Source organism: Zalophus californianus, chromosome 11 (genome assembly GCF_009762305.2).
Source record: "Zalophus californianus isolate mZalCal1 chromosome 11, mZalCal1.pri.v2, whole genome shotgun sequence".
In the NCBI taxonomy this organism is placed as follows: domain Eukaryota; kingdom Metazoa; phylum Chordata; class Mammalia; order Carnivora; family Otariidae; genus Zalophus; species Zalophus californianus.
Genome location: NC_045605.1, coordinates 95,703,445 through 95,828,131, shown reverse-complemented (window position 1 = coordinate 95,828,131; position 124,687 = coordinate 95,703,445). Strand labels below are relative to the sequence as shown.

At 51.0% G+C, this 124,687-nt stretch overlaps 3 protein-coding genes and 1 long non-coding RNA gene across 6 annotated transcripts; 2 read left to right on the top strand and 2 right to left on the bottom strand.

The window, feature by feature from the left end:
• Positions 1-8,687: 8,687 nt before the first annotated feature.
• On the bottom strand, positions 8,688-88,419 carry PRDM11 (PR/SET domain 11). 3 transcript variants are annotated; one of them, XM_027581158.1, is made up of 8 exons: positions 88,210-88,419; positions 56,009-56,133; positions 55,519-55,622; positions 54,652-54,914; positions 32,584-32,651; positions 17,388-17,575; positions 12,780-13,412; positions 8,688-11,628 (listed from the first exon to the last, which is right to left on the bottom strand). In XM_027581158.1, exons 2-8 carry the CDS (start codon positions 56,125-56,127, stop codon positions 9,464-9,466), a joined length of 3,540 nt encoding a protein of 1,179 aa, XP_027436959.1. In that variant the 5' UTR covers positions 56,128-56,133; positions 88,210-88,419; the 3' UTR covers positions 8,688-9,463. The 3 variants fall into 3 exon arrangements, with proteins under 3 accessions (XP_027436959.1, XP_027436961.1, XP_035578979.1); XM_027581160.1 differs by lacking the exons at positions 12,780-13,412; positions 88,210-88,419 and adding an exon at positions 56,732-56,858; XM_035723086.1 differs by lacking the exons at positions 8,688-11,628; positions 12,780-13,412; positions 17,388-17,575; positions 88,210-88,419 and adding exons at positions 22,974-25,214; positions 28,225-28,646; positions 56,732-56,889.
• LOC113915317 lies at positions 22,974-24,597 on the bottom strand. Its single transcript, XM_027581162.2, has one exon. It carries the CDS (start codon positions 24,560-24,562, stop codon positions 23,933-23,935), a length of 630 nt encoding a protein of 209 aa, XP_027436963.1. The 5' UTR covers positions 24,563-24,597; the 3' UTR covers positions 22,974-23,932.
• LOC113915318 lies at positions 56,946-58,672 on the top strand. Its single transcript, XR_003517618.2, has 3 exons — positions 56,946-57,038; positions 57,966-58,153; positions 58,431-58,672. It is a non-coding gene; the product is annotated as an uncharacterized LOC113915318 (long non-coding RNA).
• An 11,299-nt stretch (positions 88,420-99,718) lies between the features above and the next one.
• On the top strand, positions 99,719-100,371 carry LOC113914765 (39S ribosomal protein L42, mitochondrial-like). The gene has a single exon (XM_035722967.1). The coding sequence runs from the start codon at positions 99,847-99,849 to the stop codon at positions 100,273-100,275; it is 429 nt and encodes a 142-aa protein (XP_035578860.1). The 5' UTR covers positions 99,719-99,846; the 3' UTR covers positions 100,276-100,371.
• Positions 100,372-124,687: the final 24,316 nt, after the last annotated feature.

The window sequence follows — 124,687 nt, the reverse complement described above, 5'->3', positions numbered from 1 at the left end:
TCTGCAGCCCCTTTTCCCTTAAAAGCCGGGTGGGATGAGCTCTGGAAGCAGAAGAAACTGCCCTGAGGGTCTTTAGGCTGAGAAGGGAAAAGTGACTCCCATTCAGGCAGAGGTGTCCAAGTCAGCAGGCAGGGGAAGTGTGGGTGGCTCTGTATTACAAGTCACAGGCAACCCCTCATCGAGGGTAGCTATAGGAATTCTGGGTGAACAAGGACAGCAGTGGGAAACCACACAACTTCCTAGCACCTACTCCATTCTAAGAGGCTCTCCATCCTACTCTATCGAAGAGGTAACAATATAATGATAATGATGATACACAGCATGGAGTAGCCCACTGCTCTGTGCTAAGCACTGAAGACACAGACTCAGATAAGTGACTTGCCCAAGGTCTCACAGCTTGTAAGAGGCGGGGACTGAATGGGGTGTTCTCTAACCCTAAAGTCCAGGCTCTGACATACAGCCAGTGACCAAGGGTCTTTATTGCTAAGGTAACTTAGAGGCGCTCACAGTGGCTTTCAAATGTTGCCTAGAACCGTGGACTGAGACTTGCCAAGCTGGAAGGAGCTCAAAGTTCTCTTTCTTGGGGAAAAGAGGGGACACCTGCTTGGATTGGGAGGGACCATTATTCAAGGGACGAGCAAGCTGGAGTGGAGTATAACTCAAAGAAGCATCTCAGGGGCAACCTCTAGCTTCGTATAGAGAAGAGGCCGGGTCAAGGCCAGATGTAGCCCAGGGTCAGGTGCAGGATCATCCTGATCCAAAGGAGAAACCAATACAGAGAAAGAGGAAGTGGAAGAATCCAGGATTTCCTCCGTGACCAATACAGCATGAATGGGATTATACTTGTATCATGGGCTTCTTAAAGTCATTCATTCCACCCTTTCAATAAACATCGATTGAATGCCCACTATGTGACTGGAAATGCACACACACACACACACACACACACACACAAGGTGGCAAACAGAGATAAATATCATGAAAGGAAATACCAGGGGGAACACTGAACAGTGCCTCGGGGGTGGCTATTTAGAGAGGGACCCTAAAAGACGAGAAGAGCTCGGCCATACAACTGTCCTAGGGAAGCCATCCAGGCAGAGGGTACAGGGTATTGGGAGGTCCTGAAGCAGAGAAGAGCTTGGTGAGCTTGAGGAACGGAGGAGGGCAGTGTGGCTGGAGCCCCGTGCAGAGGACACAAGCCGGGGCCGGGAGGTAGGCCAGGGGCTAGATTGCGCAAGGCGATGGTCGTGCTTGGGACTTTGGAATGCGCTCCAAGGCTTAACGCTGGAGAGTGTTAAGCAGAGGGGACGTCATGACTAGATCTGTGTTTTCAAAAGATCACTGTAGAAACTGTCGCATAGCGGCCCCTTGGGTCTTCGGATGACTGGCCAATGTCCTGAGTCTTCTCTCGGAATTGAACTCCACTTGTCCTTTGCACCTTGGAGAGGGTTGGTGGGGAGCATCTGGGGAGAAGGAGGAAGGAAGGGAGTGGGCGAGACTTCATGGTCTTTACCCCATCCTCCAAGCCCTGCTTTGGGGGGAACGACCTCATGGCCAAGTGCAGATGGAAGATCTTTCCGTTCCTTGCTTCCTAGATGCAAATGCAGGTCAAATCCGGAGGGCCAGCCACGGAGCGCGGGCCGACCCTGGTTCACCTGGGCTGGTCAGACAGGGACAGGTATGCCCCTTTGCTCCTTCCTTCCCTAGTCGTCGTCCTCTGGGAAAAGAAGAGAACCAGCACATTCCACGGGAACTGTGGAGTGGCTTTCACAACAGGGAGCCTCTGAGTGACCAACTGAGGGGCCTGGGAGGGTCATAGGCTGGGAGGAAGACAGCAGACACTAGGAAGGCAGAGGTTAAGAAAGGGGGAGAGGGACAGCCCCTGAAGGGAAGCCAGACTAGGGGGAACAGAAGTTCAGTGTAGGAGAGCTGAGCATCCTGAGAAGAAGGAGTAAAAACACTTATCTGTGTCTTTATTGAATTTAGGCCCATCTTCATTCTACAACAATTTGGGCAAAGCATCGCTGATCGCCCACCTCCATGTCAGTGCCGTTAGCAAACTACCAGGGCAAGCGTCTCCCCAGGGGCCAGGTCAGCGTGTGGAGACCTGAGCAAGGCAGTCGGAGGGCTAATCCGACAACAGTCTGTCTGCGACAGCTCTGCGTGTTTCCTCGAAGAGCTTTCTGTGTGATAAAGTCATGCGGGGGCAGGTCGATTTATTTTAAACGGTTTCAGTTACACCTCCTTTTGGCCAGATGGGTGGGTGAGGCACGTAGGTAACCTGCTGGAATGGGCTCGACTGGAGGAAAAGAGACAGGCAGGAAGGGACTTAGAGGTCTCTTGTAGTTCCTTCCAACGTGGCAGCGGGCCGGCTCCTAGCCTGACCCTGGAGCCCTTGTGATGGGACCGATTCTGAATTGCCCAGAGCCCAGACCTGGGTTGGAGGCAAGGAGGCAGAGATTTGACCTTGGTGAGTAAATTTAAATGCTTTTATTAACAATCTTCTTACATTACAAGGATAATATGACAAAAGGAAAGTTTCTGCGTACATATTATGATAAACCAACATAGCTCTATTTGTATCCAGTGTTCTAGGCCCCGCCACACAGGTACTATAAAGCGTAGTCTGCAAAACAATAACATCAAGAGGTTTTTTTTTTTTTTTAAGAAAGAAAGTATTAACATATTAATATGTGTGTGATAATAGACTCCTAAGTATTTCCCCCCCACCCCCACTTTATTTTTCCTTTGTGATTGAAATGAACCGGTTCAGCAGCGTGGGGGTGGAGAGAAGGAGAGAGGGCCGGAAAAAGAGCAGATCAGACTGCTGGCTCTTCCCCAGAGACCAAAGTGAAGACGGAGGGGCGCCTGAGGGCAGCCCGGCCCTTGTCTTCTTGTGAGCAGTATTGTAACCGGCTGTCCTCCCCTGGACGGAGGGCCCGGTGCCCGTGAGGCCCCAGGGTATGCTCTCTCTCTGAGGTACAGTGCATCGTGGATTGCTCCCCGGGGATGCCCACCCCCTGGCCACGGGTCTGACCCACCTCCGTGGCAGGAAGGCTCGGGCTGGCCTGGTCTCTCTGGAGGCACTGGTGGGTGTTCCGAGGCCCGGCTGGCAGCCAGCTGTGGCTCAAGGAGACCCAGGCAGATGTGGAGGGGAGAAGAGGTGGGCATTGGCAGAACAGACCTGCCCCAGACGATAGGTATAGGGGTGGGTCTGCTGGAGACTGAGGTACGTTGGCAGATGGCAGGAAAGAGGAGGACATGGGGTCACAGGGTCACAGGAGGCTCGGGGACAGAGGTAAGTGCCTTTGGAGAGCTGAAAGGCCCAGGCCGGTCTGGGGCGCAGAGGATGCAGCCAATGCGGGCTGTCTCCTATCACCTGCCGCCCCATCAGCCCCTCCTCTCCCACCTCCAGGGCCAAGAAACGGTGGAGAGAAACCTGGAAGCTACGCGGGCTCCTGATTCAGTCAGGGCCGCACAAGCCCTCCGTCTTGCTACCAGCCGCACCAGTCAGTGCCCCCCTCCCCGCCAGGCCTCCAGACATCCCCTCCCGGCCTGAGGTGGGAGCAGGGACAAGCCAGGGAAGGCACCCTCCCCAGTGGAAGCGGATAAGCTTGGGGCATCCGGCTCAGCCGCTGCCTCGAGTCACAGAACGAGAACAGTGTACATGAACTAAACCTGCCGGCTATGGTGGCGGTGAGCTGCAGGGGTCGCTGGACCTCCACGCGGGAGGCGGGGAGGGGGGAGGGGGGAGGGGAGCGTTGTCCTGAGTACAGCCAGCAACAGCAGCTGTGCAAAGTGGGCTGAGCCAAAGCCCTGCTTCTGAACTTGAGTTGCCACTGAAGTTATGAGTGCGTGGGTATGTCTCTCCCGCCCTTCTCTGGTGCCCCCTGCCTGGGGCCGGATGGACCCCGCACGGTGGGCAGCACCGGCTGGTGCCGCTCCTGCTGCCCGCCTCACTCCTCCGGGGCCCTGGCCCACCCGGTGCAGGAAGGGGTGAGGGAGGCTGGGCCGGCCTTACTTCAGAGGCTTGGCCTCTAGGGGGCAGCAGAAGCACCTAAGGTGGGGAGGGCAGCCACCTCCCTGGGCCCCTCTGGGTCCAATGTGCACCTTTCCTTTTGCCACCAGGGCTGCTCATTCCTGTGGGGGCTGGGGGGGGGGAGGGTATTGGGGGAAACTGTGCAGCGGTCCCTCCACCGGGGCCCAGAGACCACGTCCCAGGGCCACGCAGCCCTGACCACCGAAGCGTCGGACGGCAGGGGGTAAGGAGGGATAAGGGGGGCCCTGCGGCCGCCGCCCAAGCCCGCCGTGAAGGAGAGAAAGTGCATGGAGAGGGCGGGGACCCCGTCACTCTCCTCTCCTACACTCTGCGTAGGAGGTCCCGTTCCGCACACCTGCCTGCCTTCCGCACCTCCCCACGCACGGCACGGCGACAGGCTTTCCCGTTGCTCTCCCAGCTCTCTATAGACTCTATTTTTTATATCTATTTAAAACATAGAAATGTATAAATATATAGGATATTATTTATAGATATATAGACGTGATTTAATCTCTTACTCTGTGTGTATCCGTACTGTATATGTCCATATATACAATATATATGCCGTAGCATTTGTATTATACACTGCACATACCCCCTGCTTCCATGCGCTCGCTCTCCTAGGGAGACTGGATTGCATAGGTATTTCCAGAAAACACCACTTCGGCGGATGGGGGTGGGGAGAGGGAAAGCCAGATGGAAGAGGAGGGCCGTACCATTTTCTTCCCCAAAGGGCACTTTTTCTCCCTCTGGCTAACGCACAAGGATCACCTCAGAGGCTCCTTAAAATATCACAGCTCCATCCACTCAGCTAAAGGACCCTGTGAACGGAGAGCAAGAGAGGGGTCTCCCTCCAAGCAGAAGGAGGGCCCTGTGTGTCTCCGGACAAAGTCCTCCCTCCTCAAGATGTGAGGAGGAAACCGGACCAGAATCCGTGACCCAGAACCACCTCCCCCAGGAGGCTGGTGTCTGGAATAGGACCGTCCCCAGGTCACCTGCCCTCCAAACACGCCACTCCCGCCTAAGGAGGCCTGGCCTCCCTGCATGGTCTGCCCCAGGCTGGCCTGGCTAGGGCAGCCTCTTGAAGGGGCAAAGGCGCATGAGGTCCAGTGTAACTGGAGCCCTCACCACAAACTGGGTGTGGGACCTAGAAAAAGCACAAATTCTACTTGGAAATCAACTCAGACGACGTGCCAAAACCAGATCCAGATCCAGAATTCCTGTTCCTGGAAGGGCAGGGGTTGGGGGGCAGGCAGGGGGAGGAATCTAGAAGTTCTACTTCAACTCCCAGGCTGCCTCCTGGACCCCGCAGGGCTCCAGGTGACCAGCAGCTCCACAGCCCAGCTGGGCCAAGCCTGTAGTCCATTTCTGTGTCGCCACGATCATTTGTGGCATCCAACACACTTCTCCCTCTTTTCTCCTTCTTGGTATCATGTCCAAACAAAGGGAAAACATTTAAACATGACCTTAAATAATTATAAGGTCCTTCCTCCAAACAACAGGGTTGACATAAGCAAGTCAAGGAGAGGGGGCTCAGCAAGACAACTCAACGTGGAAACCTGTAGTGGGGGCTGGGGCGAGACCGCCGAATGCCCTAGACTCAGGACCCAGCACCGAAGCCGGCCATGCAGATGCCCTGGAGCTCAAGCCTGCTCTCATTCTCCAGTGAGGATGAGAAAGTAAAGGATCTGCCCTACATTACAAGATGTGGAAAAAAGGAAAAAGAAAAAGCGGGTGTTTTGGATGCCTAGACTCTCACCTTCAACCAGGCAGGCAAAATGCGGGCATTCTACATGGTAAGAGTTGCAGACAGGGCTCGGCTGTCCTCAGGGTTCACAGATACCAGATGGCCATGGGGGTCTTTTTCCTCCACGGAGGAGAAGCAAACCATTTTCATCACAAGGGCTTGGGGCTCCCGGGCTCTGCAATGTATCTGCTTGACCTAAATGGCCATTGAACCTGAACTCACTTCCCACCCGCCTCTACGAGCCGAAGAAAGTCACTAGTCAGCCAGCCCAACTAGGATGCGTCTCAACCCGAGAGACAAACTTGTCCTTTTAAGCCAGTGGCTGAGCTAAAGGGCTCGCTCGACTGCATCTGAAGTGACCACATTCGAGATGCCAGGACCGCCTGGCCACAGCTCTTTACGCCCACCAAAGGGAGATCAGGCTAGGTAAGCATTTGGTTCCCTAGGGTAGACCCTGTGGGTCCCATTAGCCCAAGAGTCTTTCCCAAGGAGGCAGAAGAGTGGAAACTCCTAGGATAGAAATCACATGCAGCATTCACAGGATGGAAGCACTGAGCCTCCTGGGAGCATCCAGCTTGAAAAAGACCCTGTGTAAATTGCAGTGGTGTGTCACCCAAATTGTTCCCTGGTTACTCCCTGTCCCAAGGCAAAGTGACCTTCAGAGTGCCTGACACAGCCCAGGCTTGGCTGGATTCAACAGAGGTCGTGAGCACCCCGAGTTTTAGAGCGCCTTGCCAAACTTCGAGACCCCCCAGGAGAGCTCGCCCTGCCTGACGCACGGACACCTGCCGTCCCACGCTGTTAGCAGCAGCTCTTCTAGCCCAGAGGCAGCTCACCAGCTCCCTGCTCTCTCGGGAGACACAGGGTAGATGTTGGCGTAGGCCCAAAGGATTTATCCCCCCCCCCCCCGCCCCACCAGATAAAAATTTGAGCTCATTTTGGCCACGGCCCTCTTTGAAACAGCCACAGCCCTACCAGTGCTCAGGCAGACATCAATCATTCTCTCTTCCTGGCTTTCAAATGAGTGACCCAGGGGATGGCTCCCCAATGTAGTGGGTGGAGGGGGGCAGAGGGGAAAGGAGAAGGTGTAAGGCATCTGGTGGCTAGAAGAAAGGATCCCGACCTACTGTTTCTGGCCCCCACCAAGGCCCCCTTGCCAGCCATCTCTGCCCTCAACCCATCTTACTTAGTCTGCGCGATGTTCAAAGAAAGCTCCCACAGACGTGATAGTTTATGTATGTGGTGGAGAGGATATCAGGGAGGGAAAGGTGAAACCTTGTGCTTTGCAACAGTATCCCACTTGACCACAATTACTGACTGGGACGGGACAAAGCAGGGGGGTAGGTTGGGGAGGGGTTAGTTAGGGGGGGGCTCATCAGCTTAAAGCAGGGACACGGTACAAGGCTGGGAATTTGCTCAAAGCCTCAGAAAGAGCTTTGGACATTTCCTTGCTAGTTCCTGCTCTCTCCTTGTTCAGAGGAGGGTGGGGAAGTATGTGGGACTGGGGAGGAGGCTGGAGGGTGAATGTTACCAGGTGGGGGTGCATTGATTTGTTGAAGAAGGCAGCATATGAGGCCTGGCAGTGGGACAGTCGGAGAAAACCAGTTTTTCGTTTGTTTGTTTCTTGTTTTTTAACATGCTACATCACTGTTGAAAACGAACAAAAAAGTTTCAAAAATAATATATAATATATATATATAATATATTTATATAATGAAAAGCTATCGACTAGCAGCAATGATTCTAAAGTTATCTTAGCACCAAGACCATAGGGGTGGGGGGAAGGGATGTGTGGGGGGTGAGGGCACTGGCAGGACGAGGAAGGGGTAGTGACATGTTCAGTGTTGATGACATTTCCACTATGGTTCTCGACAGTGGCATGAGGCCTCAGAGACAAGATCAACCAAGAAGGAAGGAAGCCACCACAGTTTTATGTCTGAGCCGGGCAGGCTGGGGTCACGGGGCCTTGCCTGTGGCCAGATCACACCGTCCTTTGCCCACCCTCTGCCAAGGGAGAGGGGTGGCTCCCAGCAGAACTGACCACGGACACTGCAGCTCTTCCTCCCTCCCCCACATCGGACCTGCATCCACAATACAAGGTCTCTGCATATCCAATATGCATAAATCAGATGTGGAAACATGAACAGAAGTTTTTAACAGCTCACGCACATTTTTTTTTTTTTTTAAACTCCCTTGCGAGGTATACTGGTAGTTAAATGAACAAAAGAGCACTGATCAGACTCCTCTAGCTTAAACCACTACTTGCCCCAGGGAGTAGGCAAGTGGCTATTTCTAAAGCTTATAATCATGGTTGTGTGTGTGTTGTGTGTGTGTGTGTGTGTGTGTGTGTGTGTAGGCAGATGCCTTGAGAGTCCTGTCTGGCCTCTTGTTTATTCCTTTTTCTTTAGGACATCTCTACCCTGTTCAAAAAAAGGAAGGATTCACCAGCATAGATACAACGCCTGATTGCCCACTGCCTCCTGCCAGGCTGAAGGGTTTGGTACCAGCCTTGTCACAAAAGAAGGCCTCAAGCTCTCGAGACCCTCCTTCGAGTCACGCATAACCCAGGGCACAATTTGCATTGACATCTCCTGCCACTGAACTAGAGCAGGCATTTGATTATTAAAGGAACAACAACAACAACAAAATACCCCCAACACATTATGTGATTATAAAGACAGAGCATAAATAATTCATGTAAATGGAATACATACCTTTCATTTTACTTGTTTTTAGCCAAAAATCACTGCCCTGTTAGGGTCTGGATTTCTTGGCTCTTCATTCCCCACCCCACCCCCCAGTCCTGGATCTGACTGGAATTATATTATTTTACCCCACACTATGTAAGAACAGGAATGCAAAAAATCCCCCCCCACCCCCCTTACACACACACCTTGTCCCTTCCCCAGGATTTCAAGCTCGATGGTAAGGCAATTTTGCCTTCAGTATAACAGGTAAGATCTTTAGGATCCAGGGGGCCGGAAGGAAGGAATCCATAACCCAGGGACGGGAGAGGTGACAGAGGTGGGGAAGTGGTGGGTGTCACAGTTTGACTGACACTTTAGTTTCTAAGACAGTGAAGGAACGCTCATCAGGAAATGCATACAAACCTCTCAAGCTGAAATCAGGTGGGAGAGGGAAAGAGTCACATACCCCAATCCAGATACACCACCCACCCCATCCCAGATCGGAGATGGGGTTCAGCTCCACCAGCGTGTCCACGAAGGGGCCAAGAACCCCATCGCAGACCACACGAGAAAAGGAAAGGCAAGAACGTAAACCCAAACCCAAACCCCTCAACCCCCAAGCAAAAACATACAACAAACCACCTAGAGGTGATGACAAAGACCCGTCATTTTAGCTTAGGCCGTTGGTTGGCTGTTAGGTGGGAACGCGTGTGGCCCCAGCACGTGCTTCCGTGAGGGAAAAGGATGGCCACGGAGGTTGCAGCTGCCAGATCTTGTAGATGAGAGTCCGTTTCCAACATCATTCCTTTGTGAAAGCTCCCAGTGGCTTCTGGTGGACACGTCACCTTGGTTTTTAAAAATTTTCAGTGTGGGCTTATATATATATATATATATATATAATATAATATATATTTATATAATATATCAAAGCTTATGAGTATAGATTAAAAAAATATTCAACAGCTTAGTGAACTCTGGAACGCCGGCCCCCTAGATGTCCGGGTAAAACTCTGACCCGTGGTCCACGGTCTGCAGCACTGGTTTCTGCTCCAGCGCCGACATCCTGCTGAGGACCTCGGCGGACAGCGCGTAACTGCTGCCCGACTTCTCCTCAAACCAGCTGTCCAGGGCTCGCTTGGCATCGAAGTTGGCGATCGGCGGGCCGTTCACAGCGATGGTCAACAGGTCGCTGAGCTGCTCTAGGGTCAGGCGGGAGCGGTGGTTTTTGCGAACTCGCTGCAGGGCATTGCGGCCTTTCTCGCAGCACACGGTGGACGTGGGGAGGACTTTGAGGACCTGGATGATCTTGTTCAAGAGAGGGAAGCGCTGTTTGTACTTGCAGATGTGGCCGATCAGGTCTTTGAAGCCATTTTTGGTGTAGTAATCCGCCTTGAGTTCCCGCCACTCCATCAACAGGCTGCCCCGGGGGTCCAGCCCCTCCCGGCACACATCCCGGGAGAAGGTCGGGATGGCCTCCAGGTGGTCAAATATCTGCACCATGTCCTCCTTGCCATAGCTCAGGAGCTCCTCGCTGTTCCTGGGCCAGGCGGCCAGGTCGAACACCTGGCAGGCCTTCACGAAGATCCGGCTTCGGGAATCGAACCTCTGAGCCAGGATCACCTGGGTCTTCTGGCAGATCTTCTCCCTGACGGACTGGAACTTGGCCTCGGCCACCCTGAGGTTCTTCACTGCAATCCCGTTGAAGCTCTCTCGAAAATTCTCCTCGAACTCCTGCAGGTACTCCCCTGGGGAGTCGGCCAGCCGGCTGATCTCCTGGATGGCCTCCTCGATCTTGTCGTCCACCTGGGACACCAGGAGGTACTCGCCCTGGAAGATGTAGGCCAGGCGCGAGAGCACGGCGATCACGTCCAGGAGGAAGTAGATGAGCTTGACGGACTGGTAGTCCATGAGGAACTGCAGCAGGGCCAGCGCAATGGCGGACGCGTCGGCCCGCTGGGTCTGGCTGCTGACGTCCTTGAGGTGGGCCACCACCTCCAGGTAGTCTTTAATGAGCGCGTTGAGGACATTCTGCTCCCCGATGATCCACCTCACGGCGCGGATGTCCCCCAGGAACTCCGTCTCCTCGCACAGGGTGGACGCCGTGGACCGGAGCTCGCACATGAGGCGCGGCGAGTACCGGTAGAAGCTCAGCAGCTGCTTCAGATTGTTCTCTAGCTCCTCCAGGCACGGGAGCTCCTTCCCGCTGATGGCGTCCAGGACCTCCAGGTGGGGCCGGTGCACCATGAAGGGCAGGCACAGCAACCAGGGCAGTGTCTTGCGGATCGTCATGAACATGCTGGCGCGCAGGCTGGCCGTGACGTTGGCCCCGTCGATGCCCAGGCCGACGGTGGGCTTCTCGTCCTGCAGCCGGATGCCCAAGGTCGAAAAGGCCCGGTCGAGCGCCTGCAGGTAGCTCTCCGTGCTGGAGAAGCCCAGTTCCTGCAGGGACAGGAACTCGGTGGCCGGGGGCCCGTCGCTGCTGGTGTACTGGACGTAGACGGCCACCGTGTCGGCCAGCAGGTCGTCGCTCTGCCCGTCCAGGATGATGCTGAGGCAGGGCGACTGGCGGATGCGCTCCACCAGGTCCTCCCGCAGCGCGCGGGCAATGTGGTGAATGAGGATCTGGCAGTCGCCCTCGTTCATGTACTGGTCCACCACCTTGAGCTCGCACTTGCGCAGGAGCTCGGCCAGGGGCCGGAAGTCCAGGTAGGGCCGGCCCTCGAGGGCCAGGTGGTAGGCGGTGTTGAAGAGCAGGGTCATGTTGCGGCACATCTCCTCCGTCTTCTCGGGGTGCATGCGGAGCTTGTACAGCTGCAAGCACTTCTTGTGCAGGTTGCTCTGGCTGTGCAGTTTGATGGTGTGGATCTTGAACTGCTTGGAGCCAATGATGAAGGCCGACGTGCGGGAGGACTGCACGGTGTACTGACGGCACACGTGGCACCACATCTCGTTGAGTGTCGGGGAGTACCGCAGGAACCAGAACTTCTTCAGCCATTCCTGCTTAAAGCGCCGGATGCGGCGCCCGGTGGCGGAGGACATCTTGGAGGGCTCGTCGGTGGCGGTCATCATGTCATTGGAGACGGACTCGTCTGCAGAGTCAACCTCCTGGTCATCGTCCTCCATGATGGCGGGGCCGGAGACCATGCTCTCGGAGGCTGGAAGACAAATGGGAAGGAAACATTTAAAGCCCAGCGGCAAAAAACGCCGGCTCTTCCAGAATGAACGGGAACACGGCCCGGAAGGTCGGTGCCACACCCGTGTGAAACAGAGGCCAGTTCCGAGGACAGACTGAAACCCAGCCTAGAATTTTATTATTATTATTTTTTAAATATATACATGAGCACTCTTGTTATCCATGGGTGACGGTTCCTCTGGGGATTACGCCTAGTGGCCGTCCTGCTCCAGGCTGCCTGCCTTTACCCTCCGCTAGTGGGCGCTCAAGGAACTCAACCTCCTCTACCAACGGAGCAGCAGGGCCAGCAGCCGCAGGAACAGATCTGCGGGAGAGAACACAGCTCACTCAGCCTGCCCAAGTCACACAGCCAGGGCGTGGGGCTCGGTTCTCTCGGCGCTAACGTGCTCAGGGCAGGCGTGCAGGCAGCTTGCCACGGCCCCAGCTTATTTCAGGATCAGAATGCAGTTGAGTTAAGACACATGCTTTGAATATCTGCAACACCTCATTCTGAGCTAAGGGATGTGGTTAAAATAGGAAATGCTATGTAAATACTAGGACTCAGCTGCATTTGTGTACTGAAAAAACCTTCCTGGTTGTCGATCGGTTCTAAAAGATCCAGACAGCCAACAGAAAAAGGCCAAGGCGTGCAGCCACACGTCCCGTATCCCAGGCTTTCTACAATTCCAGGCGGGGGGAGGGGGGCGGGGGAGGGAGGACCATGTGTGGCAGAACAGCAGCTCGAGAGAAGAACGAGGCCGTGTCCCGGGACTGAGTTTGAGAAGGCCGGGAGCTCCCCCCGACGAGCTGCCCTGCTTGGGACTGGGGAAGAGACAAAGACTGGGTTTAGAAGTTGAGCGTGGGGCTGAGACACCACCAGGACCGCCAGAGAAAGGCAACGGGTCAAGAACACAGCACACACCCCTCCTGCAGTGGAACTTCCTTTATTGACGAGGAGGATACAAGGGCGAGACATGAAGCATCCCACTGGGGCCGCGGAGCAGCCTGTCTGAAGCAAGCACCTGCGGGCGTGGGTCTCCCCGAAGGTGGCTCCCACAGAGAGTGCCAGGCCACCCTCACACTGCCCACAGGGTGCTCTGCCCTCCGACCACCATCTCATCCACACCGACTTACCTGCAGGGTCCGAGAACTCTGGGAGCTCCAGTACCTGTGCTGGCAATACGGGAGGTTCGGGAAGCTTCCCAGACTTAAGCATGTCTAGTTCGGCCTGGAGTTCCCGGACCTTCTTCTTTAGGCGAATACAATTAGGGCAAAAGGAGGTGGTGGGAAGCTCGTGAGGGTCGGACGCAAGGGAGGCCTCGGCGGGACTGTCGGCCTTGAACGACGAAGGCTCTTCTTCTTCATCCTCCAACGGAAGCCCCCTGGGCTCCTTGGAAGCCCCCTGGGGAATCTTCCAGTCCCCTTCCCCCTGGGTCCGGCTGACGTTCTGCACGCCATGCGACATGCTCATTGCACACCGACCGTAGGCATCATCCTGGTACTTGGGGACCTTCCTGATGACCAGCGAGGTGCTCAAGGCCAGCTGATGCGCTTCCACCTTTGCGGATTCCAGTGAAGCCTCCAACACATCCTTGAAAATGAGGTCAATCTTCTTCTTCTTGGCCTGGGGGTGTGCGTCCCCCTCGTCAAAGCCACGCTTGTATGGACTTTTGCCCTGTCTCAACACGGGGAGCTGAAGGGGACCCCTCAGGTCTTCTGGGTTATCCAGAGCCTGCTCAGACTTCTCCCTCTGCAACCTCTTCTCTCCTAGGAAGGAAAACCAGGGTGTGAGGACGTGGGGAAAAGCCCCGACGTGGGAGAAACCGACAGAAAACAAAGCAGGCCTCCTGCTAGGAAGTCACTGGACACATCCCTCTGGGGCTGGCCCTGTGGGGGCAGGCGTGACAGAAAGGGAGAGGCGGGTCACTCCGTGGATCACGGGGTCTAGAGTGGGACCCAAAAAAGTGGGAAGAATTCTTGAAAAAGACCATTTCAAGGGAGCCTTACATCTATAAGCTACACATTTGTAGGCTGAGGGAATGCTGGAGGGGAGGGCAGTTGGAAGTGCGGTCACCCCAGAGGCTGACACCCCACCGATCAGACTGGGTAGGTGGGAGCGCGCCTCACAACTCAGCACGTGTGGGACCCCCGCCCTCCAGGCTTCTTGTCCGGTCCTGGCAATTGAGAGATGGCTGCTTCGACTTGGTAAAAGGTACACAGGAAACACCGCGTCCGCTCCTTCCTGCTCCCTGACTGCCTCCAGACGGCCCTGTGGGGCCAAGTCCAACCCGCAGCAACCGTCCTTTCTAACTCTCCCAGGATTTCGGAGGACGAGGTGCACGGGAGAGAAAGTGACCTGAACGTCTGTGGTTCTCCCTGACAACCGAGGCGGGAAGGAAAAAGGGAAGACGGGGCCCCTCCGGTGGCTGAGGGCTCCCGGGGAGCAGCCTCCAACAAGATAAAGAGCCGCGTGACCACACTGACCCAAAGCATTCTTGAAAGACAGCTGTGTCTCCTTACCTGATCCTTCAAAGGACGTTCCCTTTTCTATCTCTTTCCATCATGTGACTGACTTCAAAGACGTTGGTGAGCTCCCAACAGTAATTTTAGCCTGATTCCTTAAAACAGCCGACACAGTTTCATAAATGGCTATAGAAGTGTGCTTCCTGGGGGTGCAGATGCTAAAGGGGGACCCTCAGAAGGTCCTGACAGCAGCCCGTGGGGCTGGGAAATCTCAAAGGCTTCCTAGATCAGGGCAGGGTCCCGGGAAATGACTCTGGGCAATGACTCGGCCTGATTAAATATTGCAGTTAGGCTTCCGAAAACTGGGTTTGCTGAAAAACCACTGAGTGAAGGCCAAGGGATCTCTGAGCGATCCAGATGTTCCAGGCTGTGACAGAGCCCTGGCTTCCCACAGCCGGCGAGGCGTACTGTGCCCCGGGCCACGTAGGAACCCGGGTTTCCTACAGATAACAGCACAAATGGGGGTAACCTATTCCGGACACCCCTCTTCTGCCCTCACATGAATGCCTGAGGAGCAACCTCATGTTCACGGCCCCTAAAAGTCAGGTGGCTTTCACAGCCTACAGTTCTATAACACCTGAGGGGCAGAAAGGATGGAGATGAACGCTTGTAAAAAATGCAACATATTTGTGTTACAGATCAGCTGTGACACTTGCCCATGTAGAATCTCTAAACATCAAGGGCCACCCTTTCATGTCTCACGGACCAATCAGGCAGCAAAGAGCTGAGGATGTTGAGAGGTCAAGGCTACACATCACCAGGAGTCCTCATGCCTCTCTGCTCAAAGACAAGGTCATTCAGATTTCCTAGGATGCGTGGGAGACTTCTTGGGACTCAAGGCTTCCAGAAAAATCTAAGGGCCAAAAAAGACCTTTAAGCACCATGAAGCTGATTTCAAAGCCTCCATAAAATATGGAGAAAACACCATAAAGTGAATCAGTGACTCTAAGTAGATCAACTAACATAATTTTTTTGAATACACTGTATTAGATGCATCCTGTTTTTACAAGATAACCACAAAGGTATAATTTACACTGTCTTCAGGAAGCAGTTCTGGACTCCGAGTAATGTCCCTGCTTAAGAAGAACGAATAATTCATGCTCTGGCCTTTCTCAGGGCTCCAGCCTCCAATTATGAAGAAACCACCTTCCACGCAAGACCTTCAGTGACTGAGGGTAGCGATCCCCTTTCCAGAGTGGGGCTGGCACACCAATCTAAGCCTCTACCAACTATGCAGAGTCTGCCAAAGCTACAGGCTACAGAGACATCTCCACATCCAAAGGTCACTGACCTCACCACTGCTCCCAAGGGCTTTAGGACCAACACTCCCCCCTCCCCTCACTGCTCTGGCCCTGCCCCACACGATGCCTTTTGGTCTCCTTCCTGTTTCCTACTGCTCAGCCTGGCCAGGAACAGACCCTCCTTCCTCCTGTATCTTCACAAGTCTTCGTGGATCTCATTTCAAATCTCTCTGCCATGCCTCCTTTGAACCATTCCTGAAAGCTCACTCCCTTCTCTGAGCATTCCCCTTGGGTCTCAGGGCTCTCTCAGGATGATTGCAGCTTGAGGTGCTTTGGAGAAGACACCTGGGGGGGAAAGGACATTATAAATCCAGAATTCAAGACGATTATGGCCAAGGGACGGAACCTGTGTCCTCAGATATGACTTTGCTTGGTTTTCTTTTCTTCTGATGATATGGTTCTTGTGGAGACTTTTTGGCTGTCTTCATTCATTTCTTCTTTTATCCATTTGACAAAGATTTATTGAGCTCCTACTAGGTATCAGACACGCTTACATAAGGCATCTTCGGAGGTCAAATGGAAACCGTGGCCGTCTCATCAGAAACATGCCTTCCCGAGTGAAATCAGCCTGTACCCAACCCCCAGATCCAAAGGAGACAAGAAATGAGTATGTCTACTGGGCCTCCTCACTGCCCATCCAATCACAGATACCTTTTACCAAGTCAGGCAGCAGCTGTGCATTCAATGTCCACAATCTGCTTTATTCTGTTTTGTTTTTAAAAATAGCTTAATTGCAATGGGCCACCCCACCCCCTCTTCATCTTCTCCGCTCATACTCCACATGAAGATTTATTTCCAAGAAGTAGTTTGGTCAGGAATGTGATATGGTGGGACTTGGGTATAGCCCTGGTTCCTGGAACCACACGGACTGTGGGTATTTGAATGTGCATTTTTAGTGCGAGGAAAGTCCTCAGGAAAGAAGGAGCCAGACTCGCCAGTTTGCCTTGGCCAGACTGAGGATGGGGTTGAGGCAAAGGGCTAGGGGCTGGGGAGTATTTTAAGCCACTTTCCAAGGGCTCATTTAAATGGAGCCTGGAAGGACATCTCACCCACCAGGCCATCACCCACACCTAAGGTCCCCTTCCCACCTCCCTCCAACCTTCTTCTTCTAATAGAGACCGTTCGTGCAGAGCCTGGGATTAGGACTTCCAAGAAGGAGACCAGGAGGAAGCAGGGAAGAAACTAGTTTTGTCAGGGAGGCCGTGTAACACGTTCAGTTAGAGGCTAGACCCTGCCCAGAGACCGATGTGCATGAGAAACCCAGCGCTGCCCTTCCTAGCCACGTGACCCTGGGGGAGTCACTGTATTCATCTGATGCTCAGTTTCTTCAGTTGTGAGATGGGGATCACAGTCCACAGGGGATCGTTAGAATTAAGAGCTTACAGTTGAGGGCTCACAGTGGTCAAGGCGGGCATTGTTCTCGGTGTGTTCTGTGGAGTACCCACCTAACTCTCCCAGCTCGCTCACCAGGCAGGCGCTCCTGTCGTGATCAGCACGTGAACGCTACAGAACGGCTGCTCTGCGCGTGTGACTTACTTAGTCAGCATTAGCTACTACTGAGCCAGTGGCACCTTCTAGCATCTTTCCATCAGCTGGACTTGGGGAAAGAGGATCCATTTTGATAAAACGCATGTGCTTGGCTCTGGGGCCTTGTCTCTCTCGACACTCTCAAATATCTGTAACAGGGCTTCTGGGGGAGGAGAACACGCGGGAGTGCCCGCGGCCCTGCTCTGAGCTGCCGCTCACACCCAGACCGGCTGCCCATCCCCCTCCCCCACCCCCCGAGTCCCTCTGAGTCTCCCCATTGCTGGTAGACTGCATTTCCCATCAGATTTCTTAGGAAGCTCCTAGAGAAGCAGCTCTGGCTCCCCCTGCGTGGGGTGGCTGTCGTGGCCCTCGCCTGGGGGTGGGCACTCACCTCTGGCCAGATTGCGGTGGATGGTTTCCTGCGACATGCTGTGCAGACGCTTCATGTAGTCCTCGCTGTACCAGACCCGGAGCCGCTCCCCGGGCCGGATGTCCCTGCACGCCCGGAAGTAGATGCGCTCGCTGTGCTGGAACGCCAGCAGGTTCTGCTCCCTCTCCTCCCGGGAGATGACCACGTACCTGGGGGCGAGGGGGACAGGTGAGAACGCACGGGCCACTCGTGGCTGAGTGCCTGCCAGGGCCAGGCATGGTGCTGGGCAGGCGTGGCAGGTCGGAGGTCCACAAGCTTGTGGCATGTGCTGAAAAGCCTCTAAGGGCAGCCCGCCTGTCCAAGATCGGGACGCTGGCTAGGGGCCAGTCCCTGGTCTCAACGTCACCGTTTTGTGGGACCTCGAGCAAGTCCCCGAGCCTCTAGGAATCTCTGTTTTCTGGGACTAGAAATGACAGCTGCCCTGCCTACCTCCCAGATTCTGGTAGATACACAATTCAGCACCAGCTACAAAAATGATTGCAAACTGGACAGATCAGGTCAGTTCTTCCTCAGTAGCTTTCAAGCGCACGGACCCCCAAACACCCGCGGGCCTCTGATGGTGGTAAGTGTGGGGTTCTTGGACTTTTTCCAGTATTTCACAAAGTCCAGCAGAAATAACCCATGTGACAAGGGTGCCCAAAAGGTCAATTAATAAATGCTAAAGATCACTATCTTTAAAAAGTGGCTGTCCAGTGCGGACAGAAGAGGGAGGTAAATAAGAGACAAGAAAAGGTTAGCAACTACTCATTAATCTAAGTCATTTTAAGGTAAGGAAACTAGGACTCAGAGAAGGTAAGGGACTTGCCCAAGGTCACACAGCTAATAAATGGGAGGTGGAGCTTTGAGGTCTGTTTTCCTATGTGAGCCTGTAAAGCACCGACTCAGAAAAGCCCAGATAACCTTGAAAGTTGCGCCAAACCCTCAGAATCGCTCCCTTCCCCAGCTCTCCCTGAAATGACATTTCCAACATCCAACCAGCCACCTCCAAAGGAGGGGATGACGTAACACGTACAGAGAAGTAGAGGCATATAGCTCAAAAGAGGAAATCGTTTGGAGTTTTAAGGCTCTGTGCTATGCGAGCATCTAGGAAATTTGGAGTCAAAAATGAACTTCTTTTCCTCATGCTATGGTTTGTCTCAAAAGCCACGGAAGAAATCAAAGTCTGTCTGACTGGCCTAACTTGGAGCAGTCCAGGGTAAACAGTAATTCACAGAAAAAAAATCCAAGGGGGTAATGAACAAATGAGTATTCGGCATCACTAATACGGAACACAAAGTAGCACCTTGTCTCATTGGCACAGATTTCTCTCTCTCTCTTCTTTTTTAATGATAACACCCATCTTGGCTAGAAAAGCGCCTCCCACACTAATGGGAGAAAGTAAATTGGCACGACCCTTTGGGACACAAATTTGGCAATGTGGCCGTGAGCAAGTATTCGTGCATCCATGTTCATAGCAGCATGATTCACAATAATCAGGCAGTGGAAGCAACCCCAGTGTCCACTCATGGAGAAATGGATAAACAGATGTGGAATACACACACATTGCATTTTACTCGGCTTTAAAAAGGAAGGAAATTCTGATTCATGCTATCACATGAATGAACCTTGAAAACACATAGTAAGTGAAATGAGCCAGTCACAAAAGGACAAATACTGTAAGATTCCATTTATATGAGGTACTTAGACGAATAGTTAAGTTCATGGAGATAGAAAGCGAAACGGTGGTGGCGGGGGCGGGGTGTGCCGCTGTGTGGGGCCGGGGGAATGGGAAGTTAGGGTTTAATGGGTATTCTGTCTCAGTTGGGGAAGACGAAAAGAGCTCTGGAGATGGATGGTAGTGATGGATGCACAATGTAAATGAACTTAATGCCGCTGAACTGTACACTTAAAAAAAGAAGTGGTTAAAACGGTCAATTTTATGTTACGTGCGTTTTGTCGCAATTTTTGGAAAATTTAAAAAGGGACCATAAGATGCAGACCAAGTAGACAAACTCTACCGACCACCACCCTGCCTGTATCATTGTTTACAGTATGCAAAAGGAAAGACACCAAAACGTCTAAGACTGGAGAAACGGCTTAGTAAACCGTGGTATATTCATTCGTACGATGGAATGTTACTCATCTACAGAAGAATGTTTTCAGTGGATCTTTCCTGACGTGGAAGAACGATCCTGTCCTGATAGAATGCAGAGTGAGAACGGTAAGTCCGGAAGCTATTTACTCTACAGTTTCAGTCATGCTTTAAAAACAAGCCTCGCTCGGTAAGCTACTTGAAGGAAATATACCAATGTTTTACCAGTGATTGATTATCTGTTACAGGTGGATCCGCTCTATCATTTTTTTTTCTGTATTTTCCAAGTTTTCCTCGTTAAGCAATTACTACAGTTACCCCCATGGCCACCCCCTAAAAAAAGACACACATGAACGCCAATTCCAGGACTGGTGGTGGTCCTGGTGGCCAGCCACATTGTGAATCTACATTCGCCGAGCCTCAGGCATAGCACCCTTGAGCACATCCTGCCCCGTGTCGTCGGGGACAGTCCCCTGTGGACGCTGTTCTACTCGGCCCTGGAGAAGGCCGTGACCTTACAAGGGGGACCACTAGAGTCCAGGGACCAAGCCACCTAGTAACAGGCTGCAGCGTGGACCCCTGGGTTGTGGGAGTGAGGCCAAGGGGGGCAGGAATGCAAACATGAGCTTTTGGCTGCTTCACCCGTGTTTAGAGAAGCAGGTTGGGGAGGGGGGTCACACTTGCAGGATTTGTGGCACTTAGATCCTCAGAACTTGCTTGGGTCCAGGAACTTAGCCTCAACGCATCTGCGCTTGTCAGAATCAGACATGAGCACTGGTCTCCCTGAGCTGTGAAGACAATACTGTGATATCCAGGATGCCCAGTCATGCCACTAACGAAGAACCTGGGGAAAGGAAAAGAGGACCCCTGGCCTAGAGATGTCTTTCCAAACGAATACTTCCGAGTCGCAACTCTCCAGCACAGGGGTCTGCTTTTCTCCGGATCTGAGATTCCTTCTGAATGTGCAAAATATTTTCCAGTCCCCAATTTTAGCGAGAGCCTGGGGTCTGACATCCAAAATTAATCACCCTTGTGGTTAGTACAGAACAGAACTGGGGTAGATCCAAAGTTTCCCACTCCCGGATTCGGAAGGCAAACCATTCATTCATCCTTCCTCACAAGAATCACTTGGATCACAGAGCACAAGGAAAGAGACACTCTTCTCTTTTTGGGGGGGTGTTTAAGCAATCATCAAGCTCTAAAAGCTAGAATTATTTTCTCTGGCATCCAACTTTAGGAGAAAAAGAGATGAGGAACACGTAACTATCAGGGATTTCCTCAAAAGAGCAACTTCTAGACTACGTCCGAAACTTTAGAAAGATTCAGGTCAATTTCCCTTTCTACCTCCTGGTGGTTTCCTGCCCGATAAAAATCAAGGTTTAGGAAGAGAACTCCAAATCTTTGCAGCAATCACAATCTTCCAAGACAGATCAAAATTTGTTTAGCATCTGGTTATATCTGGTTGTTTTGAAACTTGGCATGTGAAATATGACATATATGGCAACTCTCAGCAAATCGTAACAACCAGTCCCCTCAAGATGTTGAATGGAGCCAAGCTAAGTCCCAACACAAATGACCTCAAATCAGATCTCCCTCTTGTAAGTATTTTGCAGTAACCCCCAATGGTTTGATCCACTCACAGACTCCTTCTGTCCCCATGCGACAATCCCTTTATGAAGAGCCACGCCCGTCCCATTCCGAGAGCTCTCCCTGGAAGACAAGGCTCATAAAGAGTGAAAATCTCTGTATCTGTTGAGTTTCCAGGTCACTACTTCGTTGGAGAGAAGGCACAGTGTATGTCAGAAGGAGGTGGAAAATGGCTAACGCAGGCCACTCTACAAATAGCGCTCATCTGATAGCTTTTCAAATCAGACCCACAGAGTTGACGCCCTTTGAAGCAATCAAGGGGGTGGGTGGTAGTGGTGGTGGGGGGGGGGGCATGTGTTCTCGACTGAAAGTTTCATGATGAGAATGGATAGTTTTTATTCTGAACTCCTTGCTGACTTTGGGTACTGGATAGATAAGCACTAAGACAACACTCTCACACCTCACCCACTGTGCCTTATCAAATGCACCATATTTTCTCGCTGGGTCAGGAAATGACTATCAGTTCCAACAGAAGAGAGAAAATAACCCACGGGGCATCCATTTTGTTGGAGTGGGGGCAGAGAAAGGCCAGGCTCAGACGGTCCTGCTCAGTGGGTATGTCTCTGATGGAAGGAAACTGCACCAGTCACGGAGGGCAGAAATGGGAAAGAGTGACCAAGAAGAGGCTGAGCTCCGTTTTCTCACATGCGTTTAGGTCTCGAGCTGGACAGGTCTTTGGGTCATGCATCCACCCACCAGATGGCCACCCAACCTCCGACAGAACATCACCCAGCCAGCCTTTAAAGCGGCTGGAGGCCTCAGACCCTTAGGTGGGACTTCTCTACCTTACACTGAAATTCACTTCTAACCACTGGTCCCAGTTTCGCCTTCCTGTTTTGATGTGCTAGACGCACAATCCCCACCGAAGCCAAGAAAAAGAAACTACAGAAATTTCATCTGAAGGTCACAGGCTCTTCATCTCTCTGTCCCCTTTGCTTCCAACTTGATCCCTTCCCTCCCCAGGACCAGAGGGAGGGGTCTGCCAGTTACTGGTCAGCACCTAGAGACCAGGCTGCAGAAGACCCTGGGCCCAGTTTCACAGTATCTTTGCCTGTGGCAGAAATCGGATAAGTTTGATTTCCATGGCCATGCTTTTCGGCCAAGAACAGAAGAGGATGACCTGGGTCCCAGGAGGTCAAGGGCGGGCTGGAACCTTCCAGAGAGGAGATAGATCCCTGGTCAGGACTTGGGGATTTCCTGCTTGGGAGGACCTCTCTGTGTGACTGGGAGTAACGCCCAGGTTAGGAGGCCCCTTCTCTTCTAAGGAGTCTCCCAAAGGGACCCGGAGGACCCGCTCTGGTTACTTTGAAAGCCTCAGCTCTCGGAGGGCAGGGTCTTGCCTGTGACAGACAGATACCAGGATCAGTGGGGAGGTGTCCCCCCAAAAAGTTCATGCCTCAGGCTGGTCCCTGAAGTACACTGGCAAATGGATAGCCCCTGATCCTTCTGGAGTCTCCTGCCAGAGATGGTGACTTTTCTTTTTCCAGGACCCCTAACATTTTTTAGGGAGCAGAAGGTAAAATTCACTCAGCCACGTCCTGCTTGTGCTGTGCAGAGACTTTAAACATGGCTGCACGGTTTCCTATGTGGCTGCTTTGTCTCGCTCCGCTCCTCGGTTCCGTCCTTTCCCTCACAGGGCTAGCTAGCATGGCGCCCCGACACAGGGCATCTGAGTACTTTCGGATTTGGGAAATGCCGACGGCGCTGGAGCCCTCTGGCCGGCATGCTTTCCCTCAGTCATCTAAGCCCTGCTCTGGGGGCCTCGAGGTTTTCACAGGAAGCGAAGAAAGAGAATATACACCAAAGAAAGATCCTGGAGACCGGGTGCGTTCCAAGTGTGAGATCAATTTCTTTTTATTGCCATCTTAACAAAAAGACTTGGGAAGGCAATCTTGGATTCCAGCATTGGAAGGCAGGGGAATGCCGGGCGATAATCAAGCCACTGGGCTGTCGGACAGGGGAGTGTTCGGTCTGGGGTAGCAGGAGCCCCCAAAGAACCACAGAGTGGGGAGATGGAGCCGAGGACACAGGGACATTGCAGGTGTCCCCCACGCTCTCGACATGGGACAAAGCGTGGTCTGGGTTTAGAAGCGGCGCTCCACAAACAGCCACAGCAGGCACTGGGGAGAGTGGCCCTCCCGGCCCCCACCATGGCTCTAGGGGGCAGACGTGGGAGACGGTGGGCCGGGGGGAGGGGCGCGGGGGGGTGCGGGGGGGAGCTTCTGCTGGGGTCAGCCTCAGGCCAGGGAGCAAAGAGGACACAGAGCTGAGCTACACCTGGGTCAGAGCTAAGCTTGCAACTGCCACCCCACCTCACTCGCTGGCTCGAGGAACCTGGCTGTCTCTCTGCACTCCCACATGAAACGTGAAGCTAGAGATGTGTGTAGCTGATGCATATGCAGCCCAAGCAAGCGGAGGCAAGGCATGCTGGAACTTGGATGGGACAGGGACCCTGCTGGGCTCTTCTAGAAGCCAGAGGAGGAGTCACCTTGCAGGTACCGAGGCTTGGGCCCTGCCTCTCCCCCGCACCCCGGCCATCGGCCTTAGTGCCAGGGCGGGGTCGGGGACTCACCTCCTAAATACTGCTGTTGCCTCCCACGGGCACCCAGGAGAGCGGAGGCAAGGAGCAACACCCCTCTCAACTCCGGATCTGGCCTCTGACCCGGGGGGCGGGGGGGAGCCGGGCAAATCCACAGACCTGACTTCCGGGCCTGGCGCCCCCCCTCCCCCCACCCCCGCCGACTAACTGTTGTGTCATCTGTCATCTGTGAAATGCAGGCGATGCTGGTCATAACGGTGACAGGAAGACCGGGCGTGGCCGTGTCTCTGGCTGTCCCGAGAACCCACTGAGATCACACATCTGCAAATGCAGGAAAAGCGTAAGGTGCTCTACGAACGCCAGGGTACCTCCTCCTTCCTCCGACGCCATCCCGTTCTTCTCCCCATTCCACACAAAAGGCAAGCACAGCAGCTGAGCACACGCACCGCAAGGGCAAGCGGAAGGCCAAGGCAGGGGCACCACCCGCCGCGCTCGGAGCCCTGGGGAAGGAGAGGACGGGCCCCTCCTGGGAGGGCTCGGCTCCCCCTGCCCATCCTCAGGCTTCACCCCCTTCGGAAGCAGCAGAATCAGGGCGTGGGAGGCGGCTGTGGCAGCCCTGAGGTTGGCAAGCAGGATTCCATTCAGATGCTCCCCGCTCTTGCTACCCTCTTCCCCACGAGGCCCGCTGCCGGGGGCGCAGACCAGGAGGAGGCCGCCGCTCTGGCACAAGCAAGCGTCAGGCAGGCAACTTTGCCCACATCTTCGGCATCGGCCAAAGATGAGGGCCTGGGGCTGGATGCACACTCTGTTGGAGCCCAGGGCCGCCGACCTGCGCGTGGGGAGGAGATGGCAGTCTCCCCGGTATCCTACGGGGGTCATCGGTCCCGGACATGAGAGACTGGCTCCTGTCTCGAGGCCAGACACCCGTCCTCCATCTCTCTTCCTCCTCCTGTAGACTGGCTGGGTTAGAAATTGTGCTTTCTCTTCCGAGACCTGGTAGTCCGTGCAGGGGCCGATGCCGGGGGAGCCTGCGGGGGCTCTGCCGGGGGGGTCTCAGCCTGAGGGGTCGAGCCCGTGGGGGCTACCCCGTCGGGCCCCCGCTGAGCTGCCCGAACTCCATCCCGGATCTCTGTCAGCGTCTGGCACATCTGACCGACGCGGCTGGTCAGCTCAGCCATGGTCTGGCCGATGGCGTGCATGCTGTTTGCCATGTCCCGGTGCACGGTCACCAGCTCCCGGCAGATCTGCTGGAACGCCTCAGTCTGCTGGACGTGGGCATGGGGGAGCTGCCAGTCAAGGCCCGTGCTGGGCGCGCTGGGGTGTGGCCGAGGGGTCCTGCAGGTGGCCTGGGCCTGGGGTGAGGGCCGGGGTAGGGACTCCGGCTTGGGGCCCACCATCTCGGACTGGTCTGAGGAGGAGGAGGAGCGGAGCAGGGTAGGCCTGGCCAGGTGGGCCTCTTCCTCCGCGGACCGCTGCAGGGGCACCCGCAGAGGCTGCCTCGAGGGCCCGGGGGCCTCCTCATCTTCATCATCTTGGGGGACAGAAACAAAGAAGGGCAAATGATTACAACAGAGAGAAAGGGGGCAGCCCTGGGCTTGGGCCCACCCCCAAGTCACTCTCCAGTCCCCCTGCCCTGCCACCCCTGAGCCTCATTCAGCACCTGCCTGCTCCCCACCCACCCACAGAGACGCCCCTGCTCCCCAAATCCCTGAGGCATGCGGGCCAGGCGCCCCTGGGGAGTAGGGTGGGTGTGAGTACTGCCCAGGCCCCCTTCCTCTTGCAGGAACGGCACCACTCTTGCAGGAGAGCCCAGGTCAGGAGACTTGGAGAGCCCAGTCCCAGTGACAGTGGCAGGTGGACCCCGTGGCTCCCTTCATCTCTCTGTGACTCAGTTTCGGCAGAGCAAGGATGGTACCTGCCCTGTCCACCTACCCAACCACTTGCCCACCTAGCAGGGTTGTCAAGGAAACTAAACAAGAGAGCGGACAGGAAGGAGCTTGGCAAAGCCTCACGAGCCACACCTGCCCAGAGGCGCTCGGAGCGGCCGAGGCCGCCTTGCCTGGGCCCCCTTGTGGCCTGGCAAGAATCTGCAGCTCTAAGTGAGCGCAGAGGGCGGCCGCCTGGCTGGAGCTGGGAGGCACGGGGCGGTGTGGGGGTGACCAGACTGGAGGGTGCAGAGCAAGAGAGCCACCTCGACCCTCCAGGTGGGCCACCCAGGAGTGTCTGATAGCTGGCAGGCGCCCTCACACAGATGGCTCCCCCTTGCAGCCAGTCACAGGGAAAGGGGCCCAGCCCCTGCACATGCCGGCCTCGGCTCTCTTGGGAGCAAAGTTAGGAGCTGATTCCCATGGCAGGAATAAAAGATATACAGGTTCCCTGCCTGTCCCAGAGGGGCTAAATTCAGAACCACCCCCAGGGGAGGTGACGGGGAAGACAGACAGACTCATCTTGCCCCCAGCCGCACGCACACCTCCCCAGGGTCCCAGGGCCTCGCTTGGGCTGGCTGGGAAAGAGCCCAGTTACTCATAACCACACCTGGTGGGACAGCTGCCATCCCCCCGCCCCCGGGATCCCAGGACCCCCATTCTGGCGGGGCAGGGCTGGAAGGAGAGGGCGGGGCTGAGGTGATAGTGCTTCCTTCCTTCTAGGGCCTCCTTCCACAGAGCCCCTGGCCTCGTGCTCTAACAGCTGGTCGGCTGGCCGGGAAAAGGGGGCTGGCCGAGCCTGCAGGGGAGGGGTCCTGGGCCCCCTGCCCAGCCCAGGTCACATTTGGTAACCTCATTACCTTCTGTCTTAGGGAGATGGAGGAGAGAGCAGGGCAGGATTTAGGGAATGGACTTCACTGGGTTCTAGGCCCCCTTCTTTTTCTCAAAACTGGGCTGAATCACCCTGAAACTTAGCAAAACACTGATTCACAGGGAGCTGGCAGGACCGGGGCTCGAGTCCTGGTTCTGAATCTAGCTCGGGGGCCACCTCTGCTTCTGGAACTCAGCTGCCTTGTCTACACAGCAAGGAAGTCAGACTTGATGGTCTCTGTTCCTTTCTGAGTCCTGAAGAACTGACTCCGAATGGCCACCTGTCAGGAGCCCTAGCCAAACAGGAAATTAGCACAATCCCAATCCCAACAGCAAGGGGCCTTGGAAGGGAAGCAGGGTCTTTGTGAACCACCTTCCCGGGGCTGGCCAGCCGCTGACTTCCCTGGAGTCCTCCCGCCCTGCTCCATCTCTCAAAGGCCGGGCTCCCGTTGGGACTGTGGGCCGAGGGTGGGCGGTGGGTGTGTGCAGAAGTCAGAACTGAAGGGGGTGCAGCCGCAGCACGGAAGGGTCTTGACTGCTCCCCCCCTCAGGGGAGCCCCAGCTCGAACCACAGCCCCAACTATAAGCTGCTGGGCCCAAAGATGACCACAGTTGGGCCCCTGGCATCCAAGTCCATCCCAGGACACAGGAAGCCCAGGAGAATGGGGCAGAAGAGATGTGGAGGGGGGTGTGGGCACAGTAGGGACGGGGAGTGGACCTGGTGAGAGGGGCAGATCTCACCAGAGCCTTAGTGGGGAAGACAGAGGCAGAGGACCGTGAGGAGTGGGAGTGGGCAGCATGGCGCAGAGGCTCAGCAAAAGAACACAGAAGTAAAGACGTTAGGAAGAGAGAGAGAAAGAAAGGAATGATTCCCCCCCCCACCCCCCGCCAACCATGGCCTGGGCCCTGAAGACTTGGCTGGCTTCCTCCCGCACCCCCTCCCCCGCGTCTGCTACACTGGGTTTCCCTGGCTCCTCTCTGTCCTGGAACGTGCCAAGCGCCTTCCTGATGCGGGGCCTCTGTACATGCAGTTCTGGGCCTGGAGGCTCCCCGCTCCCCTCCCCGCGCCCCACGCTGAGGCCCGGTTAACTCTTACTCACCCTGCGCCTCTCAGTTCCACTCCCCGCCACCCCCCACCCCCCCCGGCGGGGGGGAGAGCCAGATCCTCAGCCCCTGGCCCTCAGACAGGGCTGCTACGGAACTGGCAGGGCCAAATGCAAAATTTGAATGCAGGACCCCTTGTTCAAAGGCTATTAGGAACTTCAGGAAGGGAAGAGCAACGCGTTAAAGCCGGCATGGTGCCTTGTGCACGCAGAGCCCGAGGGACACTGCGCAGGTGGCCGCGGTCGTGCGCCCAGAAGTCAGCGCCGCTCTCAGGACCTCCTGCGTCCACCCTTCAGCCCTTCCTTACGACTGTCCTCATACAACGACTTAAAGCTCATGTATTCCCACGAGTCTAGGGACAACCCAAGAGCAGGGCCGGTGTAGGTTTTACATATACAACTCTGTCTTCCCAGGTCCCAGCACAGCTCCTGGCACAGAGTTCAGGAAGTATTCTAGAATGAATGAACGGAAAGGGGCGGAGAAGACAGAGCGAGAGGAGAGAAGGGTGCATGGGAAGACTGGATGAGACAGAGAAGGGCAGAAGAGAGGAGAAAGCGAGGGAAGGGGGGAATGGCCGAGAAGGAGGAGGAGGCAGGGGTGCAGGCAGCGGGGGTCCGGGGAGGGGAGGCCGGCAGTACTCACAGCTGGTCGAGGGGCTGTCGGTGCCATCCAGTTCTGCCCTGGGGAAGCTGTGCCCGGAACGGGCTGTGAGCAAGGTTGACTCGATGGCCCTCTCGTGGGCAGTGAGCACAATGGTGGGGGCCCGGCCCCCAGCCCCGGGGCCTGACAGGGACTGCTGCATGAAGGCCAGCTTGTCCTTGGTCCTCCGTTTCATGTCATCCCATCTGTGCTTAATGTCCTTGACGGAGCGGGGGACCTGGCTGATGGAGGTGATTTTCCGAGCTATGCCTTCCCAAATCTTGTCCCTGTCGGCATGGGACAGCCGCATGGTCTCCCTCCCAAAGAGAACCGCTTCGTGGTGGGTCACCTCCGTGACCAGAATGTCCAGTTCCTCCTTGGAGAACTTGGGTTTCCTCTTGCGCTCAGCCAGGGGCGCCACATTCCTTGGGTTGAATATCCCACAAAGCACAATTGGGTAAATGACCGTCAGGGCGGGTGGTTCTCCTCCTTCCTAATTGCCGGCCCCCAGCTGGGGAGCCAGGAGGCACCTGGGCACCCTCGCCCGCTCACCACCACCACACCCTCCTTCTAGCGAGAGGCCCCTTCCCCTACTCCTCGGAGGGCAGGAGGGCAGGAGAGGTGCGGCGCAGTGGGTGGGAGCGCGGCCCGAGTCAGACGCCTTCGGTGGCGGGCCCTGCCTTAGCCCTGGCTAGCTGGGAGAGCCCGGGCTGTGCACTCAGCCTTTTCCAGAACCCTCTCCCCGGCCGGGTCAGGAGTAACAAGCACACGGACCTCGGGGTCGTTACGAGGGAGGGGAAAGCAGAATGATGTCCGAGAGCTTTAAAGCCCTCCACAGGAACAAAGGGTCCTTACTGGGGTTAGGAGCAGGCCATTGCCTCTACAGATGGCTCACAGGAAGAATATTTAAACAGGGCGACTATTTACAGCGGGCTTCCCGGTGTGTGGCCTTGCTGGTGACGCCCGTGATTAGGGTGTGGTCACAGAAAGCTCACTCTGTCCTGTGGCTCTCTTCGTCTCCCTCCCTGGCTCCCAAGTGCCCCCCAGGCCTCCACCTCTGGGTGTGTGGAGGCTCCCCTCGACTACAGTCCTGGCTAGCAGCAGCTCTTCTGGGGTGGGCCGCTGTGGCCTTTAGGCCGCTCAGGGGTAGAACGGGAGCAGTCCGTGAGCGCCCACAGGGAGACAAGTTCCGCTCTGACGGAGGCCAGGAGTGACCTTGGCTTCCATCTGCAGAGTAGCCAGGGGCTGCTTGACTGACTGAAACCTTGAGCAAGAACCACCCAAGAGAGGAACCCAAAGTGCGGAGGAGAAACCCGGAGCCCGAGTCACTCCTCCGGCTGCTCCCCGCAACCGCGGCGAGAGGCTAGGGGGCACAAAGATCCTTCAGCCCTCACCTCCCCACCCCACCTACCCAGAACACCATGGCTCAGGGTAAAGGAAGGCTGGGGCTTTGTTACCAAGCCAAGACAGTGCCAGAGGCCCGGGCCCCTCAACATCGTCACTCACCCTCACTCACTCAGAGTGACCTGGAGCTAGACGCTGAGTCTCCTGCGCAAAACCGCCTCCCCCTCTATCAAATGAGGGTGCTAATTCTAGAGCCGCTTCCCAGGGCTGCCAGGAGGAATTCCTGAGGGGTTTTTCAGTCTCACCACTATTGGCATTTGGGGCTAGAAACTTCTTTGTGAGTGGGAAGGGGCGTCCCGAGCCATGTAGGATGTTTCTCAGCATCCTTGGCATTTACTCGCAGACCTGTGACCACCCAACATGGCGGGTGGCAAAACAGCCCCTGGTTTCAGACCACCGATCTCATGAATGCAGAGCCCCTAGCATAGGGATGCCGTAAAGTCAACACTCATTACTTTGATGCCCGTTCTCTTCCCGGCCCACCACTTAATTTTTTGAAAAAACTCACCAACTCCATCCAATCCCGCACAAGACCCTAAGTTGTCACAGTACAAGAGAAGATGTCTGCACACAGGAGTGAGCTATCGCAAAAGGAAGCTATACATTAAGAGGGAAGGCAGGTTCCCAGCATGAACTGGCTTTCCCCTCCAACTACCACCAGAGGGACAGCTCCGTGGCAACAAACCACACCCCCAACCCCCACCTACTCCTTGAGTGTTGAATGAGAGGGGCCCCAGCAGCTGTGACTGCCCTGGGGCCATCTTGCATCAGAATGGAGCTGGCAGACAGGACAGGAGGGGCTGGGGACAGACCCCAGGCCAGCAAGGCAGCAGAAGCAGAACCCACCCCACCCACAGCCCAGGAGGCCATGCTTTTGCCTGGGCCCTTGTACACAAGCAGAAAGAACACGGGCCCAGAAGTCCAGAGACAGGTTCAAGTCCTGGTTCCGCCCCTGACGGCATGATCTTGCATAAGATCTTGCCCTGTTCTGGACCTCAGTGTTACCGCTGTAGCAGGAAGGGCAGAACAGAGGAGAGGTTCTCAAGAGCAGCATGTCAGACTCGCTATGGAGAGCTTTAGAAATACCAATACCGTGGGCTCATCCTCGGCCCGATGCAGTCAGAATCTCTGGGGTGTCGGATGATCGCTAAGTTAGCTCAGATGATGTCTTTCCCGAGGGTTGTGGTAAAGCCTTGTCCCCAGGGTGAAAGATCAGAGATGGGTGGCATCGAGGCACAGAATCCGCTTGGCCTGCAAAGCTTCTGGAGCCTCGGAAGCAACGGTGCAGAAAGGCCCTGAAGCCAGACTGCACTCAGACACACGCTCCTTTGCTTGCCTAGAGCCAGACGGGAGCCACAGGGAACAGAAGCCCAGGCCGGTGGTCTGGTCTCCACTTCTGTGTCCCTGGTCACAGTGCCCTCAAATGCAATCCTGGCCCCTGGGAGGGCCCAGCTCAAAGACCCCCTGCTCTGTCATCTGGGCCCTTGCAGCACATTATCTGTGCCTTCATTTGACAACGGCAGTAGAAAAAAAAAACAATTTCCACGGTGGAAGGTGGGAGTCCTGGGAGGACCGGGAGGGCCAGTCCATCGAGGGCACCCCGTTACACGATCGGTTCTGCAAGGGGGTGGGGACTTACAAGGGCCGAGCTGACTGGCCCCGGGTGGTCGGGGAGAAGGTGGTTAGGAGTGTGTCTGTGGCCTTCTCGGAGCCCCCTGCAGGGCACCAGCGCACCAGATGATGTGAAAGGGGGCTGGAGGGAGGGGTCCACCTGTCCCTGGGCACCTCTGCTTCTGCCCCTCTTAAGGGGCAGTGAGAAGAGCCGCCCCGACAAATAAGAGGACAAATCCCAGCGTGCTCTGGAGAGTGTAAGCTGCAGCCCCTCTCGCCCTCCCAGCCCCCCATCCACAGCTCTCAGGTGGGGAGCACAGGTGGGCAGGAAGGCTCCGGGGAAGGGGACAGCAGACCTCACCATAGCCTCCCCACCTCCAACCAACTTCTCCTCATTTGCTTGGAAGGTGGGCAGAGTTGAAGTACAGCAAACGCCCTCTTAGAAAGTTCCTGACTGCCCTCCCTCTGAGCACAACCTCTCCAGCATCCCCCCACTGCCACAGGTCACAGAACCACACAAACGCCCACAGAGGGCCCCACCCGAGGCCCTCCTATCCCTCCCAGCCCGGATCCACACCCCGTCACCCCTTCTGGGGCCCAGAGAGGGGCACCAAGGAGGTGCCAGTGCAAGTCTGACCTCCCACACGGCGCGCAGACCCCTCTGGGCAGGGCCCTGGCACCCCTGCCCGGGCCGGCAGCACAGAGCCAACAGGAGAGCTGTGGGCTGAGTCCTCAGTTCCAGGCTCAGTCCAGCCACCCCTGGGCAGCCCTGGGCCAGTCTCCTGCTCTCTCTGGCTGGCCAGGAAGGATCCTCCTGGTGCAAACTTCTGTCCCAAACACGGCACGACAGTAAAACCACTCTTAAAAGTACTCATGCCTGGGCAGCAAGTACCATCAAAAACTGAGCTAGAGACTGTGCCGGAAGCCTCCTTTTCCATGGGGCCACTTCAACAAGTGCTGGCAGCTGCACTGGGGTGAGTCCTGCACCCTTCCGGCAGGAGCCAGCCCTGTGAGAGGGGTCGGAGTCCCAGGTGGAGGGACGCCCCCGCCGTGGCGGCAATGCTGCCCAGAGCTGGGGGCCCCGGGCACTCCAGACACAGAGACAAATGTGCAGACGTTAGGGGTCCCTCTGTAACCCACAGGCCTCCTCCAGAGCCCCCCGATGGAAGGCTGGGGAAGCCAGAGGGTCCCCCAGAGCTCTACACATCCCAAACCCTGCAAACAGCAGTCCCGGGGCCTTCAGGGGCCTCCACCACTGGAGACCTCATAGGCCCCAGCACACTCCCTTGGCTTCCTTTCCGGAGTTTGGGCAAGGCTCCCGGGAAATCAGCAGAAAGCAGGACTCACCTCATCCAGTTGGCTTTAGTCTCATCTGACCCATCTATGGACTTGTAGCGGTTATTCTTGTCCACAATCTGGAAGACAGAGAGAGAGTCTAGAAGGCTCTACCCTCGAGAGGCTCTCATGTCCCTGGGCTCCTCCCCAAGCCAGGGCCTCCCTCCCTTCTGCTTGTCCTCCTGCTACGATACAGGACTGAAAACCGAGCTGGGGCCTGGAATCCCATCTCCTTCTCCTGTCCTAACAGAAGACTGGGAACATGGTGGATGAGCAGCACTTCCAGGAGCCCCGCACTGCAACGCTGGAAGTTAGATCCAGCCCTTCTTCTCTCCCTCTAGCTTCTGTGAGAAACAGAGGCCATCACTGGATGACCAAGCACATGTGAGAGGGGCTTCCTCCTCTCCCCAACCTTGAACTGGTCAAGCCCCGCAGGGCTGGGCCCTTCACTTCTGTAAAATGTCCTGATTTCCTCATCACTCTTGAATCAGGGTTCAGCTGGGTATGGAGTTTGTAGCAGACTGTTTAATTTTCTTTCAGCCCCTGGAAGATTGCCCAAAAGGCTGCCACAGGCTGTTCAGGAAGCTACTGTTACTCTTTTGTGGATAGGCTGTCGAGGGTAAAATTTAAGACTTTCCCTTCATTTTTGATTTAATGCAATTTCCCTCTGTGGTTTTGAAGTGGAGTATTTACTTCCTTAAAATTCTCATTACTCGATGAGCATATTCCTTGGTGAAGACATATCTCTTCTTCCATTCTGGAAAATTCTGAGAAACTCTTAAGTTTTTGAGTACAGCTTCTCAGTCATTTTCTCCAGTGTCTTCGTGTAGAATTTCTATTAAACATATTTGGGACTATCCCCCATGTCTTTTAACTACCTTTGTCTATTTTTCTCTCTCTCTTTTTCTGGGCAGTGCTCTGAGAATATTCCTCAGAACTCTCTTCCGGTTCACTAATTCTCTCTTTGACCGTGTCCAGTCGAAAATCTATCCACGTATTAACGTTCTTCCTTTCTTTTTAAATAAGCAATTTTAATGCAATGAATATTTTTCATTCCCAAAGTCTTCATATCCCTCATTTCTTCATCCCACCTCTCTGTTTCACAAAGTCACGTTCCTTCTGTTTCCCTTTCCCAACAGCATTACTGAACTATAACTGACATATAATGTACCATTTGATAAACTTTGACAACTGTTCACACCCATCGCCACAATCAAGAAAACAAACACATCCATTCCTTGTGCCCCAGAATCGTCCCCTCCTGCCTCTCTCCATCCCTCCCATCCCCAGTCCACAGGCAACTAGTGAGCTTCTCCTTGTCACCATAAACTTCTTTGCATTTTCTAGGATTTTATATAAATGATATCAAATAGAAGCCATGCTCTCAACACAATTATCTTGAGATTTGTCCCTATTGATGTGTGTATCAGACTTCATTCCTTTGTGGTGGGAAGCAAAGCAGTATTCTATTGTTTGGATGTGCCACAATTTGCTTTTTTATCTACTTCTTAATGGATATTTGGGTTCCGTCTAGTTTTTAGCTAGTACAAGTAAATCTGCTAACAGAATCCAGTTATAAGTCTTTCTGTAGACACACACATCTCCTGTGGGCAAATACCTCGCAGGGGAATGCCTGGGTCACATGGTAAGTATATGTGTAACTTTTAAGAAACTGCTAGACTGTTTTTCCGAAGCGGTTGCAATATTTTACATTCCCATACAACAGCGTATGGACCCACCAGCTGGTCCACATCCTCGCCAATACTTGGTGTGGACAGTCTTTTTCATTTAGCCATTCTGATAGGCATGAAGCAGTATCTCATTGTGGCTTTAATTTTATTTCTCTGATGACTAATGATGTTGAGCGTCTTTTCGTGCAGTTACTTGTCAGCTGCATATCTTCTCTGGCGAAGAGTCTATTTGAATCTTTGCTCATTTTTAAAATTGGTTGTTTTTTCCTTATTATTGAGTTTTGAGAGTTTTTTAAAAGTATTATTTTGGATCCAGTCCATCATCAGACATATGATTTACGAATGCTTTCTCCTAATCTAAGGCTTGTTTATTCATTCTCTTAACGATATCTAAGAGCAGAGGTTTTAAATTCAAACAAAAATCCACTGTTTTGTTCTTTTTAATGCGTGTTGTCCTTCCTTTATTTCTTCAAGGATCCTAAGGCTGAGACTGCTAATTATCCCTCATTATCTACTATTTCCTTTGTCCATGGTAACAGAACCCCTGGATTATAATTGGGCACCTGGCTACCTGTAAGAACGGAATACATTTTGGAGTGCCTGGCTGGCTCAGTCAGGGGAGCATACAACTCTTGATTTTGGGGTCATGGGTTAGAGCCCCATGTTGGGTGTAGAGATTACTAAATAAATTAATAAATAAACTTAAACAAAAAAACCAGAATACATTTCTTAGTTTCTCTGTTAGCTACGTTCTGGCGAATAGGATGTAGGTAGAACTGTCATGTGTCAGTCTCCTGAAAACTTCTTCAAAAGACAGCTGATAGATGCCTTTCCACCATGCTACTGCCTGGAATGCAGATGTAATGGCTGGAGTTCTAGCAACCAACTTAAACTATGAGGATAATCCAAGCACTGAGATAGTGATGAACTGGGGTCGAGCTTGGTTCCCTGAGAGCTTAGTGGGACAGAGCCACAACACCAGGCCTAGAGTGTATTCATAAAAGAAAATTTAACTCCCATTTAGCTTGAGCCACTGTTATTTAGAATCTTAGTTACTCACAGTCAAACCTATTCCTGATATGGATCCTAAACAGTTATTTTAAATTCATTTTCAGAATACAATTTTCATTTTAGAGTGAATTCACTTGTCATTGATATTCAGAGGCTGTCTTTTTAACATTGTCTTCATTAGTTTTAGCGATTTGGTCTTGGGGCGGGGGCTTTTTTTTTTTTTTTTTTTGACTCTCACTGTAATGTTTGGGAAAAAAAGGGTGGGGATTGGTCAAAGCATGAACTCTCAACGCATCTGGACTAGAAGCCCCTTTGCCCTCTCCACACACACCTTCTTTACCCATACTCTTTCTCTGGATATTCACATCTACTTCCAGACTCTCAACTTGTTCATTACTCACAATCTTCACCTCAAGCCCCAGCTGAGACTATCTGATTTCCCATGTGACTTCCCTTCCTGGCTGTCTCACGGGCACCTCAAACTTACCTCCCCCAATGTAACCCCCCCAGGCCCCACTCCCACGCCTGTTCCCCTCCTACTGTCCTCATCACAGTATCTGAAACCACTATCTACTCAGGTTTCAAAAAGAAAGCCATTCGTACTACCAAAAACCAAAGAATGGCACACTTAATATCGGTGAACTGTATGGTACATAAATTATATCTTGAAAAAGCTGTTAAAAACAAAAACAAAAACAAAGAAAGTTACCCTTCATCCCTTGCTCTCTCAACGCCCCCCGTCCCATCTAATCTCTCAGCGAGTCCTGCCATCAGATGTCAAAACTGCCCCTCTGGTTCCACTGCGTCCTGCTTCCATGTTGGTCTGAGCCATTAGCTCTCTTCCAGACAACTACAGGAGACTCTAACTCCCTCCCCTGATGGTGCTCTGCACTCTCCATGTTCTTCTTCCAGCAGCGACTGTCATCTTTATGGATGTAAAGCACCTCACGTCACTCACCCAGGATCACCTGCAGCACTTACAATAAAATCTGCACCCGTGGTCACAGCCTCCAAGGCCCGTGCTTGCGGACCTCCCCGACGTGGGCCTCCCTCTTCCCCTTCATGTGCTGCGGCCACAGCACCTGACAGTGAGGCTTTACACTGGATGGTTCACTGCCTACGACCTCTTTGCCCCACTCTTAAAAAATTAACAATCACGGAATTTTTCACGCATCCAGAAATTATAAGGAATAATGTGGCCGCCAACAAAAATGACCTCCAGCTGTATCTGTCCTCTGCCTTGCTCGCTTCAAGAAAACACCTCGACATAGCTGAAGACCATCTCTGTCTCCAACTTCACCCTCTCTCTCCAAGGTTAACCACCATCATGAAGCTGGTGGGGGGCCTTCCCATTTTTACTACACAAGGAGTTTTCTAGAAACAATGTATAGAATGGTTCTGCAGGTTTGTACAATTCACAGATACCCCAGTGAACATATCCCCAGTGAACATAGCCTTTTGTACCTTTCTCCCCAGTGACTTTTGCATGACTGGTCTCTTCTTATGTTTTGGGTCTCAGTTTCTGTCACCTCCTCCTCCGAAGAAGCTTTTCCTGACCTGAACCTAAAACAGGCTCTCCCCTGCCACTTCCTGACCTCCGCATGCCAGCCCCCCACAGCATTATCTCTATGACATCATCTGTCACTTCCTTTTAGAGACCTAATTGCACAGTGCAGTTTTGACATTGATGGTGTTCATTTGTCAGCTTGGCCATCGACTGTCTCCCTCATTGGACCATAAGCTAGTGAAGACAAAGCACCCGTTCATGATGGTGGCCTGGCCCCAGATCCTCCATACAGCACATGGCATGGGACAGAATCCTGGCTGAACGAATGAATGGTTGGCTGAAGAGCCTTTTAAGGAAAAAGTGAATTAAAGAAAAAAAGTGATCTAATGTTGATATTTTAGGAAAAAGGAAATGAGTGGTGTGCTGAAGCTGGCTGGCAGTGGCTAATAAGCACGGACTCTGAAATCTTCCAGAATTTCATGAACCAGTTGTTAAACAGCTGTTATTAGAAATTTAATTATATAAACGTACAATTCAAGAAATGATACTTTGGAGGTAATAAATACTCAACGCTTACCACTTCCTAATTATCTTCTATTTTACTATCATCGGTGCTCTTGAGGGAAATGGGCATCTACTGTATCTGCACAGTAGAAATGCTACAGAATAGCTGCTAGTACCTACCTCTTCCCACCGCCCGGTTCAGTGACTTCACGCCGGAACCTTGAAATGGGCCATGGTGGGAGCATTTACACCATGGAAATCGGCTTGCGTCCCCCACCCCCAACCACCACCACGGTGACTAGCGTGTGTTTGTATGTGCACAGAAAGTGTGGGAAACACCGTTTGAGCTCTCAACCCTGGTTACCTCTAGAGGAAACCAAAAGAAGAAAGCAAGATGAGGCTTTTGCTTTATTTATGTATAAGGCCATACTGCCTTTGTAGCTTAAAATTCTCAGATAGACCAAAAGAGAAAACATGCAGCTCAGGCTCTGCCCCCCACCATCCACACCCCAACAGTCTCCCCAGATGGTGCCCCAGTCCTCAGGGACCTTCCCCTGGAACTTCATAAAACCCTGTACTGTATCATAATGTAAATCCCCCTATGTTACCATTTTCTGATCGCTCCTCTCTCTCCTGGGGAAAAAGAAAAGCATCTCTAAGCCCTGCAGCCAGCAACAGGAGCACCCAGCAGGTAGTTAAGAGCCATGGAGCCAGAGGAATCAGCTAGAATTTCAGCTTCACCATTTATAAGTGAGTGGCCTTGGCCTCCACTGGCCTTGCCTCAGCTTCCACATCTGTAAAATGGGGTAAAGGCCAGCCCTTGCAGCCCTGCCGTAATGACTCACGTGGGAGGCACTCAGTAAACGGTTGTCATTAGCATTTTGGTCATGACCGTAATCACAATCTCTGGTCTCTTAATGAAGAAACTAACTGTTAGCTCTCATCAATTCTGGGCAGTGGGAGGTCTGAGGGTCAACACGGAGTTGTTGTGATCTGCCTTTTTACGGCTTCCACTGGGCAGACAGGCACTGGTGGGAGCTGAGAGGGATGGGGGGACCGCCTCAGGCCTCTGATGCTGGCTCAGATCTGGAGGTTTGCTGAGGGATGGTTCTGGCCTTATCTTTCCCACCAAGCAGGATTTTCTCAAACCGAGCATTCATTCATTCACTTAACAGATAACCACTGAGGCAGCGGCTACAGTGTCCAGCTCTGTGGATAAAATGATGGCCCAGGTGGGGCGCCTGGGTGGCTCAGTCATTAAGTGTCTGCCTTCGGCTCAGGTCATGATCCCAGGGTCCTGAGTTTGAGCCCCACATCGGGCTCCCTGCTCGGCGGGAAGCCTGCTTCTCCCTCTCTCACTCTCCGAGCTTGCGTTCCCTCTCTCGCTGTGTCTCTCTCTGTCAAATAAATAAAATCTTTAAAAAAATAAAAAATAAAAAATAAAAAAAAATGATGGCCCAGGGAGACAATGATGTCTTTGCTCTCACAAAACTTCAGAGTCCAGGGAGCCACAGGAGAGAGACCACTGTGACAGCCCATGGGCAGCACGGTGGCAGGCAAATCGGTGGAAAGGGGAACTCAGAGCTGAAGCCGGGATCTGGGAGTCAGTTGAGGACCTTCCTGGGAAATGTGGAATCTAAGAGGAAGTCTTGGAGAAGAGGAAGGTGAGGGCGTTCTGGCAGAAGGAGTAGGAGCGGGCAGGATGACACAGAGCTTACAGACCATGTCACATGTCACGGAGAAGCCCAGGCCACCTTGAGTAGACAGCAGGTTGTGGGCCTCCAGTCCTGAGACGGAGATGGTCCAGGAATGGTCAGCCAGGGCTAGAGGCTCGGGACCAAGCCCACAGAAGGCTGGTCTCCCAGTGTCTCCCTCACCTTATCCTGCAAGGTCAACTCCTTGGCCCCTCTACACCCAGTACTTCTAGGACCCTCCTGGGCTCTGAACCCTGTGCCGTGATGACAACCTAGGCCTGACCGAAGAAGGGTGGCCGGCGCGGTAAGGGGGTCCCTTAGCCCGGGGAAGAAGAGGCGAGAGGAAGCAGAGCCGTCATCAAATGTGGGAAGGACCAGCACGTGGGAGGAGGGGGGGGGGCCAGGACAACTTACAGGGGCACAGGCCTGAATGAGTATTCTTGTGAGGTGGTGTCTTCACTCTGTCCTCAACGACCTCTAAAATTCTGTCTAAAACTCGGATTGTATGATTCTATGTGGCTAGAGCCTCAGAAAATAATACAAAACCTGAGTCTGGGCCCCCATATGGATCAGGGTGCTACTTCCAACCGTGCTGATGATTAACAAAGACATCAGTAACGAAACGCCAGTGGCTACCATTCAAAAAGCCATTTCAAGGGCACCTGGGTGGCTCAGTGGACCACTGTGTCCAATCAGTGGACTCTTGATTTCGGCTCAGGTCGGTGGGATGGAGCCCCGTGGGATCGAGCCCTGCATCTGGCTCCACGCTCAGCAAGGAGTCTGCTTGAGATTCTCTCTCTCCCTATCCCTCTGCCCCTCCTCGCCCCGCTCGCGTGCAAGAGTGTGTTTTCTCCTTAAAATAAATAAATCTTCTTAAAAAAGATACAGCCAGTTTAGAAACAAAAACAAACCAAATTTCCCTGTGCCATGGACTCTGACACACCATTTCCTGGATTCTCACAACTCTGTGAACTAGCTACGATCATGATTCCCATTTTGTGGATTAGGAAACTGAGGTTCAGGGCCACTAGGTTATTTGCCTGGGGCCACAGAAGAAATGTGTGGTGAAGCCAGAGTTTGTTCAAACTCCCGTCCCTGCTGGTACAGCCCGCCTCTTAAGCACTCTGCAGAGAGATGGGCATTATCCCCAAGCTCCCTCTGATGACCCCATCAGAACCAACCAGGAAAGTCCTGGGGACCCCCTCAGAATTCCCAGTTATGCTGTGGGCTTGAGCAGATTTGCTACGTGAAGATCTGCATTTTAATACAGAGGAACATTCTGCTTGGTGGCAGGACGTCCACTGCCGTTAAGGGTTCGCTGTTGGGCCCCTCTGAATGGTGCCATCACCGGATGCTGCAGAGATTAGATTTTCAAAAAACCTGATTTGCTTGCAACTTTCCAGGAACCCATGGAATCCATAAAGCATTCTGATTTTCAGCCCTGCACCTCTTCTTGGAGCAAAGCGGTTACAAAAATGATTTATGGAGCTATTCACAGTTGACAAAGCACTTCTTGCACATCTCAGATGCTCCTCCCAGAACCCCAGGAGGCAGACAGCAAACGCTTCTGTTCTCCAGCCACTTCCCAATCTAGCAAACTGAAATGGCAGAGCGAAAAAGGGGCCGGCCTGAACCTGAATTTGAACTGAACACTTGGGCTGGAAGGGGGGCCTCTGAGGTTATTTAGGCCCTGGCCTCCTAGCCGGGTGTCTACAGCTGGCCTCTGGCAAGGCGAAGGGGAGGTCCCTTAAAATGTGTACAGCGCTTTGGGAATATTGGTATATGAGTATAACTTCCTAGGTGACTCCAGCTGCTCAAGAACCAGATCTAACCCGCCCTCACCCCCTTTTAACAGATAATGGAATTGGTGCCTCCTTTTATCGTTCTAAAACTCTTTCATTTAATTTCAAAAAAAGGCCTGGAGACCTGGTAAATGAGGTGTGTTCACATACAATCCCAAATTCCACATCCGGGTTTTACATACTGTAGTATGACGTCACCACGCCATGTGACGCCAACTGGAGATAACAGAGAGATCTGCGATCTGCTCGTCACCTGCTATGCACCTGCATGCAACCAGCCTCAAGACTCACAACTTACAAGGGTATGTTCCAATAGATGGTGCATCCCCATGTTAGGCAGAAGGAATCCAGCGCTCCGAGAAAGTAAGCGCCTGGCCCCAGGACGCACGTCCCTCAAGCGGTAGGAATGACTGAGTCCAGAGCCCCGTAACCAGCTCAGACAGCTCTTCCCCACTCAAGTCCACTTGAGGTCCCCCTGGCCTTGTTACCAGCCTCAGGACCAACTACCCGCTACCCTGGACACACTCAACCTCAATAAATCTGCCTCTTGGGGGCGCCTGGGTGGCTCAGTTGGTTAAGCGACTGCCTTCGGCTCAGGTCATGATCCTGGAGTCCCGGGATCGAGTCCCGCATCGGGCTCCCTGCTTGGCAGGGAGTCTGCTTCTCCCTCTGACCCTCCCCTCTCTCATGTGCTCTCTCTTTCTCTCTTTCTCTCAAATAAATAATCTTTAAAAAAAAAATAAATCTGCCTCTTGGTGAAACCAGTGGGTTGAGCCCTTGGGCAAAAGGACTGGAATAGCAGCGATGTGAGAAAGGGGCCTGTGGACAGAGGGAAAGTAAATAGAAACAAACTTTAAATATGCTACAGATGTCCAGGGTCTTCCAGGTTAACCGGTCAGAGGGAGGCAGCTGACAGGGCTGATGTGGAAAGCACCCGGAACACAAGCAGCACCTCCGTCCCCCATAATCAGAGAAAGGAACGAGAGAGAGTCAGAAAAAAAAAAAAAAAAAAAAAGCAGAGAACAAAGCAAAGCTCCAGACTGACACAGCATCTCATACCCACGAGGATGGCCAGAATCAGAACGTTGGCTGACAGCAAAAGTTGACAGAGATGAGGGACCTGCCCTCACACATGGCTGGTGGGGATGCTAAATGGTCCAGGTGCTCGGGGACGTGGTCTGGCAGGTCCTCAGATGATTAAACACAGAGTTCATTAACATGGAGTTCACTAACCAAGCAATTCCACTCCTCGGTAGATGCCCAAGAGAAAACATGTCTACACAGGAACGTTGCACACCAACGTTTATAGTAGCTTTGTTCAGAAGAGCCAAAAGATCGAAACAACCCAACTGTCCATCGACAGGTAAATCGAGGAATGAAATGTGTTGTGTCCACGCAATGGAGTCATAAGGCCACAAAAAGGAACGATAATGCTACATACACAGTGCTAACCTGCCCCAGCATGGGTGCACCTGGAAAACATCAAGCTAAGTGCAAGAAGCCCGTCACAAAGGGCCACGTACTCATTCATATGAATTCACTGATCCCCTAGGATCTGAACAGGGAAATCTCCAGAGACAGAGTAAATCAGTGGTTCCTGAGGGCTGGAAGGGAGAGGGGGGAGGGGGCAAGGTCAGGTGACATCTAAAGATAGAGTTTCTTCCTGAGGTGATGAGAGTGTCCTACCACTGACGGTGGGTGGTGGCTGCATACAGCGGGGAATAAACTAAACACACTCAATCACACACTTCAAATGGGTGAAATGTGTTGTATGTGACTATATCACAATAAAGTGGTTTTAAGAAATCTGCCAAGGGGCACCTGGGTGGCTCAGTCGGTTAAACGTCTGACTCTTGATTTTCGGCTCGGGTCATGAACTCAGAGCCCTGGGATGGAGCCCCAAGTCAGACTGGGCGCTCAGCAGGGAGTCTGCTTGTCTCCCTCTCTCTCTGCTCCTCCCCCCACTCGAGCTTGCTTGCTCACTCTCTCAAATAAATAAGTAAAATCTTTAAAAAAAAAAAAAAAGAGAAATCTGCCCAATATTCATCAGACAAGGAGAACGAAACCACGTTATACTATCTGCTCGAAAAGTACTCTCTAGAGAAACAGGAGTTTCCGTGTGAGTGGGAAGACCCAAGGGGATGGTATGTGGGCATTCGCATATGGGGTTGGAGATGAGGAGCTGGAGCTTTGGTTAGAAGTCCTGACCCCAGGATTAGTGGCACAGCCTTGGACGAGTAATCTGGCCCTTGAAGCCCCAGTTTCCCCATCTGGACAAAGAGGGAGAGGTACCCCTGTCCGCTGGTATGGTTGTGAGGATACAGAGCTACGGCACACAGATCCTTTAGTGCCCAACAAACAGCAACAATTTGGTGGCTGTTAGAGGTATTGCTGTCGGCCAAGCCTCACTAGCTTTTGCTGAGGACTCCCCGGGGGTTTAAGGCTGCTGAATCGGGCTCCAACAAGACCCATCCTAAAGGAATTTTCGAACACCAGAAGACCCCAAGTCCCCTATTCTTAAAGCCAGGAAGTTCACTAGAAATTAGTGTCTCTCAAAACGAGGGTTTTTGGATATGTTCTCAAGATCCAAAAGCTTGCTCTAAAAATTTTTAATTCAATGTTTTCATTAAAAAAATTAATACACGGGAATCACGAGGAGATTTCCGTCCCAAAGAGTACTGGGCTTGTAACTTGGTTGGCACCTCTGGTTGACTGAATTCTTGGCCCTGATTCCCAACCCTCCCATGGGCCTTGGTCATGTGATTCTGCACTGGGCTCTCTCTTACAGGTGGCCAGTACTTCTTCTCCTTGACCTTGGCTTCAGCCTTGTGACCTACCTGGCCAATAGGATGTTAGCACACACCAAGCAAGCAAAGACTGGAAATGTGCTTGTGAGGGTGGGCTTGCATCTGGGGCCTCTGCCTTGACCGGGAGAAGAGCTTCCCCAGGGAGCCCCTGCTCCTTCAGCCTGGGCCCAGAACATGGAGCAGACCTGGCTCCACAGTGAGGCGACAAGCTCGCTCCGTGGCTTGCGGCCCAGCGGCCCAGCCTCACCCAGCGAAATCAGCCCCCCACGGGCCACCAGCAGACACTCCAGGCTAACTGAGGAACTGCAGATGGGCCAGCACATACATGAGCAAGCATGCCAGACTGCAGTTCTGTGCCGCGGGTCAGCAAACTATGGCCTGCAAGGGAATCCAGCCACCACCTGTGTTGGATGGCCTACCAGCGAAGAACGGTTTGTGTGTTTCTCAGTGGCTGGAAATAAACCAAGGGAAGAATATTTCACCTTGTGAAAGGTATATGGAATTCAAATTTTGGCATCCATAAACAGTTTTACTAGAACACACCACACCCGACTATTCTCCCGCTACAAGGGCAGAACTGAGGAGGACATGTAGGGTCCACAGAGCCTAAAATATTTACAATCTGGCCCTTTACACAGAAAGTGTGCAACCCCAGTTCGATGCCACCGAATTTGGAGGCATTTCTAGACGGCACAGCTGACCAGAAAAACACCACTTACTGCTATCTGCCGTGAGCCAGAGAAAGAAGAGCAAACGCACACTTAATAAGCACAGGGTGCCTTCTGGCAAAGAAAAGGGTAGGAAACAGGTGCACTAAAAGATTCCCCAGTGTTTCAAACAGAGACAGAGAAAATACAGGGGTCACCCGATAAACAGCAATTTTGTTCCAGTGAAACATCATCCGACACATTATACTGATTTCATTCGTTTGAATTAAGTTGGTTGGTCTCCTTCTGTTCGTTTTGTACTTGTAAGTTGGCCTTGGGAGTTGTAGCTGTTTAAGAGCCAGAAGAAATGTTTCACGTACACCTGTGCTTATACCTTTTCAAGTAACATTGACATGAGATTAATGTAACACTGGGACACCGCCCCCCGCCACCCCCACCCCGCCCCCCGCCGCCCAGAACATTAAAAGTCACCTGACCAACAGATATAGGAAAAGGTGCTCAACTTCACTGGCCATGAGGGAAATGCAGATCAAAACCACCATGAGCTATCCGCTCAGGCCTTTCAGAACGGCTAACATCAAGGCGACAAGGGAGATCAAGTGCCGGCCAGGGGGATGTGGAGCGAAGGGAGCTCCTGAGCGCGGCTCTGGGAATGTACATGGACGCAGCCACCACGGAAAATAGCATGGGGGGGTTCCTCAAAAACTTAAAAATAGAACTACCATGTGATCCAGCAATTCCACGTCTGGGTATATTTATCAGAAAGAAACAGGAGCGCCTGGGTGGCTCAGATGGTTGGGCGTCTGCCTTCGGCTCAGGTCATGAACCCAGGGTCCTGGGATCGAGCCCCACATTGGGCTCCCTGCTCGGCTGCGAGCCTGCTTCTCTCTTTCCCTCTGCCTCTCCCCTGCTCATGCTCTGTCTCTCTCTGTATCTCTCTGTCTCAAATGAATAAATAAAATCTTTAAAAAAAAAAAAAGAAAAACACTTAAAGTGAAAAGTTACGTGCACCCCCCGTTCACTGCAGAGTTATTTACAACAGCCAAGATGTGGAGACAAGCCAGGTGTCCCACGGAAAGATAAAGGGTTGGAGAAGATGTAGTAGAGATATACAATGGAGTAGTATTCATCCGTGAAAAAGAATGAGATCTTGCCACTTGCAATGACACGGATGGACCTTCACTGCATGATGCTAAGTCAAATAAGTACAAAGACAAACACCGTATGATCTCACTTATATGTGGACTCTAAAAAAGAAAAACACCAAAAGCTGAACTCCTAGATATGGAGAAGAGATTGGTGGTTGCCAGAGGCAGAGGGTGGGGAGTGAAGATGATCAAAGTGAAATAAGTAAGCCCTGGCTATGCAACATACAGCATAGTGACTATGGTCATTCATGTACTTAAAAAGTCACCTCAATATGACACAGGGGAGAAACGCCACCACAGAAGTGCTGAGAAGACAAGGAACAGTGAAGGTCAAGTTAGGAGCTCCTTCACACTGGAAATACTGGGCCAATTCTGAAGAGTTTTTCATGCTCTTCTATTCCAAAATTATAGATTTTGAGAACGACAGTTCCAGCCAAAATTGGTTCACCAGCATAGTACATATTTGCAGGGAATCTTTGGCTCGGTTTGTGATTCATAACCAAACAACCAGCATTTGTCAAACAGTTATACAAGGCAAGCCCATTTAATGCTTCTGATCTTAAGAGGAATCTTAAGATTGATGTACATACTTTTATTCCTGGAAAAGCTGATATTGAATTGATAGTGTTTTAAGGATCCATCACATCTTAGAACATGAGAAAAGCAACTCTTTTCTAGCATCATCTTCCACTCTTCCTTCTAAGCATACTCTGTACTTCCGCTATCCCCTATCACCTTTCCCCGCTCAACATCACCCGTGCTCCCTGCTGCAACTCATCCCTCAAAACCTAGTTCAGGCCTAGAAGCAAGGAGACCCCAGTAGCCATGCACACACTTAGTGCCCAGGGATATTAAGTTCTGCACACCATTTCCACTAAAGCAAATTAGGGCTCCTGGGAGAGATGGCTAGAACATCTTTTTGTACCAGAAAGTAAGAGAAGTATGAAAATAATGACAAGGAGCCAGTCTGAATGGGCTCCTGCTGGCCAAATCTAGGGCAATTTAAACGTCAGAATGAATAATGACAAGAATGGAGTAGAACACACAGAAGAAAAAAAAAGATTCAAGAGTCCATCCTGATGCTAAAAATAACTTTAAAAATGAGGGATGGGGTGAAGAAGAATGTTGAGCACCTTTTTCTTTCTTTTTTTTTTTTTTTTTTGGCAGAAGGACATCATGTAGTAAATGTAGAATGTAAGTCATTTTATTTTATTTATTTATTTTTTAAAGATTTTATTTATTTATTTGACAGAGAGAGACAGCGAGAGAGGGAACACAAGCAGGGGGAGTGGGAGAGGGAGAAGCAGGCTTCCCACGGAGCAGGGAGCCCGATGCGGGGCTCGATCCCAAGACCCTGAGATCATGACCCGAGCCGAAGGCAGTCGCTTAACCAACTGAGCCACCCAGGCGCCCCGAATGTAAGTCATTTTAAACTATGAATAATAATTGATGATGCAGGCAAGAATCATCAACAGTAATGCTAAAACCACTGGGTAAAAGATAAGACAAACTGACCTCACATGCTTCCTGCTATCTACAGGGAGAAAGACACAACATCCTTCGTGCCAAAAAGCTACAATCTGAATCTATCAAGAGGAAACAATCAGGCAAATCGAAACTGTGCAACGTTCTGCAAACAACTGCCCAGGACTTCTCCAAAGAGTCAATATCCTGAGAGAGAAAAAAACGACGCAGGGGAGCTGTTCTAGAATAAAGGAGACTAATGAGACATGACAATTAAACACAGCGTGCGATGCTTGAGTGGGTCCTGGATGGGGGACAGACTGTAAAGGCCACTTCCCCAGGGCCACTGGGAAGATGTGAATATGGATTGCAGTTGAGACAGTATCATATTCACGGTTAACTTTCCTGCATAAAATAATTCTATTATGGGGACATAGGCAGGGGTCAGCAAACTACTGCTTGCAGTTCAAATGCAGCCCCCTACCTGCTTTTATACAGCTGGGGTTGGCATTTTTTTAATGATTCCAAAAACGTTTTTTCATATTAATTTCATTTATATGATTTTATGTATGAAATGTAGATGAAATGTGAATTGCATTTGAAATTATGTGATGTTCACATCTGGCTTTCACAAATAAAGTTTTATTGGAATGCAGCCGCACTCATTTATTCCCGTACTGTCTCTGGTGGCTTTTGCCCTGCAACAGCAGCGTGGTGTAGTGGTGACGGACAGCGCGTGGCCCATAAAGCCTGATGTCTATAACCATCTCTCAAGCAGCTCAGAACACAAAACAGAACAAAACAAAAAAGAATGTGTGTGTGTGTGTGTGCACACGCCTGTCGGTATATATATAGAGAGATTCAAGCAACTGTTCTAAAATGTTAGCAATGGGTAAATTAGGGGCAGGGTGTGTGGGTGTTTATTATACTATCCTGATAACTTTTCCACAGAGTCTGAAGTTTTAAAATAAAGAGTTAATAGAAATGAGCAAACAAGCATGGAAAGTATCTGCTCATACATACACAAACACACACACAAGCCACCCTGTCTCAAATGTTCCTTCTTTTCTTCCTGGACAAGCCCGTTATTCATCCCGGACTAGCCTGTTATTCTTGCCTTCTCTGCGCTCTCCCCAACTCGGTGACACCTGCCTGCTCCCACTGACATCTCACAACATTGCAAGGGTCTGCCTCTACTTCCCTCTCTCCCTGTCCCTCTGTCCTGGAAGCTGTGTCACGAGCTTTGGCACGTCCAATTTCAAGCTTCCCAAAATAAATCTCCATTTTACAATGGAACTTGAAATGAGAAACGCTGGAAATACCACTTCACCTCGGCTTCCCCCAGAACAGGAGGAGTCTCGCAGGTGGAGGGGCTGACCAACAGCAGGTGAACAATGCCACCACACGGCGTCCACATTATAAGGACCCCCGGGAAATCTCCCGTCCAGTGTCAGTGCCCAGAAGGGCAGACTCCCCAGGCGCTAACTAGGGACTTTTTGCGACATGGACACTTCTGGCACTGGGAGCTGACCAGGCTTGCCTTTTCCCCAGAGGCTGCCAGATTTGGACCCCCTATAGCTAAAAGCACATACATGGGTCATTATGGTCTGCATTTTTAGCCTCATTCCTGGCTCGTCTTAGGGTCTCCGCCCTTGCTTTTCTTTCTTCTGTCTCTCCAAGTTTTAATATGCTATGATGTTCTATTTTATGTGTCCTGCTAGGCTACCCTAAATCCCTTCTGGAACAAGACTGAGTCTAAACGAGAAATGTAAATAGACACCCTGTGCTGGCTTCCTCTTTCCTCCTCCCGTCACCAAACCACACAGCTGCCTGCCCTCCCAAACACCTCAGGCCTGCAGCATCGTCGCTGGCTGCCGGTGGCTGAGGGTGGCCTGGCAACCCTGGCAAGGATTTCTGGGATTTATCATTCCCAATGAGATGAGAAGGCAGAGGAAGGGGACATTTCTTTTCTAAGCAGCCAGAGGTGAGGGCAAAACCCCGGCAGAGGCGGCCAGGCCGTGGAGAGATGTGAAGTGGACATGGACACCGGGTCCATCTAAATGCAGGCCCTGGCCCGTGGGACCAGCTTTCCTCTGGGTTGAGGGGAGAAAGAGAGGGAACCAGTGCTGCGCAGAAAGGATGAGTAGAATAAAGTCAACTGAGGCCAGCAGGGAGGCACAGGGGAGATAAGGAAGGAAGGAGGAGAAGGCCCAGGAGGCAGAACGAGAGGGTGGGTTCTGGAGTTGAGACTGCTGGGTTGCAACCCCAGCTCAGCTACTCGTTAGGTGTTTAGCTTTGTGCGGAATGACTTCCCTCTCCAGGCCTCAGTTTTCTCAGCGGTACAATGGGTACAATAATATCTAACTTCACGGGGGCATCAAATGAGATCATGCTGTCAAGTGCTGAGCACAGACCCAGCAACATCGTAAGTGCTCAAGAAACCGGAACAGGTGCTCATCCTTAGCGCCACCGTTATTTCTACTGGAGTAGAGTGTACACACTGAGGCGCTGTAGAAGGAAACGTGTTGTGCTGGATGAAGGCCAGAGCTTTTGAAGGCAAGCAGAAGGTCAAGAAAGGACATCGAGTATGGCTCTGAGAGAGGATTTGACAAACGAATCCAGTTTACTGGGGATACGATGCTTCCAGATCGTGGTCCAAAATCAGTGCTGCAGTTCACCCCACCTTTCCCCTCTTCCCTCCGTTCAACCAACCTCATTCCTGCTTTTCCCCACCTGAAACCCTGACTGAGGACACACGCATGCATGCGCACGCGTGCGCGCACACACACACACACACACACACACACACACGCCCTGCTTTCTTGAGCCATTTTGCACGTCTGTTCTCTCAGGGCCTTGAACGCCTCTTACCTCTCTGGATCACAAAGGTCAGAGCCTCCACATGGTCCCGCCACCTCCAGCCACTCCGTCCCCGCACCCATCCACATGTCACAGCTCACAGCTCCAAGGCCCTAGGAAGGAACCTCCAACGGAGCAACAGGGCTGGCCCCTGGGCCCTGATATGCAGGCCACGCCCACTCTCGACTGGTAGAGCTGGTCTGCGACCAGGCTGCAAACTCCAGGGATTCCCCCTCTCCCTTTTCCCCAGACCCCAGCCCCATGCCGGGCCCGCAAACCCGGGCAAGCTGCCTACTTTCGAGACCCTAAGTTTGCCCAGCTGGGCTGTCCCAAGGTGTAGGTTCTTGTGGGCAGGGGAGGGAGCACAGCCCTAGATTTTCGCCTCTGCTGAACTTCTACCCATCCTTCAAGACCCATCTTCAATCTGCCCAGTCAAAATCCACTCCCCTCCTCCCTGGCCCCACAGCCTTGTACAAGTACTACAACCACCAGCGACTGACACCCTGCCTCGGCGTTACTTGGTTGGCAACAGGCCACCTCGCCTCCCATCCTTAAAGCCTGGCATCGTGGAGAAGCCACGGTCTACCGTGTGTCAGCCGCGGGAGGTGGGGATCACGTGCTTACCCTCTTCAGTCCCGGGTTCCCTCATCAGAACCAGAAGGCCAGCAACCTTCACCTGCAGGGCTGTTGCAGGAGGAACGTGGCACACAGCTGACCTAGAATCATTGCTCACAGCGGCCAGACTTCTACAACAAGCCATCCACCCTTGCTGGCTCTCTCCTCACCTCCCATTCACACCTCCATCCCCAGCAGCATGGCTTTCATCTCAAAACTGCCCATGGCCAGGACACAGAGCCCCGTGCCCTGCGCAAGCCCAGCAGCCCTCAGTCCCTCCTACTTCTCTGCCTCCAGGCCCCCATCGCCCATCCCTTCCCAGGGCCTCAGCTGCATCCATTCATGTGCTTTGTGTCCCTTACGCCCAGACCCCTGTCCTCGGCTGACCAGCATGCGCCGGCGTGCCCCTGGACAGACCACCTGCGTGTCTCATGGGCACGGGCACCTGCAGCTCGCTCACCCCACCTGAACTCACCTGCACCACTCCCCTGGCTCAAGCCAGCTCTCTCCACCTCTCCGCATGTGTTAGCAGATGCCCCCCCGCCCAAGACACGCAAGCGCACTGCATTCACTTCCTATCACTTCTTAACAAACTGCCACAACACCGTGGTTTCAACATCGCCCATTTATTATCTCACAGTTCCGGAGGTCAGGAGTCCTAAAAATCAAGGTGTCGGCAGGGCTGAGTTCCTTCTGGAGGCTAGCGGCAAGATTCTACTTCCTTGCCTTTTCTAGCTCCTAGAGGCTGCCTGCATTCCCTGGCTCCTGGCTCCCTCTTCTATCTTCAAGGCCAGTGGGATAACCTCTTCCCATCTTTTCTGAGTCTGACTCTCTTGCCTCCCTCTTATAAAAATGCTTGTAATTCCACGGAGCCCACCCTGATAATCCAAGATAATCTCCCTATCTCAAGAGCCTTAATGTAATCCCTTCCTGAGAGTCCCTCTGGCCAGCGACGAGGACATATGCACGGGATCCAGGGGTTAGAACGTGGCCATCCTCGGGGGGGGGTCATGATTAGGCCCTACAATTCTTCCCTCCCTCCATCTGTTCCGAACCTCTAGGATATCCCTCCAGTGACAGAAAAGATGTTGACCCACCTCCCTTCCGTAGGCAACGTCTCCATCTGAACCTTCTCGGTGATAGAACAGCTTGTCCACCACGCCCCATCGCTCCTCTAGATTCAATTAGCCCTCCAGGAGGACCCCCTCACCAGGTTTTTCAAGGATGTTAATGTCTTTCTCTGAACAAAGCTCCCTGCCCCCCATGTCTGCCTGCAGCCATCCCCTCCCAACTCCTGTCTCTCCTCCACTGATCTCCCCGGCTCTACTGGTCACCCGGGTTCTAAGAGCGTTCCCATCTGGCCACTTTCTCGAAGGGCTTCACCACGGCACCATCGGCCACCGAGGCCAGACCATTCTTTGTTGTATGAGGCTGTCCCGTGCATTATGAAAGGTTTAGCAGCATCCCCGGCCTCTGCCTTCTAGATGCCAGTAGCGGATCCCCATCCCAAGTTGCGACGGCAAAAAACGTCTCCAGACGGTACCAAACCTCGGGGGCGGAAGGGGGGAGAGCCAAGGGCCCCAGGTCGAGAACCGCTGTCTGACAGGAACAGTTCTTGCTAAGGTGGCCGGTGACTTCCCCGGCATTAAATCTGACAGACACTTCTGAGCCCTCCTCTTCTTGGCTGTTCTGGCCTCCCCACCTCTCAGGCTGCAATTCCTGTCACCCTTGCAGGATCACGCTCCCCTCCTGGACCGCTAACCGTTGACGTTCCTCAAAGCTCACCCCAGGCCCTCTCCACCTCTTGTTAACTTGTTCTCCCTGGGGGCTGCCCTCCACACCCCCCAGCCCCAGGGACACCTGTGCACAGGTGACTCAGGCAGTGACACCTCCAAACCACCTCTCTAAGCTACAGCACCCATGTAGCTAACTGCCTAGTTGACAGAGCCACTGGGGACCTTGCCGTCACCCCCAACTCAGTGAGTCCAAAACCAGGATGGGGATCTTGCCCTCTACCCAGGCCCCACCCTGCATTCCACTTCTCAGAGATGACTTCCTGACCTGCTGAGAGCAGAACACTGAAGGACTTGTTCTGGCCAATTCCCTCTGCCTTACCTAGGCCGATCAATCTGTTTCCAGAGATCACTCTTGCTCATGTCTGAAAGAGGTCACAAACCAGTTCCCCTGTCTCCATGTCGCCACCTCACCCTAGCTCAAGCCTCCACTGTCACCGATGTAGAGAACCACTAGCCCTCTAACTGGGCTATGGGTATCCATTCTCCACCAATGTCCCCACCCCTGATCTGTTCGCCAGGCTGCAGCCAAAGTCACCCTTTCAAAACATAAACGAAACTTCTCATTGTTCTTAAAGAGCAAAAGTCCCAGTTTGGTCTACTGGGCTCTATATATCCAAGCTTCTGTCTCCCCCTCCCAGCCCCTGTGTTGGCTGCACTCCAGGCACGATTACCTTCTTCCAGTTATGCAAACGTGCCATCTTCTCTCCTGCCACAGGGCCTTTGCACATGCTGTTTTGCCCATCTGGTGGGCATTTTCTCCCCTCAATCACAGCTCCACCATCAGGAAGCCTTCCCTGACCTCTGGCCACATCAATTCCTCTGGTTGTTCCCTTTTCTCCTAGCCTCACTGTCTCTTCATCACCTGAGTCATGATTTTACATTTGTTTATCTTATTCTTTGATTCATTCCAGCTTCCCCACAATAAGCTCTATGAGGGCAGGACTGATGTCTGATCTGGCCCCTCTATCTCCAAGGCCAGTTCAATGCTTAGCACAAAAAAGCCCCACAAGAAGGGTTTAATTAATGACTAATGAATGATCTTCTTAGTCCCTAGCCCAACCTTCTCTACTGGCCCCACCTTCTTCCATCTCTGTTCAAGCTTGACTCCCTAGAGTCGAGAATCATCCCTAACAATCCTTCCTCTTCAGATCTTTACAAACCCTCTTTCTCACTTCCACATCCCATCCATTAATAAAGCTCAGAGATTCTCCTTCCTAAATCTCTTGCAAATGTGCCTGCCTCTAGCACCCGAGTTGAAACCAGCATCTTTTCTGACCTGAGCCCCCTGCCCAGGCCTCCTACCCATCCCAGTTCTCCATTCTGCAACCTAACCTCCCCATTCTGCAAGGCTTCTGCCTGGCCTGCTTCAGTGGCTTCCCCTGGCCCGCTGGAGAAGCACGCACTTACCCTGACTTATGAAACGTCGTGCGATCTGCCCCTGCCTCCTTCTCTGCTGATTTCTCACCACACTGACTGTCGGGCTCGTTGCTAGCACCACACCGGACCTGTTGGAGTTTCTCTCGCTCAGCTGCTCTGTGTGCCTACAGCATTTTTCCATGCCCCGTCCCCCAGCTGCTACTCATTCCTCAAGTCTCGAGCTGAAGGAAATCCTGCCCAAGCCCCTCAAGTAGGCCAACGACAACAATTGTAATAGCTGATATTCACCGCATGCTTCCCAAAGGCAGGCGCGGATCTAAAAACTTCATAGTACTGACCTATTTCGTCTCCACCATCAACTATGATAATTCTGTTACAGAACAGGCACAGAGAAGTTAAATGATTCATCGAAGGTCACGTCTGATAGTAAAGAGCAAAGCAGGCTGACATAATGAACTTGGGCTCCAGGCCCCAGATCCCCGAGCACAACAAACACCACCATCTCCCTCTACTCCTAGGGTGTCCTGTCCTCCCCACTTCTGTGGCAATGATCACATGTGTGTGTACCTGTCCAGTACCTGTTCTCCCCACCAGACCGTCCACTCCCTGAGAGCAGGGGCCGTGTTCTCCAGCACCCAGCCCAGCAGCCGGCACCACCGCTCTTTGGGCTAAATGCCATGTTCTGCATTCCCACAGCCCCCAGACCCAAGTCACCCACTCCAGAGGAGGGCCCGGGTCAACCCTTTGTAAATGCCACAGAATGGCCCGCCAGACAGACAGACAGACAGACACACACACACACACACACACACACACACACACACACACACACACACTAACATTCACGGGGAAATCGCCCTGAGTTCTTCCTGGCTGGCCGGCCATGGGCTCCCTAGAGCCCCACCACTGATTCTGCCAACCCCAGCCGGATGGGCCCCTCAGCATGGCCCTCAGCCACCCAGGGTGGCAAGCCACTCAGCCAGGGCAAGGGGATAGCGAGATCTGTCATCCCAGCATCCCGGAGTGATGGCAGAAAAGCTCTCGGGGCCAGGCTGGGCCAGCGTATGGCTCCCCCTGCTGGTTTCCTTCCACACTAGCTAGCACCCTCTCCCGCGGCGCAGGCCAGGGAACACTCACCAGCCAGGAGAAGCAGCCAGCTGATTTGTCCTGGGTGGAGATCTGCCCCTCATAGGGGCCGAAGATGTGGCCCTTGGGGATGACCTCATTTATGCATCGCACGTCATTCTCCCCACTGGCTTCCTTGACCACCTCCATGCCCTGCGGGATGGTGAGGGCAGCCCTGTCTGGGATGCCCACGGGCACTGGCGTGTCGGACACAAACACTGGGGGACCGTGGTTCGGGCACTCATCCACAAAGTACTCCTGGCAGGACTCGCAGACTGAAGGGACGGAAAGAGCGAGAGAGCCTCAGTTGCTGCAGGGAGGCAGGACGCCCACGGCGGAGGCTGAGGGGCTCCAGGGAGGCCCACCCTGAGGATGGCATCGAGCAGTGAAAAGCCCACTGCGTGGGACCCACGAGTCCCGGCCCTGGCTCCACCCCAGCCAGCCACAGGCCCCTGAGTCTTCAGTGATAAAAACCCATTACCCTCCCTGGGGGCTCAACGGACAGGCCTGCCAATGCAGAGGAGACCAGAAGCTCCCTTTGTTTTAAGTTTACAGCGCAGCTTTGGAGTCAGATGGGTCTGGGTTGGAACTGCAACTGTGTGCATCTGAGGTCGGTGGAACCCGAGGCAGGGTCCTTAGCCCCCACCAAGCCCCACTATCCTCACCTGGAAGATGGGACCAATTAAGAGCCACCTCAGTGGTTCAGGGTGAGGGTTAACAGAAGCCTGGACCCGTGTCTGATACATCATAGGCGAGTGCCTATCATTAGTCTTAGGCTGCAAATTCCCTAAGCAGAGGTGCGGTGGGGGTCGGGGGGTGGGAGCAGGGTGAAGGGGTGAAGGTAGGAGAAAGCCAGGAACAGCCCCAGGCTCCACTTACACCAGAAGTCCACTTGCTGGAAGCTTTTGGGCATGATGAGCTCACGCTTTCCCTTCAGTTTCTTGGGCTCCATTTCCATGGTTGAGGGGTCTGGTCTCCTAGAGCTGGCCAGGCCAGGGGCCAGGAAAGGAAGCAAAGAAGCCATCAGAGAGTGGGAGGCTGGTGGACAGAGAAGCCGAGGACCTGGCCAGGAGGCCACAGGGACTCGGGGATGCAGGGCGGGTGGAGGAGTCCCAGCTGGGCTGCCTGCTCAGTGCAGGGGATGGTGAAGAGGTAGGAGTTCTGAGACCTGGGCCTAGGCCTTCTAGGGCCACTGTGTGGGTTCTTCTAGTCTTCTAGAGCCTGCGCTCGCTCATGTCTGCTCCCAGGAGATGCCCAGAGCGGGTGAAGGATGGTGGGCCAGGAGTGGGAACTCTCCCCAGGGCGTCCAACCAACCCAGCCCCGAGATTCCCCACTTCTCCCTCTCCTGCCCCCACACAAGGGCCTCACCAGGGCTGGCCATACTCCTGGTCTCGGAGTGGTGAGCAGACCTCGGTCTTCACCACGGTCACCATATCCCCCACGGCCGCCTTGGTCTGCGCCAGGCACTCCTTCATGTTGTCAGTCATTCTGTCCTGGGGACGCGAAGGCGGGTCCAGCACAGGAAGAGGATCAAAGAGACAGGGGAAGAAGGGTGAGTGTCAGAGAGGGCAAGCGGGGGTCCCGTGGAGTCTGGTTACCCTCCCTGCCATCCCCAGAGGAAGCGCTTGAGAACAGAGACAACAAAAACAGCTGTAGCCCGGCCAAGAGGAAATGCCATTTCTATCCTGGGCTGGTCCTGGGGACGACTGGAGCCACCAGCCCCACGGGGTCAGAGGCCGACGGGCAGCTCAGGCCAGGGGGTAAGACTGGATAGCACAGCCTGGACCCCAAGAGCAAAGGGTATGAGGAATCCACAGGAGTCTCCGCACAAGAGTCTGCAATGGGGAGCAGGGGAGGGACGACTCAAGTCCAGCTGGGGCCAAGGGGGACTGGCGGATGAAATGGGCCCCTCAGCGCCGCGTCGCACATCCCCCTCACCCAGAGGCTGCCAGGGAATGCAGCCAGGCCCGCTTTGCCAGCTCAGGGCAGGTACAGGCGGGGCCTGGGGGTCCTGGTGCGGGCCGGTGGGCCAGCCTTGACTCCAAACCCCACCCGCTCTGTCTAGGGGAGCCTCCCCAGGCCGCCGCTTACCGCCCTCCTCCACCACTGCGCCAGGCTTCAGCCCCTCCCTCGGCACCCCGGGGTCCTCATGCCAAGCCCGGGGACACTCTTCGGGCCAGGGTGGCGCGCGGCTCTGGCTGGGACCGCGCTCGCGGCCCGGGACTGGGCGAGCAGCGTGTGTGACTCACTACCCGGGGCCCCGCTGGCCACACCCCTGCTCCTCGGCTAATCAGCCCCCTGCTCCCCACCGGGGCCCCAAAGCCGGCGGCGGCTGGGAGGGGTGCGGGGAAACACGACGGCCTGCCCCCTCCTCCGAGCCGGCGGGGCCGAGAGGGGGGTAAGGGGGGGCGCGCGGAGGGGGGCGGGGGCTGCCCGGGCGGGCCGAGCCGCCCCGCCCCCCCCGCCCCCGCAGCTCCGCGGGGCGTCCCGCTCGCGTGTCCGGCGGGGAAAGTGTGAGGTCCCGCGGCCGGGCGCAGGGGTGGCGCGGGGGGCCGGGGAGGGCGCCGGCCGCTCTCTCCCTCTCACCAACCTTCCCGGCGGGGAGCTCCCTGCCCTGCCCGGCCGGGCCCTGCCCAGCGCCGCCCCCCGCCCGCCAGGCCCGGCATTCCTTGCGGGGGCATGTGGCTTCTTGCCGGCCCCGGGGGCACGCAGTTGGCTGGCGGCCGGGAGGGGGACGCGCGGGGAGCGGGAGGGAACGGGCGCCCGGGAGGGGCGGCGGCCGGGGGCCCACCCGGGGGGGAGTCCAGCCCCCACCCCGAGGGCCGGGGGGCGCCGGGCGGGCGTCTGGGGTGGCGGGGACAGCGGGGGATGAGGGGGCCGGGCCCGGAGCGGGCGGGCGTGCGGAGCGGGTAGGCGACGTGCGAGGGCGGCCCCCCGCGCTCCCTCCCTGCGGCCGCAGCGGACTCGCCGTGGCTGCGGCGGGGCCTGTGGCGAACGGGGCGACACCACCGATCCCTGCCCGCCGGGCGCGCCGCATTGTCGCCCCTTCCCCACCTGCGCGGTCCAGGGTGGGGACCGGGCGCCTGCAGCGGTGGGGGGGGGGGAGGGGGCACCGACCTCCTGGCCCACGGAATGGCCCCCAGCGGGCCACCGGTCAGGGAACAGGGGTTGAGGTCACCGAGGCAGGAACGTAGGGCAGGAAGATGTCGAGGGACTCCCCCAAGGTCACGCAGTCCATTCCTGATGGAATCTAGACTGGAGCCTGGGGCCTGCTCTGAGTAAACTGGAAACAGGAGAACCCCCAGATTCATGCATTATGTTTCAGGTCTGGTTCACCTCCATGCCACACTCTCAGCCCAACTTCTTCCAGAAGGATCACCAGGATCACCCTCGGGTGGGATCAGGCCAGGTGGGGACAAGGTCCTATGGATTTGTAAAGGATCACTGAACACTTCTTCCCTGAGGAGCACTTCTCTCTCAGATGGGCAGCATTCACATACAACACATCCTGAGGTAGTTAAGTCTGGTGGTTAGAGGCCTAGGTCCCCAAAGGGGCACTGCCTGTGTTCAAATCCCAGTGATTGGCTGTGTGAGCCCTGGCAGGTGTTAGGGACTGAAAGTTTGTGTGCTCTCCCACCCCAATTCATATGTTGATGTACTAACCCCTAATGTGACTATATTTGGAGACAGGGCCTGTGAGGAGGTGATAAAGGTTAAATGAGGTCATAAGGGTGGAGCCCTAATCCAAAAGGAAGAGACAACAGCAGTGTGCTTTCTCTCTCTCCACCAGGTGAGGACGAGAGAGCATCAGTGTGCAAACCAGGAAGAGAACCAGCAACCTGGTTCCTCCCCAGGAACCAAATTGGCTTGCACCTTTTTCTTGGACTTCCAGCCTCCGAAACTGTGAAAAATAAATCTTGTTTAGGCCACCCCATCTATGGCATTTTGTTATGGCAGCCTGAGCCGACTGAGACAGCGGGTTATCCAGCTTTTCTCTATGCTCCCATTTGTTCATCTGCAAAATGTGGCCAACGTTAGATTCTATCACAGACACTGCCATATGGAAATGGATGAAGATGAGTTTGGAGGGGGTTAGGCACAGTCTCTTGCATATCTGCACATGAAGAAAGCTGATCAGGAAGGTGGGTATGAGTGACCTCATTAACGGGTGGCTCTGAATTCTCTTCATTGGATTGGATTTGGTTTTTTTTAGTCAATCATTTGCAGACTCTGGCACTTTATTAGAAACAGACTGCTTGGACCATTTTGCATTTCTCCTGCTCTGGACCCTCCATCCTTCACCAGCACGCCCTCCCCCTGCCCCCCAATGCCACATCCACCCTGCCATGGCACCTGTGAACTTGTTGTGTCCTCTACTCGGAGCACACCTGAAAAACTACGGATCCTTCAGCCTTCACTGTCGTTCCCCACTCCACCCCCACCATAATACCCTCTCCAGCCCCATGTCCCTTTCCTCATGGCACTTGTCACCCTTAGAACGGTCTTTTGTTAGCATGATTATTTGATCAATACCTGTTTCCCATAATAGATGATAAGTTCCATGAGGGCAGGCACTTTTGCTCACCACTGAATAGCCAGGTGCCTGGTACCAGGGCAGAAGTAGTGAAAGACAAGCAACCTGCCAGGGCGTACGTAAGCTTTAAGGAGACACCCCCTCTCAGGTCCTGCACTTGCAGGAATGGCACCTGAAAATGAACGTGTCCTTGAATTTGGCACCTTAGCTGCCTTCTTGCCTCACCCTAGTCTCAGCTTTGCCTAGCACATAGGGCATTCTCAACCAAATGAATGACCAAATGACCCATGTCGCAATTCACCACCCCCTTTAATAGGTCCTGCTGGCCCCACTGAGAATCTCAACTCTTAAAGAGATCTCAGAAGGGAAGACAGGGTGGGTGGGTTATTGTTTTGAATCCTCTTCTGTTCGGGGTGCTCTCAGTGATCTTGGCCGGTGGGTTGCCCGGTGGGTGGCCCGGTGGGTGAGGCTGGCTTTGAGAGGCAGTGAGGTGCAGCAGAGAGTGTGATGGGTTAGACTCATGAGTCCTGGACCTGAACGTGATAGGAAGTCATAGAGTGTATGCTGTGAGCATGCGCACATCACTTAAACTCGCCAGGCCTTCGTGTCTTCCTTGGTAAAGTGGAAATCGTCATAATTGCCAGGTAATCCCCGGGAAGAATAAATGAGGTAAAGGCTGGGGCGAGGTCTTGGCAAGAGCCAGTGCTGCAGGTCTGTAAAGGATATCAGTATTAAGCTGGCCGCCCAGAGGCAAGGAGTGAGCAAGAAGAAGATGCGGCGGGGGGGGGGGGGGGGGGGGGGGGGGTTCCTGGAGGGGGGGACACAAAAAGAGGAAGGGAAGGAGGGAAAAGAAGTAGAGAATAAAGGATGGAGGGGAAGAGGGAGAGAAGGGAGGGAGAGCGAGGAAAAGAGACGTGCAGCCACTTTTCTAAGTCTTAAACAGAAAACCATCCTCTCTGAGAAAAGCATTAATTTATATCTCAAAGTAGAGATGTCTACCGGCCATTTCCTTTCATGTCTTATTTTTCATTTACATTCTACCTTCATCACGTGAAAGAATCGTGATGACTTGAAACACAAACACATAATATTCAACAGAGATTTCATGGAGAGAGATTTATGCCAATTATACCAAGAATCTGTTGTAAGACGGCTAGTGATCTAGCCGCCTGTTCAGTTCTGAGCTTCCTGGCAGCTAGAGCAAAAAGGGAAATACAATGGGTTTCAGAGTACTCAGTATTTGATACTTACTTATTGACTGCACAGTTAAGTTCTCTCCATTCTTGGAAGAGTCCAGCTGCCTGGTGAACCAGAACCCAGCCTCACTTGCATGACTGATGGGCTTTACAACTCCCTTCTGCGTCTGTACTGAAGGCTGTGGGGGTGGGGTGGGATGTGGCAGGACTTCCATTTGGGAAGAGAGGGAGAGAGAACACCCCAGACTAGTGTCCTTCATTGGGTCCATCTCAGCGGGCACCGTAGAGCCTGAGCCAGCTGAAGCTCCAGCAGCTGTTTCTGGAGTCTGCTCTGGACCTGTTCGCCCGCTGAGGGGCTTGGGGGAGGGGTGGTCAGCAGGCCTCATGGAGGCTCCAAGCCGTTGGCAATGCTCCCTCTCAACTGGCTCCTCTGAGTCTGCACACGCAGAGATTAGGCATGTTGCAAACCCAGCAATGAGATGCAAACCCAAGAGGAGGGGGCAGAATGCAACTCAGGAGGCAGCAGCTCTGTTTTCACCCTTGGCGGGGTGCCAGGGTCCTGGAATGCCCGGCAGCCGATGTGGCCTGAGGACTGGGAATCCGTGCCCACTTGGTTTCCCTCGCGGCTGGCACCCTGAGAATGTGACGGGCCCGCTCCGGTACCAGCACGGCATCCTGTGTTGTTCCCTCTGATAACCAAGGGACAGGAGATTAGAGGGCTGGCCCAAGTCACACAGGGACCCAGGCTGGGTATCCCAAGCTCTGGGTGTCAGTCCCGGCTGTGCCGGAAGTTTTTTAGGTGACCTCGTGCCAAGTTGCTTCCTGCCTCGCCCTGAGCCTCAGTCTCCCCTTCTTGAAGAATAAAAGGTCCAACACCGTTCTTAACAGTAAACCACGGGGGTAATGGAGGAAGAGCATAGAATGATTACAGGGAGTTGTTGAATTAAATGCCCAGCAAGCACTGCCTATAGACAGAATAAATTATATGCCTTTAATTTACATGTAAGACAGATTTGTAAATGTATGTAGATATTTTTAGGATGAACAAATGATACATTTATTTTAAAATGTTACTGAATTCATAGAAGCCGAATGTCACCATGCCTTTGGTTAATTAAATGATACCAGCACAGCCACTTACAAGCGATGTAACCTTGAGAAAATTAACCACTCCTACCTCAGTTTCCCCATCTGTCCAATGGGACTGAGGGCAGAACCTATCTCATAAGGCTGTTTTACACAGCATAACACCTGGCGTACAATAAGTACTCCATAAATATGGGTTCTTATTATCATTCAATTTATTTGTTGTTTTAAAAGTAGAACAGGCATCAGGTGGGCACATTGATGAAAAATTTATGACACTAAAAAGGGGGCCTTTATAAGCAGTTACTACCTTTAGGAGAGAAACACTTTTAAAAAATCTAAACTATAAAGATGCTCATCCCAATAGAAAAAAATGGAAAATGATATTAAAAAAGCAATTTGTAAAAGAAGACAAATGGCCAATATGCTTTATGGAAAACCACAAAACTTTAATACCCAAATAAATATAGATTAAAATAAACATCATTTTTCCTCTATTAAGTTAGCAAAGATTAAAAAATCTCAATAATATTCCAAGTTGGCAAAAGTGTGGAGGAAATACCCTACATACCCTCCTGGTTGGAAAAATTAATTGGTACAACCTTTTTGGAGGGCGATTTAGCCACACATATGAAAAGACTTGAAATGAGCAAGACATTCGTAGGAGCAACGCCAAATCTAGGAGTTTCTCCTAAGGACATAAGTAAGTTGTGTGCAAAGATGTACCCACAAGGCTGTCCTCTGCAACACTATTTTTAGTAGCAAAAACAACAACAACAACAAAACACCAGGGAAAAATGTACACCTTGAAAGCAAGAGAGAAGTTAATATATAGCACACAGTGAAATATTAGACAGTAATTAACAATGCTTTAGAAGAATATTTATTGACATAGAAACACATGCTCAACACATTGTCAATGAAAAGTGAAAGTCACTAAGTGAAAGAAGATAATTTTAAAGACTCCCTGCTCTATGATTCCAACTATAGGACATTCTGGAAAAGGCAAGACTATGGAGGCAGTAAAAAGTTCAGTGGTTGAGGGGTGCCTGGGTGGCTTAGTTGTTGGGCATCTGCCTTCAGCTCGGGTCATGATCCCAGGGTCCTGGGATCGAGCCCTGCATTGGGCTCCCTACTCGGCCGGAAGCCTGCTCCTCCCTCTCCCACTCCCCCTGCTTGTGTTCCCTCTCTCGCTGTGTCTCTCTCTGTCAAATAAATAAATAAAATCTTAAAAAAAAAAAAAACACCAAAAATTCAGTGGTTGACAGGGGTTAGCAGGAGGGAGGGATGAATAGGCAGGAGCACAGAGGATTTGTAGGGCAGTGAAACTACTCTGTGTGATACCATAATGGTGGACACATGTCATCATACATTTGTCTAAACCCACAGAATGTCCAGCACCAACAAGGAGCCTTGATGTAAACCACAGACTCTGGGCGATAATGATGTGTTGGTGCGGGTGCACCAGTTGTAACCCCCACAGCGGGGGCAACAGCGGGTGTATGGGGACGGGGGAATGTGAAAACTACACTTTCCCCCTCACGTTACTGGGAATTGAGAACTTCTCTAGACAGTAGAATCTATTTTTAAAAATGAAAATTGTGAAAAGATAGATACAAAATAATTCCATTTTAGAAATACATTCACATATGGATTTGCACACTCCGGTCTGGGAGGATATATTCTGGGGGATCACTTGCAGTTAGTTGGCACAGTGTGGTAGAAAGAGTTTCTCTTTTCTTCTTTTTGCTTAGGAGGAAAAAAAAAGTCACTTAAAAACTCTTTCAAGGAACTCTATCATCATTTAATTTAGAAATTGCTGGAGAAGATAAGGTCTAAGGTTCTGCCATCCTCACACACTTGTGATTGGATGCTGAGACCCAACCAATTGGTTGGGAGGAAGGACTCCAAATTAGAGACTGAATACCAGGCATGATGCAGACTTGATAAATGAATGCAAATTGACTGATGGATCCGTAAGGGCCCCGATATTTCTACCACAAAAGACTTCCATTTTTACTTTGCTTTGTGATTCCCATTTTGAAAGATTTTGTCTACCGAAAAGACCGTATACATTGTATAATCACTCATTCATTTTCGGGGCGCCTGGGTGGCACAGTCAGTTATGCGTCCAACTCTTGGTTTCGGCTCAGGTCACGATCTCAGGGTCATAAGATCCAGCCCCGCGTTGGGCTCTGTGCTTAGCGGAGAGTCTGCTTAAGACTGTCTCTCCCTCTCCTTCTGCCTCTCCCTCTGCACACTCTCTCTCTCTGTCTCTAAAATAAATAAATAAATAAATAAATAAATAAATAAATAAATAAATAAATAAATAAATAAATTCCTTTTCCTAGCTTTTCCTATACACACTGGTATGTGATAATCAGGGTTAACACACTGGTTAGTTGCTATCATCCTAAGCAAAAGCAAAGAGATCTGGCATGCTCATTCATTTGTCCTGCTGATTACAGGGAACTGTACAATGTTCATTAAGCTTCTTTATGTTCACAAAATACTTCGGTGGGTCGATTACTATGCAGCTATGAGACTAAACAAACCACAACTACATGTTATAGTATGTAGTATGTAGCATAATTCCATTTATATAAAGTTTTAAAAAAATGGGCAAAACTATGGTGTTAGAAGTGTTTGCGGAAAGAACTTGGGAAGAACTAGAAAGGGGTAAGCAAGGGGCTTGTCAGATGCTGGTCATGCTCTATTTCTTGATCTTGGTGCTGGTCCACTGGGTGTGTTAAGTTTGTGAAAATATATTGAGCCGTGCTTTTATAATATGTGCATTTCTTCTATATGTATTTATACGTTAGTAGAAACAAAGGAAAAATATCTGCAGGGGCCCTAAGGGCCAAGAGCTCCCATGGGGGAAACTCTGACCCAGCGCAGCCCCTGATTTTGCGCAATTGGAGAACTGGGGTCTGGGCTGCGAGGCTCCTGATTGGGTTTCAGGCCTTCAACTGCAGAGCAGTGGGGGTGGGGGGTGGGGGACCAAGAGAACACATTCTCCCACGGTGGTCCCTCCTACAGAACCTTTTAAAGGTAATAGGTTGACTCCATCATTGATAAGATTTTGATAAAAAGAGAGGTTGGGAGAGGTTCCTGAGTCAAACACAGAAGGCGGTCAAGGGTGGCACCTTTTTTTATGTGTTTGATTCTCAGGGAGACACTGCTGGTGGCTTACCTGGATCCCATGCCCCCATTCCTCCCCACTAATAGAACTGGACATTGTTCAAGTGCGACACCTCCCTCCCAGGACCTACTGAGATTCAGGAGAAGCTGAGCCTACCCTCAGTGGCGGTGTGGGCTCTGATTAATCTAAGCCAATTATGGTGATACCCATCCCCCTCCCCAGTTATTAGATCATGAACCTGGCCTTTCACTCATCAGCACATGACATTCCCCCAAGGTCGGACACCTGACCTACTTAGGCCCATCCAAGGGAAGAAAAGGGCTTCTATTTCACGACTTGAACAAGAAAGCATGCGGCCTCTGTTACAAATAGCAGGCACGTTGTGCAAAGGAACGGGAAGCACCCTCAGGATGAAGCTAGTACAGCAGAGCAGAGGGAAGGTGTGGTATGTATAATAAGTAATATATTTGTTCTTTGTCCCCAGTTCCTGGCAGAGAGCACCTAAAACCCTTGGAATTTCCCAAGTGATAGGAGTGTCTTTTGTTATTCATAAGGAGCCCCTTTCTAGCTCACCTGAGTTTATGCTAATAAGTGACTAAGGGTGGGGCCCCTACAGAGCCTCCGGATGGGGCCGGTCACGGTCACCCCACCCAGAACCAGAACCTGGATTAAAAAGTTAGAACCTCCAGCCCCACCCACTGACCCCCTGGGAGGGGAGGGGGCCTGGAGACTGAGGTCTACAAAAATCCTTTGGTTTTTAAAAGGAAATATAATGGACATAGCATATTCGTTTCGGGTGTAACGATTTGGTATCTGTATATATTATTGCAAAATGATCACAGAAGTCGAGTTAACATCTATCATGGTTACGGAATTCGTTTTCCTGTGATGAAAACACTTAAGACCTACTCTCTTAGCAACTTTCAAATACGCAATACAGTGTTCTTAACTACAGCCACCATTACACATTACATCCCCAGGACTTCTTTATGTTATAAATAAGCTAGTCATAAAATAAACTAGAAGTCTGTACCTTCTGTCTCCCTTCCACCCATTTCACCTCACCCCCCCCACCCCCCTCTGGCAACCAGCAGCCTGTTCTCTGTTATCTATGAGCTTGGTTTTGTTTCCTTCTGATTCCACATCTAAGTGAGATCCTTCGGTATTTGTCTTTGTCTGACTTATTTATCAGGGTCCATCCATGGTGTCACCAATGGCAAGACTTCATTCTTTCAGATGGATAAATAATATTCCATTGCATATCTCTACCACATCTTCTTTATCCACTCGTCTGTCGATGGGCACTTGGGTTGTTCCCAAGCCTTGGCTCTTGCAAATCCTGCTGCCGTGAACATGGGTGTGCAGATATCTTTTCCAATCAGTGTTTTCATTTTCTTTGGGTAAATACCCAGGAGTGGAATTGCTGGATCATAGGGTATTTCTATTTTTAATTTCTCTGAGGAACCTTCTTATCATCCTCCACAGTGGCTGCACCAATTTCTATTCCCAAAGAAGTGCACGAGGGGTCCCTCTCCTTCACCTCCTGGCCAACGCTTGCTCTCTCTCGCCTTCCTGATGACGGCCATTCTGACAAGCATCGGGATATCTCACATTGTGGTTGTGATTTGCATTTCCCCAATGATGATGGTGACTCATGTACCTGTTGGCCCGTGCCTCTTCTGTGGAAAAAGGTCTATTCACATCCTCTGCCCATTTTTTAATCACATTGTTTGTTTGTTTGTTTGTTTGTTTGTTTTTGCTGTTGAATCATAGGAGTTCTTCACATCTTTTGGATATGAATTCCTTTCTCTGATAGGATGATGATTTGCAAATATTTTCTCTCATTCAGTAAGTTGCCTCAAAAATTCTTGAGCAACATTCAGAGAGCTTCCTGGGTGGTTGAACAGGGGGTGGTGCTGGGAGGGTTAGGGTACCCTTTATCATTAGCCAGTGATTGTCCATAAAGCACTTTCCTCAGTTCTGTGAGTCATTCTGGCAAATCACAGAACCTGAGGAGGAGGTGGTGGAAACCCCTGATTCACGTTGGTCAGAAACACGGGTGTCCCAGGACTCGCAGCTGGTGTCTGAAGTGGGGACCATCTTGTGGGACTGAGCCTTCCATCTGTGGGATCGGTGCTCACTCTGGGTTGTGAGGTTTAGAACCAAAGGGAGTCCTTGCGCACCTAGTCGGTGTCGGAGAATCGGAGAATTGGTTGGTGTTGGACAACGCCTCAGAGACCGGGACTTGGACTGACAATGGAATCAACTGCTTCTGGAATCTGCCCTACTTCTGCACTTCCTGTTAGGCCCCTGTGTCACTCAAGCCCCCCCAGGACAGGCCTCTACTCGACGCAGCCATCACCGTCCGCACCACGGGGACAGGCCCCCACCTCCCTGCTCTGGCTGGGGTCCAGAACTCTGGCTGCACCTCTGTGAAGAGTCGGCCTCCATGCTGCCTTGGGCTCCAAAGGGGCAGATCAGGAGGGCCTGCGGCAACTCACCCCAGTCACGGCTCTCCCCTAAACCCAAGGCCTGACCTGAAGCTCTAACCGGAGCCCTCCCTCCCTCCCTCTCTCTCTCTCTCTCTCCGCACTGCTGGTGGGAGCAGAAGCTGGTGTATTTATGGAGCGCAGTAGAAGCCTGGGAACCTTTTAAAAGATGCACATAATCTTCTGTCCTCCAATTTCACTTCTAGGAATTTCACTGAGACACATCATGTGTAAGCGTGTTCACTGCAGCACTGTCTAGAATAGCAAAAGACTGGAAATAACTAACGAGTCCGATCAAATGGGCCCCTGGTCCACACCCTCCTCGGAGCCCCATCGCGTGCCCGGCACCCAGCACAACTTCTCCAGAGCAACCTTGTTCCTACCGCTGTGCCGCTCGCTCCCACCATGGCCAGAGGGGCTGCCCTGCTCAGCCCACCGTGGGGCATGGCTCCCGGCTGGTGCCTTTTCCCTCTGCCAGGAAGCCTCCTCCCCCAGATACCCGCAGGGCTCTCTCCCTCACTCCCTTCAGGCCTTTACCCCATGTCACATCCTCTGCCCCCTGAGAGAACTGCAATCCCCCCGACAAGTCCTATCCCGCTTTCCTTGCTCTAGTTTTCTCCTGCACTCGACTCACACCAGCAAATGTACATAGCACTCATTTATAGTCTTTGCTGTCTGTCTCCCCAACCAGAATGTAAAGGCCAGGAAGGCAGAGATGTTTATCCTCCGTTGATTGCCGTATCCCCTGCAAGTCGAACGGTGCCTGGTGCAAAGTGAGCACACCATAAACATTTGTTGGATGGATTACATAATTGGTGGTGAAAACAAAACCAAGGTAAAGCCTGTTTGCATAATGAGAGAGGCAGCAACGAGTGGTGGTTGACAGCATAGGTCCTGGCGCCCGGGTCCCGAGGTTCAACTCCCAGCTGCTTCCCTTAATGCTGTGTGATGTTGGGGGGGTTTCTTAGCCTCTCTGTGCTTGGGGGATATGAATAGCATCTACTTGGTAAGGCTCTTTGGAGGATTAAATGAATTAATATTTGCAGTATACTTAGAATGGCATCTGACACAGAAGTAAGTAAGCTGTATAAGTGTTATATAAAAGAAACGTGCCCTATTTTAATAAAATAGAAGGGACATACACATGTATACGTGCTCACGTCTGCACGGAAGAGCTCTGAGCTGTGACAGCTGCTAGGGCTGAGGCCTAGTGGAGGAAAGGGCCTTACTTCTTACTGAGTTTTCCACCAGATGCATGCATTTCTGATTGAAAAAACAGATTAGTAATGCCTCCGAGTTATTGATTACGGAGGAAGAAGTTTATTACGCTTTTCTATCTTTTTTTGCAAAACAACAAATTGTAAAAGGCATCTTAGTATTCATGGTTAAAAAAAATAAGCTGCAGGCTGCCCTGCCACCTCCCAGGCAGGGAGAAGGGGGGAAGGCATCTGCTGATGGAGGGAGGGTGGAAAGAGGGGGCTCCTCCCTACCACCTGCTGGCCCCCTGGAAGGGGACTCTGAAGTCCACACCAATTCCCCTAGGCCGGCCTGGCTCCAAGATCCCAAGTATCAAGTTGAGCACAGACACATAAGGCTTGGGGGAGAAGGAGGGGTGCCTGTGGAGGGTCGGGGTCCGGCTGCCTCAGTGTAGGGTCTCTGGTCTGGGGCTGCCAGAGCCTCAGGGAGGCCACACTTGCCAATGATGCCATGGGAAGGTAGGAGGTCATGAGTGAAAGAGGCCTGGATGTGTAGATTCATTTAAGGGTGGTCAGGGCCATGCCGCGCTGATGGCTCGCCCGGTATGGCAGATGCTGGAGCCCCCCAGGGCCTCTAGTTCGGTCAGCTTCTTAGGTCCCCTCCCCCATGATGCTAATGAGGAAGGCAAGGCAGGGAGTTGAAGCCATCTGCACCCAAGTCCCTCTGGCTTTTAAGGAGTAGGCCTGGGGGTGGGGGGCGGCGCCTGGGTGGCTCAGTCGTTAAGCGTCCGCCTTCGGCTCAGGTCATGATTTCCAGGTCCTGGGATTGAGCCCCGCATCGGGCTCCCTGCTCGGGCGGGGAGCCTGCTTCTCCCTCTCCCACTCCCCCTGCTTGTGTTCCCTCTCTCGCTGTGTCTCCCTCTGTCAGATAAATAAATAAAATCTTTAAAAAAAAAAAAAAAAGCAGTAGGCCTGGGGAAAGTGAGCTTTCGCATCCCACCGCCGCCTCTGGGCTGTCGGAGCTGAAAGCCTGCCCCCAGACCACTGGATCCAAGGCCCTCCTTTCTTGGCTAGGAGACGGAGGCCCAGAGTGGGAGTGACTTGCTCAAGGCCTCCCAGAGGAAGGTGGTGGGAGATAGGAACCCACCGCCATGGTCTGTGCTGGGCAACCGCCCCTCACCCAGCCCTCCTTTCTCCGGCCCCTCTCCAGGGTGTCCTGCACATTCTCAAACTTACACTTCCCCTGCCCCAAGGAGCTGGAGCCTCCGCTTAGCAAGGTAGGGCCCTGGGGAAACCCCACATGGTGTTTTGGCTCCAAGGAAAGGGTCCCACTGCACCGTGAGACCAGAGGGGAAGGCCTGGGGAGGGAGTCGCTGTGGGGCCGTGGGGGGCCCAGTGGGCCTGGCTCCCTGCCTTCACCTCTCTTGCAGTCTATTCCTCCTCCTCCCTTGCTGCTCTTTCCCGTCCCTGCCCTTCTCCGTGGCTGTTTATTCTATTCGTCCAGTCTTGCCCAGAATCTCAAAATTAAAAGAAACCTCAGAAGTCACCAAAATCCTGGCTTCTCAATGTGTGGTCTGCAGACCAGCAGTAGGGGCATCGCCTGGTGCTTATTAGAAAGGCAGAGTCCCGCGCTCCACCCCAGACCTCCTGCACCAGAGGGCGCCCCAGGTGGTGGGCATGCGCAGAAGAGTTGGGAAGCATGCATGGCAACTGCAAGGTGCTCAAAGCCATGGCACCTGTCATCACCAAGTGCGATGAATACCTCCCACAGGAGCTCACTATCAGCAGCCAGGCCGCCACCCCATCTTTGGAAAAGTAAGGGGGGGTGTGTGTGTGTGAGTGTGAGTGTGTGTGAGTGTGTGTGTGTGTGTGTGTGTGTGTGTGTGTGTGTGTGAGACAGAGAGAGAGATGGGTGAGCAGTCCGCCAAGGGTCCTGCGCATCCCTGCTGAGTATGTAAACTGTTAAGTCCTCACCATCCTCTGACGCTGAGCCACGTCGGTAGCTAGTCACGTAGGTAATTAAGTAGGTCAAAGCGACCGCAGCGTGGTGCTCAGGCCCAGAGAAAGGGAACCAGCTTATTCATCGCTGGCTACCCGAGGTGCCGGGCCCTTAGCTCCGAGTTCTTCTGGCACTGTGTAATCCACTGTCCACACAGTCACTGTCTGGGTCCACTGTGTCACCCCAGGGGACTTGGAGTGCAGTAACCAGTGCCCCCAGGTAATGATCTTACTGTTTACTGCACTGGAGTCAATTGTCCTGCTGATCCGTAAAGTCTTGGCCATAAGATTGGGGTTCTTCCCTAACTCTATGTGTGTGTGTGTAGGCATGTCTATTTGTCTCTCTGTGTGTCCTCAGTGGCCATTCACTAAGGTCTTCATGGAAAGGCTCATACGAAGACCTTGATTTGAAGGCATTCACGGGGAACCTGGCCTCGCCTATGCATCCACTTCGTGCCAACCCTTGCGCTCAGGTGTTCCACTTTTTCATTATGTCGCCTAATCCTCCCCACAACCCTGCAGGGTGGATTACAGCCCCTTTCTACAGCCGCTGAAATTGGAGCTCTACCTGTAGCTCATCTAGCTCGGTCTCAAAACAGTAACAAACATAAATTATCTGGACACGGGCAGTAAAGAAGCGAAGAATGAGATGATTTCGGGGAAAGATACCTGTGAACGCAAGGTGGTGTGCTCACCGATGATTAGAATCACCGTTTGTCAAGCTGGCCCTAACAAACGGGTGTCCCAGGGCTCCCCGAGCTAAGCTAGCAAGCTCCATACTGAGCAGGCACTGCAGAACCATGACACTCCATCAGATAGGTGAAGCTGGCAAGGGTGCAAGACCTTTATCCCAGCCCTCCAGGAAGGAGGCACGAGGGCCACGGTGCGGCTGATGCGAGGCTCTTTGCTAGGTGCTCGACGCATGCTGTTGAGGATATCCTTTCATTCATTCTTGACTTTCTTGCGTACCAGGCACTGTCCTAGGTGCTAGGAACCCCAGGGTGAACTAGGTCCTCGCCCTCATGAGGCTTGCAGCCTGGGTAGAGTGTCTGTAGGTTTTCCTGCTAGCATCCATTCCCCCTTCTGGCACCAAGGAGCCTGGTGTCCTTGCAGAGGACACTGGTTGGTCCTATCCCAGAATGGATAGGTAGAGCTCCAATTTCAGCGGCTGTAGAAAGGGGCTGTAATCCACCCTGCAGGGTTGTGGGGAGGATTAGGCGACCTAATGAAAAAGTGGAACACCTGAGCGCAAGGGTTGGCACGAAGTGGATGCATAGGCCAGTTGGCACTCAAACCTGCAAGTCATAGTGAATGGTGCAGGGAAGGGTAAAGGACCCAGCCAATCATGAGTGGCAATTTGGGGGCTTTGGAGGAATCTGCTGGGAAGAGGGCGTGCTGAAAGGATGGAATGTTACTATGGATCTGCTTGCAGCCAGCCACCGTGGCACCACCGACACTAGCCTGCCTACGAATGGAGTCAGTACAAAAGAGAGCAGGGTAAGATGAACAGACCAAGTCCTGAGGACACTGTGTGAGCCCTGGATCCCACTGTTCCTGAAACTGTACGTGATCCTGGACTTTGCATAAATTCCATGTTTGCCTAATCCTGATTGACTTGAGTGTCTGTCTTACTGTCTTTAGTCCTTTCAAAAACCTAGTGAGTACAGTTTTACCTTACTTGTTTTTCAGACAGGAAATAGAGGCTCAGAGAAGACAAGTGCCTGGAACAAGGCTGCACAGCAGCTGTCTGGAATCTATCCAAGTCAAAGCCCATGCTTTTTCCACTACTCCCAGGTGGCAGTCTCACATGGGGGGTGACAAACTACAATCAGGGGGTGGGGTATGGGGCTTCATGTCAGGTAGTGAAGGACTTCCCTAGAAAGGTGGCCCTCGGGGTGATAATTAGAACCTGCTCCAACTAGAGACAGGCTGTAGAAAGGTGGCAGAAGAGAGGATCCACAGGTTACAAACTGGTGGCTGATTTTTTGTTTTTGTTTTTGTTTCCAACTTTTATTCTTGCTTTAGTTGCCAACTCTGAAGAAACAGACGATTTCAGGTAAAAAAACCCCATGTTCAGCTTTTCTGGAAAATCGGAAGCACTGGCAACAGGAGGCAGGTGGCTCCCCATGGCCACAGTCTGCCACAGCTGGGGGGCGGGGGGGGGGTGCTGCTCAAACGGGCAAGGCGCTAACACTCCAGATCTCCAGCCAACTTGTGCCACTCGGGTGCGTTCCCTGCCCAGCCCGGCATCTGAGTTCACCATGCTGAGCAGACGCCATCCTCTGGGAACCCGGCCTCAGGCAAGATGGGGTGTTGGGTGGGACCTCACCAGCCTCCCTGCCTCTGTCCCCTCTGGCCTCTCCCAAGTCCCCCAGGGCCAGGACGGTCCCTGGTACCCAGCAGGGGCTCAACACACACTTGGTGAGTGGACGAAGCAGATGAGAGGGTGAGAGCCACCCTGTCAATGCACTCCCCGGGGCCGTGTGCTGTAGAACTCTAGGTTCTGGGGTGAGACGGCTCGGTGTGGATGCTTACTACCACTTACAACTGTGTCATTGGGGGCAGGGAGTTCTTTTCCTTTCTGTGCCTTCAGTTACCCCTCTATAAAATGGAAATAACAAGAGTCACATAGGGTTCTGTGAGCAAAGGGGTAGCTGTCAGTAAGTAACTATTGGCCTGACCTCTTCCACTGATCGCACAGACTTTAGACAAATCCCTCCCCCCATCCGAGCCCCAGTTCATCCAAGGTGCTTGGGTTTGATTTTGTCAGGACCTGCCAGCTCGGGCACTGGGTCACTGAAAATTCAGCATTCAGGCAAACTACTGGCGCTGGGCACGTAGAAGCACCCGAGGCCACGGGGGTCTCTCTGCGAACTGCTTCACCACCGAGCTCGAAACAGACCCTGAGGGCCATTATGGTCAGGCCCCACGTAATGCCAAGTTCCTTTAGAGTCAGCCCAAGTTCCAGCTCCGGGACCTGCTGTGGCTCATTTACTCCTAATCGTGATGACCCAAAGGTCCAGGGACACGGCTGGAAGGAGCTAGCCCTCGGGGGCCCTTCGTGGGGTCCCTGGGTGTCCTGTCCTCGCTTCGGTGAGCACGCAAGCGGGGCCCCCCATGGCCGTTTCACCGCGGCTGGCGCCGGGGCATCCAGCTGGCAGAGCCCCTGCCATTTCTCTCACACGCCCCCGGATGGGAAATGATTCATGAAAACCAAGAAGGTAAAATTAGCCCAAAGGCTGCCGAGTAATTTATGCAGCCAACAGGCCCAGGAGGGAGGGGAGGCCCACGCTGCCAGCTCAGTGTAGCCTCCCGGGGGCTGGCAGAGGCCGGCCTGGCCATCGGGAGCCTCTGTCTCTGGGGTCTTCTATTTCGGGACTCAGCCTCCAGGGCTGTTGGCAAGGCTTCCGGAACGGTCCCTGACCCCCGCCCCACCACACTCAGCAGACCCATGCCTGCCACCGGGGACCTGCTAAGTGTCAGCGGGTTGCTGGGGAGAAGCTCAAGCACTCCATCCTCATCTCAGTCTCAGGAGGACAGTTTCACCCTGTCTATTTCCCAGGTGAGAAACGAAGGTGCTGAAGGGTCAGGTAGACAGCCAAAGGTCGGCGCAAACCCAGAATTCCAACCCAGATCTCGCCAAAAGATGTGCTTCTGCCCCCACCACCCCCCCCCCCGCCGCCCCCACGCTGGCTGTTATCTGATGAACTTCAAGTTCTCAGGGTGGGCCGAGGGCAGCAGACCCAGCGGGGATTCCCTGGCAAGTCCTCAGCCATGCTTTTCACCGTTCTCAGGACTAGTCAACCCCAGAACCAGGCCCCATTGTCCCAGCTTGGCTAGGTGGAGGGTCCCTAATATCCTAGTATCTTAAAAAGGGGTTGAGAAAGTGGGGCATAAATCATACCCCTTAATGGAGGTACAGAACAGTGGATATCAGTGAGCCCTGTAGTCTCACTTTCCCAGGCTGTATACCAAGCCCAGAGAGAGGAAGGGGCTTCCTTAAGGCCACACAGCAAACCTCTGGCAGAGCCTGGGATGGAACTGCATCTCCTGAGTCCAGCTACAGGACTGTCAAAACTATTTTTAAAGACAGAACTATTTTGCTGTCAAAACTATTTATAAAGACAGAAAATCTGAGTGGGAGAGGGTTCCCCATCTGAGGGGACAGCTGAGGCAGCAGTCATCCCAGAGACTTCCTGGGGCCCCCTCATCTGGTTATGTCTGATATCGGCCCGCACTTTTGGAACCCACAGGCGACACGTGAGCACCTGGAGGGGGATCCTCGGGAGGCAGTAGTGGGAAGCAGAGTGGAATCCCAGTCTAGGCCTGTGGGAACCTGCACCTCCTGAGCCTGGGTGAGAAACAGACTCGGGAAACTGACAAGAAAAGGTGTGTGTACGTGAATCACCCCACAGCTGTGAGTGTTCAACAGGAATGTCAGGGTCCCTCACGAACGCGGTCACAGTGCTCACCCTCAGCCCCTCTGGCCCCTGGCTTGGCCCAGAGGAAGCCCGAGGCCAGCCGTGGGTGACATCCCACAGCCACCCATGCAGAAAGAACTCACCTCTGTCCCCCAGGCAGGCAGCTGAGTGCCAGACAGTACGGTAGCTCGGAGCAGTACCACTCACTCATAGGACATGGTTCAGAGCGGCTCAGTGGCCCTGTCTCCCCAGAGGGACCGGAGCTTGCCATGGCCCAAGCCCTGAGCTCGTCGGCACTTCCAAATATCAACACACTAAGCGGACCCTTCCCATCAATGCTGGGGGAAAGGTGGCTTGGTATTCATTTCACTGACATCCAGAAAGACGGAGTTGCTTACTCATTCGATACGCGTATGCCAAGCACCTGCCGTGCATCAGGCGCCGACAGGAAGAAGACAGGTGTGTTTTGCCCTGGGGGGCGGTCCTCCTGCCCCTAAGAAGCACTGGAGTGGTCCACACACAACCTCTGGGGCCATGCTGCTGGGATTCAAATCCCAGTGTCACGCCCATAGGACTCGGGGGAGTCACTTAGCCTGTCTGTGCCTCAGTTTCCTCAGCTGTAAATGGAGAATAATAATGGCATCCACCTCGTGAGGTTATTCTGAAGATTAAGTGAAATGTTATGGGTCAAGACTTAGAATAACACCAGGCACATAGTAAGTGCTCAATTAATACGAAGTTATTATTGACCCAGGACCCAAGCCCACATCCCTCTGACCCCACCAGCCAAGCTCATAACTCAGAGATGGGCCAGCTCAAGGTCTTTGGTGTGACCCAACGGCAGGACTGGTAAGGGCTCTACATCCAGAATCAGGAGGTGGGGGTTCAAGCTTCCCCTCTGCCAACTGCCAGCTCGGAGCAGCCCCTGCACTTCTCTGAGCCTTGCTCTCTCCAGTCCTAAAAAGGGCCCAAGGATGGCTGCGCTCCTGTTTCCCTGGGAGGAGCACCCCGAGTCCCAAGGGCCGCTGCAGCCCCCTGCCCACACCACAGGACGGGCTCAGAGAGTAAGCCCTCTCCCCAGCAGGGCAGACGGCTGCAGTTGAAGCAGCCACACTCTGTCCCCACCTTACCTCGGGCCCCTGAGAGGGTTTGTGGCCGGTGCTGGGGAAGGGCTGGGCCCTGGGCCAGCTACGGTGCTTCTCACTTCTCAGGAAATAATCCCAACCCTCTGAGCTCACTGACCGCACAGGCCGCCGACCGGAGGGCAAGCGGTCACGCAGGGCTGCCCGGCGGGGCACCTTCTGCCAACACCATCACATTCAGTGGCCTCATGAAAAGGAGCTGGACATGAAGCCAGACTGCCTGGGTATATTCTCAATGCCTCTGGCAGCTAACCGCCAAGTTCTGGGCGGGCGAGTCACTTAACTGCTCGGAGCCTCAGTGTCTGCATCTGTGAAATGGCCTCAGCCGGGCTGCCTATGCCAAGCTGGTGGGATGGTGGCAGGAGAGGTGGTGTAGAACTTGGAGGGTAGGGAGGAGGGAAGGAAAGAGCAAAAGGGCCACTCTTTCCAGCACTAACTATACAATCACCGGCAGAGATTGGCCCCGCCCCTCCCCGAGCAGAAAGGCAAACCCAAGCCTGGACCAGCCAGTGTGGCCCAGAGGGGCCCCAGGGCTCTCCGGGGAGAGGATGACCCCAAGCTGCTTTCTTCTCCTGCCCACCCTGCAGGCCAAGGGAGATCAAATCCCCAGCCACAGCGGGTCCCATTGAGAGCCGGCAAATCTGCCCGAGGTGTGGGGTTACGTTACCAGGCTCCCGGCCACCACCGCTAAGTGAGGGGTCAGGCTGACCTCCTTCCCTCCCCGTAGGCTCCAGTCCAGAACCTGCAGGGCCAAGCTGGGAAGTAGTCCGATCACCCGCCGCATCCCAGGCAGCAGCCTCCTCTGGGAAATCAGTGAGTGGACGGTGGGATGAAACTGTTGTGGTGGCTAGAGCCATCGCAGGCTGCCTGCTGGGGACACAGGGCCCCTGCCCGCAGAGTGGGGTGTGGAGCTAATACAGACGAGAGGCCCCAGGATAGACTATTACTGGGATTTGACTGAGTGCCTGGCACAGCAGTCTGCACTTTACATGTGTTTCCTTCCTCGGTCCTGTGACCGAGATGCTATTGTCCTATTTTACGGAGGATGCAACTAAGGCACCCAGAGGTAGAGGTTAAGGAGACTTCCCAGAAACACCAGGATTTGAACCAAGAACCAAGTGACCCCAAAGTCCACTTACAACAGCCACCCAAGAGATGGATCACTCAAGAACATGCCCTTTGAGTGAGGGTAGAAACACCCAAGTGTGAAGGAGAAAAGTCTCCAGGGGCCATGGCTACTATTTCTAGCCCCCTGGGGACTGCCTGGGGACAGGGGAGCAGCCTCTCTCTCTGGCTCTAAAGAAGAGACCCAGGAATAGTTTGGGCCCTACAGGGAGACATTTGGTTCCGTGCAAAGAAAGTCTCTGTGGATGGCTTTTAAATATTGGGCAATCATTTTTTAAAAATCCAACAGGCTCCCATGCGCAGCAGCAGCTACTCTAGGTAAGCCCAGGGAGGCACAAGAATAAAATCAGAATTAACCTAAACGTCCACCAGTAGGATAATGGCTAAATCCACTGTGTAGCAGACAGAAAGAGAAAGAAAGAAGGAGAGAAAGAAAAAGAATTATGATAGCTTGCTATGTAAAACCATGACTAGATTTCCCAGATCCAATGTTAAGTGAGAAACGCGTTTACAGAATGATCTGTAACCATTTGTTTAAACACACAGACGCATGCACGCTGTAATGTTGCAACCTCCCAAAGGTTCTGTGAGTGGATGTACAGAGAGGTATCTAGACGGCTATATACCAAAGTAGTAACAGTGATGATTAACCCTACAGAGGAGGCCGGAATATTGTGGTTATGAAGGAAGATAATATTTAGCTTTTTAATAATATTTGACTTTAGTACAACAAAAACGTATTTGTATATTCCTTACATAATTAAAAAACTTAGTAAAACAGCATAAAAAAAGACACAGTGGGCTGCCTTGGAACCAGTGAGCTACTGGTCCCTGGAGGTATGCAAGCATCTGCACTGGGGTGGAAAGATTTGAAAGAATTTGCAGAACACAAGGCTAGTGGGTTAGCTGGCCCTTCTGAGCCTCGGAGCCTTACCAGGGGAGTAGGAGCAAAGCCTGTATTCTGCCCGCTTCAAGAGTGGCTTTAAGGAAGCACAGAGCATCAGACCCTGGAGCGGGGAGAGGCTATGGGCCCTCACTATGACTTGGGCAAGGACGCACAGGCCAGTCTCTCCCTCTCCCCTGCCCCCCAGGGACTCCTAGTCCCAGCCCTTCAGTCCCAACAACCCCCAGCCCCTGGCCAGCAGGCCTGGTATTAGCCTCAGGCTCCCAGGGTCTGGGCCGTGTCTCTGGGAGGACCTCACACTGGGGACAAGAGTTCAGGAAGAAGGAGAAGAGATGCTCACAAGGCTGACTGTTCCTGTGACACTGAGCCCAAGCTGTGGCCATGGCCACACGGTGAACCCCAGTCCCCAACAGGCTGAGCCCCAGGCCCAGCCATAGCCCTGGCCCCTGATAGGCTAACGAGCAAAGGTCGATGAAACCCTTACCTTACCTGGCAAGACAGCCATGGGGTCAAGAAAAGAGCCGAGAGATATGGGGTTGAGTCCCAACATCTGCCCCTGACTTCTCATAAGACCTGGACAAAGTCACTGAGCCCTGTGGTACCTCAACCCTCTCATCTGCAAAATGGGCGGAGAGTACCTAACTCCCAAGCCTGCTGTGTTGATACAATGAGGTCATTGTCCACATAGCCTCTTTGTGGACTCCCACAAAAAATGTGAGGCCCCCATCCACACCATGGACACTGGGTGCTGAGAAAAGGAGGTGGCCACAACTGAGCTCCAAAAGCAGCTAGACTTGCTGCAAGTCTGGGAGCCCAGAGGTAGTTGGAAAGGGGCCCGTTTCTGGCCCCAGGTAGGGACCAGGAAGCAGCAAGCAGGGGACTTCTCCAGACAGAGACAAGAACGCACGGGAGGAGACAGGAGTCAGTCCGAAAGAGCAGGGGAGACTTTCCTGGCCACCATCCTGGGCCGAGGGCCAGGGTGCTCAGGGAGGGCAGGGAGCCACTAGCAGGTGCCAAGCCAGAGTACAGTTTCTACCTGAAACTGGGGGCAGGGGCCCTGGGAGCCGGGCCAGCGAGTCCTTGCCTCACCGGTAGCCAGGAACTGGGGCACAGACAGGCTACAGATCCACAAAGGGGAATCAGGAAGAGGAAGAGCGATGCTCAGTCAGAGAAAGCCATGAGCCAAAGGACGGGAGCTGCCCCAGTCCGGGACAGAAGTGGCACCGGGCCACACAGAACAGGCTCAGGGTGTCCTGTGGGGAGAGGGGCCCCTGAGAATCAAGAAGGTCCCACCTGGTGCTCACAGGGAAAAGCGCCCACTCTGGGGAAGGGCAGACAGCAGCACGAAGCCTGAGGTAGGAGGCTTAGCGGCTCCAGGGCCACCTGACCCCACCTCGGGGAGACCCGTGGGCTGTGGCAAGTACTGAGTCCAGCGTGGGGCCAGCTCAAGGCAGAGAGCCAGAGAGGTCCGAGGACTCGCGCCTTGTGCCTCCAAGCACAACCCAGGCCATTGTCAAAACCAGAGCTCCTCAGCGACTCCTGGTCGTGAGGCCAGCAGCAGCCAGGCTGTGGTGAATGCCTTCTAGCCGCATCCTGCAGGGGCCTGGGCGGCTGGACTCCCCACTGAATGGCAGCCAGACGGTCCTGCCTGCTGTGTGGGGCCCAGCTGACAGGGAGCTGCAGGGAGGGAGCGGGGAGGGGGGCCACTCTGAACAGGGGCCCCCCGAGGAGGAGGGTGTAGGTGGGGCTGGCAGGAGAGGCGCTGCCTGCAGCCTCCCTCCCTGCAGGCCAGCCTTCTCCGCGGACCTGTGGCCACATGCAGGCCCAGACAAAGCATGGGCTGTTCCCGGCAGCCCCCAGACAGGGAGGGTTGGCTCTCCTCCCCCCAAGGCTGAACCACGGCAGCAGCTCCCCGACACCATGCTGTCTGCTCACCTGAGCTGGCCCAGATGGGATTCGAACCATCATCCCTCAGCACGTCGACCGAGCGTTACTCCTCCGGCCCCACATGCAGGCCTCAGCCCCGACCTGACAGAGGGTTCGAGCCGGAAGCCACTTCAGGCGGCTGTCCACAGTTCACCCCCTATGCGGACCCCACACCATCACACGCCAGGGGACTGGCCAACACCCCACCTCAGCCTCAGATCTCAGCCTTCCCTCCTCCTGCCCACACTCCCTGGCATGACTCTGGACTCCGTGAGGCAGCCGGCACACCCCCTTTGACAGCTCACAGCACGGGTAGCATCCAGCAGGGGGATAAAAGGGCTTCACCATAGCCAGCCAAGCACACCAGAGGCCAACCCACTGACCAGGATAGCCCGGGAAGGCCTGCTGCTCACACAGCCAAGAACTGCCCACCTGTCCAGCCAGGACTGACCCGGGGGCTGCCAGGCACCAGCAGAACCATGGGCCTGGCTGCCTCAGAAGGGGGCAAGGAAGAACCGCTCTCCAGCAACTTATCCCACTGGGCACCAAGAAGCAGCCTTCCGGAAAGCTGAAGACAGAAAGGAAATGCCACCCGGATGGCCCCTTCAGTCATTTAAAGCACCTCCTCAGCTGTGACTTTATCTCCCACCTCAGGACCTCCGCCTCCAGAACACTCTGGACACTTGCTTTCTTTAAGTCCCGGCTCAGCCTGGCATTCAAGGCCCTCCCAGTCTGGCCCTAGCCCCCCTCTCCGCGGCCATCTCCTCTACCTGTTCTCCAAACACCCAAGACCACTTGCCCCTTCCCTGAACGGCCCTATCCTCTTGTTGTCTGCCTTTGCACATACTGTTCCCAGTGCCTAAAATGTCCTGCCCTCCTCCCCCACCTGGCAAACTTCTACTCTTCCTTTAAGGTCCAGCTCCATGCCTCTTCTTCCGGGAAGCCTAACAGTCTCTCCCTCTCCCACCACTGGTGGCAGAATCACTTGCTCCCCTCCCCACCACATCCACGAGCAAGTAGGGCACTTCCTACCTTCAATCACTGTTAGGATCTGGGCCAGAGCTGCTCACGCTATTCGTGGTAGAGGTTTTTTGTTTTTTTTAAGTTTTCCAATCTGTTGCCAACTGATGCTTTTGTAAATTACAATTAAAAAAAAAACGAGGCATAATGTCAAGTTGCAGTAAGAGCTTTTTGACACTTAACTTTCAATGTTGTTAACTAGCTCGCGGCAGACCAGTAACACACAGCTCACAGATGGGCGGGGGTCCGCGGACCACCCTCTCTGGGTACAAGGCCCATCAAATCATGTGTTTATGTTTGGCCCTCCAGAGCGCAAGGGGGCACCGCACTAGCCCGTTTTCAGGGGAGTACACCGATGCCACAGCTGGCCCACGCTGTACTTTCTCAGGACTACCCAGCATCACCCGGGCAGGTGCTTGGAGCCTGCAAGTATTCCAGCCCCACCCCCTCCCTCCCAGCACAGCCTCCAAGAGCAGTTCCCCATGCAATGGAAAAGAGCTTAGACTCCGGAGTTAGAGAGACCTGGGTTCAGGTCCTAGCTCTGCCTTTCGCAGAGGTGTGGCCTCGGGTAAGTCACTTCACTTCCCTGGGCCTCACTTTCTCCTCTGTAAATGGAGGCTAATGACACGAGCAGGTGGGGCAGAGGACTGCTTCAGACACTTAAAAGCTTCAACCAAGTTTGGCTATTACTGATGTTTATAAAGGTCTGAATCACCCAGCCCAAAACTTGGCCCTGTGTCCTCCCTTTCTACTTTTCCTCCACCCAAGACCTAACATCTTTTTTGAGGGGGTAGGGGGAGTAAATTCTTCCCTGGCTGCTAAGTTTGCTGATTTCCTTTGCAGATTTCACCCCCCTGGCCCTCCCTACCCCAGTCTAAGTGCCCCGCCCCCGTCCCTGGGACACCTTGAGCTTCTGACCTCTTCACCTCCTCTCTAAATACCAGCCCCTCTGGCTGGTCTGGCTTTTCCTCTGGGGTACAGCTGTCTCAGGAGGTGTCTTGCACCGCCCTGGGAAAATGCCGCCCTGTTGGGGTTGGGGCACGGAAGGGCTGGGCTGAGAGGTCCGGGACAGGCCCTGGCTTGCAAACACCTCCTCCCCCTCCCACTTCCACCCAACCACCAGAGCCCACCCTCCATGTACCTTGGGCCATGACAATGCTGAGTCCACCCGGGCTGGGTCCCAGTCAGCCGCCCCCACGAAAGGCTCACTCCCTGCTGGGGCCGAGGGTCTGGTAGGCTGCTCCCCAGGCCCCTCGGCCATCCCAGAGCCTCCCAAGCCGGCCATCTCCATCCCCTGAGCATCGGGCGGCAGGATCCGTTCCCGGCCCTCACCCCTTTCCCTCGGGGAAAGTGAGAGATAGTGGGAGAAGCCACTCTGAGAAAGCTGACACTGTGGGGGTGGTTCCATATTTACTTGCTTGGTGACGTCCATACCAGCCCAGCTCGGTGCCCAGGTCAAGTTGCTCGCCTTGTCTGCTGGTCCCACTCTGCCCCCCCCCATCCCAGCCCCGCCATGAGCCCCAGAGGAGAAGCCCCGCTGGCCCTCCCCCCTCCCCAGCCCAGCTCCTCATGCACATTACCTGGGGTCGACTGCCTCTGTCCCCTCAGGAAGGGGGGAGCTGCTGCCACTGCAGATAGTCAAGCAGTGACCCCACAGCCGCTCCTTTTGGAGAACAGAGCACGGAGACTGGGCCAAAAGTTCTCAGAATTCCCCAGCCTGCTCTGATGATTGCAGGAGGACGGTGGGTGCAAAGGAAAGGGCCCTAGATTTGGGGGTTAGCTTGGTCACTCCCTAAACGGTACAACCTCCAGCACGCTGCTTCCCTTCTGGGAGCCCCCAACTTTTCAGCTCTAAAACAGGGGTCATGAGAGCCGGCCCGCCGGCCTCACAGGCTTTTGACAGGGGATCTAGAAAAAGGCGAAGTTGGGAAGACTGCCCATTGACCTTATGGGTCGGGTTGGGGAGGTTAAAGAGCATGGTGGAAGGGAAAGCTCTAGAAGGCACCAAAGGTGTGCCTTTGCATACAGGGTCCCCACCCCTCAGCATCCACCCAGGATCTGAGGCTGATGCTGGGAGCAGGACAGTCAGTGGTCTCCTGCCCCCCCCTCCTCCCTTACCCCGTGTCATTTCATTGGAGACTCTTGGTCTGTCCAAATGTGCCTGCAAGTTCTCACCCATGAGGTTCCCGGGGGGGGAGAGCGGTCTGAAACCAGCTGTGTAAACCAAGGGCTTGTAAATCAAATCCCACATTTAAAGCACCCAGGAGACCTGCTGGGAATCGTTAGGTAACACAGGTAGGCAACTCCTGAGGCTTCCTTTATATATGTGGGTTTCTCAAGGTGACTGGAAAGATTAGATTATAGCTGGGTGATCTGGAGCTAGTCACTTAACCTCTCTGAACTTGCTTGAGCTTCCCCATCCATAAATGGATGTAGAAGGGACCTCATGGGGCACAATATGTGTTCCTCTTAAATTTGGTCATGAGAACAGGGAGGAAAAAACTTTCTTCCAAAGAATGTGGCACAGGACTGATACTACTGTCCCCATTTATGGGAAGGGAAACTGAACTACTTGAGCTTCTCCAAGCCCTTCTGTGTGCCCGGGCCTTTGAACGACCTATACCCCACACTAGAATGCCTCTCCCTTCTTTGTTGTCTCCTCACCCTTCAAAACCCAGCTCTAAGGCCATCTCCTCCTCCAGGAAGCCTTCCTTGACTTAGAGTCGGTGGCCATCTGCCTTGCACCCTTTTGCTAGAATCTGTAACTGCCTGGCTAACTCCTAACCTCCCATGCTGGTCCATGAGTTTGGTAGGGGCAGAGACTGGGTCCCCCATATGCCCTCGAGCCCAGCACAGTGCCCAGCACAGGGACAGCACAAGAGCCCCAACCACGTGAGGAAGAAAGGAAGGACTGAAAGATGCCCCAGGCCTCCCCTCTTACAGAGCCTCTGCCAGAGACACCACCACGAGTGTGGCTGCACCGCGCGAACACTGGGCTTTCCAACGCAGATACAAATCTGCAATAGGAAACAGGCTTTTTAAAAATAACAGCACATTTTTCTTTTTTCCTCATTGTTTTTTTTTTTTTTCTTCTTTCTGCACGGCTTATTTTTCCGGCACAGCCCCTGAGCCAGCTGCGGGGAAGCCTCTCCCAGGCCCCACTCTGAGAACATGGGGCTCTGGGGCCTCCAAGGACTCTCAGGCCTCAGCAGGGGTGGAGATGCACCAGATGGTTCTAGACCAGCCCTGGCACCAAGACCACCAAGCAGCTCTGAGCCAGAAACCAGCTTGCACAAACCCCAATAGTAGGTGGGTATTACCTCCTGGGAACTTACTCCCCAAGAAGGGTTTTATAACCCCATGTGACATTTCCAAAGGGGTGTCTCCTTGGTGGGTCTGGGGTTCTCTGCCCTCATTCTAAGAGGGCATCCTTAAGGAGGTGGCATCAGAATGCCAGGGTTCCAATTGTGGCCATACCCCTGTGTAAACCTGGATCCTTTACTCCACCTTTTGGGGCCTCAGTTTACCCATCTGTGAAATGAAAATAATAATACATACGTTGTGGAGTGGTTTTCTGCATAGGGACATGCTTAGGACTCTACGTGGGATACAATTAGCCCTCAATAAACATTCGCTGCCTTCATCATCATTATCTCCATCATCCCTGGATCTCCTACTCGGCGGCCCCTTCACTGAATCATATACTCTCTAGATCAGCAGAAGCCTCAGGGTTTGTTAAATCTCACACTCTTGCCCTCCTGGGGTGTCCTCTCAGACCTCCCAGAAACATGGTCCTTTTGGGGCACGGACACCTGTAAGTATGGGGAGCTTGGTACCTGTACCCTGTGGGCCAGTTTGCCTGCCATGCCCAATGCCTCCTTCCAGCTGGACCCACCTGCCCTTATGCCCGGGGAAGCAGCGTTCATTTATCCTGTTCCTCACCCCTGGCACCCAGTGAATCTGCAGTCAATGCTCAGGGACTCTTCAGAAGCAGCCCTTGTGTGCAGACACTGGAAATATAGCAGCCAACCCAAGCCCTGCCCCCGCAGAGCTCCTGGTCTGATGAAAGGGGGACCACAGTCAATAATCACACCCACCCACAACTGTAAAATCGCTACAGACGAGTGCTGCAAAGGAGAGGTACATGGGGCCATGAGAGGCTGTCATGGAGGGCTCGACCTAATCAGGGAGGGCTTTCCCGAAGAGGTGAGGTGGAAGCTGAAAGATGAAGGATGAGGAAGCCTAAGAAGGGGGAGTGCGGTACACGGTCAGGACCGAGGGGGCAACGTGAGGAAAGCGCCATGTCAGGTGAAACATAGCGTATGGGGGGATGAAAAATGGGGTCCCCACAGGGTCTGGAGGGCAGCTAAAGGATTTCTATCTTTCTCCTAACAGCAGTGGGAGTCCCTGAAAGTTTTTCAGGCAGGGTTTGATAGACTCACATTTGTTTATCAAACGGGTCACCCTGGCTGCTAAGGATGAGCCTTCCTGAGTCTCTGTGTGTGTGTACTTGTCTCTGCCTGGGATGCTCCTCTGGTCCCCGTATCGGTCAGGTCAGGCTAGGTTATGCTGTAGTAACAAACAACCCCCAAATCTCAGTGGTTGAAAACAACAAAGGTTTAGTTATCACTCGAGCTGCATGTCTGTCATGGGGCATCAAGGGGCTCCGTCCCACAAAGCGACCCAGGGACCCTGGCTAGCAAAAAGCCACCATCCCACCTACTGCTAGCTGCCACCCCACAGGAAAAGAGCACTCTGGAGGCTCTTGCACCAGCCACTAGATGCTTTGGCCCAAAGTAATTTGTGTCACTGTAGCTCACAACTCACCCGCCAGCCACACGGCCCCACCCAAGCACAAGGAGCCTTAGATTCAATCCTACCCTGTGCCTGGGTGAACTGGAAATGTTTAGGGGATAGTATCAAGGACCACCAGACACTCTCCCACTCCACCTTGCCCTTGCCAACCTCAACCCACTCATTAGATCACAACGGGTTCAGTATTCTAGAAGGAGGGTGGGCACATGCAGGAGAGAACAAAACCTGGAGTGCGGGGAGATCCGGAGGAGGGTGCGAGATGAGGCCGAGGAAAGGGCAGAGCCAGATCGCTCCAGAGTTTTTAGGTCATGTGGACGATTTGGTTCTTTATCCCAAAAGCACTGGGAAGACTTTTCAGTGTTTTAAGCAAGAAATGGGAGGCCTGATTTGATCTTTTTCGGAACGGATCGCTCTGACTGCGAGGTGGAGACTGGCATGGAGGGGAGGCTGCAGATGGACAGGAAGGCTCAGGAATGTTGTCCTGGGGAGAGACAGCGCCGCCCTGGAGGACAGACAGGAGGCAAGGGAAAGCCTTGGATGCCATGCATTGGTCATGACTATGAGATAGCCAAGAGGACAGGCCAACCAGGCAGCTGAATAAACACGTATGACTCCTGACTCCTAGTCCAGTAGTCTTTACTTCCTTCACACTTGCCAGTGACCTAGAACCAGGGAAACCCCGCCTCTGCATCCAAGTCCCCGAGAGGAAAGATTCAGATGACAGAAGTCTTACTTGACACCAAGGAGAACAAATGTACGAAGCACATCAATCCAAGGGGTCTGGAGGCCAGAACTGTAACTCATGCCAATATTGGATGTAAGTGATGGTTGTGGCTGATCGGGACTCTTGGGGCAAGGGTGGGGAGCCCCTCCTCTTTGAGAATGTCATTAGGGAAGAGAAATCTGCCGCAGCTGCTCCTTGGAGGCCCTGTCAGTTTGGAATTGGATGGTCCTGGGTGGGGCCCGCCGGGCAATTCTGATGGTCCTAGGATCGTAGGTTCGGCAATAATCCCGTACAGAGAACAACACTTCTCAAATCATGTCATGTGTGGAGCGTGGACTAGGCATTTTATCTCTATTGCCTTTAATCTCACAGCTGCCTTGCCAGACAGGCTCTGTTGGCCCCATTTTCCGGATGGACAAACAAGGTTCAGAGAGGTCAAAGGTAACCGTGCCAAATCCAAAGTCATACAGTTATTATAGGGTGGAGGGGGGAAGGACTCCAACAGAGAAACCCCTTTCATTAAACTAAAGCAACCAGCTGAAGCTCTTCCCAGCAGGTTCTCAGCTGTGTGCCCACACAGAACTCTGCCCACCTCTCAGAGAGCTGGTGGGTGAAGACCATGCCCCCGCTCCACAGATAAGGTCACCGCAACCTGTTACAGACTCGGCCCACCAACCCCACACCCCCACCACCTCCCTTCCTCTAAAGGGGTACTGTGGACAAAGGCAAGCTTGGGTGCCACTGGCACCCGGCTCCACGGAAAATCCTTTCGCCCCAGCTCAGACAAAAACCCCTAAGTTTATAGGGTTTCCAGGCATCAAGAGCAATCTCTCATTATTGCGTCCTGTCCTCGCGCACAAAGAACTGGGTGTGTTTCCTCTTAGCCACTCTAAATTATATACCACAGCCTTTCTCCACATGGAGCAAACGTCTAAGAAGGGAGATTTAACATTTTTCTCTCCTAAGTCCCAGCCCATCCCAGGGGTCAAGCCCCTAGGGCCCAACCCAGTTCAAGACACAAGCAACTTTTCAACCTGCATCGCCCAACGCTCAAGCAATGTGAATTCATTCTCCTTGCAGCGACTTGCCTAGGGCGTGCTGGCCTTGACCGGAGAAAGGTCACTGGCCGCCAAGTTTCTGCAGTTTCTGCATAAGAGAGCACCTTGGGGATTGCGAGTGGGGGATGGAGGCTGCACTCCAGAGAGATTTCCCTAAGAGTCTACACGGCAACTAAGACTTCAAATATCTTATAGAAACGGCCTCCGGCTCGGCCACGTTTCGCGGGAAATTGCGGGCTGTGTTGGAATAGGCCCCACCGCCTCCTGAAGGGCCCGAGCCCCCCACAGCAGCCCCGGGCGCCAAGCCGAAAGTGCCCCCGAGAACTAGGCCAGCAGCTGCAGAGAGCCCTCCAGCATTCCGCGCTCCGCCCCGCCCGTGTCACCGCGTTCTCATTCCGAACACTCGGCCCGAGCCGCCGCTCCCATTGGTCGGCGGACACGTCCGTCAGCGGGCGGAACGTCGGCGCAGAGAAAAGGCTACATTGTAACAAGGCGAGCGAGCGAGGAGCGAGCGGGGAGGAAGGAGGCGGAGGGGCGGCCCCCGAATCCCGCAGCGGCGGCGGCGGCGGCGGCAGCTACCTGCCGAGGGTTAACCCACCTCGGGGCCGGGACGAATTGCCCCCCCCAGCCCGCGCCCGGGCCCCCCGCGCCGCCCGAGCCGGCCCCCGGCCGCCCGCGCCCCCCGCAGCCGCTCGCAGCCCCTGCACCCGCGGCCCCCGCGCTCGCTGGCAAACTGCCGAGCGCTTTCCGAAGCCATTTTCAATGGCCACATTGGCTACCGGGGCTGACTCACCTTCCCGGGAATGCTGCGGCAGCCGCGGGGCTCGGGCGGCGCGGGCGGCCCGGCGGGCGGCTCGGCGGAGGCGGCGCGGCCCCGGCTGGCGGCCCCCGCGGCGGGAGCGGCCGCGCTGTGGGCGCGCTGGTCCCCGGCGAGGCAAAGTTTCAGCGCCAGCCTCGGCGCGGCGGCGGCGGCGGCGACTCGCTGCTGCTCTCCTCCCCTGCTTTGACCACCATCTTATTAGTACAGGAAATGACATGGAAAACGGAAGAAAGCGGCGTTTGGGGCAGACGCGGACCCCCCAATTCAGGGGCCGGAGCCGGGACTCACCAGCCGCGTCCCAACCCGGCCCTGGAGAAAACTCCCGGGGCCCCCTCGGCCCCCGCCCCGCGCGCTGCCCGGAGGGGGGAACCTAGCTCCTCGAACCCAAAAGGAGAGGGCGAGTTTTATAATCCGGCCCAAGGAGAAATCGAGAAAAAAAATAAATAAATGAAAAAAGAAAAGGTTAAAAGAACTTTCGAACTGGGCACTTTTTTTTGGTCGGAATTAAAAGTTCTAGAATTTTGAAAAGTCATTCTGTGGGGGCGGGGGGGGGCTCTCCCTGGTTCTCCGGGCCCCAGTTGCTGCTCATTTCGAACCAAACAGTCAGGGGGGATTAATGCGTTTATAATTTTAACCCTTTCGAGGCACCCCGCCACGCGCATCAGGCCCCCTTCCTGATCCCTTTTAACCCTTTGACTGCCCAGCAGTTTGGAGATACAAACTAAAGTTGTTAAACAGGAGACCCGCGGCAAGCTGAGGGTAAGGGACCTGGGGGTTCGCTCGAAATGATAACTGTTCCTGTGGGGCTGCGGTTTCAAGTCGGGCACCGAACGTGTTGTTCAAATCGAAATTCGTTACAGGGTTTGAGATTCTGAGAATCAGGCAGGCGGGTCCCTGGCTGACTTGGAAAAGACGTTGAAGCTTCGCTCCGTTGCTCGGTTCCTCAGTTTCTCCATCTGTGAATGGGATTCAATATCCCAGAGAGACAAGGTAGCCAGGAAAAGGTGGGGCGGAATTCTCATAAAGACAAAGTGTTGAAAAGTCTGAAAGGCTTCCTTCAGCGCCCACAAAGCCGGTGGGGCGGCTATGGGGCAGAGGACACCGAGGGATGGCGTAACCAGGACAACCATTCCCAAAATAACCTCTTTCTCTTGGCATTGTCTGCAAGTCTTGTGGCGGAACTGCAAGGTCTCCTGCCCGGGGAGGCTGTGCTATGCTATGCTGGGGTTAGAGCTGTGCGAGCTCTAACCTCCCGCCTTCACCCGCTCCCCAGTCGGAGGTTGTTTGGAGGAATTCGGTCCCACGAAGGCGCCTAGGTGGGGCGCTGCCCATGAGGGGCGCCCCACCCCGCTCCCCAAAATGGCCATCGATCGGAGCCCTACAAGAGCTGGTACAGGCGGCCTCCGGTGGGTACCACCCTAGGGAGGCCTCCTCCCAAGAGAATAAAGTTCCCCGTCAACCTCGCCGCTGGCTGGGAGCCCGGCCCCAAGATGGGCGTCCATGGTCATGACCCAGGATGTCCTGGATGGCTCTCGGACTCTGGATGTTGCGGGCGGTGGGAGGAGGGAGGGTGAAAAAACTTTATGTACCACATCATCTTTCCCCCTTAACTTTGACATCAAAAACACAGCTTCTTGGCATCCAATGTCTGTTTCTAGCTGGGTGATCTTGAGTGACTTCCCCTCTCTGAGCCTCAGTTCCCTCCTCTGCAAGTGAGGCACATTAATAACCTGCCTTGCGCCTGCTAGCTCTGAGTGAGGGGCCCTGAGAGTGTATTTAAAGGGCCCATCACCAGGCTGCTCATAGTAGATGCTCAAGTTAACAGTAACTAATGCCATAATTATACAACAACCAATACAAATATAAACGTTCCCAGAGTGTATATGTGTTCCACGCCAGGCAGAGTATTGGGTACAGGGGATTACCCAGATAGTTAAGCGGTTCCTTCAAGGAGGTCTCCACCCCCGGGGGGCGGGGGGGTGGGGAGATGGAGGTACTCACAGCAAACTCAAAATAATTCAGTGATTAATGCACACCCAACAGCCCGAAGCATTATACTGGAGGCCAAGTGCTTAGGCAGGGGAAGAGCACTGAGGAAGGAGCCATTCCTTCCTTCAAGGAGTAGGGTGCACAGAGGAAGTGATGTCAGAAGTGGGTCTTGCAGGGCGGGGGGCGGTTCTGGAATTCCCATCAGCGGTAAGATAGCCTTTCAGGAAGGCCAAGAGCGCAAGCAAGGACCTAGACGTGGTAAAGTGCCGGGGTGCGTGGCATGTGGTCAGCTGTGACTGGAGTAGAGGGTGGGTGGGCAGAGGAACTAGAGATGAGGCCAGAAAGCCAGGTGGATAAAGAGAGAGTGTGGTCAAAAAGGAAAAAGCAAAAAAGGTCTTTAAGGGAATGAGCTGGTAAGTGAGGCAAAGAGGGAATTTTATCCTGTGGTGCTAGTTTTCTATTTAAATCTCCCCATCTGTGTGGCCCAGTCTGGCTTCCCTTTGCCAGGAACACTGGGTCCCAGGGCTGCGTCTGTGGAGTGGGACTGGGTCCTCGGGCACTGCAGGCTGGGGAGCAGGCGCCTCAGGTGTCACCCTCGGAGAGCAGAGAGACTGCACGGGTCAGAGACCCGGGTCTGAGGCGTAGCTCTTCCTGTGTGGGCTCCAGTTTCTTCCTGCAAGACACAAAGAGTTTGGACCAGGGGGTCCCACATTCTGCCCTCAAGAACTTGCCCCATAGCCACATAATCAGGACCAAGGCACAGGAAGGAATCTGAAACAAAGCTGGGAGAGTTGCTAGAACCATCTCCCAAAGGGAACCCATGGCAACCCAAGGGGTCGGCACAGGTGCTCTGGGCGAGTATGGACAGAAAGTGGCTCCAGGGTCTGAAGGTAATCGCCACAGACAAGTGGTCTGGACAAGGCAGGTCTTGTGAGGCTGTGCTTCAGCTTCCCTCTGTGGGCTGAGTTGGGCCCTAAACAAAGAAGTAGGGGCAGGGTGGGAGCTCCACTTGAATTCCCTGAAACTAGCAGGGGAGGGGGAGAAGCGGATGGAAGCGAATAGAACACACTGCACAAGCTTTCGGGACGTTACCATTTGACTCAATAATCCAAGGCAGATATCATCATCGCTGTTTTTCCAGACAGGGAAACCATGCTCAGAGAGGTTAAGAAATTTTCCCAAGGCCACACAGCTAGTTAGAGATAGGATAAGATTCAAAGCCAGGTCTGCCTGACTCCCTAGCTCAATGTCTTCCACTCCTGGATACTTTGGAGTCATTGTCCTTTTCTATAATGCAGCTTTCCAACCTAATGGTTGGTAAAATATTTCTCAAATTTCTCTCTTGGGCAATATCACACAAAAGGAAGTGATCAGAACTTTATGGTGTGAGGTCAGGTACTTCATGAACTCCCCCTGCAAAAAAAAAAATGTACTAACAAACTGATTTACTCCCAAGGCCCTGTGAGGACACTGAGATGCTCTAAGGGAATCAAGCTCAGCTCTTTGGAAAGAAAAGCTAATCTGAGGCCTTTCTTACCGACTAATAATAACGATACTGCAAAATATACATCCAGTGATACGAGCTAAATAACCCCTGGATCACTAGCAATTCACTTCCACATTTGCTATAAAACAGGGATGTTGTTCATGGCATCAACTGATGATCCCTCTTAAACCCTCAAGGGAGAAATTTCATTCAAGATTTAGTGCCTGGAAAACACAAAACCTGAAAATCAACTGCATTTCACCCATGGAACTGGCAAGCATGTCCTCTGCTAATAAAAAGAGCTCCATAACTGATCCGGTTTCCCTTTTTGCATTAGCTGCCAGGAAGCTCAGAGCCAAATTCCACCCCTGTTCCCAACAATTTTAGCAGTTGCTTCCTCCTTGTTCCCTCTTTCCCACTTCTAATCCTACTGACTCAGATTTGTTTCTCCTGCCTTCTATTAAAGATGCCCCCCTTTTTAACTGCAAGAAATAAATATTTACAATAAATCCACATTTGGAAGAGTTTCTGAAGGGACCTGGATTCCATGGGCCTTGTGTTAAGCCAGGCATGGTCCTCTTCTGGTCTGGTCTTATTCACTTGCCCAACAGCTGAGGGATCCCTCTCTTGGAAGGAAGGAGAGACTGGCTTAAGACCAAGGGATTCCTCGCCCAGCTGCCGATGATGGCTAAGACCTAATGCCCTGGGTCAGATCAGCATTGCTATTTTTTGCTCAACTGACAAACAGCTTGCCTCTCTCCTGCAAGCTCCCCAGGAAGCGCAAACCACGATCCCCTACCTATGCCCCCGAAAGTAGCCCCCATTATTTCCTCCTGTTGAGGCATGGCAGGAAACAGACTCCTCTTTTCTGCAAGAGCGAGCACCACTTACAACTGCTTACCATGCACCCAGGCGATCGAGGCGGAGGTGGGGGATAGTGGAATGGCAGCAAAGGAGCAACTTCACCTCGTGAGGACAGAGGAGGCCACACTGAGGAAATGGTTTTTCAGTGGGGTCTTGACAGATGAAGGAACCAGACCCACTGGTGGCAGAAGGCCAGTGTGCCCAGAGTGTGGCATGGAGGGGACGCAGGGAAGGAGATGAGGGGGAGAAGTGCAGGGATCTGGCCCCAGGCTTTCCCACAGTTTGGATTGACTTGAGGTGCAGCGGAAACCACTGGCCATCCTCAAGGCAGGGAGACTCAGGAATGGATTCATGTTTCACGCCATCACCTGAGCTGCCATGCGACGACTTATATTTGCTGAGTGCCAGGTGAGTAGCCTGGCCTCTTGTTTAATTATCCTCACATTAGATTTGAGGTTGATGTGGACATGTCTCTTTTTTTCTGGTTGCCCAGCGTCTGGTGTCCCTTCCAGTAACTGGGGAGCCTCCCACCTTCCGAGGCTTGGGGGGAGGCAGGGTGTGACTCTGCTGTGCCCACTGGAGAAACACCAGAATTCCCTTTCCGGGTGCTGTAGACTGAATGTCTGTGCCCCCCTCCTCAATTCATATGTTGAAACCTAATCCCCAACGTGTCCATATCAGGAGTTGGGGACTTTAGGAGGTGGTTAGGTCCTGAGGGTGGGGCCCTCATGAATGCAATCGGTTCCCCTTACAAAGAAGGCTCCAGAGAGATTCCCCTGCCCCTTGCGCCTTGTGAGCGGATGGACAGAAGACAGCCATCTTTGAACCGGGAAGTGCGTTCTCACCGGACCCCGAATCAGCCAGAGCCTTGATCTTAGACTTCCAGTCCTGCTCCCAAATTCAAGAATCTGGGCAACTCCCTGCATCTTGGGGGACCTCCCCTATGTGGGGTGTTGGAACAGATGGCTTTTACGGCTCTCTCTCTCCCTAAGTCTCTGTCTCCTCTCTAAATTGGTTTGGATTGATTGGATTCAATCATCATTCAAATGATAAAAGATGTTCCCAGTGTTCTTTTCTTCTTGTCCATTAGGGGTAAGAAAGGAGGGAGGGGTGGAGATTGAGGTATCAGAGAGTCTGTTTTCCAGTTCCCCGCCAATTCTAGGATAAGACTCCCGAATGCCACACATTCCAAAACCTGCAGGACCCCGTGCAGATGAGGGAGCAGATTCAGGGCTGCTGGGTGCAACCACATCCAGACAGATTTCAGCTGGGGCTTGAGGCGGGGGGGGGGGGGGGGGGGGGGGGGGGGGGGGGGGGACAACTGCCGAAGCAATGGAACCACTCCCACAACAAAAGGGGCTGCTACTGCAAATAGTGAGTTTCCTGCTCTTGTGGAGATAATTTATGCCCAGGTCAGATCTCAGGTTTGGTGAGTTCCAAAGTGCCCACAATAGGGGAATATTCTCGATTCTAGGAAAGTGCAACCATATTGCTGGGTTGTAGGTACTGTCATGAAAACAGGAGTCAAGAGATGTGAGTTTTGGTCCTCCTTCTGTTGTTAGGCTGTTAGGGGGCTAGAGTTGGGTCCTACATCTGCTCAGAGCCTCAGTCTTACAGTCTGTAAAATGACAGGCCAGCTTTCACATGCCAATCCGTGGAGACACCTCTGCCAGGGAAGAACTTCTCCCTGATTGTGGAGAAGATGAAAACCATAAAGCAATGTGGATCATTTCATAAAGCAAATCTGTTCAACTTAAAGGAGCTTATATTTGAGATTATGTGTTCCCTATTATTTTGGTGTTAATGTTCTTTCTTTTATGAACTGGTGGTTACGGCATATGTAAATGATGGAGGTAGCTTTGTGGGGTTTTCCCCCCCAGTGACCTTACTTGGCAAAATAAAAAGTTATCAAACGTATAGCAATTAGTTCCCTCAATTTTTTGGAATGTCTATTTAGTATATGAAATTAAGAAATGCAAGAATCACTAAACTAGATAACTGCAAATAACCTTCAACATTGTTTTCCCTTTTCCCTCTCCTCTTTCATGGACTCATTCATCCAACCATCTGTTCCTAAAACACTAAGACCTACCACAACTGGATAGTACCCGAGAGAGCCACTACTCACGTGGAGTTCGCAGGGAACCAGGGGAGACCAACGTAAGGGCACACAAACAAATGAATGTTTAGGTTAGTTCATATTTTTCTCTTGTAAAAATGCTGAAGTAGATGTCCTTACATGTATATTTTGTGTGCTTCTCTCATTATTCCCTTGGAATAAGTTCCAGGAGTAGAATTTCAGGGTCAAAGCATATGCCCAGCTGTACATTCTGAAGTAATTGTGCCAAATTGCCTTCCAAAGACTAAGCTGATGTCAGTTCTCATTGACTGTGTATGAGTGGGCTGGTTTCTCTACACCCTCAGGCTGAACATCACCAATATGCTTAATCTTCAATAATTTGATGGGCAAGTGATATATTTCATTGTTGTTTTAAGTGACATGATTTTGTTAGCAAAATGAGTGTATTTTCACAAGTTTATCTTTTGTACTTCTTTTGTGAATTGCTTGACCATATCCTTTGTCCGTTTTAAATTCAGAATCTTGTGTCTTTTTATTGACTTATAAATGTAGTTATATATTAAGGAGACCAAAAGCCTTTATTTGAATATATAATGCAATTTATTTTCTCAATTCAGACATTTTTATAAGCTTATTTATGATATCCTTTGCTATATGGAAATTCAAAAGTTTTCTGTTTTTCCTTTATTTATGGCTTTGTGGGCATAGTTAGAAAGACCTCCTTCAGGAAATTGTAAAAACATTGTCCTCGATTTTCTTCTAATTGACTTTTAATATTTTGCTTAAATATTTGATCCATCTGGAATTTATTTTGGTACAGTTATAGCACTTGCCTCCATATTCCTAAATTTTATGCTTAGATTGCTAGCTTTTGATTAATCAATTTTAGATATTATCTGTTGATTTTTCTGACATGGTAGATGAGAGTCTTTAACTTATTCATTTCTTTAATTCATTTTCTTTTCCATGATGTCCCCCATGTACCACCACCACAGGCTTAATTTGGTCAGATCTCAATGTTGGGCTGTGTTCCTACTCTGTGTTTTCATTGTAATGACCACATGAATATTGTGAGCTGTGGAGCCAAAGACACACTATAATTAAATTTCCTTTATTTTACAGCTTTTTGCTTTTCCTAGAGTTCATAATAGATCACAATAGACTCATCTTTTCTCATTTGCTTATTTTTTTTTAACAACTGAGATTTTATCCACCCTCCAACCCTATAGAGAACGCCTTTCACTATGATTTTCAACATCCTCAAACCTGTTAGATTATATATCAGAGTTTCATTTTTTCCTAGAGACATTTTTTCCTCTAGCAGGGATCAGCAAACCTTCTGAAAAGAGTCAAATAGTGAATACTATCAGCTTCATGGGATACCTATGACTTCTGTCACATATTTTTCTCCTCCTTCTTCCCCTTCTTCTTCTTCTTCTTCTTCTTCTTCTTCTTCTTCTTCTTCTTTTTCTTCTTCTTCTTTTTCTTCTTCTTCTTCTTCTCTTAAGTAGGCTCCACGCCCAGTGTGGAGCCCAATGTGGGGCTTAAACTTACGACCCTGGGATCAAGACCTGAGCTGAGATCAAAAGTCGAGCACTTAATTGACTGAGTCACCCAGGAAACCCTCTGTCACATATTCTTTTTATTTTGGTTTCTTGTTTCTATTTGTTTTGTTTGTTTTTTTGCAACCCTTTGTTCAGCAATATTTGAGATTCATTCATGTTGTTGCTGGTTCAAGCAACAATTTTTAGTTAGTTAATTAGTTTAGTTAGTTAATTTTTAGTTAATTAATTAGTTTAGTTAGTTAATTTTTAGTGTAGGTAGCATTGCTGCCTTTTTATTGTACTTTCTGGGAGATTTCCATGACCTTATCTTTCAACATTTAAACTCTTTAAAAATTTTTTTCAGCTCTCATATTTTAAATTTTTATTAAGGAACAAAATTTATTGGGGTGCCTGGGTGGCTCAGTCATTAAGCATCTGCCTCCGGCTCAGGTCATGATCCCAGGCTCCTGGGATTGAACCCCACATCAGGCTCCCTGCTCTGAGGGAAGCCTGCTTCTCCCTCTCCCACTCCCCCTGCTTGTGTTCCCTCTCTCACTGTGTCTCTCTCTGTCAAATAAGTAAAATCTTAAAAAAAAAAACATTTCTTGGGGTGCCTGGGTGGCTCAGTCAGTTAAGCATCTGCCTTCGGCTCAGGTCATGACCCTAGGGTCCTGGGATCGAGCCCCACATCATCTCTCCTCTCCCTCTCCTTCTGCTGCTCCCCCTGCTTGTGCTCTCTCATTGTCTCTACTCTCTCAAATAAATAAAATCTTAAAAAAAAAAAAACCATAGAAACGAGATTTCTTGTTCTCTGTTTCTTACAGCTTCTTTTATTTTTAATGGGCTCCACGTTGTCTCTTCCCTAGGAATATTGCCCCCTCCCACCATTCTCTGTTTTATCTGCTTCTTTCCTTCCCTTACCTGCTTTCTCCCCTATTTATTGTGTTCTCTTTCATGTTGGGGTTTTCTTCAAATGTCCAGTGATCCTTGGCTGCCTTTTCCTTTTTGAGAGTAGGGCACTAAATGGGTTCTATGTGCTTGGGTGGGTGGTTTTGTAGATTTGTAGACAGAGCTCACTAGAGGCTATGGTAGGCTGGTTCCACGTGGTCCATGTGATGCAAGCTTTCCCTTCCTTGGCAAAAAGTGATCCTCTACTCTACCGGTGTGTATGTGTGTGCGGGACAGAGGTGGGTGTTGGGGTAATAAGTTTAGTCCTAGGTGACTTCAAAGTGATACCAGGTCAGAACAACCCCTGATTTTGGACTTGAGTGGGGAAGAAGCTAGAGGTCTCTGACTTCTGTTTAATCATCTGTGTTTGTGTGTGTCTGTGTGTGTGTGTGTGTGTGTGTGTGTGTGTGTGTGTTATTTTTGTTTTTTTGTTTTGTTTTGTTTTGTTTTTCAGAGCTGGGGAGGGATAGAGGGAGAGAGGGAATCTTAAGCAGGCTCCATGCCCAGTGAAGAACCCAGCACAGAGCCTGATCTCACCACCTGAGATCATGACCTGGGTCAAAATCAAGAGTCTGACGCTTAACTGACTGAGCCACCCAGGCACCCAAGTATCTGTTTTTAATACAGCTATTTCCCACCCTCTTCAATGTCTGGTGAAATCAAGTTAGAAGATTCTCTGTGTCCATTTCTCTAGAAAAGACATCTCTAATGGTCTGCAGGTACAGGAGAGGGATAGTCCCTTGACTGCCATGGGAGGGGTTGGGGTGGGCAATCTGGGGGGTTCATACTGCTCCCTGCATAGGTTTTGAATAGAGATTCCTGTATTTTCAGCCATAGACTTCACCTCAACCTTCTGAGGCCCCTGGTCCCTCCTATCTCTGTGCCTTTCCTGTGGTTCTGGGTGGGCAAATTGGCGTTCTCCTTTCCCATGGCCCCCCTTTGGGCACTCACCATCGGTAGCTGATGGGAGCTTTGTCAGCAATTGTGTAGGTGGGTCATTGTTTGGCTTCCGCATATGTGCCTCATCGTCTGAGGTGGCCAGAGGTATAGGGACGTATGGGTGAGCTTTACCCCAGCTGCAGAGGGCTAAGGCTGGCAGAGAAGTTCCCTTGAGGGCGCCTGGTCCAGGAAGCAAATTGGCACCATGAAGGGAAACCAAACAGAGCAATAATTATTGTACTAAGAAGTTAATATAAAAAAAAAATAGGTGCTAATCCTCACATATCAAAAAAGACATTGATAAAATTCAATTTTCATTCCTAATATAAAATCCTACTAAAATAGGAATAGAAGGACATTTCCAAAATGGAAGAGATTATCAGGAACCTATAAGAAACATCATAAAAACAAGTGAAAAGCTGACGTCAGTGAAAAAACCAAAGATACCTTTTGTCTCTACTCCTAATCACCATTGCTTTGGGGCTCCTAACGAATGTAATAAGAAAAGAAAATGAACTAAGATGCATAAATATTTAAAAGAAAGAGGCAAAATAATTATTTGCGTAAGAGATTCTTGTCTATCAAAAAAACATGAGAATCAAGTCGGAACGATCATAAACTATGCGCAAATTTTCTAGGATGGCTAGTCCAAATATAAATCTACAAAAATCATTGACTTTCCAGTAGACCAGCAAGGACAATTTAGAAATAAAGGTAACTTAGAAATAACTGTAATCAGGATCTTTAGAAAAGCCTACTCACAATAGCTGCAAAAGCTATAAAATACCTTGAAATAAACCTAATAAGAAATATGTTAGGTCCACAAGACGCAAACTATAAAACTTCACTGACGATTGTAAAAGAAGACTTGAGTCTCTTGGAGAAACGTACCATATCCCTGAAGGAAAGGATTGTGGAAATGTCAATTCTGCTCAAATTATCCTATAAATGTGATGGCATCCCATCAAAATCCTGATGGCTTTCTCCCCCAAACCCGTGACCCCAATCTAACCTTGAGAAAAACATCAGGTAAACCACAAGAGAGGGGCAGTCTATAAATATCCAACCATTACTCTTCAAAATTGAGGTCATTTGAAAGAAGGAAAGTGTGAGAAACTGGCGAACCAGGAGGACCCCGAGGAGATATGATAACTAAAGCAAGGTCGTATCCCAAGTGGGGTCCCACGGCAAAACATCTTCAGGGAAAAACTAAGGGAATCTGAATAAACTCTAGACTTCAGTTAACAAAAATGTATCAATATTGGTTCCTTAACTGTCACCAATGTATCATATTAACGTCCATGTTGATAATAGGGGAAACCAGGTGCAGAGTATATGGGAACTCTGTAATATCTTTGCAATGGTTCTGCAAACCTAGACAGGTTTTTTACAAAAAATAAAGCCCATTTAAAGAATCTCAGTGGAATATTTTTGAGGGAAGCAGACCAAAGGGGAAACTTTCAACTTTATTCTAAACATTACCTGGAATAATAATTGGACGCTGACAGGACAAGATTTCCCTTCCAAGATTCATGGATGCCTACCAAGTTAAGGCGAAGCGAAAAGAATTCCATCTCCTTTCTTGAAGACCAGCCTCCGACAAGAAGAAGAAAAAACAGAACACCAATTGAAGTAAGATGGCGGGCTCGCGGTAAGCAGCTGTCAGGGATGAAAATAGGTATATCTGGAAGAAGATTTTAAAATCAGTTTCTCTTCAGATCATCTTCTTTCACACCACCTAATAAGCATCTTGATTCACCATGGCGTTAGCAGCAGTAAAATGGACGATATCAAACAGAACTATCTGGAAACATTTATTTCCAATTCAAAATGGAGCTTTATATTGTGTTTGTCATAAATCTACGTATTCTTCTCTACCAGATGACTATAATTGCAAAGTAGAGCTTGCTTTGACATCGGATGGCAGGACAATAGTATGCTACCACCCTTCTGTGGACATTCCATATGAACATACAAAACCTATCCCTCGGCCAGATCCTGTGCATAATAATGAAGAAACACATGACCAAGTGCTGAAAACCAGATTAGAAGAAAAAAATGAGCGATTTGAGCAAGGACCCATGATAGAACAACTTAGCAAAATGTTCTTTACTACTAAGCACCGTTGGTATCCTCGTGGACAGTATCATAGACGGCGTAGGAAACTGGATCCTCCAAAAGACAGATGATACTGAGGTTTTCAGGAATTGAAAAGATGTTATCTTGTGTCTCATTTGCCATTTGAGAAAATGCAATTGAGTATATTTACTAATATGTTATATAGCAAAATAATAAAATGTCTTCATGTAAAAAAAACAGAACACCAAATCCGCCTTGGGTGGAAGGAGGAGGCAGCAGAAATCTCAGATCACAATGTAAGCAGATGGAAGGCAGCAGGAGGGAGAAATGCCTTGTTTGAGAAGCAAGAGTCAAATGATCTTTTCATGTCGCAATATACCAGAGACATCTTCACAAGTCCATGGCCCTTCATCCGTGGTGGGATTTTTAATAGCTGCATTGTACTGAGCATGTCACAAGACATTCAGGTGTTGTCGATTTTTTTTGGACATTGTAATAATAATGACCGTGTAATAATCACAGTGACATCCTTGCGCACACATCTTTGCCTGTTTGTCTGGTTCTAGGGATTTTCTAAGAATGAAATCACTGGATAAACAGTACCTCTGTTATTAAGGTTTTTCTTTAATTTTCCCTCCAAAACTTTGTATTGATTTATAATTATTCCAGGAAAGTATATGGCGAAGCATTGCCCCCTCCTGTTGTCATCAGCTTTCCTTGTTAACATTCTATTTTTTAACTTGTCACTGAAGTACAACATCCATAAGGAAAATTGCACAAATCGGATTTAATGCTCACAAATTGTATGTTCCCATATAACCAACACCCGAATCAAGAAATGGAGCATTTCCAGCCCCAGAAGACTCCACCCAGACAAAAACCCCAAGAGGCAACCACTATTCGGATTCTATCACCACAAGTTAGTTTTTGCTAATTCTTGAACTGCATGACAACGAAATCATACAGTGTATAGATTTTAATATCTACTTCTTTTGATCATCATTATAGCTGTGAGATTCACCCATATTGTTGAGAAGAGCAGAAGTTTGCTACTTTCATTGTTGTGTAGTATTTCGTTGCGTGACTATACCAGGGATCCATTTTACTGTTGGTGGGCATTTAAGTTTTGTCCAGTTCTTGGCTATTTTGAACAAAGCTACTAGTAACATTTTTGGATGCTTTTTGATGGACACGTGTATAGTAATCTCTTTTGGGTAGTTACCTTCGATTCAAAATGCTTGGTGATGAGATAGGTGTATGTTTCACTTTATACAAAATTGTCCAAAAGTTCCCCAAAGTAATCATATCAATTTACACTCCCCAAAACATTAGGTGAGAGAGTTCCAGGTGTTCCACATAATTAATAACCCTTAGTATTGTCAGCCTTTATTCTTTCTCATTCTGGAAGGTGGGTAGTGATGTCTCATTGTAGTTTTCACTGGCTTTTTCTTGATGAATAATGATGTTGAGCACCTTCTCGTGTGTTCATTGGTCATTTGGATATCCTCTCTTGTGAAGTGCTTACGTTTTTTGCCCCACATCTAGTTGAGTTGCTTGTCTTTGTTTTATTGATTTTTCACATATATGTATTGTGAATATCTTCTCTCAGTATAGGGCTTGCTTTTTCACTCTCCTGATGTCTTTCAATGAACAGATGGTCTTAATTTTAATGAAGCTTATTTTATGGTTCATGGTTTTGGTGTCCTGTTTGAGAATTTTTTTGCCTATCCCAAGGTCATAAAGACATCCTTTTATGCTTTCAGCTAAAAGCATTAGACTCTTTTGTCTCCCACATTCAGATCTATGATCCATTTCAAATTAATTTTGTGTATGATGTGAGGTAAGGATCAAGGTTCCTTATTACCTATATGGATAGCCAACTGATGGAAGAACATTGAACGTTTATTTAAAAAGCATCCTTTAACCCTTGAATTGCAGTGGCCATTGTAAAAAATCAGTTTACCATTAAAAATAAAATCAGTTGACCATAGAAGTGTGGGTCTGTTGCTGGACTCTATCCCACTTCCTTCTTCTATCTGTTTATCCTTCCGTCAAAACCATATAGTCTTCTTAACCACTGTAGCTTTATATTTTAAGTATTAATATCTGGTGGTGTGAGTCCCCCAGCTTTATTCTCCTTCAAGACGATTTTGGCTATTTTGGTTGCTCTGCATTTCTGTGTATATGTTAGAGTCAGCTTTTCAATTTCCTGCTGGGATTTGATTGAGATGTCTCTGAGTCCATAAGTCAATTAGGAGAGATAATTGATATTTGGAGAGAAACAGTATTGAGTCTTCTAATCAATACATATGAAATGTCTTTCTGTTTCTTTTAGTCTCATTTAATTTGTCTCAACAATGTTTTATAGTTTTCAGTGCGCGTATCTTGCAATTTTTTCATTACTTTCATTCTGAGGCACTTAAATTTTAAAAATCCACTTCTAAATAGTGGATGTTAAAGTTCTATTTCCAATTCATCTTAAGATTATACAGAAATACAATTGATTTGTGAAGTCACTTTGTTTAAACAAACTTCCCAGGTTTTTTACTAATTCTAATATTTTGTTCACAAATCATTTTGAATTGTTGACATATACCATCTATGTCATATGTGAATGAATGCTAGTTTTACTTTTTCCTTTCCAATCTTATGCCTTTCCTTTTTCTTGCCTTATTCCACTGGTTAAATCTTCAGTACGATGCTGAATAGAAGCAGGGATAGTAGCGTTCCTCGTCTTGTTTCTAATTGCAGGGGACAGCATTCCCTATTTCACTATTAAGAGATGTTACCGAACTGTTTTTGTAGGTACCATTTATTTGATTAAGGAAGTTCCTTCTTATTCTCAGTTTTCTGGTCGTTTATTATGAACAAATATTGAATTTTGTCAAAGAATAAGTCTATATCTATTGAGATGATTATATAATTTTTCTTCTTCATTCTGTTAACGTGGTGAATTGCATTGAAAGAATGTTACAGTAACCTTGCCTTCCTGGACTAAACCACTTGGTCATGATTTATTTCCCCTTTTTATATGTCACTAGATTTGATTTACTAATATTTTGCTTGGGATTTTTACATTTATGTTTATGAGTGATATCGACCTGTAATTTTCCTTTCTTTTCTTATAATATATAATAATAAAAATGCCAGATTTTGTTATCAGAATTATGTTAGCTTTATAAAACAAGTTTGGAAGTCTTTTCTCTGTCTCTATTTTCTGGAAGTATTTATATATAATTGGCATTATTTCTTCCTTAAATATTTGGAAGAATTCATCAGTGAAGATATCTGGCCTGGAAGGTTACTTTGAGGGAGGGTTTTTAATTAAAGATTCAGCTTTTTAAATTAATATCAGACTGTAGTATTTCTACTTTTTCTTGTATCATAAGTTATGTTTTCAAGGAATTTGCTCATTTAATCTAAGTTGTCAAATTTGCTGGCATAAATAAATCAGTGGTACTTGATATCACCATATCTTTTAATGTTTATAGAATCTGTAGCAATGATCTTGTTTCTCAGTGACATAATCTATGTTTTCTCTCTTTCTCTCTCTCTCTCTTCTCTCACTCTCTCTCTTTTCTTGATCTGTCTTGACAGGGGTTTATAGATTTTATTTATTTATTTAAAAGCCTACCTTTAAAAAAAAAAGCCTACCTTTTATCCATGTTGACTTGTGTATTTTTTCTATCAATTTGATTTCTGCTTTCATCTTTATTAGGTCTTGCCTTCTTTATTTAGGTGTAATTTGCTGGTTTTTTTTCTAGTTTACTGAGATAAAAGTTTAGAAAAGTTGATTTTCCATGTATCTTTTTCTCTAATAATTGCATCTAAAGCATAAATCTCTCTGTAATCACTACTTTTAGATGCATCTCAGAAGATTTCCTTAGTCTTTAGTTCAAAATATTTTCTAATTGTTATTGTGATTTCTTCTTTGACCTATGGACTATTTAGGCATGTGTTGCTTAATTTCCAAACATTTGGACATTTTCTAGTTGTCCTTTTGTATAGGTTTTTTAATTGAATTTCACTCCAGTAGAGAGCATATTCTGTACAATTTTAACCCTTTGAAAATTTTTGTTATTTGCTTTATGGCTCATCATATAGTCTATTTTGGTAAATGTTCCACAAGCATTTAAGAAGAATATCTATTCTGAAGTTAATGAATATAATGTTTTATATATGTCTTAACTAGGTCAATCTGGTTAATCATTTTGTTTAACTATTCCATATTTTGCTACTTTATTGTTTGCTCACTTGTTTTATCATTTACTGAGAAGTATATTAAATTCTATAACTCTGGGCGCCTGGATGGCTCAGTCATTAAGCGTCTGCCCTCAGCTCAGGTCATGATCCCGGGGTCCTGGGATCGAGTCCCACATCAGGCTCCCTCCTCGGCGGGAAGCCTGCTCTCCCTCTCCCACTCCCGCTGCTTGTGTTCCTGCTCTCGCTGTGTCTCTCTCTGTCAAATAAATAAATCAAATCTTTAAAAAAAAAAAAAAGGATGAATACCCAACTTTAAAAAAAAATCTATAACTCTGATTTTGAATTTCTCCATTTCTTTTTAAAAATTTTGTTATTCTAGCTTTAAATATTTGAAGCTTTTATTTTTATTTTTATTTTTTTTAAGATTTTATTTATTTATTTGAGAGAGCGAGAATGAGAGAGAGCATGAGAGGGAAGAGGGTCAGAGGGAGAAGCAGACTCCCTGCTGAGCAGGGAGCCCGATGTGGGACTCGATCCCGGGACTCCAGGATCATGACCTGAGCCGAAGGCGGTCGCTTAACCAACTGAGCCACCCAGGCGCCCCTAAATATTTGAAGCTTTTAAACTGGGAGGATATGAATTTTGGAAAGTTTCTTCTTTTTTTTGCATTTAATAATATTTTTGCCTTTAAATCTACTTTGTTTGACAGTATAATATAATCATCAGCTTTTTGCTAATAGTTTCATGCAATATCTCTTTTCATTTTTTTTAACTCAACCTTTGTGCGCCTATATCATGTGTGTGTCTAATAAACCACTGATAGTTGGGTCTTGTATTTGTAGTCCAACTTGACAATTTAAAATTTTAATTGGACTTGTTAATCCTTTATAATTAATCTAATTACTGACATGGTTGGATTTAACACTTCCATCATGTGGTTCAATTTTTATCTGAATCATCTATTCTTTGTTCCTGAATTCCCCCATTCCTGCCTTTCTTGATTTATCAACTATTTTTATATTTTTCATTTCTGTTAGCATCTTAGTTAGAGATATATTTTTTTCTCCTAGTGAATCTGAATTGCATCTCGGCATTATTGAAGCCTACCTTAAGGTCAACCTTTTACTTCTTGAACAAAGCAAGAACGTTACCTCCTCTTGTCCTTTCTACTGTTATTGTGATTCATGTGCTCATGCATTTACTCTAAGCTTAGGATACATTATCGCTATTGCTGGGTTAAGTAATCAATATTGTTTTATATTCATCTACCTATTTATCTTTTTGGGTACCATTCATTCCTTCCTGCAGTTCTGTCCTTCCCTCTGGGGTTATTTTCATTCATTCCGAAGGTCTTCCTTTTGATTTCTTTTGGTGCCGGTTTGCTGGTAATAGTTTTCTGTTTTTGTTTGTGCAAAAATATGTTTATTTCACCTCTAACTTTAAAGGACATTTTTGGTAGGTATAGAATTCTAAGTTGGCAACTTTTTCTTTTAGCACCTTAAAGATTATTCTACTGTTCCCTAGCTTCCATAAATTCCAGTAAAAATCAGTTGTCTTCTTTTAAGGTAATGGTTCCTTTCACCTCTGACTGCTTTTATAGTTTGTCTTTGCTTTTTAGCAGTTCGTTATAAGCTTACATGTGATTTACCGTATATTTATCCTGCTTGGATTTTGCTGTGCTTTATATAACTGAATACAACTGAATCTGTGGTGTTTGGAAAAGTCTCGGGCATTATTCCTCAAACACTGATTGTGCCTTATGATTCTCTCTTCTTTCTGGTGCTCCAGTTACATGTGTGTTAGAATTTTGAATGTGCCTTACATATTTATCTCCTGTTATGCTCTGCTCTGCCCTCTGACCCCTGTATTTTTTCTCCTCATACTCAATTTGGATATTTTTCTATTGAGTTCATTTGAATTCACCGATCTGATCAAGTACTATGTCAAATCTGCTCTTAAATCTATCCAACAAGTTCTTAAATTTTGATTTTTTTTTTTCAATTCCAGAGTGGTCACTAGATTTTTAGAAAATATTCTAATACTCTGTTGGAATTCGCTACCTTTTGCCATTTAATGTTTCTTTTTCTCCATTTATTTTCTTTTTTTAAAAGATTTTATTTATTTATTTGACACAGAGAGAGAGAAAGAGCACAGAGGCAGAGGGAGAAGCGGGCTCTCCATTGAGCAGGGAGCCCAATGCGCAGCTCCATCCCAGGACCCTGGGATCATGACCTGAGCCGAAGGCAGACACTTAACCGACTGAGCCACCCAGGTGCCCCTCCATTTATTTTCATGTATTAATTATATATATATATATATATATATATATATATATATATATATATATATATTTATGTATGATTGCTAATTACGCCATCTGGATCATCAGTGGGTCTCATATTTTTTGGTGACTTTTTCCTACCTCCTTGCATGTCTACCACTTTTTAAATTGTCACTGCCAGACATTGTGTATAAAAGGATCATGGAGACTATATAAATTATGTCTTTCAGTAGCAAGGATTTCTTCTTTTCTCTGTTAGGAAAATAGGGGGAGAGGCTGATCTCAGTCTAAGACTGAGGTATGTAATGGATAGATTGCTGTATGAATAGGATTCAGCCCACTTCTGGTTCATCCCTGCTCTTTAGCTGCGATCCTCCCAGGTTTTTTGGTTAAGAACCTGAAAGCTCTCTGTCTCCTCAGCCCTGAAAAATCTGCCCTTTGGGTGTTCCGCGCTTAGCGCTTTCACCTCCCACACTGTACATGTCCAAAACATGACACATGTCTTGAGAAAGAAACTAGTGTGTGGTTCTTACAGGCCCCTCCTTTAACATGAGTTGGTCTCTTAACCACCTAAGCCAGGAGTTTTCACTCTGTCTTTACAGCTTAGCACCTTAGCTTCCTGGGTTCCCCAGGACACAGCAAATCTCCTACGGGGGAATATTGACCTTGCATTTTGACCTCCTTCAGTTTATAAAACAGTGCACCAGACCCGGGCAACCACCATAATGGATTATATCTCTTTCCCTCACCAGAGTCCCTCTGCTTGGGCCAAGCCAGATTCTCAGCCCATGCTCAAAATTGATCATTTCAATCCTATACAAACTCTGCCAGTTTTTCTTCCTCCTTTTCAATCTTTATGTATTCCTTCTCCTCTTTCTTTATTGTACTAGCTTGTTCTGTCTGCACCATGTTGAGTACAAGTAACAGGAGCAGATATCTTGTCTTACTGCTGATTCTGGAAGAAAAACATCTAGTCATTTCTTCATAGAAAATTAGCTAAAGTTTATCTATCTATCATCTATCTATCATCTCTCCTTTATCAGGTGGAAGATGTTCCCATCTACTGCTAATTTGTTGAAATTTTTTAAAAAATCATGAATGGGTGTTGAAGTCTGTCAAATTCTGTTAACAGAATAAACTGGTAAAGGTGAATTATACTGATTGATCTTGGAATGTTAAAACAAATTCACATTCCTGGAACGAATCTTACTTGGTCATGATGTACCATCACTTTTATGTGTGGCTGAGTTGCATCTGTTAATATTTTTTCTTTTTAATAGATTTTACTTTTGAAGGTTTAAATTTACAGAAAAATTGAAAAGACAGTATAGAGTTCCCATGCTCCTCACCCCATTTCCCCTATTAATCACATTTCCCATTACTATGATACAGTAGTTACAGTTAGTGAGCCAGTATTGATATTTTATTATTAACCGAAGTCTGTAATTTATACAGAGTTTAGTTGGTCATCTTTTCCTAGTTTCTTTAGGTGGAAATTTACACCTAGTTTGATTTGAATTGTTCTCCTTTTCTAATATAAGCAGTTAATGGCATACATTTCTTTATAAGCACTGCTTTAGCCGCCTTCCACGCATTTGGAGGTGTCGTATTTTCGTTATTATTCAGTCCAAAATATCTTCTAATTTTTTTCTATGATTTCCTCTTTGGCCAATGCATTATTTAAAGACACATTGTTCTATCTCTAATTATTTGAGCATTTTCTAGGTGTCTTATTGTTAATATCCAACTTAATTCTGTTGTTCACAGAGAACAGACTTCGTAAGATTTCAATATTTTGAAAATTTTTGAGGCTCATTTTATGGACTACCATATGGACTCTCTTGGTAAATGTTCTATATGCACTTACAAAGAATATGTATTCTGCAGTTGTTTGGTGTGGTATTCTAGAAATGATGATTAGATTTTGATCTAATAGTTGACTCCTGAACAATGTGGGGGGTTAGGGGCACTAACTCCCAATGCAGGCAAAAATCTGCATGTTACTTTTGACTCCCCCAAAATGTAACTACTAAATAGCCTACTATTGACCAGAAACCTGATAACAAAAAGTCAATTAACCCATATTTTTTGTTGAATGCATTATATACTGTAGTCTTATAATAAAGTAAGCCAAGGAAAAGAAAATGTCATCAAGAAAATCATAAGGATTCTTGCTCTTTTAAGACAGTCTGATAAGCTCTGCTTTTTAACTGGAATGTTTAATTCATTAGCATTTAACATAATTCCTGATGTTGTTGAGTGTAAGCCTATCAGTTTTGCTGTGTATTTTCCATATGTCCCATGCCTCTTTTGTTCCTCTGTCCCTTTTATCCTCTGTTATTTTAGATTAATTAAGCATTTAAAAAACAATCTTTTCTCTATTCACCTTTCAGCTAAACCTCCTTGCATTATTTTGTAGTATTTGCTCTAGGGACTCCAGTAGGTATCCTTAGCTTCTCAGAGATATTTTATCACTTCCCATCAGCGGTAAGAACTTTGTAACAATCTCTTGTTTCTTTGTGTTACTTTTTTCATATATATTACTACTATAGACGTTATAAACTCTGTAATACAGGATTATAATTTTTCCTTCAATTATATCTATTAAATTAAATCTTATATAAATTATAATTTATATTATAATATATAACATAAATTATCAATTTATATTAAACCTTTTAAATTATATTTCTATCTTTTAAATTAAATTAAGAGAATAACTTTTTTTTCAATAACTACTTCCTTGTTTGCCATTTCTAGAGTTCCTAATTTTCTCTAAATCTGAGTTTCCTTCAGGTGTAACTTCCCTATGGCCTGAAGAACTTCTTTTACTCTTTCTTATAGAGCAGGTCTGCTGGCAATGAATTCTCTTGGCTTTCACTTATTTGGAATGTCCTTTTTCCCACATGTTTGAAGGATATTTTTTTCTGGGTATACGATTCTGGATTTAGTTTTTCCTCTCAGCACAGTAATGACGGCAGTCCGTTCCGTTCGGGCCTCCCTGGTCTCTGGTGATATGTCATCCCTCATTCATATGCACACCTCTGGATGCAATATGTCTTTTTTGTTTGCTTTGTTTTTACTAGCTGCTTTCAAGTTTTCCCCTTTCTTTTTGGTCTTTAGACTACAGTCTGCCTAAGTACGATTTCCTTCTGTCTTTATTTTCCTTGGGATTCAGTGAGTTTACCGGATATGTAGATTATGTTTTCCACCAAGTTTGGGGCATTTTCAGCCAGTGGTTGTTCCAAATATTTTTTTCTGCTCCAGTGTCAATTTCCTTTCCTTCTGAGACTTTAATTACACACATGTTAGGCCAAATAATAGTGTCCCATGGATTTCTGAGGCCCTGCTTAGTTTATTTCATCCTCTTTCCCCCTTCGGATGGAATACTTTCTGTTTATCAGGCTCAAGTTTGCGGACTCTTCTGCCAACTCCCATCTGTTGTTATGTGAGCTTTTCATTTCATATATTGTACTTTTTGGTTTCAAAATTGCTGTTTAATTCTTCTTTAGAGTTTCTATTTCTCTGCCTTAGTTTTCTGTTTATTCATCATGAGCATTTTTCCTTTAAGTTCTTGAGCATATTTATAATATCTGCTTTAAATTCCTTATGCAAATTCTAACATCTTTGTCATGCAAATGTTGGTTTCTTTTTTTTTTTCTTTTTTAATTTTAAAAAAGATTTTATTTTTTTGTTAGAGGGAGAGAAAGAGAGCGAGCACGAATAGGGGAGTAGGGAGCAGAGGGATAGGGGAAGCAGACTCCCCACTGAGCAGGAAGCCTAACCTTCCTGGGACCTCAGATCATGACCTGAGCCAAAGGCAGACGCTTAACCCACTGAGTCACCCAAGCGCCCCCAAACCTTGGTCTCTGTTAATATTTTTTCCCTGAACTCTGGGTCATATTTTCCTGTTTCTTCATACATGTCTTGTAATTTTTCTTATTGTGAATGGTATGTTGAGAGAGTGTAGAATCTGTTATCTTCCCATGAAGAGCGTTGATATTCATTCCGGCAATCAGTTAACTCGGCTGGACTCGAAGTACAAACTGTCTCCTCTCCAAGGGGCAGCAGCTGAAATCTTTCGTTATTTCTTTCAGACCTCTATTCTTGCTTTTGACCAGTAACCTTGGAATCTCCGGGGTCAGCCCAGGATTTTTTAGAGTTTATACCCAGTTTGTTGGTTCCTCCTTTTACGGCTTCATCCTTTCTGGGATTCACCGTCATATTCTATTTGCTCTTGCTGCCCCAAACTCCATCATATGACTCCTCGGGCAGTTTCCAGGAGTTTCCCTCCTCAGTGAGACTAGAGTTTTCTGCTTCAGTTTTAGCCATCCATACTGCACGGACCAACGAGTGCTGTCAGGTTAAAAAACAAACATGATTTTTCTTTTTTCTTTTTTTTTTTTTAAAGATTTTATTTATTTGACAGAGAGAGAGAGACACAGTGAGAGAGGGAACACAAGCAGGGGGAACGGGAGAGAGAGAAGCAGGCTCCCTGCAGAGCAGGGAGCCCGACGCGGGGTTCAATCCCAGGACCCTGGGATCATGACCTGAGCCAAAGGCAGACGCCTAACGACTGAGCCATGCAGGTGCCCCAAAAAACAAACATGATTTTTCAAACAGTTTCCCTTCTCACTCATTTCTGACTTCTATTCACTCTTTAGTACCTCAAAATAGTTGTGCTTTTATATTTTGTTCAGAGTGTACAATTACTACCCAAAGGAAATTTTAACTCAATGAAAGCCATTTCATTGTTACTGGACATGGAACCAGTTCATGCTATTTTAATAGCTGTATTTTTGTAATGTATTTTAAAAAATGTCTTGCAGGTTCCCCTTCTTTTCAATACTTTATTGACTATTGATGATTCATTCATCCTGATAAACTTCAGACTTATTTGGTTATACTTCAAAAAAAAAAATCCCTGAGGGATATTAAATGGAATTTCATTACATTTGTAGATGTTTTTTACAGATTAATTTATTAATTTTAGAGAGAGAGAGTGTGCGAGCAGGGGGAGATGGAGAGAGTCCTCAAGCAGACTCCCCACTGAGCGCAGAGCCGGACACGCAGCTCGATCTCATGACCCTGAGATCATGACCTGAGCCAAAATCAAGAGTTGGACACTTAACCGACTGAGCCACCCAGGCACCCCTACATCTGTAGATTTATATGTACAATTATTGCTTGATAGCCTTATAATATTGGGACTTTCCTCCTCTAACAGTAGATGTCTCCATTGGTTTTCTCATATTTTACGTTGCTCACAAACATTTTATAGTTTTCTTCCTCTAGATGCTAGTCCCTTGAGCGATTTATCACAAACTATTTGGTAATTAAAAAAAAAAGTTTTTGTGGGGCACCTGAGTACAGCAGTCAGTTAAGCATCTGCCTTCAGCTCAGGTCATGAGCTCAGGGTCCTGGGATCGAGCCCCGCTCCCCACTGAGCGGGGAGTCTGCTTCTCCCTCTCCCTCTGCTCCTCCCCGTGCTCCTGTTCTCTTTGTCTCTCTCTCAAACAAAGAAATAAAATAAAATTTAAAAACTTTTGTAAGAATTTGAGCACAATCTTCCTTCTTTTTTTCCAAACACGAGAAATGGGATTAGCCATATTTACCCACTAGGGCTGTATCATTCGGACCCCAGTTATAAAAGCAGAAAGCACCCTGGTTTACCAGAGAAAGAGAAGTACAGAGGGGATTGTTTAATCAGGCCCTGGAGGACTGAAAGCACAGGACAGCAGCTCTGAGGACACACAGAGACAGTGGCCTTTGGAAATATCTACCACCCCAGGGCTACGGGAGGAGGGGAAGAGATGTTTGTGGAGGAGGTGTCCCATGGGGCTGGGACTCAGACCTCGCTGGAGCGGTTGCTGCCCGGCCAGTGCTAGCATCTCCAGAGCTCAAAGGAGAGGCTCTGCATCGCTGTCACTTAGGCTCCTGGGACGAGGGTGCTGTTGGCTGCTCGTTGCACATCGAGATCTCAGAGGAGAGCCTCACATCGCTGAGACTCTGACCCTTAAGGAAGGGGCCCTGCCCAGCTGTTGCTAGCACCTCCAAGGGGATGCAATGAGGCTATTCCTGGGACTCCTGAAGGAAGTTGGAAAGAGGAACCAACGTCCTTCAGAGCCAGCTGCCACTGCCAAGGTCAACAGCCTTTGCTGGGGTTATACTGACAGGAATGGATGCGAGCAAGGAGGAAGGGATGTGAGTCCCTCCTCCCCTTCTCTTGCCTCAGATGGCAGAGAGCCAGCTGACAAGTGAGAAAAGAAATGATCAGATTGAGCCTGGCATCACAGAGCAGAGCAGAGAAGAGTGGGCGTGGAACTGTCTCAAAACGGGAGACACCGTCCTAACATTCATCGTCTCTAGCCCTGGGGTGACAGTCACAGTGCTCATCTCTGGGGGATATTAATTACTCTTCAAGTTGAATCACACTGTCACCTGACTATCCTGTGACCTAAAGACTAAATTGTGAAATCAACCATCATCAACAGTCCTTTAATGAAATCCTACGGGGAAAAAGGGAGATAGTGAAAAGGAAATTAGCAATATATACAAATATAAACACACACACACACACACACACACACACACACACACACACACACACACACACAATAAGCAAGAAGCAAATACACATTATTGCAATAGTCCTTGCTTCCCTTATGGGTCACCCAGTCAGAGCTGATCTTACAATTTCCTTCTTCTACCATCCATGCCGTGTTCCATATTAGATGGTTTTGTGGTCCAACTGTGCATTCTGCAACAACCTGATTTTTCAGGGATCCTGCCTTTTTTGCTTGCAGTAGCTTTACATTAGCTTCTATTATTGGACGTGGAGGAGTTAAGAGGTGTCCTCAGAAAGTCCTCTGGGTTTCCGACGTAGGCTGTTCATTCATTGCAGAATTGAAGCAGCCTCATTTGATGACCAGCATCAATCGCATGAGGCAATAGAGTAACCTCCTCTTGGGCCCGTTGGTTCAATGGCAGGAGGAACCCAGAATTCCCAGTCTCACCCACTAACCGAGTGTGGCCCATTGCTGGGTTCCACAGGGGAAGCATTTTCCCCCCGGGGAACAGAGATTACCAAATCAGCAGAGCTCACAGTTGTGGGGATAAGCAACAGAGATTGTGCAGGTGGTTATCAGGTATCACAGGGAGAGAAGTCACTGCCAGGCTCTGTTTTCTGGTGCTGTTCTTGTGGACGTGGGAGGGTAATGCCTGGTACTGATGGCTGAGTGAGAGCATATTCTGCATCCTAGGACAGAGCCCCCACTTCCCAGGGTGTTGTCCCTAGAGTACAAGCACGACTGAGTCTTCTGAAAGCCATTCCACTCTCCAGTGAGGCTGCTGGCTTCGGATGATGTAGTGTGGGTAAGACGAGGGATTTCTACGGGCCCAAGTCCATTGTCACCCTTTTGCCATGCAATGAATATCTTGGTCAGGAGCGGACGTCAGGGAGAAAATCATGATGGCAAATCAGGCATTCCATCTGTCCAGAGATGGCAGAAATCTATACACAGGCAGAATATTGATTGAATAAAAAATAAATAGTGAGATAATGCCCTGGGAGAGAGAGGAGAGAGAGAGAGAGAGAGAGAGAGAGAGAGAGTGTGTGTGTGTGTGTGTGTGTGTGTGTGTGCGTGCGTGCATGAAGGAGCAGCTTGGGTGTGTGTGTGTGTGTGTGTGTGTGTGTGTGTGTGTGTGCGTGCATGAAGGGGCAACTTGGGGAAGGTTGTAAGAAAGAGAAATCTCTTCATCTTTCATCATTATAAGTCAAAGTGATGCCTACAATGAAGAAATCAAGCACTAGAACTATAAGCGGGTTATTTAGAAATATGGTGATTAAACAACATTAGAAACAACTAACCGAGAGCTGTTGCATGCATGTGGAGAGCGGATGAAGTGAGCCAGAAAGGCTGGATTTTGTTATGTCTTTTTTTTTTAAAGATTTTATTTATTTATTTATTTGAGAGACAGAGAGGGAGAGAGAACATGGGCAGTGGGAGGGACAGAGAGAGAGGGAGAAGCAGCCTCCTTGCTGAGCACAGAGCCTGACGTGGGGTTCATGGGGCTCAATCCCAGGACCCTGAGATCATGATCTGAGCCAAAGTCAGACGCTTAACTGACTGAACCACCCAGGCACCCCTGGATTTTGTTATAAGGCTTAAAGACCCACTGGACATCTAAAAAAGTGATGTACTGCTTTGACTAAAATTAGAGCTATGTAAATAGAAAAAGGAATCTTGCCCTTAGATCTGAGTCTAGAGAGTTGTCATTTCCAAGATTCCTGCCCCCTAAGGAGCATGAGGGTTTCTGCGCTAATCCAGGGAAGGCGCCTCTTCTGGGAGCACTTTACCGCCCTCTGCTGGAATCCCGAAGTAATACCCCGCCAGCCCGCCAGCCCGCCAGCCCGCCGGCCGCCTGGTGGCTTAGCGGGTGCGCTGGTTAGGGAAGCTAAGCTGGGCCCCACCGTCAGGCACCCACGGATGGTGGGGGGCACTCTGACGGGGTCCTTTGTCTTCAGGGTGTCTGGGATAGGTCCTCGTACCAGGGCGGCCAGACCAGCAGCCTGTCCTCCGTTTGGGCGCTGTTGCCCACATTTGAAGAAGAGCCCCTAGGCCCTACCAGCCCACAAGATGTTTGCCATCTATAGGGCTGTGGTTCACTTTCAGGAACTTTCTCCAACCTGGCCTCATCTATGCTGTGTTTAGAAATTCCTCAAAACCCATGGTGTGCACTTGTCTCTTTACCTTATTCTAATGCACCTACAATCCCCGCTTCCTGCCCCACCCCCCACACTTGTACATTTTCTAGGTCATTTTAGTCAGGGTTGGAGTGGGATTCAGGGAAGTCAGACCTCCTAAGCACACTTTCCTTGGGTCTGTGTTTTCTAACTGCAACATGTCCACTTCTTGGTTCTGGTCTCATCTTTCCTGGGGGAGAAGTTGCCCGGCCAGAGAGGGGATGAGAAATTCCTCAGGCTGAACTTAGCATTGCCAAGACTGCACTGCCCCTCGCAGGGATGCTTGCACATGAGGGGCATAAACCACGTAGTGGAGAGTTTCAGACAAGGGTCATGGGTCTTCCTATTCGCTAGAATCCCGACACGTGGACAGCAGCTCCCACACCTCTGCTGAGAACAGTCTCACAGGGTCCATGCACCCACCTGCCGACCACATAGTGTTTCCAGCTGAGAGAGGAATGAGCACTTCGGGCAGGCGTCATCACTGGAGCCAAAAGGTGACACACTTGGACAGGGTTTAGAGTATCATGGAATTAGAGATTCAAGAAGGGAAGTGACTTTATGGACAAAGAGCCCATCCCTCCCCATCTAGCACCTCCATCCCTCCCTCTACCTTTTCCCTACCAGGAGGCCCCAGCTTCTGTCTACATTCCCTCCAGTGACAGGGAGCTCATTATCTGCTGTTTCTGGAAGGATCTGACTCAGAGTATTTCTTTCTCCCATCCTTAATCTGCCCCATTCCGTCCCCTACATCTCGGTCTTGGTTCTGACCCACGTTTCCCCCCCCGACCCCCGTGATGGCCTCCAAGCATTTGACAAGGAGCAAGTCCCCTGAGGGGTCCCCTCTCTAGGGAAGCTTGATTAATTAGGACTCTTCCAGCTACAGGTGCTAAAGCTCAGCTCCTCCCAGCTTAAGTAAAACAAGAGGAATTTCTAGGCCTCTCCCCTGGGAGAGCAGAGTGTAGCCGGCGCCCGGAGAGCCAACGGTGCCATCTGGGAGCTGTTGTTTGCTGGGGCTCCCTTTTCCTTGGCTGAGCTGCTTTCACTTCTGGGCAGGGTGGGAAAGGTGGTCCCCAGCAGAAAGAGACCATCAAATCCTTGATGGCCCTAGGGCACTGGGCAGGGTTAGTTACAGTGACAGAAGGACAGATATTAGAGGTGGCTCCATAAGGGTGTCTATGCCCAGGTCAGAGGCGAAAGTCAGAGGTCCAGCCCACCTGAGGTGTGGCGCCAACATTTTCAAGTTTCCAGTCCTGAGTGCCCAGAGGTCTGTGGCTGGGAGCCTGAGGCGTCTATGAAGCCACAGGATGAGCCTGGAACCTTCCTAGAGAGCTGATTTTCTTCAGTGGAAGTAATTTCAAGCACTATTTTTAGATAAAACAAAAATGGAAACATCATGGAGCAGAATGCAGAATCTGTATGTGATTTTGAGTCAAAACCCAAGGCTTCAAAGAAATGTCACACTTGTGGCAGGTACTTTGGGCTGGTTGCCAGGCCTGCCAGGTAAACTTGCTCATGCTTGCATTAGCAGGCATTTCAGGGGGGAGTGAAGAAAGTGCTGGAAGAGAGGCCCTGGGACCCATGGTCTGGCCACGGGCTCTGGGGCTCCCCCGAGCTGCAGGGCAGGCCAGTGAGGCGATGGGTCACTTCAGAGACCCCTGCTCCTGCTGGGGCCCTACGCACAGCTCCGTGCTCCCACCAGCGTCGGCTCATCCTCATGCCCACCTCCCCAGGTGTGCTGACCCATCAGGAGGCCATAACTGGCTCTAGAAACTGGCCCCAAGGGTAGGAATCAGAACGCAGGCCAAGTGAGAACCTGCAGGCCCCAGCAGGACATGCCAGCTGAGAAGAGCTGGGAGCAGGTGTCAGCTCCTTCTTGCAGCTTTTCACCGAGCAGTGGGCACCTAGGCAGGGCGTTCCCCGAAATCTTTGACCTTAGAAGCTCATGGAACCAACTCTTTGGAACAGACCTCAGCCTGAGTGCCTGAACGAGGTCCTGGGCGCCCCACTGGACCAGGGTCACCCCCTCAAGGTTCTGGATCATGGGGAGATGTGGGGGTCCCAGGTAAGAGGCCAGGGAAACTGGGGGACAGTGGGGTACATGCAAGGGGAATGGGATAGCAATTATTTACCAACTGCCTTGGACAGGTTTTGATGGTGTAACTGGGACAGTTGTCCTGGCTGAAAACGAACCTGTCACGTGGAGCAAGATGGAGACTCAAATCCAGCCCACATTTATTGAGCCCCTACTGTGTGCCAGGAACTGTGCTGGGAGCCTTCATGTATGTTATCTAGTTCGACGTTCACGAAAGCACAGAAGTCTAACCTATCCACATTCGAGAGGGTTAATGGGAAAGCGGAAGAGGGAGAAATCAGGCTCCCCTCGGCTAGGGCTCGGACATTCTCTCTGGGGCAGATGGTGTGAGAGTCCAGCCATCTGCTCTTGGCTGCTCCTTTGCCCCTCTCCATCCTAGCTCGTTGGTTCTCCAAGTTCAGTTTCCATTAGAGTCACTCCTCGCGGTTGCGCACCCAAAACCAGGTGGATACGGACATGTTGGGGGGGGAATCAAGGGGCTTTCCAGGGTCGTTGTGTCTGTACTCAAGTTTTGCCTGACCACTGTAGACCTTGTCCCAGAATAGGCTGTGACCCTATGAACTTGAATTATCCCCACGTTGCAGGTGAGAGAGTGGGGCTTGGAGGCATCATCCGCCCAAGGTCACACACATGGTGCCGACAGGTGTCGAGCCAAGGGTGTCTGACCCCGTGACCCTGTGCCTAGCCACCCCTGCAGTGCCTGGACTTTGAGTCCCATCATTCCTGAAGACCCTCACCTGTGTGCTGACAAAGCTGGGATTGCCCGGCAACTTGGGGGCAGAGCTGACCGCGGGCCACAATTCAGACTCTGTGTTTGTGTTTGTGCGTCACACGCTCGGCTGAGGCGCCTGGGTCCCCGAACCCCAGGTACAGTAAAGCTTTCCCCTCTGAGCTCCAACTTCCATCTCTTACTGCGGGATTTTCCCCTTCTGCAAGCCCAGCCGGCCGCCCTGCTCCCCGCTGCCTTGCTTCTTGGAGTTGAAGGTGGCACTCTGGAAAAGTCTGCCTGTTGTTCTCAGCAAGCGACCGCTCCGGGTGCAGTGGCGTGGCCGGCGGGCTGTCCTGACACGGCTACAGTATCTCCCATCCCACATTCTCCTTTCGGTGTGACCCTGACCCCGCTGCCATCAAAGGCTAGGACCTGTGCCCCTCCCTTGGACCTGCGCACAACTTGGTGACTGCCTCACCCGGGAGAGTAGGGTAGAAGATGCTGTGTGACCTTGGGGGCTAGCGACTCTGCCTCGCTGTCTCTGGACACTCACTCTTGGGATCCCGTCAAGCAGAGATTGGCACAGCCCTGCCAAGGGGAAGGCAGGACCTGACCTGGGAAGCCCCAACTAATCCATGCAGAGAAACCTCATGGACCCCACGTCAAGCAGAGATTGGCACAGCCCTGCCAAGGGGAAGGCAGGACCTGACACTCGTGTCTGGTCCTGGCAATCCTCAGTGTGGCCACTAGATGACAGGCCAGGGCCACGCGGGGCTCCTGGACGGGCCACCCTCAGCAGACCTGACCCTGGGAGCCTGTTTCTTCCACTGGGTTTGGCTGCCAATGATGGCTGGGTCAGCCGCAGCTGTGGGGGCCCAGGCTGTGAGGGCTGATCTGAGGTAAGCAAAGGGCTGTGTTCTAGGATGCCTCACTCTCCAGTCCCTTTGGCCACATCTTCCCATTGAATCTAGTAGGTTTCTGGTCTGGCCTTAGGACCCTAGACCCCTAGACCTTCGTTCCCCTTTCTTTCCTGGGCTGTGTTTATGCCACACTCATCCGGGGCTGAGGACTAAGGTAGGAGCCCGAGACGGTCTGCAGCCTGTAAACCTCAGGGTCCTCAGCGCTAGCGCGCCCTGCAAGCTCAGCGGGAGGACCCGAGTGTCTTCACCCCGCCCCCCACGTGTCACTCAGCTGCCATGGCAACCTGGAGCAGCAGGAAGGACACATATGGGATGAGGAAACCGATGCCCATGGATGAGAAATGACTGGTCTCTGGTCACCCAGCAGAGCCTGGATTGAGACCCAGATCTGCCCTGCTTCTCTCACCCCCCCCACACTCTCACGCTGCTCTCATCACCCTGTGTTCAGTGGCTAGTGTGGCCCTTTCCCACTCACTCTGCTTGAGAGGGGCCCCTCTGCTGCCTTGTGACCCAAAACATCCACGCTCCTGGGGGCCCGCGGCCAACACCTTGACGCCGCGCTTTGCCGGGCACAGTGGCCCTAGGAACTGCTCAGATGGCCCATGCTGGCTTGAGGGCAAGCCCTAGGAGAAAAAGTCTAGGGCACAGAATTAGACAGTCTGGAGCATTTTTCACCAAGCTTCAGTCCCTCAGCTGTGAAATGTGGGTCACTTTACGGAATCATAAAACCAGAAGCGCAGCTATATTTGAAAGTGCTTGGTGACAGCAGCGGCAATGGTCACCCTCAGGGCATCCTTACTGGGTGCCAGGCTCTGAGCTAAGCCCCTTTGTGACGTGGTCTCCCTGTGTCCTCACAAAAGCCCTGTGAGGTCAGTATCATTAGTGTTTGCTTTGTATTGATACGTATGTTTATAACATAGAGAGTGCACAAGCCTGGAGAGTGCAGCTCAGTGACCGTTTACACCTGTGAAGCCAGCACCTTGAAGGCCCCCTCCAACCCCTCAGTCACTGCCTGGCCAAACGTAACGCCAAAGGGGCTCCTGGCCGGCTCAGTCGTGGAGCGTGCGACTCTTGATCTTGGGGTCGTGAGTTCGAGCTCCAGGCTGAGTCTAGAGATTACTAAAAAAATAAATAAATAAATAAGTAAGTAAATAAATAAACTAAAACAAAGGTAACACTATAAAGTTGGGGTTATGTATGCCCATTTCACAGATGAGTAAACTGGGGGCACAGGGAACGGCTGTGCACAGCTGCCGATGGGTAGGACCGAGATTAGTCTGCCTCTTACCCAAGCATCTGGTGATCCACATAAGCCAGAAGGCAGCGACTTCTCCTTCCTCTTCTGCCCCCTCTCACATTCCTCCTGGCCCTCCGCCTCCGACTTCTCCTCTACCTCTCCGCCCCGCAGCCTCTCCTTGAGGGCTACCTTACTGTCATTTCATAAATTTACCACCAGATGGAGCCAAAGGACCAAGTGCAGAATTGAGGCAGGCCTCCCAGCGCCCGGTGTTGGGCCTGGGGAGCCCTCAGGGTTTCTCGGGCTTTGGGTGGGAGGCAGGGGAAGTTGCTGGTGGTCATCCTGGGCCCTGGTCAACAGATATGACAGAGGTGACCCCCACCCAGGCCCCAGTCCTTTGACACCCAGACAGACAAAAGGGTGGAATGCAGGCTGGGGCTCAGAGTGAGGCGAACGCTGGACTGGGAGCTAAGAAAGCCAGGTTCTAGTGTGACCCTTTCCCCTCCCTTGTCACCGGCTCTCTGAGTCACTGACCTGCCCTGTCTCAGTGGGCCGCGTTTTCTACCAGTAAGGTCTAGTTGGTCCCACCTCTGCCTCTGCATTTGCTCTCCCTTCACCTGGCAGACTCTCCCGTCCAGTCAGCCCATTTAGTCAGCCAGCCTAAGAATCTCATTGCCACCACCACCACCCCCGCCCCGCCCCGCCCCCGCCGCCAGAAGCCTTCCCTGACTGCGCAGTCAATGCATCGATTGCCTCGGCTGTCCTGTGTGATGACTCAGTGAGAGGGAGACTCAGCCTAAGGCTGTTGGTGGTCTTTCACCCGGCTTCCCAGGGTAGCTGGATTGGAGGGGGCCCCAGCTGGGATGCTTCACCTTATGCAGGCAATTAGGAGTGCTGAGAGGCTGGTCTGGCGTCGTCCCTCATCTGGGTCCAGTCGGCATGTGCATCTCCAGCCCCTAGAAAGTCAGCCTTGCAGAAAGCGGGTCAGGAAGAGCCTTCAGAGCTCATTAATCACACCATGGCTCAGGTCCTGCAGCACCTTGGTGCTCAAGACCATGGCCCAGCACTGCCTTGGGTCCTCAACTCAGGGCTCCCCAGAAGGCCCTACAGGCGGTCTCCCAGGTCTAAGGACCTGGCCACATGCCTTCCCTGGCTGGAAGTTCCTCACCAGTCCCCTCCTCTGATGGAGAAGACGCATCTGGGTCCGGGTGGGGAGGGGGTTCCTCTTAGCCCGCAAGTATGTGCATCTGGTGGGCAGTGGGGAAAGGGGTCTGAAGAAGCTGCCTTCTCAGGCTGAAGTCCTGTGGGGCTCCCTTGGACCCCTGTTGGAAAACACCAGGGCTGTTAAAGCCCAGCATTTGAAACCTGCGCTCCAGGCCTGATCCTGAGGATGAAGAACTGTTTGGGCAGGTTCTGAGCAGAAGAGCATGAGCTTCTTCTCCTGTGACATGGGGGTGGTCTCTCTGCCTATTTTCCTCATGGAGTAGGTGTGAGGATCAGGTAAGCTGAGGGACAGGACAGGGTTCTGAAAGGTGCCCTGAAAATGCAAGGCCCCAAAAAGTTTCAGTCCCCTGGATCCTAGGGGCAGTTAGCTAACCTGGAGAGCTGAGGGTCTGCTCTTTTAATTACTCAAACTTTCAAATTATATTTTAACCTTAGGATGAAATTATTTTTTTAAAAACATGACCTATTTCCCTACCTTATTAAATAGAATATCCTTTAGTATAAGTTGTACTGATGCTTTTGAAATCTACTGATGCCACTTTGTTAGGCTTTTATTTATTTTCTTAAAGATTTATTTATTTACTAGAGCAAGAGAGCAGGGGGAAGGGCAGAGGCAGAGGGAGAGAGAGAATCTCAAGCACACTCCCCAGTCGTAGGGCTTGATCCCAGGACCCTGAGATCATGACTTGTGCCGAAATCAACAGTCGGACGCTTAACTGACTGAGCCACCCAGATGCCCCTGTTATGCTTTTTTTTTTTTTTTTCTGCACCCTGGTGCAGAAGCAAGCCCACAGCAGCTTCTCAATAGCAGCCAAACACATGAATGGAAAACAAGTCCAACGTCGGCTGGGAGGGTCCTTCCACAGCACAAGTGAACACCCAGCACTGTGTGAGTGAGTGCTCCTTGCCTGTCACCCTTCTCCCTGGAACTAGATGGTAAGTTCCTGGGGACAAGGGGGGCAAGGCTGTCCCTCCTTTTGGCAGTGCTGCCAGTCACTGGCCCCCGAGGGCCGAGGGCCGGGGTGGGGACCTGAAAGGTGACTCTGGGGGTGCTGTCCACGGTGCTGAAGAGAACTGACAAGTGACTAATTCCTCTGCCTGAGATGGATGCTGGGAAGTGGGGGGATTTGCTTCAGGGCCGCCAGGAATGGATTTTTCATCTCCAAATCTCAGCCAGCACATTTTGTTCTGACATTTCCTTGGCACCTTTGCCAATGACGTGATGTTTCCTGTGTGGCTCTTTCCCCTGCCTTCCAAATTCCTTGGAGAATTGTCATGTTGCCCACCATGCTCTCCCACAGCTGTAGGCACCTCCAAACTTGGACGCATCACCCAGAGACCCATATTAAAGAGACTAAAGTGTGACTTTTCTTTGATAGGGAAGTTTTGGAATTTCGGTGGATGAACAAGGAAACAGGCTCAGCCCGGTGAAGGGAGTTGTTTAAAGTCACATGGCCAAGACAGGCGAGAATGCAGGATAAAGGGGGATCTTCAAATTCACGAGCTATTGATATGTTATGATGCTAGGAAGCTGCAGGCAGAGGCATGGGGTCGTCCACAGGATGGAGGTCAGGGTGTTCCTGTTTAGCTGAAGGAAATGCCCTTGGCTTAAGCCTTGAAACCAAATCCCCTAGCCCCACCTTCATCCCATTGACCTCTCAACCATCCTGCAAGGGTGGTGTCACCATTATCCCCATTTTCTAGATGAGAAGATGGAGGCCCGGAGGGGCAAAACCACCATTTCAAGCCTCCACAGCTACCTCCCCGCCACGGTTGGCGCGAAGCTGGTGGGAGGAGCGTTGGCAGGAGCGGCGTTCCTGAAGCAGGCCTGGCAGAAGGTGTGTTTGGAAATCATAACCTCTTCTTCCTTCTCTTGAAGGAAACAATCCTCACATGTCAGAGTGGGAAGAAGCATCTCTGCTCACGCCACCCGGCACCTTGGTGATTCCACAGCCTTTAAGCACATTCTCCTGAGAAGATAATGGGAAAGACGATGAAAATCAAAGCCAGTGAAGTGGCCGCCTGGAAGGCAATGGGGAGCTGCTCAGCAGGCGTGGAGAGAGGCTGGGCTGAACGCGAAGCATGAAGGACATCTGAGGACACCTCTTATCTCCTGAGAGCACACAGTCAGGCCTGGCCAGGATAGCAAAAGCCCACTGCGCTCCATCCAGGGCACCCGGGCTCCACCCCCAGTCCCACAGCTTCGAGTTCTGGGATCACAGTTCGAGTCATCTGTGAGGAGAGAACTGCCCTTCCAGATTGGAAACAGCTGAGAGTGTTAAGAAACTGTGAATGAGATGACCCACGGTGCCTGGCACATAGTAGGTGCTCAATAAATGTCAATTCCCCTTGTCAATTATTGTCCTTCCCCCCTCACCAATATTTATTCACCAAGTGTTTATTGAGCACTTACTATGGGCCGGGGGCTATTCTGAGTCCTGGTGATCTGGCATTCCATGCGCCAGGTGCCTGGACTTTATGTTTTACTAGAGAAGTCAGAAGAAAAGAAGCAAATAATAAACAAGAAAATGGTAACTATCAGGAAGTGCTGTAAAGAACATTGAGCTTTATTTTGATAGGGAGTGGAAGGCAGTATCTCCCCTTTAGATAGGAGAGTTGGGGTGGCCCTTCTGAGGAGGTAACAAAGAGCAGAGGCTGGAATAAGGATCTGGAAGGGAGAGCATTCTAGGCAGAGGGAACAGCTGGTGCAAAGGTCCTGAGGTAGGTATAAGCTTGGTGCCCTGTGTGACTAGAGTGTAGGCAGCAAGACAGGGGGTCACACAAGATGAGGTGGGAGAGGTGGGCAGGGCACCAATCAGCTAGGACCCTGTGGGCCCTGGTGAGCCACTGGTTTATATTCCCTTCTGCCAGTCCTTTTTTTTTTTTTTTTTTTTTTTGTCCGAGAGACAGAGAGCACAAGCAGGGAGAGTGGCAGGCAGAGGGAGAAGCAAACTCCCCTCTGAGCAAGGAGCCCATTGCAGGACTCAATCCCAGAGCCCTGGGATCATGACCTGAGCCCAAGGCAGATGTTTAACCAGCTGAGCCACCCAGGTGTCCCTACCTTCTCCCAGTCTTGATGGTCGTTTAGTGCTTGGAAACTTTTCTAC

Bases quoted from the DNA above. Each gene is read 5' to 3' on its own strand.
- LOC113915317 (XM_027581162.2), bottom strand. From the start codon at position 24,562: ATGACCCCCGTAGGATACCGGGGAGACTGCCATCTCCTCCCCACGCGC.
- LOC113914765 (XM_035722967.1), top strand. From the start codon at position 99,847: ATGGCGTTAGCAGCAGTAAAATGGACGATATCAAACAGAACTATCTGG.
- PRDM11 (XM_027581158.1), bottom strand. From the start codon at position 56,127: ATGACTGACAACATGAAGGAGTGCCTGGCGCAGACCAAGGCGGCCGTG. The intron at 32,652-54,651 runs GTGAGTGTTCCC...TCTGTCTTCCAG, and splicing joins CTGGCTGCTTCTCCTGGCTG to ATTGTGGACAAGAATAACCG. The intron at 13,413-17,387 runs GTGAGTGCCCAC...TTTCCTTCCTAG, and splicing joins CCACCGCAATCTGGCCAGAG to GAGAGAAGAGGTTGCAGAGG.